Source organism: Rattus norvegicus, chromosome 8 (genome assembly GCF_021556685.1).
Source record: "Rattus norvegicus strain SHRSP/BbbUtx chromosome 8, alternate assembly SHRSP_T2T, whole genome shotgun sequence".
NCBI lineage: Eukaryota > Metazoa > Chordata > Mammalia > Rodentia > Muridae > Rattus > Rattus norvegicus.
Genome location: NC_141541.1, coordinates 40,040,463 through 40,178,458, shown reverse-complemented (window position 1 = coordinate 40,178,458; position 137,996 = coordinate 40,040,463). Strand labels below are relative to the sequence as shown.

General features: G+C 44.7%; 2 protein-coding genes, 2 long non-coding RNA genes and 1 pseudogene across 10 annotated transcripts; 2 read left to right on the top strand and 3 right to left on the bottom strand.

Moving 5' to 3' along the window:
* Window positions 1-6,913: 6,913 nt before the first annotated feature.
* Eno1-ps15 (enolase 1, pseudogene 15) lies at window positions 6,914-7,933 on the bottom strand (annotated as a pseudogene).
* A 10,838-nt stretch (window positions 7,934-18,771) lies between these two features.
* On the top strand, window positions 18,772-27,966 carry Vsig10l2 (V-set and immunoglobulin domain containing 10 like 2). The gene is made up of 12 exons (XM_087564123.1): window positions 18,772-18,850; window positions 19,882-20,232; window positions 20,495-20,770; window positions 22,313-22,588; window positions 23,079-23,327; window positions 23,899-24,159; window positions 25,581-25,871; window positions 26,199-26,495; window positions 27,131-27,253; window positions 27,503-27,527; window positions 27,681-27,733; window positions 27,858-27,966. The coding sequence occupies exons 1-12, from the start codon at window positions 18,772-18,774 to the stop codon at window positions 27,953-27,955; spliced, it is 2,379 nt and encodes a 792-aa protein (XP_087420249.1). The 3' UTR covers window positions 27,956-27,966.
* Window positions 27,967-29,239: 1,273 nt separating this feature from the next.
* Cdon (cell adhesion associated, oncogene regulated) lies at window positions 29,240-115,737 on the bottom strand. 4 transcript variants are annotated; one of them, NM_017358.3, is given in 20 exon segments: window positions 29,240-32,781; window positions 33,409-33,668; window positions 45,868-45,947; window positions 48,655-48,935; window positions 50,838-51,059; window positions 54,205-54,327; window positions 58,888-58,993; window positions 59,450-59,631; window positions 60,349-60,552; window positions 64,437-64,568; window positions 66,622-66,796; window positions 67,628-67,917; window positions 73,548-73,901; window positions 79,179-79,448; window positions 80,007-80,297; window positions 81,297-81,440; window positions 82,264-82,410; window positions 83,841-84,113; window positions 84,560-84,692; window positions 115,462-115,737. In NM_017358.3, coding segments are annotated over 19 exon segments (3,771 nt in total). In that variant the 5' UTR covers window positions 84,633-84,692; window positions 115,462-115,737; the 3' UTR covers window positions 29,240-32,617.
* LOC102548010 (uncharacterized) lies at window positions 35,278-40,021 on the bottom strand. Its single transcript, XR_015627602.1, has 2 exons — window positions 38,493-40,021; window positions 35,278-35,426 (listed from the first exon to the last, which is right to left on the bottom strand). It is a non-coding gene; the product is annotated as an uncharacterized LOC102548010 (long non-coding RNA).
* Window positions 115,738-115,878: 141 nt separating the features above from the next.
* Window positions 115,879-130,286, top strand: LOC148004025 (uncharacterized). 4 transcript variants are annotated; one of them, XR_015627600.1, is made up of 5 exons: window positions 115,879-115,999; window positions 120,515-120,589; window positions 121,584-121,676; window positions 126,397-126,475; window positions 130,072-130,286. It is a non-coding gene; the product is annotated as an uncharacterized LOC148004025 (long non-coding RNA). The 4 variants fall into 4 exon arrangements; XR_015627599.1 differs by having other exon boundaries at window positions 126,397-126,592; XR_015627598.1 differs by having other exon boundaries at window positions 115,879-116,035; window positions 126,397-126,592; window positions 130,072-130,284.
* The last annotated feature ends 7,710 nt before the right edge of the window (window positions 130,287-137,996 follow it).

Genomic DNA, 137,996 nt, shown 5'->3' with positions numbered 1-137,996 from the left:
CTGGGAGAATTATATATCACTCCGTCCCCTCGGCCTATCTGCTGGCTGCTTCCCCCCTCTCCCGCTGCCCCTTGTTTCCTGGGATAATGTTTTTATACAGACTCTTCCTTCCTATTTGCCATGGGTACCTCAGGTCAGTTGAGCCATGCTCTGGCCTGTTCATATAGTGTTGCCTGACCCACTCTCTCTAGACACTGTTCTGACTTCTCCTGTTGCTTTGCAAACTATTGCTTATAGGTGAGAGACTGAAGCATTATTCACAGTTTTAGCACATTTTCTACAATGATGTGGGAGGTACCACGTGCCTGCCACAACGCACATGTGGAGGTCAGAGGACAACTTTCAGAGTTGGTTCTCTCCTATCACCATGTCGTCTCTGACATGGAACTCAGGCTAGCAGGCTTGGGGGCAAGTGCCTTTGCTAGTGAGCCATCTCCCTGGGCCATAACCCCACCCCCTCCATGTTTGCAGGAGTGGTGTTGAGAAGGCTCTCACTGTACAGCCCTAGCTGGTCTGGAACGTGCTATTTAGAGCAGGCTGGCCCCAAACTCACAAACATCCATCCACCTCTGCCTCCTGAGTAAGATTAAGGCATGGGCTCCGTTTTTGATGTACAGTTTCTGCTTCAGACAGAATTTAACACACTTCTGGTAAAATAACAGGAAGTGCATGTGAAATGTCCTAGAACTTAGTGGGAATAACTGTCTAGCTGCCCCACAGAAGGCCCCAGGGCCCAGCTCTACAATGCACAGCCCACATTGACTGGCGTCTCAGCCTTCCTCTTCTGGGAGAGTTGGAAACAAGCAGAAAGCTCTAATCCTATAAGGAAGATGGGCTCCAGCGAGACTCTAAATGGTAACCCAAGGTCTTTACTGTTCTCCCTGATCAGAATAACTGTTTATTTCAGTCTTGAAATGTTTCTTCAAGGAGTAGGGATGCTATCCTCTTTTGAACTTAATCTCCTAAGCTAAAATGAGTAAAGAGCCAATGGTGACTTGTACGGGATTGTAGAATCAGTGCAAATCTGGCGTAAGATGATCTCTGAGGCTCGGCCCACTAAAACACCATGTGTCCACGATGCCACAAAGAAGCAATAGACGTGAAGAATATATATATATATATATATATATATATACATATATATATATATATATAAGCCCTGGAGGCTTTGTATAGACTTGCTCACAAATGGCAGGGGAGGGTGGGGATTAGCTTCTAATCCCACTGTCCTCCCTTCCGGATCCACTGGCTTCTTCCCCGCATGACTGTCTTTACACCTTGCACCATCGGCTTATGCAGAAGACAAATTAGTTTACTATTCCTGTTATAAAAGCAATAAAACAGCAAGTGCTAGTAACAAACACGTCATAGAACACTCTCCTCAGACACAGCACATACTGACTGGATGTACCCTCTTCATCTCCATAGGAACAGAGTCCACCATAGCGCATGTCTGATAACAAAATAACCAAGCGTGTTTGCCCTGCTGTTCCCAGTCGTTGGGCTTATCATTTAATAGTTGGCTAGATTACCCTGTCCAGTAAATATGCACTAAATCTTTGTTGATCATGCGCTATCCAGCTTTCCAACATGATAAGTAATGCTGCACAATATTTCGGATTATTTCTTAGGATTAAAGATGTTGAGTGCCATATCAAAAAGCTATGACTGTCAGTAGACTACTTCCTGAGACCCAAACTACGCCACCAGTCTGGCCTCACTCCCATCGCCGTCAGTCTGTCCTTTCTTTGCCATCAGATGATACTTTCACTTCAGGCTGCATGTTCCCTTGTTTGGATTCACATTTTTTCCCATGCAAACTAGATCAACTCTTTGTATGTGGTTTGTCATTTGAAAAACACCTGTAGTACCATTTGTCTTGTAAGACCATAATGTTATCCTTATCAAGTTGTGTAAAATACATGTGTGGGTTTTTTTTCCAGATACAATAAAGATATTAACCTTTTTATTGAGAATATATTTTTCCATATACCTACCTTTTCAATTTTAGATTATAGACCCACATAAAATTATATTGCCCAGAGGTTAAGAACATAGACTACTCTTGCAAAAGACGTGAGTTTATTCTCAGCGTGTACACTGGGTAGCTCACCTATAATTTAAGTTCCAGAGGTTTTAATGCCTCTGAACTACCTTGGTACTTGAACTCAAGTATACAAGCACTCTCTCTCTCTCTCTCTCTCTCTCTCTCTTAAAAATATTTTTAAATTATTTAATCTTGTAATATGCTCATAATCTTTTGGTTTTTGGGTCTATTCTAAAGTGTTAACAATACTCTAAAACCATTTTAATGTTATGCTAAGTTACTTTGTTATTTTAATATTACATTTATTTACTTAGCGTTTGTGTGTTCTCATGCCCCGGTATGGGTGTGGAGGTCAGAGGATAATCTTCAGAATTCAGTTCTCTCCTTCAACCATTTCAGGTCCAGGCACTGAACTAAGATAACCAGCCTGGCAGCCAGCGCCTTGGCTTTACTTCACTCCATCTGAAACACTGCAGTGTGAGGCATATCAAACTGATTCTACGTTTTCCTCTTAAAATACAGTTAACTATGAGGCTGCAGAGTTAGCTCAGTGGGAGAGATTCAATATCCTGCAACACACTGGGGCAGGGTGGATTGGGGTAGAACTCAGTTCTAATACTTCTAACACCTCCTTTAAGAAATCTGTTTTGCATTTTCTCTGGCTATCTCCTTTTTCGTATTGGTTTCTATTTCCTAAGCTCAAAAGATTCTGGGGATCTATGAATTTGTTTTTTTCTTGTGCCAGTTTTTCGTTTGGTTTTGGTTTTGGTTTTAAGACTGATTTATCATGTATGTAGCATTCTATCTGCATGTACACCTGCAGCCCAGAAGAGGGCACCAGATCTCATTATAGAGGGTTATGCTTGGAAATAGTCCCTAACAGTAAGCTCTTGGCTTGATGAAGGCCCTTTACCTGCTGTGGCCTGTCTTCCAGGTCCTACGCAGCCCTGCAGTCCTTGACATTTGTGATGCCTCTGAGCCAGCAGCTTCAACCTCTGCTTCTTCCTCAGTCTGCAGACAGCAGAGCCTTGTCTACTGGATTTCTTTCTCTTACCAGTGCTGGGCACCTAACGTGTTCTGCAGACATGAGAAGAGAATGGAAAAAGGGAAAGCAGGTAGCCCCTGTGTACAGAAGAGGTTTGTGTGGGCCAGGACATGTTGCAGCACTGACTTTGGTGTGAAAACAGGGATCTCAGGGATCCTGTTAGCTTCTGGACCATACAATTCCAGGTTTACCCAGGTAAGACTGCAAAAGGAAGAAGGGGCTAACAATGCTGGTCACAGTCATACTTAAAGCCTTCACATGTATTTGGGTATAGACATTCTTGGAAACACAAAACCACTTGTTGCACTGTGGGAATTGTGTGGCCGTGGGTGATTTCCTACACGCTCGTTGCTGTCTACTGCAGAGATTAGAAACTTTGAAGGAAACTCTTCCCAAAGAGGAGAAAACGGCAGATCCCATTCGAAGCCTTGAGGTCACAGCACTCAACAGCCTGGCTCTGAGCTACTCTGTGTTCTTCAGGGGGATATTCTATCTAAGAAGAGTTTCTAAGTGTTTGTGAACAGCCTGCTTGACTTTTACTATAGTTTGGAAGCATTAAGACTGTGATCACAGCTGGACATAGTAACATAAACCTTTAATTCCAGCACTCAGGAGGTAGAGGCAGGAGGATAGGGGTTCAAGGTCAAAGTGATCTAACTCAAAATGAGTTTTAGGGGGCTATATAGACCTTCTCTCAAACAATAAAGACTGCAATCAGCCCAGAGGTTTACATGTGACAAACTGTCCTACCAGGACCCAAAAATCCTGAAGACAGAAGAAACAGTTAAATCAACCAGTGATACCTCAACACCTTTCAAGAGCATTATTTTAAAAACCAGAGTGCTGGACCAGTTCATGAAGGGCTATAATCCTAGCTACTCAAGAGCTTGAGGCAGGGGGCACACAAGTTCAATGCCAACCTGGGCAGTTAGACCTTGTCCCAAAGGGAGGGGGGAGGTAAAAAGAAATGAGCTCAGCGGTAGAGCCTACCATGTGTGAGAAGGGCCTAGCTTCAATTTCTAGGAGCGCACACTTGCACACATGTACATGCACTCAAGCAACACATGTGCGCACAGGCAGACACACATGCACGCTTGAATGCACACACACAGCTCAAGTTGAGCATGGTAGCATACACTTTTAATCCTAATACTTGGGATACTAAGACAGGAAGATGATGAGTTTGAAGCCAGTCTAGGCTACATAGGGAGACCTTGATAAAAAGAAAGAAGGGGGACCCTCTGAGGAATGAGTTTCGGTGATTGTGCATTAAATATAAAGACCTGAGTTCGAACCCTAGCACCACAAAAAAAAAAAGCCTTTTTCTTACTGGAAAAATTTCTATGAGACTAAAGTGTTGACAACTTGGTCATTCCCAGAACTTGCAGGCACAAGCCTCCCCCTCTCTCCTCACCCCCCTTGCCTTAGTTCTCTGGTACTTCTTTTTCTCCTCACTTTTACGGGGGAGGGAAAACTCTCTTGAGCAAGCAGAAAATTTTATCCAAGCTGTTTGGCAGGAATCTGGGTTCTAGGAAAGATTTATGTCTTGGTCTTTTGGCACCGCTTCCTGTTAGCTCACTTGAAATAACTGAGTAAATGAGTTCACTTTATCCTCTCGAAGTGGAGCCCAGGGCAGCTTGGTACCCAGCTGGGGTCTGTGGGGACTTGAGGCAATGTTCATGTCTCAGTCACTTACTCTGAGCTCAGCCCATTTTATGTCTATCTGAGATCATTAAATCGAGGTGGGCAGGGGACAGAGTCTAGGAATGAATGGTGTGATGGAAACTCCAGCGGGTGTCAAGGGACACCGCCAAAAGCGTGGATAAGGGGCTCAGAAGGCTGTCTGCTTTACCCTCTCTCTCCCAGTCACCAGTCTTTGAGACAGGAGCAAGGCTGGTTGCTTTGAGTTTTAGCTTCAGGAGAGCTCTTCCAGAAAGTTCTCCCTAGCTGGGCACCGGGCACACATTTACACATGTTAGAACACCTGACATGCAGCTGAGGCAGGGGGCTGCCACAAGTTCCAGGCTAAATCTTGCCTTCTCTCCTGCTGACCTGTCTTAACACTAAACCCCTGAACAAGGTGGGTAGCCCAGAAGAAGGGACATGAATTCTTCCTAGTTGGACTTTTGGGCCAGAGCAAGGCTATCACTCTCATATGGGTAAGCAAGATGGCTTGGAGGGAAAAGGTGCCTGCCACCCATTCTGGTGATCTGAACTCCTGGGAACTGCAAGGTAGGAGAGAAATGGCTCCTGCAAGCTGTCCTCTGACCTTTACTTGCTGGCAGTGGCGCACATGCACACACAGACCCAATAAATAATAAATAAATAAATAGATACATAAATAAATAAAACAGAAAAGGATTTGCCAAGCACCTCTATTGTCATCTGAAGGAAGCAGGACCAGAAAAGCACATAGAAGGTGCCTGGGAAATGAGTCAGCAGGTAAGAGTACTGGCTGCTCTTCCACATGGTGGAAGACCCGGAGTGGGTTCCCATTACCCACGTGGTGGCTCACAACCATCTGTAAGTCTAATTCCTGGGAGGTCCGATACCCTCCTCTGGCCTCTGAGAGCACAGGTGCACACACTGCTCACAGGTATCCACGCAGACAAAACACCCATGCACATTAAAAGAAAAAAGAAGAGCAAGCTACAGCCCAGGTTCTACGCCTGCCCATCCAAGAACACTCCCATAAAACCCTCCAGTCTTCCCCCATGCTGAGCCTAGTTCCCCCTCCCAGGATCCTCTCTGAAGACTGTGGAACTGCAACAGCTGTCTGCACCTGGATATTTAACTGACCTTGTGACATGTCTGTAAGGGAAAGAAGTGCCCCATCTTAGAAGAAAATGAATGAGTTCCTGTGAGTTTACAAAGGCAATTGAGGCAACCAGCGACCTCATGTAGACTGTGGCCTGCTCAGATCTCTCCTGACTCAGCACCACCCAAACCTCAATAGACCCATGTTTCCTAAACTCAGGCGTCCTTTCTAGTAGTAGACTCCATCACATGTCTGGCCAGGGACCGGCTGTTTTCACCTTGCCCAGTGGGATGGAGTTCAGGGAAGTAAGCAAGAAAATGCTGATTTCTAGTTGCTGGTTATCCTGGGAAGTCCTTTCCTTATGGCCCAGGAGTGTCTTCCCCAGCATCCCTGAAACTAGCAGACTAACTTGCTAGTTTGCAATCAGGGTAAAACAAAAGATGCTTCCTATCTCATTTGTTTGTTTTTTTGTTTGTTTGTTTGTTTGGTTGGTTGGTTGGTTGGTTGGTTGGTTGTTGCTTGAGATGAGGTCTCACTTCATAGCTCTGGCTGTCCCAGTACTCACTATGTAGGCAAGGCTGGGCCTTGAACTCACAGAGATCTGCTGACCTCTGCCTCCGGAGTGCTGGGATTACAGGTGTGCACCGCCATGCCTGGCTTCTACTTCTTTACTCGTCATTTACGCTGTAACCGCTGAGCATTAGAAATGAGCTGAGCATGACTACACCATTGGATCTTCTGTTTTCTTTTGGTTGGGGGGGAGGTTGGCTTTTATTTTTGCATGTAAACCGTTGTGGGAGTCTTGACGGTGTGGGCACCCTAGAGATCACACTGGAGTTCTAAGGGCTCCAGACACTAGCTGAAAAGTCAGGTGACAGAAACAATGGTTCAGACCAATCACATGATTACAAAGCTGGGGGCTCCAGCAGGGCTACAGGTGGTCAGGGATGAACGTCTAAGGTAGCAGTGACATGGGAGGGGCAAGCACTGGGTCATCCTTGAGCCACCTGGATGACATCAGGGACAGAGGACCTGGTGGCTCCAGGGATCCCCAGTCTATGCTTTACTTGACCAGGGAGTTCCTAAAGGACCTGCCAGCAAACTTGGCTTTGCTGCCCAGCTCTTCCTCGATTCTAAGGATCTTCTTGTACTTGGGCAGGTGCTCAGATCAGCAAGGGGCACCAGTCTTGATCTGCCCAGTGCAGAGCCCCACCACCAGGTCGGTCATGAAAGTGTCCTCAGTCTCCCCAAATCGATGGGACACCATGACACCCCAGCCTTTGGACTGGGCCAGCTTACACACCTGCAGAGACTCGGTCACAGAGCCTATCTGGTTCACTTTGAGCAGGAGGCAGTTGCAGGACTTTTTGCCTGCAGCCTTGGCGATCCTCTTAGGGTTGGTCACTCTGAGGTCATCCCCTATCATCTGGATGCCTGCACGAGCTGTGAACTTCTGCCAAGCATCCCAGTCATCCTGGTCAAAGGGGTCTTCAATGGACACCACTGTGCAGTCCTGGATGAAGGACTTGTACAGGTCAGCCAGCTGCTTGGGTGTGTTGTACTGGCTGGAGTCATCTGGATATTTGAAGTCCAGGTCATCCTTGCCAGTCCTGTAGAACTCGGAGGCAGCCGACAACAACCTGGTCAGTGTGTCCGGCCTTTGCCATTGCAGTCCTGAGCAGCTCCAGTGCGTCTTTGTTCTCCAGAACGTTAGGTGCAAATCCACCTTCATCACCCACATGGGTGGTGTCTTTCCCATACTTCTCCTTGATGACATTCTTCAGGTTGTGGTAAACCTCTGCTCCAATATCCATGGCTTCCAGGAAACAGGATGTCCCCACAGGCAGGATCATGAACACTTGCATGGCCAGCTTGTTGCCAGCATGCTGTTGATCACATTGAAAGCTGGAACCAGTACGATGACTTCAGGGTTGCGGCCAAGTCAGCAATTGACGGTAAAGGGGTACCCCCTTTTCCAAGGCACCAGCTTTGCAGACAGCCAGGGATGCCCCCAGGATGCATTTGCACCAAATTTAGATTTATTCTCAGTGCCATTCATCTCACTCATCAGCTGGTCAATCTCCTCTTGCTCCACAACACTCATTTCTTGCTAACCAGAGCAGGTGCGATAGTGTTATTGATGTGCTCACCAGCCTTTGAGACATCCTTCCTCATGAAGCAGCTCTTCTCATTGTCTCGGAGTTCTAGGGCCCCACAGACGCCAGTGGACGCACCACTACACCACTGGATCTTCCATTTTCATTTTAAATGGCAGTACCTGGAGAGGGACTACCGCGCAACAACGGCGTGGTATAGAATGTCCTTGAGTAAACTAGGTTACAGCCACTTTGAGAGGCAGATGTCACATAGGACCCGTCTGAAGGAATGTATTGTTAGAATACAGTATCTGCTCCAGGCTCAGGCCACAATACCTCGACAGCAGCCTTTTCCCTTTCACAGATACCAGGATGGACACCCTACCAAAACATCTTTGAATCTCTGGCTAACAGACCTCCGGGCACCAGGGTTTCTCAGCTGGGGAAGTGAGTTTACACCAAAGGTAGGCAGTATTGGTGGTATACCTCCTCCTCATGTTCCCCTGTTCCCACCTTCCCTGCTTCCTGCCTGGGGAATAGAGGGTTTGGCTGCAGCCCTCTAATGTGAAGCGACCCCCATTTAGAGAAAGATATAAGAACACACACACACACACACACACACACACACACACACACACACACACACCTACCACATGGATCCTGATTTTCTCCCTTCTTTCTATTGTCTATCTGTCTCTCTGTGGCATTAATAACTCTTATAATGAACTCTATACTTCCAACAGTATGCCCCAGTGTCCCTGTAAGCCCACATTCAGACCTTTATTGCCTAGGTTATTTTCAGTATTTGAGTGGAGTCATGGAAAGAACAAATAGAGAAACATGTCCTTTCATACACACGCAAAAAGGGGTTCTGGCAGAGCATAAAGCTGAAGTGGTCATGGTTGTGTGGAAATAGAAGATGCTGCTGACATAGGAAATACCTTTTGAAAGAGGTTAGGAGGCCAGTAATGGGAGATACAGCCAGAAAAGAGAAGCCACCAAACAGTGGCCCTTGAATTGCCTGAACCCTACCATGCCTTTCTCTCCTCAGATAGACAATGCCACCCTTCCTGAACTGGTTGCCTGGCACTCCCTTTGGGTTCTCCTCAGCTCCCCAGACTCCTGCCCCTTTCACCTCCTGGCTCAAAACAATCTCCTCTTTGATTGCCAGCTCCACCCACAGCTTGTCCAGGCATCTGGGCCTGAGGGATGATAAACGGGGCTTCTCATTTCAATAAAGTTTGTGTAGAATATTAGAAACAGCTGTGGGCCTCCACTGGCCCTGTAGAACCTGTGGGGGCCAGCGTAGGGGGAGGGGATTGATGTGCCAGACTATCAGGGCAAGGGTCTGTGTGAAAAGGTGCTTAGCCACCAAAGCAGACAGAGTTAGCAAGCTTTCACACCAACACCAGCTTCTGCCTGAAGCCTCAGGCTGGGGCAAAAGCAGAGAGCACTATGCAGTCAGAGGACACCTTCAAGACTGGTGGGTCTCCACTACCAGCCGGCATTGGCTTATCTTTATTGTCAGCTATCTTACAAATACCACATAGCTGGTTTTCTCACTTAACAAAAAAAATCTCTTCAATTTCCATATATATATATATATATACATATATATATGGTCATATGGTAATATAACTCATCTCTAAAATACTTCCCTCTTGCAAAACTGAAATTCTCTCTCAGTTAAACAATTCCCTACTGCCTCTTCTCAAATCCTGGCAAGCACCAGTCTATTTTCCATTTCTGTGATTGTGACTACTCTAGGGACCTCATATCAGTGAAATCATACAGGATTGGCCTTTCTGTGATTTATTGTTTTAATAATTGCATAATAGTATATTATGGGGGAAGATAGCTTAATAAAGTGCTTGCAGCACAAACATGAGAGCCTGAGTTTGATGCCCAGAATCCATGTAAAAAGCTGTCCCTTTAATTTCACCTCTGGGGATGCAGACACAGACACAGATCCTTGGAACTCTGAGGCTGGCCAGTCTAGCCTCCTTAGTGAGCCCCACGCCAGTGGGAAGGTTGCTTCAAAAAGTAAGGTGGATGTCACTTGAGGTACTGGTACACATACCCGCATGCACATACATGTGCCATGTAATCATGCATATGCATACACACAAAATGTTACATTATATGGATATATATATCTGCCATTACTATATGAAATATATATACATGAGTACACTCCACATATAATTTCTTGCTTTTTTTCTCCTTATGGCTTAATTCCCAGACTTTGTTTAAATTGGCTGAAGAAATTCCTATCTTTAGTGTTTATATGCCCTGATGGGCACCTTTCTCAAAAGGCTGAAGCACTGCCCATAACTCCTAAGAGGGTTGTTTCTGTTTCGACTTCCCCAGCATCAGGTGCGATCGTTCTGAAGTTTGAGTCTCCTGGTACATGCAAAGCATTATCACATTTTAAAATATGCATCTCATTGACTATTCATGAAGCACCTTTTCATAAATTCATTGGTCATTCAGTTTTCTTGTCTATAAATCATCTATTCATGTCTCTTGTCCCCTTTCTCCTAGGTTATAGTTCTTTCTTATGGATGGGTGGGGACTGCATTGTGTATTACAGATGTGAACCCTTTATTTGTGATATATATTGAAATATTTTCTCTGCTCTATTTGTATCTGCTATCTTCCTTTTGCTCTGTAGAGCCCAGATTTTCTATTTTGTTAAGAAAAATCTCGGATTTTAGAGTGTATAGTCTCCTAACATTGTTTTCTCATGAAAATGTTTTAAATGTTATGTTTAAATCTTGCATCTCTTTAAAATAAGAGGAAGTAGAAAGCTCAACCACTTTTTAAACTGACATAATTAATATATTACAGTTTTATTATACTTAGTATATTATAGTTTTTTTGTTTTGTTTTTTGTTTTTAAAGACTTATTTATTTATATATAAGTACACTGTAGTTGTCTTCAGACACACCAGAAGAGGGCATCAGATCCCATTACAGATGGTTGTGAATTAGATGTGGTTGCTGGGATTTTAACTCAGGACCTGTGGAAGAGCAGTCAGTGCTCTTAACCACTGAGCCATCTCTCCAGCCCCAGTGTATTATAGTTTAGTCCTCTAATTTTCACATGCCATGGTGCAGGTGTACAACACACACACACACACACACACACACACACACACACTCACAATATATATGGGGTGTGGCCCAACTGTTAAGAGCACTTCTTGCTCTTCCATAGAAGCCAAGTTCAGTTCCTAGCACCTATATCAGACAGTTCACAATTGTCTATATGTCCAGTTCCAGGGGAAGCTGGCACTTCTAACCTTTGAGAGTACCTGCATTCATGTGTGTCACATGTGCATACGTGCCTGCACACATGCGCACATACATATACACAAACGATTTAAAACAAACCCAAAAAAAACCCTTTGAATAAATAAATGTAAAACCAGCTTAAATTCTTTCCAGCTATCAGAGCCTGAGAATGTCAGTAACCCTTCAAAACAAGCTAGATTCAGGCCATAAAGGTGTGACTGGGGAGGGGAGTGGGGGTACTGTCCATACCTACTAATGTGCTTTTTCCAGAATCAACACCTACTACGGAAAGCATTGTTCTTTCTATTAGCAACAAGGCTAGGAGTCCCAACTTTCCCGCCATTGGCAAATAGTTGGCTCTTGTTTCTCAGCCGGGATCATAGTCTCTACATTCAGCTTTGTAACACTTTGTAACTCTGTAACAGGCTTCAGCCCTGTAAACCTATTTCTGCTTTCCCAGCTGCTCCTTTTCCGTCTCAGCCACTAGATGGAGTGTGTATGCTGGAGTGGACAAGCCTAGTACTCCCAGCAAGCAGCACCCAAATGGTGCCTCCTTCCTCCCAGCAGTGGCAGGTCCATCCTGCAAGGTCAGGTGCATCGTTTGCAGCCTTCCGCATTTGTAACATCATCATCTACCCCACTATCCACAGCCATTTCTATACTCCTGCTTAAGAGACTCCAGAGGCCGCTGCGGGTGCTGGCTACGCAAAGGTTTGGGTACACAAGCCCTTCCTTCTCACTCCAGGACCCTGCCACATACTGAGTGGTGTCCCCTCTTCAGAGGTCCCTTTCTTCTCTGCTTTCTCCAGCCCTGAGAGTGGAAGGTGACCTTGCAGGTATAGGCTTCTCTCATTACCCTCTCCTTGCCTAATTAACCTTGGGCTTTGTCGTCAATTCCTTATGTTAAATGTTCTTTTTCAGCTAATGCATGGTTTCTGTCTCCCAACAGGACCCAATTGGCACAAAAAATGAGGGACTGAGGTTTTTCAGGGGCTGGAAGCTGCTTCTCTTGGCTGCCCTGCACACAGCTCTGCTCCCTTCTCCATTCCCAGAATTATTTGGCTGCTAGTTGCCAAGGAGACGGCTGACAATTTCCAGTTGCCAAGCCTCCCCTTGAAGCCTATGGAGACATTCTGGGAACTCCCTACTCCTTCCTGAGCCCTGGCCAGAAAACTTAGAACACCGGGCCAGGTTGGGGTGGAGGGCTTTGAAAGGAGGAGAGGGAAGCCAGCCAGTGCTGAAAGATGGGGAGAGAGAGAGACTGGAGGTTTCTGTGGACTCTGGTTTTCTCCACAGATCCCAGGTGCCTGGCCTGCAGTCAAAGTTTGAGGGCTGCTCTTGATGGATGCCCCCTCTGCTTTGCACACAGAGATACCTGTTGGATTTAGTTCAGGTGTAACCTGCGTCTTCTAAACAGGTCTTTTACCAGAAAATTATGGTCCCCATACTGTAACCTCAAGCCTAAGAGAAGTCCCTGATGGTAGGATTTTCTAGGGAAAATCCAGGGAAGAACTTGGCAACTGAAGGCTGGCGAAGGAAACTTGGACATTTTGTTGGCACTGAGCAGCATTTAACAGCCAGTGAGACCTAATGTCACACAGCCCATGCTCTGTTTGATAGTGACAAGAGCAGTGCCAATCACAACAGCGGTGACTCTTACTCTACAAACTCAAGCGTGCAGAAATACACATATCTTTATTTCATTAGAATCAGAGTTGGTCCCAGGGGCTTCCTCTCCCTTCCAATGTCCACCAGAATCAAGGAGGTTCATTTGTCCAAAAGTTACATGTTGCTGAGGCAACGTTAATTAGGGGATGGATTTTTAAAACGCAGTAAGGACTCCTTCGCTGGGAGGGCAATTGGTGTCCTTGGTGAAGAGAGCTCATTTGTTTTTTGCCTATCTGCCGCATTAGGACATGGTGTTTTCCCCCTCTAGAACAGAAGCATCAAGGAGCACAGTCTTAGAAACAGAGAGCAGTCCTAGCCTGTCAGCCTGGCCTTCCAGCAACTTGATCTTTTGTTTGTTTGGGTTTTGTTTGTTTGTTTCAGTATTTAGTTTTCCAGGACAGGATTTCTCTGTGTGTAGCCCTGGATGTTCTTGGAACTCACTCTATAAACCAGGCTGGCCTCAAACTCAGAGCTCTGCCTGCTCTCCCTCCTAAGGGATTAAAGTGTGAGCCACCACCACCCAGCCAGCACCTTAGTCTAAAACAGCCCAGCCCCAGATTACTGCTTTTAATTGCCATCTCCGTTCTTCCGTGCCAGCACACTAAGAAACTTGGGAGGCACAACAAAAATGGTGTTTGGGGGGTAATCTAACCCCACCCCCACCTGCCCCACCTCCGGACTTACTGACAATTTCCTCCCTGCCTGGGGTGGGACCTGTGCGTTAAGGGTAGCATTCACTTCTCAGTTCCTGGGCCATGCCTGCCCTAGGGTTTCCCTCTGCTGGTGCCTCCTGACCTCTGAGGAAGAAAACGTCTCTGCTGTAACCACCCCCACAGGCCTTGCCCCTTAACTCTCCCCACCCCTACATACACCACACACACCTATTCCATAAATTCAGACTGTTAAATAAAAAAATAGGAAAATGTTAGCCTCTGTTCCTAATCCTTATGGCAATGTCGAACTGGACACATGGCTGAAGCATCGCTGACTTTATCTTTGCATACGATTTTAAGGTTCATAAATTACGTTATTATATTTCATCACTGAGTACTTTAACATTGGTTTTAAAAGAGGAGCACGGTGCATATTCCTGAAAGTATTACATCACATAATCAAAATAGCAATAATTTTCTGATATCATCTAATAAATGACTACACAGGAAAAATGAATAAATGAAGTGTGTGTGTGTGTGTGTGTGTGTGTGTGTGTTTTACTCAGGATAGAACCTAAAACCTTACATAAGCTAAACACACTCTGTACTGCTGAGTCGCCCACCAGCCCTGTAATCACATTTTAACCTTACCTCTTTTTAACTTATGTGTGCAAAAATATACCTTTGTTTATCTTTAATGCAAGTTTTAGAAAAAGAGAGAAAGGGAAGGCTTTCCATAAATTGACCCAGGAAAGGCCTGGTGTGAAGAGGCCCCTGGAACAGCGAAGCGGGTGGAAGGTTATTAATTTCCAGACACTTCTGGCACCACAAACAAGACCTTCTGTCCCACCACCCCAGCAGGTGCACTAGCTCCTGTCACGCCCTCGACAACGCTGTTCTTTCCTTTCTCTTCCCCCCACCCCAGCTAGGGCCTCCTTCATTTCCTCTCTAGTCTCCAAGGGACAGTTTACAAAGTGGTTGATTGGTGACCCCAGCTGGTCCTCTGCCCCTCCTTTCCTTCTCTCCATTTTGAGCATAGCGAGGGCGTGCTGACTGTGCAGCCTCTGACCCTCGTCTTCTCCGGCTCCCCAACTCATCTCCTGCTGGTGTCCCCAAGGGCCCATGTTGGCCTCCAGGAGGTGCACATGGATAAGCTATCAACGTCCAGAAGCATCTGCTTCCTCTACTCCAGCTGTCCCCAGTCTTCCACACTCTGCCTCTAAAGCCCTGATACTGAAGAGTCAAGTTCCAAAATGGCTACAACAGGCCGGAGAGCTGGGTTAAGGCACACAGCACAAAAGGCTGAGTCTGCAGTTGTCTCTAAGAGGCGGGGAGGTGAGGATAAGACAAGAAGCCAAAGGGCGAGAGTTACCTGACCCAGAGTTTAACAAGCAGCCAGTGTAGCTTTTGCCTGTGGCAGCACAGAGGTGGGAATGGGGAGGCAGTAGTAGGAAACCTGGGTGTCTGTGTCATTCACACTGCTACATGGTCAAGAGACACAAGAAAATGCTTGAAGAACCATGTCCTTTCAGATGTAAGAAGGTCTTCCCAGTCCTCCTCATGAGTTGGTTAAGGGCTCAAGATTTAAGAGTGCAATCGTTTCCTAATGGTCAACACACATGACCTAACAGGAACAATTAACACCCTCCCCATGCATATAGCTGAAGGATTTTGAGTATTCCTAACAGAAGAGAATTAACTCAGAAGTCCCGCAGACCCCTGGCTGGGCAGAGTGACCCATGGTGCAAGAGCAGACAGAGACAAACTGGAAAATACCCAGGCCTGGAGAGCTATATGGCACACAGAAAACAAAGGTGGAGAGAATTTGAGCATGTTTAGAAAATGTGCCTGGCAGACTTCCTCACGGAGTTGTTGAGACACCTACCCCATCCATCTCTTCCTACCTTCAGTCTCCCAAGGAAAAACTAGTTCCCTTGGGTACCACAGCTTATCCATGCAAAGAATCACACGAACAGAGTCTTTATAACAAATCTCATCCTGAGGGGCTAGCACGTGCCTCAATGGTGAACACTTGCCTCGTATGTGGAAGGCCCTGTGTCATCCCCAGCACAACAGTTTATATTAAAATAAACACACACATTTTATTGGTCCTATTTCCTTGGAGAAAACTGATGAATATCCCTCTTTTCCCAACTTTATTTCCTAGGGTGTCCCTTATTTTAAAAATAAAGTGTGAACTGAGAAACGCACCTGAATCTTCTGTGATCTTGCTGCCCCTAGATAACAGGGAGAAATTGGGACTAATTTTGCAGGCAGCATAGAGTAACTTCTAGGGCAGGACAAACCCTTCTTACAGGTAGGAGCTTCCTGTAAAAATTTCCTAATTCATACTTTCTCAGTTCTTTTCTTTTTCTTTTTTTTTTTAAATTCGATTTTTTATTTACATTTCAAACGTTATCCCCTTTCCTGGTTTCCCATCCATAAACCCTCATCCTACCCCCCATCTCCCCTCTTCTATGAGGGTGTTCCCTGACCTATCCACCCACTCCTTCCCACCTCCCTGCTCTGACATTCCCCTACACTGGGGGATCCAGCCTTGGCAGGACCAAGGGCTTCTCCTCCCATTGATGCCCAACAAGGCCATCCTCTGCTACATATGCAGCTGGAGCCTTGGATCTGTCCATGTATACTCTTTGGGTAGTGGTTTAGTCCCTGAGAGCTCTGGTTGGTATTATTGTTCTTATGGGGTTGCAAACCCCTTCAGCTCTTTCAATCCTTTCTCTAACTCCTCCCATAGGGACTCCATTCTCAAATGGTTGGCTCCTCTGTATTTGTGATGCTCTGGCAGAGCCTCTCAGGAGACAGCTATATCAGGCTCCTGTTAGCATGCACTTCTTGGCATCAGCAATATTGTCTGGGTTTGGTGTGAGTATGTGGACTGGATCCCCAAATGGGGCAATCTCTGGATGGTCTTTCCTTCAGTCTCTGCTCCAAACTTTGTCTCCATATTTCCTACTATGAATATTTTTGTTCCCCCTTTTAAGAAAGACTGAAGCATGCTCATTTTGGTCATCCTTCTACTTGAGCTTCATGTGGTCTGTGGATTGTATCTTGGGTAATTTGAGTTTTTGGGCTACTATCCACTTATCAGTGAGTGCATACCACGTGTGGTTTTTTTTGTTTGTTTGTTTTTTTGGGGTGTGTGTGTGTGTGTGTGTGTGTGAGAGAGAGAGAGAGAGAGAGAGAGAGAGAGAGAGAGAGAGAGAGAGAGAGAGATTGGGTTACCTCACTCAGGGTGATATTTTCTAGTCCCATCCATTTGCCTATGAATTTCATGTAGTCATTGTTTTTGATAGCTGAGTAGTACTCCATTGTGTAGATGGACCACATTTTCTGTATCCATTCCTCCGTTGAAGGACATCTGGGTTCTTTCCAGCTTCTGGCTATTATAAATAAGGCTGCTATGAACATAGTAAAGCATGTGCCCTTGTTATACATTGGAGACTGGCTCAGTTCCCATGAGACAGGCTACTGAATACCTTGACTGGAAGGCAGTACAAGGTACTCACTACTCATCCACTACTCATCCTCAAAGCTCATCTAATTGTTTTTCTTTATCCATTTTAGTTGCATGTGTGTGCTTATGTTTGCATTTGAGGGAGCACACATACTGGGGACAATGCCTGTGTATATGGAGGCCCGAGCCTCTTGTTAGGAGTAAGCCTCAATCACTCTTCCCACTTATTCAATGAAGAAGAATCCCTGTCAAATTCGGAGCTCATCTCATTAGCCAGCTTGCTCTGGGGATCTCCTGTCTCTGCCTTCTGAGGTTGGAATTATAGGTGGGCCACCCTGCCTATATGACATCTGTGAATCCAAACTCCAGTCCTCAGACTTGCATGGCAAGTGCTTAACCACTAAGCCATCTCTTCAACATCTAAGGAGGTTCTGAAGGTTCCAACTTTGAGAAACATGGAGATCAAAACGAATGATATTTAGGATCCGTCCCCACTACATAGTCAGAATCTGAGTCTTAAGGACCACCTTCTCTTCTGTTTTCCATCTGAGCTGAGGGAATTGGGGGCTCAAGACTCCAAGAGGACATGGGAGACCTTGGCCATGGGTTGGGAAAGAGGGAGATAGAGTCTGTCCTCAGGGCTACTGTCCAAGGGCAAAATGAAAAAAGGTCAAAGAGCGTCTCTGAACCCAAGAAGAACCTGCCTAGGTTCTTTTACCTCGACAGCGATCCTGTCACCAGAACTTGACACCAGACATCAGATCTCCTGTGTCACTGGGGTCCAGGAATCTCACCCTCCCTTCAACCCTGCCAAAGAGGATGGAAAAATCTGACCCCATGTCAGACTGTCACTCAAAGACCATGAAGGCAACAGGACATGATAGCAAATATCCAAGATGAGGTATAAGAGAACTCTGGAGAAAATGCTGTTGTGCTGCAGCTCCAGATGCCACACTTCATCAGTTAAACCCTGTCAGGAGCACAAATGGTGCACCTACTATTTACTAGGCAAGGCTCACCTGTATATGTGTATGTGTTCCCATGTACAGATAGATGAGGGAGTCATATCCAGCATAGAGTACATAACATTTTAAGGCTTTATGAACTACAGCCCTACCCAAATCAAGACATAGGAAATTACCAAAATCCAAATGTTCACAACATACTAATGTAAATTTTCAGCAATGTTCACAATGTATCATAGCTTAGAGTGTAATTCTATCTATGAAGTTACCAAAGTTCCGAGAAGTTAGAAACTTCTTGAAATCCCATACTCCTTCGCCTATGTTTGACTCCTCCTACTAAGCCTCTGCTCACAAAATGGGGGGAGGGGCACAACCTAGAAGGGATGAAGGTCATTCATCAGTGTGTTGAACCTTAGTGCCTTTCCTTGGAACCTAATGTTGGGCAGGTGGCAGATCTTTAGGTTGGAGGCCTTATTCACCACCACATTCTATGGGGGCTCTAATATCATTCAGTTGGGTATACCCGTCCTCTCAGCTAGGCCTGTCCCTCCCTATACCCCCTCCCTAACTCCACCTTATGGATAGAGTGAATTATCAGGTAAATAATTCATGAGCTATCAGGCAGCGAGGGTAATAGGAGAGCAGGGGTATCAGGATGGCTGAGGTTGGCAACCTGAGTGTGATCCCCATCCTCCCAGGATTCCTGTGCCCTGAAGAGAGGGATTCGGGAATTAGGCAGGAGCCTCAGATGCCCTGATGGGGCCATGGTGTGTCTGAGCGCCCATCACAGACCCAGCTGCCGGCTGCTGATACTCTTCTGCCTACTGCATCCAGGGGCCTCAGGTGAGTGACACTCAGACTTTTCTCCATCCCCTCCCCACATCCCATTATTTCTTCCCTTTCTGCATTCACATAGTCATTTAATAGCATGCAGTCACGCCATCTATCTGCCAACATTTACTTAGCCTCACTAGCTCTAATACTTAATGTGCTGCTCTATTGTTAGTTGATAAATCAATGGAGTTGGGTGGACAGGTAAAAACTTCTCTCTTTCCCCTGGGTCACAGTAGGATTTGAGGAAGCTAGAGTCCTAGTCTGGAATCCTTACAGGGAAACCTCCAGACTCTGTGTAGCTCTCTTGTGTCCCCAGGACCGCCATGGTCATCCACCTAATCAGACTCACTGTAGGATGCTTGTTGAAAACAGAGTCTTGGTGATGGAGAGAGGAGTTGATGGTTAAGCAATCATGAGGAGATCACTTTGAATCTCAGAGTCCATGTAACAAACTAGGCATCCCTGCAAGCACCTGTTTCTCCTGGAGGGCTCTGAGGGACCCAATATCCTCTTCTGGTTTCTGCATGTGCATCCGAATACACACAAGTACACATATACTCAAACAGACACATGTGTACAGGTCCATACAAACACATAGATAAATACAATGAATCTTTAAAACAAACAAACAAACAAACAAACAAAAGACAGACTTCTGATCTCTGACCCCTTCTCAAACTTTGGAATTCGAACTCCCTAGTCTGAGGTGGTTTTTGGCAAATGATTGGATGGATGGATGGATGGATGGATGGATGGATGGATGGATGGATGGATGGATGGATGTGGGAGGCAGCAAGCAGGCAAGAGTGGAGAGGGGAGGCTCTGCTCCAGGATGCCCCTCTATGACAATTAAGCTCTCTTCAGTGCATCTAAATAGGGAGCCCCGCAGGCTCCTTCAGGGACTGTCTTTCCCACTGGCCACAGTAGTCCACTAGACTACCTGAGCCTACAGAATGCATAAAAGGCTCCAGGCTATGGGGTGGAATGCACCCTGGAATCTAGAGCAACACAGATATCATGCTTGTCTCTTGTGTTCCCAGACCAACCCTACCCAACCTTGAACACCCCTGGGGAGGAGGCTTCGTCTATCCAAGGAGTGCGGGGCAAATCTGTGGATCTAGAGTGCAGAACTGGGGCTGCCCCGGTGGCAGTCCTCTGGAGCTTCGCTCCACTGGGTTCCCTGGTTCTCCGGCCTGTGGCAGTCACCAATGGAGTCTCTTCGAAGGTGGAGTCCTGGGCATTAGCTCTGGGGGTCGTGAGTCTGAGGAACAGCACCCTGGTGATAGAGGAGCTCCGAGAGAGTGCCTGTGGCCACTTCCTGTGCCAGACCTTGCTCATGTCAGGTGGCCAGGTCCACACCACCTACTCGTACCTCACACTAACCGTGCTGGGTGAGGCACCAAGTCTGGTTGTCACCAGCCTTTGGCTAACCTGCTTCCTGTTTTCTATCTTTTTGCATGCACTTCCCATTCTCATTGCATGTGGTGAGCCCCAGATTTAAAGGGTGACTCCTGGAAGTGAGGAAACATAGGATTTGGAGGAAGGGATGTTCCAGATCAAGTGTCCAGACAATCCCATGGGCATCAGGGCAAGAGTCCCTGAACGCTGATCGGTCTATGTAGCAAACCAAAGGCTTCTCTGTCTTCTCATCAGTGCCTGTGTCTAAGCCTCGAGTGCAACTGAATGACCTGTCTCCAGTGGAAGGCGTCTCCGTGGTGGCCACTTGTGCTGTGAGGGAGGGCACAGAGCCATTGGCCTTCTCCTGGCACCATCATACACCCCAAGGCCCTGGAGAGGTCCTGGTGGGTCTTTCCCAACCAAGGCTCCAGCTAGATCCTGTCAACCGGACCCACCTAGGCTGGTACATGTGCAGTGTGGGCAATGCAGTCAACGAGCTCAAGAGTGATGGAGCCTTCCTAGATGTCGTCTGTGAGTTGGACTTGCCCCCCCCAAGTTTGCCTCTGCTCCCATTCCTGATGTCCCCACATTTTTTCACAAGAGTCCTCCAGTCTTCCAGAGACTCCAAAAGGTGTGTAGTAGAGGATGTTTTCCCCATCGGGACCCAACATGTCTCTCATGTCAAGGTTTTTAACCTTTGAAAGTCATGAATTCCCTTTCCTAGGAAAAGGAGTGTCTACTTGCATTCATGAGCTTACATACCACTTGGGGAGTGGCCTGAAAAGTTGGTCTTTATGTTGAGTATGTAAGGCTCTGACAGAGCAGCAGACCCCTTGGAGGATCAGGAGGAAGGACCATAATGCAGAGAGGACAGCAAGCTGGTCCACAAGACAAGGCTGAGGGCACCAGTTAGAAATCAGAAGGTCAACTCTGGAGGAGGAGAAGGCTGCTCCAGTGTCCAGACTGGTGGCCATATGTGTGTCTTTGGTCACTTGAGAATGTGGCCAATTTGAGCTCTATGAATAAGGGCAAAGTACACCCATGATTTTGAAAACTTTCTTGAAATAAGAAAATGCAAAACATCACAATAACTTTTAAATTCAGTAGCTGTTGAAATATTGTTTGGGATCTATTTGGATAATGTAAATATTGAAGTAAAGACCAGTGTGTGGTTTGATTGAATTTGCTATTTTTACTAAGGTTGACTATAAGCAATTTAAATCCACACAGTGCCCCCCTGCACCTATAGAGCCATGGTGCTCTAGAGAAGTCTGCTTAGTTGCTCTTTTTTTTTTCCCAAACTAGGTTGTCCTCATCGCATTGCCCAGGCTGGTCTTGAGTTCCTGATCCTCCTGCCTCTACCTCTTGATATTCAAGAATATGTTAGCTTGCCCAGTGGCCCCAGGGTTTTAAGGAACAGGAACAGATGGAGCTCCCTTAGTCATAAACTAGGTTCTGTGTGGGGATTATAGACTGAAAACATGGAGCAGTGATGTGAGCAGGAGATCTGGGGAAAGAGGTAGCAGCAGAAAGAAGGCAGGCAGAGACTTCCAAACCCTCTGGGACTTGGAGAGAATGTCAGGAGTGGAGAACCCAATTTTGGAGAACAGGAGAGGACAAGGCAGCTACTCAACGAAGTGAATACTACCACTGGCTGTAGGGTCTATGCTTAGAATGTTGGCCTGCCATTTTTTCTTCCTTTCTGGAATCTGGAGTGGCCAACCATTCCTCAGGCAATCCCTCAGTCCCAGACACCTAGAGTAAGCTCCTCATTCGACCTCTTTCTCCTCTGCCTAGTAGGGCCCCTGCTTCAGCCCAACCCTGCACTCCAAGCTCAGTTCTCACAACATGAGACTCCTGCCTCCAGCAGCCTTGCCCGCTCAATTCTGTACCGTGCCTGAGACCCATCCTTCCCAGTCTCTGAGCAACTGGAGGCTCCAGCACAGACAGGGCTTACAGACAGCCAATGTGCACCATGCGCTCCTGGAATGGCTGAAGAGAACCAGCAACAATAGCATGAGTGGATGAAAGGGCGAGGATGGAGTGATGCGATGAACCTTCCTTGCCCTCCAGATGGTCCAGACAAGCCTGTGATCACTGTGGAACCGCTGGGACTCTCTGAAGATGGGATCTGGGCCAGCGAGAAGGAGGAGGTGACGCTGAGCTGCCTGGCTGCATCCAATCCACCTAGTCACTACGTGTGGTTCCGTGACAACTCTCAGATCCACACCGGGCCCACCTACATCATCGCCAGTGCTAGCCGCACCCACACGGGCCTGTACACCTGCCTGGCACACAACAGACACCTAGATACCCACACCCAGACCACAGTCCAGCTCACCATCTACTGTGAGTGTTGGGTGGGGAGAGCATCCGAATCTGGAGTTTAGTCACACACGAGTCAGGCAGCCTCCAGCCTCCCTTGGGGAACCTAGGGTCAAAGCTGTTGGCTGCGGGGGAGAACTAGGGAAAGGCTAAGGGAGACCATGGGAAGAGGCTAGGGGACGGGAAGATCCTAGTCTTCCCCAGTTCTTCCCAAAGTCATTGTCTCCATGTTCTCAAGACCTGGACTGAGGCACAGAGAGGGGTACTGCAATGCCAGAGAGGCCAGCTGCCCGGGGCAAAGTTGAAAACCAAGAGCCTTTCATGGGGCCCTTGGAATCCTGCAGGAGCTCTGAACTGCCCTTAACCCTTTGTTCCTGGACCCAAAGGCTTAACATTTCTTGACTATTTCCTCCTCCTTTGTCACCCTGTTCTCCACATCCTGACCTGGGTCAGGCCTGCTGGGCACTGGCAAAGAACTCCTCTTCAGCTCCTTCTCACCCACCTCTCTACCCAGATCCCCCTGAAGGGCAGCCCTCCTGCGCTGTGCTCCCCACCCTCGAGGGTGTGACCCTGCTGTGTGCCTGGCCTGGGGGTTTTCCAAATGCTCAACTTCACTGGGAAGGGCCCCAGGGGATTGGCCCAAGTGCCTCCAGCAACGTCACCTGGAGTTATACAGTCACCGGACTTCCAAATGGTAGCGTCTTCACCTGTATGGGACAGCACCCAACCTTGGCTATACCCATCTTCTGCAGGGTCACTCTCTGTAAGTAGACACAGGTACCACCCAGAATGCTGGTATTCTAGGCAGTGTGGGTACAAATCAGGGGACATCTAGAAGGTCCTGGGGTCTGAAATTAAGCTCTGACTCACAGACATTTCAGGGAACAAGGAGATGGTGACATTTAGTTCTCAGCTTCCTGCCCATCATGGATTCAGCTCTTTTCAGTTTCTGCCCTGAGCCCTGACCTGTGACATCCTCACACTCACATTCTGCTTCTGCCTATTATATGTTGATCTGGAATAGACCTTCAGAGCTCTCTCTGCCAATGTCTCTTCCAATGTATCTTCTTCTGTATACCCATGCCAAAGACAGAGTTCCAATGTGGTTCTGTCTTCAAAGGGCCCAGACTGTCTGTTTGTCTACCTATAAGCTAATACTTGCCAACTTATAGAGAAGCTGCTTAGTGTCTGTCCCCCACCTTTGTGCTGCCCCATGGTCAGCCCTGGATAAGGGATGCAGACTGAGAGTGAGTGGAGAAGTAACTTAGGGGAGAGGTGGGCTTGCCAAGCCCTTCCCCTTCCCACGAAGCCACATTGATCTTATTTCTTTCCAGGGGAACCTTCTGGGAGCCCTACTTGTTGGACCACAGCCACAGTAGGTGACCAGTTTATCATGCTGAGCTGTGAGTGGCCTGGAGGTGAACCTCCCGCAATGCTGAGCTGGCTGGACAGACAGCAGCAGTCACTGGGTGACCTGAGCCCTTCCCAGGCTGTCTACCTCCTGCAGGCTCAGAGCGAACTGGCAGGCAGAGAGTTCACCTGCCAGGGTTCTCACCCACTCAAGGCGCCTGGCTCCCACTGCCAGCTAAGGCTGGGTGAGCAGGACACTAGTCATGGTTCTGGGGTTTGGACAGGGGGAGTTCTTCAGAACTAGGGTTAGGGGCTCTGGTGGGCAGTGCTAGGCTGCAGAAGTGAGTCAAGAGAGAGACGTATTCACTTTCCAGGAGCTCAAACTATTTACTTGGGGTGCGTGTGTGTGTGTGTGTGTGTGTGTGTGTGTGTGTGTGTGTGTGTGTGTACGTGCACACGTGCTCATGCATGCACGCATGAATCCTTACCACTCTGTTTGTAGAAGTCTGAAATCTAGTAGGTGATTTTCCCCTTCCATGTGCATTCTGAGGACTCCATGTGAACCCAGGTTGTCAGGCTTAGTGGCAAGCTCCTCTACACAGAGACATCTTACCAGCACTCCCCCACACCCCCATTTAATCCATAAAATGAGAGAGGTTGGTTGAGGTCAGTATGTCCAATAAAAATATAATATGAGCTAGATGTAATTTATTTAATTTAATATAGTTAAAATTCTTTCCCATGTAACAATGTTATTTATGAGTTATTTAACATTCTTTTCACCATCTTGAAAATGCAGCCTCTTTATAAGATTGCCATGCATCTCAATGTGTCCTGGCTTTACTTCAAGTGCTCAGTGGTCATATGTGGCTGGTGGCTATGGTCTGTATTGGACACCACTGGGCAGTACTGAATGGTGTGGGGACACTGGCTGCAAGTCTCATTTCCTCGTTTGCAGAAGAGAGGTGCCTGACCATACTCTTGGCTTTCGATGTTTCAAGTAGCAAAGCTCTCTCTACCTGTGTCCCTTGCTTTATCTACAGTTTGGTTCCTCCTTCTGTCTTCACCCACCCCCTTTCCAATCTATGAGCAACTGAAAAGAAAAGAGTCCAAGGTTTAAGATTTTGGGAGAGCAAACAGGAGTTATCACACGCAACAGATCTCACAAAAGGATTTCCCACTTACTTTCCAAAGTCTTTGAGGCTAGCATACTTTGGGGGCTTTAAGGAGACCCTCAGCCCAAAATAATTCCTTTCTGATTAATTGGTTTCAGAAATTCCATTGTAAAAAATTCAATGGCACCTGACAGTCTGGGGACTGTAGAGGCTGAGTGCCTTCTACGTCCTGCATTGTACCAGCAAGGAGATGGCAGGCCAGTACAGGAAGGAGGCCCCTGCTAGGTGCTGGTAGGGAAGTGAGTAAACACAACCCCTGCCTGAAGTAGGAGAGGCTGGGATGGGAAGGTGGGAGAACATTCGGGAACACTGCAATGACCAGCAGATCCTAGAGAAGACCACATCAGGAGTCTGAACAGGAGGGCTGAGTAGCCTAAGAAGAGCTGCCTTCTCTACTCACTCCAGCCACCACTTTCCCAACAATGGGGGCCACCACCTTCTCAACAGCTGGGGCAGCTGTTTACTCAGCCTTACCTTCTCTGTCCTTGCAGAAGTCCCACAGCTGACAGTGACTGAACCCCGAGTGTCAGTGCTGGAGGGAGAAGAGGCCTGGCTGGGCTGTGCTCTCCAGCGGGGCACACCACCTGCTCAGCTCCTCTGGCTGGGACCCCAGCAACAGCAGCTGGAAGGAAGTACTTTTGGATTCACGCTACACCCTGAGGGTACCCACCTGCGCCTTCAAGTCCGAGATGCTGACCCAGCACACCACAGGGGCACTTACCAGTGTGTGGCCCGCAATGCCTTGGGCAACAGTAGCCAGAGTGTGCTGCTGGAGATCCTGAGTAAGTGTAAAGGATGTGTGTGCTCCCGTGGCAAGAGATGTAGGTGCTCAATGGCTGCAGAGAGCTTCGCAGAAAGCTCTGAAAATTACCCTCTCCAAAATTTGGGCCCCTTCTAGAGCATGACCCAGGTGAGTATGAATCTGTTGGAATCCAGGCACACAGAAGTCCTCATTCCCTCATTTTATCAATGAGAAAGTGTGGTTTAAAGATGCTCGGGGATACACACACCATCCCGTCTATCTTTCCTCTCTGCAAACTCTCTATCCACAGGGGAACGCCATGTAACTGTTGCTAGGCAGACTGTCTGTGTCTCCATCTTCCCTCCAGGGTATCCAGCTCCTCCCAACGTCACCATCAGCCGACTGACCTACAGGCGACAGCGGAGAGAGGTGCAGCTGCAGTGGGCCATCTACGGCCCTGGCAACCTCACAGGCTTTCTGGTGCAGCAGAGGGCCAGTGTCCCCAGCTCAGAAGATGGTGCTTGGGAGGTAGCAGCTAGTGACATTGAGCCGGAGAGCAGGGACCGGCATCTGGGAGGGTTGGACCCAGCGGTCCTTTATGCCTTCCGTATCTTGGCTATGAATCACCACACGGCAGGACATCCTTCAGAGGTGAAGACACCAGGTGCTGGGCTAGCTGCAGGGAAGAACTCACCTCCTCCCACCCCACCCCCCAGAAAACTGAAACATGCCCCATGCTCCCCTCCACAGGGTACCATGCTCCAGCCCTTTGCCTCGTCCTTTAGCCTATCGTGCACGAGTCCTATCTGTTCTTTCCTACTGCTCTTTCCTGACTCTCCTAGGGCAGCTCAGGAGGCCCCAGGCACAGGAGCAGACCCCTAATTCAGTTTCAATCAGAAGGCACCGGAGAAGGAACGGATGCTAAGGGTTTATGAGGAACCCATTCTGTGCCTCAGTCCTCCATCTTGAAATAGGAGGGCTCAGTGTCCTGTTGCTCCTTCTATTCCTTATTTTATGGTCTGGTTCCTTCAGCCCCAAGATTGCCAAAATAAGTAGTTTCCTTATGTATCTTCTGCCAGAAGTGGGGATTTGGCTGGGGGTGCAAACCGTCAGCACCAGGCAGCCAGAACACCTCTTACGATGGGAAAGAACTGAACTCCACATTCCCAGGGTCCCCCACCCACAGCAGGCAGCAGAGCCTTTGGGAGGCACAGGGCACCGTCTCTGCCCCCTGTGAGTCACTGTTGCCTACGTTCATTGATGGGGGTAGTTAATACCATCCATGCTCTCACCTCCTAGTGGACCCTGCCTTCAGTGCCTACCCAGCTGTACTGGGTGCTGCAGGCACAGGAGCGGTGGTGGCATTGGCGACCTCTTTGTTGGTGTTCCAGTATGCTGCCCGGCACCCACACACTTTCCCCTGTGAGTGGGAATCTGAAAGGATGGGCTGTTCGACCCCATAGGGTGGCCAAGTGTAGACCTACCTACAGGAGAAGCTAGACTCTTTCCTTTGCTGTGATGTCATCCTTTGAGGGTCAAGACCCCAGGCAGCTTCAGGCATTGGGGCCATTCCCCTTAGACTCTGTATGGAGCCCACTAGGAAGGGGAGGGCCATTTTCCTGGGGTCCACACTGCACTGGTCAAGTAATGCCCTTTCATTTCTTCTCACAGGCCTGAGGCGACTGCTTATTCCTATGTGAGTGTACAACTTTATCTTTATGGGGTTCAGACTTTTCTTAATTGGGAAGGAAGGCTAGGAAGGTGCAGATGTCTAAAACATCCCTATCCCTCCTCTCTCTCCTTCCTCCCTCCCTCCCTCCCCCCACCTCTCCCACCTCTCCCACCCCAGGGAACACGAGCTGCAACAGAGGGCCTCCAGGGAAAGCACTGAGGCCCCAGCAGGTAGGCACCATCAGTGCCGATGACTACGCAAGAGTCCACTGCTGGTTTCCATGCATGTCAAGTGGTCTGAGAGCAGGCCCCACATCCCCACTTGCTCTTCTCTGTCCACTTATGTCCTTTCTAGGCACGGAAACAGCATCTATCACCTCAAGTCCAGACCCTATACAAGAATCCATCGATGCTCCAGTAAACGTCACCATCACAGTGACTGCAACACCGTAAGATCAGTAAAGGTGCAATGGGCTGAGGGAAGGCAGGCAGGCAGGGTGGAACGACCCCGTCACACTTTGGTCTTAAAACTTAAGGAGGCAATTGTTCCTTCCCCATCCAACACCCAGGAATCAACTACTTCCAATCCGACATCCAGACTCAAGAAGTGGTCCATGGCCCAGTTACAGTGCTCCACACGACACAAGAAGCACTGGTCCGGCTTGTGGCAGATAGAAGAAAAACCCACAACTGGAGACAACTGGGAAGCCATCTGCGAGCAATTGAAAACAGCACAGGGAATGCTCTCGGATACCAGGGAATTGAGAGCTGAGTTCTTTTCAGAAAGGGGGGGGGGAGGACACACTGGGTTGAGTAACCCCTAACTCAATTACAGCTGATGTCTAGCAGAGCTATTTCAATTACAACTCCCGAGCTGGTTGCTTATTGGCGAGAAGAATCAGGTGCCTAGTGCAGCTTAGGAACATCGCTGACCGTGCAGCGGTCAGACTCCCGGAATCTGTGCCAGCAGAGGTATTCAGCAACACTCCAGTCACCAGGCCTGGGGGAGTTGGCTGACAGAGAGCAGAGGCTGTTCCAAAATCACACTCTGACAGCTGCCAGTGCAAGTCTGAGATCTGGGCGAGGCACAAGTGAGCGCTTGTTTGGCTGACAGAGGGGGGAGAGTCAGAACTCAGAGCTGCTCTGCAGAGGACTCAGAGGCAAGGGGCTGATCTGCCAGCAGTGCAGAAAGTGGCGCCTGACGGGAGACAGAAAACTGGGAGAAACCTAAGACGCTTCTTTGGTTTCAGCTTTCTTCGCAGCCCTCAGGGTGGGGCCTAAGGGTTAAAAGTGGCTTATTTAAGTATGGGAAATGAAATACAAAATGTCTACACCTTATAGAAAGGATTTTGCTGGTTTTCTTGTCAGGGAAGGTAATTGACTTCTACTATTCAGGGGAGTAAAGCGAGTTTCCTTGGGGGTGCTATTACAGACACTATGGGGAGAAGAACCTCCTCTCTCCTTACTTCTTTCCCATCCTTCTATCTCATGCTAAGCTCCTGTTGGGGTCCCTCAGACCCTCGTAGACAGCTGCTGTGGTCCTGCTCCCTCCTAATACTGGCAGCCACAACAAGGGAGAGGTGGCTGGGTCCTTGGGTGCTCTAAGGGACTTTGCAGAGCAAGGCAGAGAAATGGGACAACTATACACTCTTACTCACATGCCACTCTGTGCCCACAAGTGTGTGTGTGTGTGTGTGTGTGTGTGTGTGTGTGTGTGTATCCCTCTTCACAGGCGACTGCGTGTGAAAGCAGCATTCTCTTTTAATATAAAATCATGTCAACCAAATAAAACCGGTCAAAACTACATCACTTAGAGTATGTACAATTTCACACATAATAGCACAACTTTAAGGAAAATAAACATTTTTTTTCAATATAGTACAAAACATGCATCTCAGGGTCAACACGGTCAGAGCGAGCAATACAGGTAAAGGACAGTTCCACACAGTTTCCTGGTAGTGCTGGGGCTGACACAGAGAAGTGACGTCATCCGCCTGGAATAACAACTGTACAAAGAGAACCCAGTAAAAACCGTTCAACAGTGAGATCACCTCAACGGTTTAGAGTGACGCAATTAACCTATACCCTGTATAGCACCTGTCACCAGAGTCGGCTACGTAATTGGTGAACACAACCAGGGAAAGGTGACACAATTTACTAGGCCTAGGGAAGTTTAACGCTAAAGGAAGACTCACCCAATACATGAAGAGGCCCCTACCAGGTTCATGGCCAGTGAGCCAGTTGAAGGTTAAATGTTCACAGGGTTAGGAGAGGGTAGGAGTTGGGTGAGGGTAAGGGGAGGGTATCAAAGAGAGATTCCTGAAGATGATGTACTTGGTAAGAGCCCTGTCAGTTTGGGATGAGGGTGGACAGAGGGAAGCCCCACCAGCTGCAGTTGGAGCCTCACAGAGAAAGTTCGCAGCAGGGGTGGACAATGCACACGTTCTGGACTGGTTCCATGGAGGGTGAACCATAACACTTCCAGAAAGCAGGTAAATGGGGCATGGGTGACGGGACAGGTGAACTGGGCTCCAGTGCGGGCTCTAGCTCACTCATGGGCTGAGAACTTCATGCCTACTCTGTTTATTTGCTGTGGGGGTCAGATGAGATAACAGTAATAAACAGGGAACTCAATAAACAATTGTCCCTCCACAAGTGCATGCCATTCCACGTAGGAATGACTGGTGACCCCCCCACACCCACCCACACACATTTTTCCTATGTCCTCTTGATTCCCGGGGAAGTGACACTTGCTACAACCATTTCTGGTGACTGTGCAGAACATGAAAGTTCACAGAAACTCACACTAAGGAGAACTCAAACTCCTAAATATAAAGGCAATTATATAGATTTATATTTATATTTTATATATCTCAATATATAAAGCCATTTTTTATAAATAAAATACAATAAAAGGGTTAACACTTAAAACAGCGTTACTAATCATAAATAAAGCAGTCCACAATGAGATTGCCCTAAAGGTAAGGGAATTTTATCATCCTCATGGGCAAGCCCCACGTCAAACTCAATCTTTAAAAGCAGTTCTGACCCAAGGCTCGTGCCGACCTACCTGTTTCATGAGTCTCAGTGAACAACTGATTGCCCACGGACATTTGCTTCCTGCTTTCCTAAACGCCCTGCTCCGAGACGGCTTAGTTCCGACTCAACTGGCAAAGCGCACAGTAGGTCTCTACGCCATCCTTGGCAAGTCAAGATGTAAGGCTACAGCTAAGCACCTCCAAAACTAATTGCGGATGTTTTACACTATGGCCATGAACCCCAGGATCATAGAACTTGCTTCTATAGCACCCCGCTACCCATCTATGGAATTCTATTTACTGCAATTTTACAGAAGGAACTCTAGCGCAGTGGCTCTGCTGAAACAGCTCACACTCCCACTAGCAGTTCTATTTATAAAAGACACAGGCATATGTAAGGGAATACTGACGCATGTATATAGAGTTGATCAGTACAGTACCGTATTCTCTTTCGCTTTGCGGGAAACGAAAACAAAACGTATCCTGGAATTGTTTGATTCCGCATAAAGAGAAATAATGTTGGTTCCCTTCCCCCTGCCCCACTAAGGGATACACCATTCAAAAGCAGATCTGTGATCCACTAGGGCTTGGTTCAAGCTGTTGAAATGCATGTAAGCCTTCCAAAGACAGCTGCAATGTTCTTGTTGCTCAGAGAACAGTAACTGACTGCGTGAACCCCGCTGACTGAAGCCAGGGTTACTGCTCATAGTGATGGCGGCCAGAAAGACTGTCAGAAAAATGCCCTTAAACCCTCTCTCACAGCTAAGCCTTCCCTGACATTCTGCTGCAGTTTGGATACTATCTTCCAAAGCCTATCTGTGTGTCCGAAGTCTGATTCCCACGGCAGCATGTTTCGGAGGTGGCAGATTCTTGAAGAGGGAGGAGTGTGAGGTTGTCAGACCATTGAGGCGTGCTCTCAGTGGAGCCTTGAACACTCCGCTCCCCCCCCCCCCGATTTACGGTTTAAGCTATTTCGCTTTGCTATGCATGCCCACCATGATATGCTTCCTCAACACAGGTCCAAAGCTACAGGTCTATTCAGCCACAAACTAGAACTTCTAAAACTGGGAGTCAAGATAACCCTGTGTTATAAGACAATCACCTCAGGAATTCTGCTCTAGTGGCAGAAGGCTGAGTCACACATGCTCACTCAGATCCCCCAGGATACTGTCAACACTGGAAGTGACAAAAATGTCAGCCTTCAGGTAGTGTAAACACCACAAGCAGTATGGGACAGAGGGAAGAGCTTCACTTAGAGGTCCCTTCAGCCCTCCTCTTTCTTGAGGCATGTAATATCCTTCTCTTCAAACTATCAGTTTAAAGGCCTTACTTTTGTATTTATTATATACCTCTGCAAGTAGTGCAAAGAACTCGTGGTGGCCATTTTGTAAATTAAGATAATAGGAGCAGTGGACCATGAAGGCATTACTTTTCCTTCTGAATCTGGTTCCCTTTCTATATAATACAATAATCCAAACAGACTTTACATGTTTCTGTGTTCATAACAACACTGGCTAATTTGATACCTAGAAGATTGATCGCTACTTGTACCCAGGCACAGAGAGAAAATAAGTCAGTATTAGTATTTTTCTGGAAGGTACTCAAAAGTGTGTCAGCTGGGTTGGCTATTATAAACATATGATCACAACTATGGTTGATTTTTAAATGTTCCCAAAAGTCTGACGACATGGGAGAGGTAACAGTTTTTCCATCTAGGAACGACTGGTGACAAATGTGAAATGGCGTGGGCAATCCTCTCCCCACAACTGAACAGGCCAGAAGATGGAAGCCTGCCAACTGAAGGCCCCAGAAGACACAGAATGATCCCCTGCTCTCCAGACGATTAAAAAAACTCTGCATTAAAAAAAAATAGGGGGAGGAAGAAATGGGGAAGGGAAAACATAAGGCATAAATAATATAAAAGGGCGCACATTTTAAGATACATTCATGACATTACTACTACCAAAAAATAAATAATGGTTTTCTCTGATTTGAATTAATGTCCTTCACACAGTTTGTCCCCAGGCCTGTGTGGTGCAGTTACTGGCTTGCAGTGGGAGGCCTGCTCACATTCCTCTCAGGTCTCTTGGGCTTGCTGAAGGACCACTGACAGCCCGTCTAGAGGGGGGCCAGGAGGAGACCACGCTGTCTTCTCACTGCAGTCCTCCAAGACAGGTGATAAAATAAGAGGACTCCAACTGAAAACTTTGTCCTCTGCTTCTGAATGACCGCTGCTGTCTCCTGAAAAACAGGGAGATTTGGGTACATTGCGGATTAATAAACGGGCTTCATACAGCTGCTTCTGAAAACAGTATGTTGAATAATAGAGAAACATACAAAAGGGAGTCCTGCTTACGTGTGGTTTGGATCCGAGGAAGAAAGAACACTTTAAAAACCTATGTAAGTCATTTGAAAGTATAATGATTCCCCTACGAGCCCCTAAGAAAGTTTATATTCCTATAGACAATGCAAAGAGACGCAGGGCCCATGCTCACAAAACGCATCATCCCAGCAGGTCCTCTGTTCTGGTACTAATAAGTCCACACCTGTTTGGATAACGTCCCATGATGCAATGGGATTAGCAACCTGAGCCATCTGCTGCTACTGCAGTCTGAGTGTGTTGGACCTCATGGGATCTGAGAAGCTAAGCAGGGTCAGCTCTGATTAGTATTTAGATGCTGTGCTGATGGGTATAATGACAGAGAAGTTCCAAGAATCTCTTATCCACCTTTATCTTTTTGTCCAGTGCCCAAAGTTCCCACCCAGTCTTCTAAGTGTTCTGGGAGCCGAGCACAGGTGTGGCTTTCCTGACACAGCTTTTAGCCCACCGGGGACCAGGAACGGAAGGAGGAAAATGGCTCCCTGTACCTCTGTTGAACTCTGCTGTGTCTTCTGTGGAATCAGAATTGATGTCGCTTGTGTTGTCCTGGCGGCATGTACGCTGGGTAGGTGCTGGTGCCACGCTGTCCTTGAGGCACTCCTCAGGTATCTGGCCACCATCAGGAACTGTGGAAACTGGACACACTGGGAACTTCATGACACCGAGGGGCTTCATTTCCAGTCCATCCTGAGGATAAGAGGCTACCACTGGGACCACAGGAAGGGGACTGTTGGTTTTGGTGAAACACCTGCAGATTTAAGCCGAGAAACAGAACTGAGTGTTTAGGGGCATCAATAATTAAAATAGGCTTAAGTTAAACATATTGAATGCTTTGTACTCACTAACTCTTAAGAATTATGCTTGAAAAATAACTAATTGACTCATTAGGATTGAGAAATACCGAGACCCTGAAAACTGCGGTTGTAGTGGACGATGATAGGAAAATGTTCCGAAGGAAAACCACCCAAGGACAGAACCTTCCACGATAACCCAACTCATGTACTTCCTGTACGCCCCTGTCAGGAAACAACTCCCATGTCATTAACTAGTCCCTAAACACAGCAGGCAGAAGTGAAACACCAGCGAGGACTGAGGGAGAAACGAAGGAAAGAAAGCTTGGGCACACGGCGGCCACACGGGAGAATGGGCCTTACAACAGTCAGTATGGGGGGGGGGGAACCCGTGAGGTCAGGTGGCGCACTGGTTTCCTTTCTCAGTGCTACGACAGAATCCCAACAACAGCCACATAACGAAAGAGGGGTCCACTCTAGGTCCAAGTTCACGGGTGTGATGCACCACCGTGTGGATGGTTTGGTGACAGGACTGGAGGTAGCTGGTGACACTGCATCTGCAGTCAAGAAGCTGGTGCTCCATTTCTCCTTTCTATTCAGTCTGGGACTCGGGTCCACACTCACTGCGGGTCTTTCCACTTTCCAGTTAACCTGGTCCAAGAACTCCTTCACAGCCACATTTACAGCTTTGTCTCCTAGGTGATTCTAGGCCCTGCTACCTGACAGTCAGTATTAACCCCTCACAGTTGCTTTCCCCAACTCAGACTAGACATTTGGAAGCAAGCAGTTTTAAGATTTTTTTTCCCCATTGTCAAATTAGTTCCCTGGAATTTATCAGTACTACTTCATTTCAAACCCATTCTACTTTTATTTCCTGCCTCCAGTTTCATCCTGGGTAATTTCTGTGACCCCGCCTCCTAGGTCTTTGGTTCTTCTGTTGCCTCTTCCAATGGCTGTCGAGCTCACTCTGCACACTTCCCATTCACGTACCACGCCTTCTCAGACCTGAAGTTTCTATTTGGATTTTCCTCGGCTGAAATGCCCACATGTTCATTTCCCGATTGTTTATTTTCCTGTAAGTCCCAAACATATTTATAATATCTATTTAATGCCACTGCGTGCTAACGGTGAGGCTTGGGCCATGTCAGGATCTGCTTTTCCTGCCCTGCTGTGCACCCCAGGAAGCACCATACTCTGTTTCCTTAGGTGTACAGTAATTCTTTTTCAAACTCGACTTCTCTTTGAACTTTGTTTGTTTTACTGTCGGTGAACTCAGTCTTCTGACACGTTCCTTCTCGAGCCCCTACCCCGAGACTCAGGCGAAACCCAGAGTGCCTCTGAAGGAGTGGGTTCTAGTTTAGTTTCTGCCTGAAACATGGTTCAACTGTCTACATTTCATCACTGCCATCTGTTGAAGATCAAGCCGTTCCTATGTTACTGTCACTTTTTCTTTTTAATTTCTAAAATCGGGACTAAGAAAAGTTTACAGCTGAGGCTCTGCTAGGCTTTAATGTAAGGTGGGCGGGGAGGGACAGAGGCGAGCAGCTGCGTGGCTGAGATAGGCCGTTAGGGAGAACAGAGACCGGAATTCTTTATTTCCATCTTTAACACATGGGAGGGCAGGTTTCTGGGACAAACAAATTAGGAAAGGAGTTCGGTTCTGGTGGCTCAAGTCATCGGAAAGACCAGCTCTGAGCAAGAAGATAGATGTGAGTCTGAAAGAAAACCAGACACCTGTTAGTAAATCGAGTCATTAACTTAAATAAATCCAACTTTTATGTCAAGTAAGAAAGCACACTAACTATACAGTTAATGGAATTCAGGTATCAGGGATCTAATTTTAACTTTAGATGGTACGACAAAAATATGAACATGGCCCATGTTTTCTCCATGCAGGTCCAGCTGAAGGAACAGCAGGTACAGACGTGAATACGCTGGAGTTAGAACCGGAGCCCTGGCTTGGGCGCGTCACGCCTCAACAGAGTAGGGCGTTACTTCTGGTTTTCTCCCGTGGCTGTTTTATTCAGCTCAGAACTCTTAACAGTGTTCACACAATCAGTGTCTCCTGCCACTTTGCATTTTGCTGTTAGCATCTCCCACTCTCGTACTCAGTGGACCCCAAAGTTCCCCTGTGGACTCAGTACATGCTACCCGCAGGCTCTGAATATGTTAAAATACGGGGTAATGTAAAGGTGGAAGCCATTCTAGTTTCAAACTACTATCAGACAGAACTCAACAAGTGTATGGGTCTTCATAAATACGCTCCTATGGAAGACTGCTCCAACTGGCAAGGGCTGTGGTAGGCACTGTGCATAACAAGGTAAAGACAGCAGAGGGCCTGTTCCCAGACTAGCAGAGATAAACAGATGCGACCACATGTCGGGATATGGAAGGAAGTAGAGGAAACCTGGGGCTTGGCAAAGGACTAAGGGTAGGAGGCGCTGGGACTTCATAGCTGAGGACCTGGCATTAGTATTAATTATGAAATTGGGGAATTTAAAAAGCTCAGAAATATCACTGGTCAGGGAAATTAGAATGCTATTGTGACTTATTGAAAGCATTTCTTAAAATTTATATTCCAGGCTCCTGGTTGTTTAGTTTATAATGTAATATCTGTCCTGCTAATAACTGATAAAAGGTTAGAAAATTTTTACTTTTAATCTATTCAGGGCATTGAGAGTTACTAAAGTACTTATGTGGCTAAGGGTGTAGAGACGGTGAATGTGACTGTCAGCCAGAAGGTCAGATGCTCCTGAGGCATCTGCTCAGCTCAGTGCTGACGAAACTCTGTGAGCTCAAGAACTGAGAAGCTAAGAACCTGAGCGGAACTTCTGGAAGCATCAGGGCTCGGAGGGTAACACTGGAGTTCAGGGCCTGTGAAGAGGAAAAGGCCGAGGAAACACCCACAGGCTTTTCACTGGGGCCCTCAAAGGGCTACATCCTAAAGGGAAGACTGAAACAGGAATAGGCTGGGCCTTAAAAAAAGACATGCACGTGTGGGAGCGTGTGGTGTGTGCTCAGCTGTCTGTGCAGGTGCACATGGCCTTTTGTGCATGTCAAGGCCAGAAGACAACATCTGGTGCCTGCTCTATCACTCTCCACCTTTTCTTTGGAGAGAAGGTTCCTCATTGAATTTGGAGCTGGGCTGGCAGCCTGCAAACCACAGCAGTTCTCTTGTCTCTACCTTGCATAGCACTGGGGTCATAGGTACACTTGCAGCTGTGTCCAGCCTTTTACACGAGTGCTAGGGATTTGAACTTGGTCCTCATGCCTGTATAGAGAACACTGATACTTGTTGATCCATCCCCCAGCCCTTGGACGAGGTTTTTACAAAGCCTAAATTAACCTCCGCATTACATCAGTTCGACTCCAGTTAGGCTTCGAGTGATCTGGCCCTCGCCCAGCTGTGTGGCTAAACATACAAGTAAACCCTTTCTGGAAGAAAACATCTTCTAGAGCTTATACTAGTTTACACAAGTTACGCAGAAAACAATTCCTAAAAACAGAAAACAAGTATTAAAACAAGAACGAGAGAAAGCAAGTTGAGGGTAGAGAGATGGCTCAGCAGTTAAGAGCACTTGTTGCTCTTGCAGGGGTCAGTTCCCAGCATCCACCTGGTGGCTCACAACCACCCAGAACATCAGTCCAAGGGACTCCTCTTCTGACTTCTGGTAGACAGTGACAATAGTGTGTTGGTAAAGGTCTCCAGGTTGAAAAGCAACAAATGAGTAGCATCAGACAGAAGAAAGAAAATACAGACATGAACAAGTAGCAACAGAGGCTGGCCTAGAAACTTAGAGTTGGTACTGCCTGCTAATAAGCATCAATTATAAAGCCTTAGAGGGTTTTAACCATTTTAGAACAAAAACATATTTACAGAGATCATAAAGGATTCATTTCAGGAAGAAATGGACTTAAACTATTCTACAGCATTTATACTATATGGGAAGTAGGTTGAATTCTTATTTGTTTGTTTGCTTAGTGTTTGTGTGTGTGTGTGTGTGTGTGTGTGTGTGTGTGCGCGCGCACACGTGTATATCAGATACACGCGCACGCACGTGTATATCAGAAGACAGCTTGCTAGAGTTGTTTCCCTCCTTCTACCATGTGGATTCTGGGAACTAATTTGGTTGCCAGGCAGATATCTTTGTCCCCTGAGCCTATCTTGCCAGCCTCTTGTATGAGTTCTAATGTGTTATCAGACTCTGGCTAAAGTCATAATGCCCAGTGCCAAACCCTTAAGTGATGTTCAGTAGGACTTTAAAAATGTAAAATAAATAAAAAATTATTAGCATTAAAAAGCAAGTACGTTATTAAGGAACAATAGTACAAGACTATTCTCACAGCCCATACCTAACATGAGATAAGACAGGGATATTAAAGCTGGAGGGCCTGCCACACTTTCCTTTTGCTGTTTGCGTCACAATACTAGTTATCCATCCTTGCTCAGTATTGATTTGTGGCTAGATCCTTTTTCTAATATCTGTTGCCTTTAGTGTTAGCTGGCTTAAACGTCGGTCTCTTAGAGGTCAGCAATGACTGGGAATCTGAAGGTAATGTAAGGTGCTAGGAGCCTGAGCTTAGAGGAGAAAGAAAAGTTCATGTAAAAGAATCAAAGTTAAGCTGAGGGGATGATAAAAAGTATACTTGCCAGAATCTGAAAAAAAAATAAATAAAAGCAAGGCAGGGCTCTCTAAACAGAAACACTACAAATAAAATGAATTCATACAGCAACTGAATGAATTTCATCACGCTGAAATAACAAAGTGCCGGGAACTCACCAGACAGCGAGAGGCCTCTTTTTTCCTCTTGGTTTCTCTTGTCCTGTGCTCTTCTTTAATTTAAAGCAAGTTGTAGATGGGATTTCTGAGTGAAGTCTGAGGGCTTTTCAACATCACGATTTCTAAAGGACATTGGTCAGCGTGGCCTGAAGTTACATTCATGGGGTAGGACTGGGGACCGGTGAGACAGAAGAGCAAGGGCCAGCTTCTACAGGGATGGCCGCTGATGTAGGCTAATGTGCCAGGAACACATATTAAAGACATTCGGAAGTGACAGCTCTGGGCAGGAGGACGTGCAACTTCCTGTAAGAGTTCTTTAGTATCTGCTTCTCAGGTAAGTAGACACTCCTTCGAACTGTTCCTCTCCCGCAGCAGGGATCAGAGAAGGGAGGGTGGTAATATCATTTACATTTGTAAAGTAGCTATGACCCAGACTTCACCATGATAAGCCATAATGATTTAAAAATTTCTAGTACACTGAATCTTAACTGAGGATCTGCAATTAGCCACTTAGCTAACCAAATGTAAGTGATTGCACCGCCTCCCTGCTTGTATACTTCCAGATGTCGGCACCAGCGGAAAACCAGCTTGGACTCGGGCTGGGCGTGTGGAGATGAAAGCACATGGTCCACAGAGGGCTATGACCTCTCTTCTGCATGCGCTCAGGAGGAGCACAAGGGAGCGAGTCTGCCGCTGATAATGCACTCGGGCATTTTCTAAGGCAATAAAGAGACTGTGACTATGTAAATTAAGACACCAAATGTTCACGGAGTGAGGAAGAACAGAACATTCCGTAAGACACTCAGAATGGCCTTTACAGTTCACACCGACTCAGTAACTTTCACAATCTGGGGCTTCACAACCTTCGAACGCAGTGCCTGCGGGCAGACTGTGCAGTCAATGTTTCTGCAGGGCTGTCACCAGCCCAAGGGAAACTCCTCTTCTTCATTCTATAGACACCCAAGTAAACGGAACTCTGAGCGTCCCATCAGATACAAAGTGGGTGATTCTGTAAGAGCTCGGAGGTCTAGGACTTGTCAGTTTACAAGACCTTTTACCTGTCAGCTTATGAGACGGAAGAATGACTGGTGTAGGAATCACAAAAATAACGAAATATTCTGTAACCAGCAATCTGAACAGCAAGAATGGAATGAAAAAGAGAACTGAACAGAAGTTTAATTTTGCATTTGGGAGACCATGGGATATTGGTAGTCGATTAAACATAATTTGGGTGTTTCTGTAAATTATGCAGACAAATGTTTCCTGAATGAGTCTTTCCCTTCTGATTACATGCTTGGATACACTTAAGCAGAATTATAATGGCTATTCTGATCAGATGCGGGGACAAGTTTTACATAAAGCCCCTTCCCCAACTTTTTTGAAGTACTGGGGATTGAACCTGAGACCTCATGGATGCCAGGTAAATAAATAATCTAAGCCAGCCAGGCCCTCTCTCTTTCTTCATTATCCTTGAAGGCAAGGAGTAAGGATCCATGAGCCACCCGAACATTCAACATTTATTTTCGCGCACATGCCCTGAAGACATACCATGCAATAATACCTTGGTGATGTTTGTTTTATATTTAGTTAATCTTTGCTGTTTCTTCTGATCACAGCTAGCTCTCTTATTGGCTGCTCTATTTCTTGCTTGTGGGAACAGATAAGTTGCTGTACAACAGAACCCTCATGACCTTCCTCCATGACCATGACCACTCTCACTGTCTACAGGGTTAGGTTCTGTGATGAGCCCATCATCACGATGGGACTTTCCTTTAGAAGTTAGTTTATCAGTTATGTTCACACACAGGGCAGGGTGGCAGTGAGTGCTGGGAGACAAAAACAAAAACAAAAACAAAAACAACAAAAACAACCAACCAAACAAAAAACAAAACAAAAACAAACAAAACAAAAAACAACCAAACAAAAAAACAAACAAAACAAAAAACAAACAAACAAAAAAAAACCAAACCAAAACAAGACAAAAAAAAACCTCAAACCCCCAAAAACCCAAAAACTAACCAGCAAACACACACACACACACACACACACACACACACACACACACACACACACACACCAAACAAACACTGCTGCTATTGAGTTCCCAGCATCAAACCAGATGGCTCACAATTGCCTATAACTCCATCTCCTCAAAGTAGACAGATCATCGTAGGTGAGAGAAAAGCTGAACCCTGGACTCTGTGCTTTCTTCTGTTGGCATTATGGATAGTTCTGAAGTTGCTAAGTGGTCAGGAAGAAGAGAAGGACTGGGTTATGAAAAAGCGGCCTGCGCAGAGGACATGTTTAAGTGTGCTAGACAATTAACAGCCACCTGGGTCCATCAAGCCCTCTCCGGAGACTCCTATTATAACTTAATATCCTCGCTTCATTTTCATCCGAGCACATCTGACATGAGCCGCGGAAGGACACTCCCAGACAGAGAACATAGGGACATTCAGGATTATCACTCCACACAGACTTGGCAGCCATCTGTGATATCTGATTTCCTAGGCACTATCCCCAGTGGCTTTCTTTCTCTTGATTATCAGCCATTCTGCCCGGACTTCTTTTTCTTTCCCCAGATGAACTACAGACATTTTTCCACGCTGATTTTTACTTCCTGCCCATTTCCAGTCTCCCTAGGACCCTTAAAGTTAATCTCTCATTCTTTCCTGATGGGACCTCCATTCACTCGTCTGTGAATTTCATCAGTGTCTTCTCTACTCTCTCTTACAAATTATCAAGACTGATGGCAAATAGACCCAATTTAATTCCTTCCCATTAAACTAGCCGAGCAGCTAACAAACCACATCTGATTGCATATCCAGAACTGTACTGTTTTGTCTGAATTGAGGAGAAGAGAAAGGCAGAAAGAATTTGATTTATTTGATTACAAGCTGTTTAACTCTTGAAATGTTGAACAGCACAACGTTTTCTCAATTATGTCTTTAGTGGAAGGGATGCTGACCAGCATAGTGGTTTCTCAATTACATTTTCAGTGGAGGGGACTGGCTCCCTACAGGGCTGCATTCAACAGGCCTCTTTCTACAGGCTGCTAAAATCCTGAGGTTTTATTTTTCAGTTAAGAGAACAGAGGACCTGGTTGGGGATTTAGCTCAGTGGTAGAGCGCTTGCCTAGTAAGTGCAAGGCCCTGGGTTCGGTCCTCAGCTCAGGAAAAAAAAAGAAAGAAAAAAAAAGAGAGAGAGAGAACAGAGGACCTGGGTTCAGTCCTCAGCTTCAAGGAGGGGGACAGGCGGGGGGGGGGGGGGGGGAGGGACAGGGGAGGCCTGGCAGTCATTTACACTCCCCGAGATGTAACAATTCTTCCTAGACTGCCCCTAGACTGCTCTGGTTGTAACAATTCCCCCTAGACTGCCCTAGGGTGTGACAATTCCTCCTAGACTGTCCTGAGATGTAACAATTCCCCCTAGACTGCTAGAGGTGTCTTTCATCTTGCTTGTTCACATTTTTGTTTTGTTTTGTTTTGTTTTGTTGTTGTAGTTGTTGTTGTTGTTGTTGTTGTTGTTGTTGTTATAGCTGTTTGTCTGGGTCTGGCTGTCTCAATGTAGCCCTGGCTGTCCTCGAACTCACTATGCAGACCAGACTGGCTTCAAATTCAGAGATCCTCCTGCCTCTGTGTCCTGAGTACTGGAATTAGAGGTGTGTGTCACCACATCCTGTCTGTCCCCAATCTTTTCATATCAGTACTCCACTTATGCCAATAGAGTTGATCTCAGTCTTGCCAATTACTGCTAAAATGGAGGGTGAACGACAATTTGATTCCTAACTCTAAGAAACGCATTTGGGTGTTAAATCTGAGAAGGCAGAGAAAAAGGAGGAGCAAGTTACAGGGCGGGTGAGGTGATACATAGACTCTAAGGAAGCCCTGCCCAGTTCTTGGGTACCTGTGGAATAAAAAAGAAAATTCCAGGGCTAACCTCTGCTCTCAAACAGCACACTGCTGGGCAAGGAGCTTGTTCAACCCTAGTTTTCTGTTTCCTAGTGAGATGGTTGCGCCCGGTGATAGAGACGTACCCTTTCCCCAGCCTCTTCAACAGTATCTTTCTTAGTTATAAGATCTCACACCCACAATGCCTCTCACTTCCCTTCTAAACTCTGCCTACAGTGTTCTTGAAGGCATCATTCTAGCTGTCAAAGAGCTGCTTAAAGTCGTCTTTCGCTAGCCTGCTGTGGCTCTGGAGGACATGGTTCATTACCGAATGACCTACTTAGCTCCACCACATCCTTCTCTCATGAAGGACGTCAGCCGTCAGCACCCAGGAGCAACGGTGTCAAGTGGCAGTGAAGACTCTCCTAAGACTGTGAGCTGAGACATACATTTCCTCACTTTAAAGGGGGAAGAGAGTGTTATTGATTTAATTCAGGGCTTTGCCCACACCAGGCAAGTAACCCATCACTGAGTTCTGTCCCCAGACTTTGGGGTTTTAAATTTTTATTTCTAAGATGAAATATCATGACATTGTCCAACCCGGCCTTGAACTCACTCCGTAGTTCAAGCAGGCTTAAACTTACAATCCTCCTGCCGCAGCTTTTTGAGTAGTTGGTATTACAGGTCTGCAAGGCCTGTCTCCTTTCTTCCTTTAAAAACTGTTCCCCTTAGGTGTTTGTCATACAAGTGTTAGGCTGACAGACCAGATACCTAGTCTCAATCACAACATCCATAGCATTAGAAATGGGAAGTTAATGATTCTATTTTCTGAAAGACGAAGGTAGCTATTCATGAATACAACTGTGTATCTGTGTGTGTGTGTGTGTGTGTGTATCTGTTTGTCTCTGTGTATATCTGTATGTGTGTGTATGTATGTACGTGTGTATGTATGTATGTATGTCTCTCTGTGTGTCTGTGTGTGTTCCTTCATACAGGAAGAACATTTAAGCCAGGGAAAAACACAGCTGAAGAGAATTCACCTGTTTCCAGATAGCAGTGAAACAAACTTGAAATGCAGGAAGTTATTAACCTCAAAACCAAAGAAATACAATTACAATTTATAATAAAAACCACAAGATTCTGCATAGAAATGGTCAAACTCAAGTTGCCAGAGGCCATTTAAGTTCTCTTAAAGAAACAGGATCTATTTTGGACCCTGCAATGGAATCTCATCATAAAGACACTTCATGAACCTTGATATTGTTCTGTGATCGGTCTTCCAATACGCAGAGCACAGCTTCACTGCTCGGATGAGGGCGCTGACTGTGAGGTCCTGAGTAAATTTCCCAAGGTTACAGGTATGAGCAGTGACAAAGCACAGGATTCCTTATTCTTAGACCAAATTACAAGACTCTAATTTGTAAGGAGAGCTGAGTTCTGTGATGACCCCGAGAACCACAAAGGACAACTCAAGACACAAAACCTCTGCCTGCCACTGTTACATTAACCCACCTGATTACTGCCAAGTATGTGGGACAGCTTCACGAACTTCCTCCATGTGCTTTTTGGAAAAAAGATCTTTGCCCTGTAACTCAAGTTGACCTTAGACCCATGGCAATCTGACCATCTCAGCTTCTCGCATACCTGTTTACTGGCAAGAGCCACCCCATCCAGGTTTACCAATTATTTCACATGTTTCTTAACAAACTGTGACAGTTTGTGACAGCTCTGAACAAAGCTACAGCTTTGATAGATGAACATTTTCATAATGAGTGTCTTAGAGCTGAAATACTCTTAGTACACAAAATAGCCAGACAGCTCTGGATAATATATAAGCCTTTAGTGGTAAGTAAATAACAAAATGTAGCAATGATTCATTGCTCTGTTCTGAGAATTTCTAACACAGTGTGCTTTTTGTTTTCTGAGACAGGTCTCACTGCATAGCCCAGGCCTCTCTCATCCCAGCACGCTCAGCTTGCCTTTAGACTGCATGATTGGCTAGATCTTTCTGACGTCACTAACTCCCAGGACAACACTTAAAATTAAACTTCATTTAAAAGCTACAGAATGAACCCTTTTGGACAATGCATGATTCAAATGTCAAGCTACTTTCAGCTATTTTATGGGCTAGGTTTTCTAGTTAGAGGATTTCAGCAGTGGGATGGTTTTTTTCCCATCATTATGGAAAAGAACTAAGTTTTTTTCACGCAACTTCAATAATCCTTTGGAACTGATATAGACAGAAGTATATGAAAGAGCTTAGAGCCCTCACCTCCATATCATGCTGGTCTTGAACCTAGAATTCTCCTGCCTCAGACTCACAAATAGCTGGTATTAAAGACTTACACTACCAGGTACAACTTAAAAAAAGAAAAAAAGAAAAAGAAGAAGAAGAAAAAAACCCCAAGATTCTTAACCAAATGTCTGCTATAGGAAACAGTATTAAATCTTTCTGCTATTCAGTGTATCAAAGTTGGTGAATTTTCATTTGTTTGTATTTGAGACAAGGTCTTACTATGTAGCCCAGGCTGGTCTTGAATTTGTAATTCTCCTGATCACAGCTCTCAAAGTTTGAAACTACAGGTTGCTGAGATTATAGACATGTGCCACCTTACGTACTTTCTATGTTATTTTTTAAGTTCCATATGCTCATACATGAATCCATGCCCATGTGTATACACACACACAGCCCCCCCCCACATACACACAAAATTTTGTTGAAGTTTTTGTTTTGTTTTGTGACAGGGTCTCTCTATGTAGCCTGACTGTCTTGGAATTCGCTGGGTAGACCAGGCTAGCCTTAACCTCACAGAGATCACCTGCCTATGTCTAAGTACTGGGACTAAAAGCACACACCACCATGGTCCAAGTAAAAATTCTTAAGTATTTTAAGATTTTAAGAATTAAAGAAAAAGAAAGGAAGAAAGGAAGGGAGGGAGGGAGGGAGGAAGGAAGGAAGGAAGCAAGGAAGCAAGGAAGAAAGAAAGAAAGAAAGAAAGAAAGAGAGAGAGAGAGAGAGAGAAAGAAAGAAAGAAAGAAAGAAAGAAAGAAAGGAAGAAAGAGAAAGAAAGAAAGACTGCATAATCTAGTAGGAAAATTTCAGCACTATTATGGAAACCTTCCATAGAGGTAAGAAATGGTTATGTTGTTTTGTTTTGCATACTATTTAAACATGATCAACTGCATTTATCCTCATCCCAACACACGCATGAAAATAAGAAATGTGAAAAGACAAAAACTATATACAGAAGAACCCTGCCCTTCAACAATGCTGTTAAGAAACAAAGCCTCTAGTATGGTCACTACATGTCTGAAGAAACCGAGACACAGAAAGATGACAATTACAGAACAGGAAAAAACAATATTAACAATCTTACACTGCGGGTGGTCAAGCTTTGTGTCAGAGGTAAAGTTTAGGAAACCACTGAGGCAGCAGTGCAGAATGCGCCGGTCACAGCACCGTGGCTGGGCTCGTGCCAACATACCTATTGTTGTTCCGGCAATTCCGACAATTAATGCATTCCAGTGGGTCCATCTGAGGGACAGCCGTGTACACTGCTCCACCCTGGTCAGGACAACATTCAAGAAGAAAGAAGGAAAGAAGTTGAAGGAAGCAGAGAGCATTTACCAAATAATCTCAAATACATGCCGATAACAAGTGGGTGTAGGGTGTGTTTCCACACACAGCCTGAGCCATATAACATATACTACTTCTTCACAAGTGAACCCACCCACACAATGTTACACTATTTCCCTTAAGCTGAACCTCTGGACTGGAAAAAGGCAACTAAATGGAGGGAGGTTAGTCACTTCCTTTTAGTATTTCAAATTTATGCCTTGAAACATATTATACCTCATAAGCACCCACGTATGTTTTCTTTTCTAGCAGTCATGGAAAAAGCTTATGTGATGCCCGTTAGGGAGATGGGGTGTAAAGTTTGTTTGAGTGATGTCACAAGACGAACCCATCTTCGCTTTCCTGTAATTATTCGATTGGGTCTATTCACTTGACTGCACTGTTCTACGACGTCATGTCTTTCCAGATGGAGCAGAGTCTCTGCCAGCCATGACTTGGAGGGAATATTAATATTCTGATGTTGCTTTTGGCAGAAAACGGTCAGCAATTAAGGAAAATGCCCAGATTAACACATACCTCATTGTAAAATGTTCACTTGACATACAGAATGGCAAACAGGAAGCTAAAGACTGACTGGCCTTAGATTTAGGGTTCTGCTTTCTGAAGCAGAGCTGAGTTTGAGGGGTAGGTGGTATTATCACACTGTACTCCAAACCTCGAGCAGGCCTTCAAGGTTAGAAAAGGTTCGGGCAATTCCTTTTGCTAGAACACTTTCCATTTCGTTAATCTTATAACAACAGCCAGAACCTAAGCAAGGCAAGACCAGAAACTTCATTCAGTAACCCTGGTCCGCCTAACAACGGGAATGATTAGGAAAACAGAGAAAGACCATCCCTAGACTACATTCAGTACATGTGGGCCAACTCCGGAAGTTCAGAGAAATGATGTCATTTATGAGAATTGCTGAATTTGTTAAAGTCAAATCAGTGATTTTCATGACGACTGGTAAGACTTTTAGCTTCTCTATCTTTTTCCCTTTGAGAAAAGCAAGAAAGGAACATTTTGAACCAAAGTTGACAACTTCTAAACCTGTCACCTAATGGGGCGGCCATCATCTAAGTGGCAAGTCAGTCCCGTGGGTAGCATTGCCTTAGGGTCCCTCCTGTTAGAAACAGCACACGCTGTTCCAAGTCGAACGCCATGTGCGTCAGCGTCCTTGACTGAGCTGGCTGTGGACTAGGAACAGGAACATAACTGTTTAAGAAGCCTGAAGGTAAGCCAGGAGCTGCTCCCCAAAATAATGAAATTATTATCTCTTGGCAATGACACACTTTGTAGAATGTACAAAAATCCAGTTACACAAAGCCATAGGTTTGTTTTTCTTTTTTTAGTTTTATGATACAAATTCACCTTAAAAAGTTTTGTTTTGTAAATCTAGTATTTCAATATCTTCACTAAATTAATTAAAGATGGAAAAAAAAGAAAAAAAAAACCTTAACTTTTCCAGACTGTGGCAAATGGCTTTGCAATCAGAATAACAGTAAAAACTAAAACAAAGATTAACTTGATCGACTGAACAAATTATTTGATTAAAAGGTAAAATGGATGCCCAGCCAGAGAATATAATAAATCAATCTTCCTTGGGTAGTATATTTAAATTATAATATTAGCAGTATTATTTAAATTATGCCAGTCATTCTAGCCCCATCACAAACAAACAAAACCGTGATATTTGTCTCATAAAGAAGTTTCAAGGGCTTGTAGCAGAGCTCCTGTGGCTATTAGCATTAGAATGCTAATATTCTGAAATATGAAAAGCTTCTGAGTTACAGGGTTTAAAAACAATAGTGGAGGATGGGGATTTAGCTCAGTGGTAGAGCGTTTGCCTAGCAAGCGCAAGGCCCTGGGTTCAGTGCTCAGCTCCGAAAAAAAAACAAAAACAAAAACAAAAACAATAGTGGATAAAACAAACAGACTCATGATGGACCGTCGGGAGTCATAAGCTGGCAGCCTGTGGAGAACTTTTGCACGGTCTTCATAATCTGGGGTTTGACTCAGTGGTTGAACACTCCCCTACTATGGAAAAAGCCCCAGGTCCCATCTCCAGCACAGAAGAAAAGAGAATCAGTACTGTCCTGGCATCTGGTGATTTCCCCCTGTATTTACAAGGGTTTTTGAAAGATCAAGCAGCTTAGCAGCACCAGGGCCTGTACTGTGCACAACAGCAGGTGCCAAACTAGAACAGCCTCTTCAGTGGGGGGCAGCAGCTACCACCTCCTTCCCCAGGGACACCCTGACGTGCTGCAGTCCATCCCTCCATTTACCAGACGGAACGAGAGCACTGAGTTCTCAGACTCTGCTCCAGGTAAATCAAATGTGAACGAACCATCTGGGCTGGTCTCTGCTCAGCCAGATTTCCGTTTTGTCTCAAGAATAACTCTCAGTGAGTCCTGACCCTCATTCCACTTTGTGCTATATAATTTAAAGCTAGAAAAAGCTGACAAACACAGCTATTACTGATGACAGAAAAACCAATGAGAGTTACTCTGGATCTGGAGCTGCTAGAGACACACAGTGTGCCCACATGCAGGACGTAGGGGTGTCTGTGGTAAAGGAAGTCAGGCATGCTCACTAGTCCTTGTACCCTCCCACACTGGGACCCAGACAAGCAAACATTTATAAGGAGATCTCTTACGTTCACTAGATGGTGAGGATGTTCGAACTCCACACACGTCCTGGTTAGGGAGCTGGTGTGTGCAGAATAAAGCCCCCCATTTATGGTTCCATTCAGGATCCCATTGACTCCGTTGGGGCCTTTGTGGTGGAGGTGAGAGCAGCCATTGCTGAGACTGCCTTTGCTGAGGAAGCCTCCGTGAACACTCCCATTGATCCGGGCTGTTCCTGAGAGAGTGGTATACTCTACCATCTGCCCATTAATCTCTGACCCCTGGTAGAGATATCCTGGAGGATCATATTCTGTTAAAAAGAACAAACAAATCGAGAAGGGAAAGCAAAGTCAGATACTGAAGGAAAAATCTTTCTGCTGAAAATGTTTATCAGTGAAATCACTAAGAAACTACCAGCAAGACTAAAAACATGGCAAACTGTTCTCGCAGAGCTTTTGGTAACACTGCTGCTGCTTTTTCTTTACAATGAGGAGTAGCTTGGGATGCTGAGTTAACTCAGACTCTGCTAACAGAAGGAAGTTTACCAGGGAGAAATCACTCCCAAGGGACTAGACCGTGCAGGAGCAAATCCCCCAAACAATGCCACAGTTAAGTAAGAGTGCCTAAGACTCCTACATACTTCAAGAGCTCAAAACAACTGTCAGAATACCAACATTTGGGCTGGAGAGATGGCTCAGTGGTTAGGAGCACTGGCTGCTCTTCCTGAGGTCCTGAGTTCAATTCCCAGCTACCCCATAGGGGCTCACAGCCATCTGTAATGGGATCTGATGTCCTCTTCTGTCATGTAGGCATACATGCAAAACAGAACACTCGTATACATAAATAAATCTTAGGAAAACGTTTCTAATGAAACCAGCGTGATGCCTGTCCATTTGCTCCCTCCTCAGAGGGAGCCTCCTCATCTTGCATGCCTAGGGTGTGAGGTACCAAAGGCAGAAAAGGCAGTTCTTAAATTCTGATTTCCAGAGGCACATTTGCCAGATATGATAACCCTAAGAATCCTAGCCTCAAAACTATACCAATCTGCTTCCTGGTTCTTGTTAAGTCCTCTCCAACTTCCTCCTTGTCCTGCTCTCTCCTCCTGTGCTAGCTCATCTGTGCTCCTTCAGAGAAGGCCCTCGCCCATTGACTGGCATTGTTTAGCAATGTCTGACAAGCAGGAGACAACGGGTTTCTTCTGGCGGCATAAATGGCTGAATAAGCGCTCTCATGAGGACTTTTTATTTCGTAAAAATATTATCATCACTGAGGAAAATTACTTCTCATCAGATCAGTCTTGCTCAGATAACTAGAACAAATGCTCTACTATTCAACACACATACAATTTAAAGTAACACAACAGAACCATTTAGAACATGGCCCAAACTTTGCAGCCTGACATCTCCATTCCGGTCACACCACTTTTGGAAGGTGTTGCCTGATCAAAAGGGATGGTTTCATTTTTTATGAGCTTCTAAACTTAAAAGGGGGGGAGGTGCTGGACAGTGTCCCTAGAAATACTTGTCACTATTTGTTTCCCTTTGCTTTTCTTTTATTTCCTTATTCTTGGGCCAAACAGGAGAATCTTTTCCTCACCAAAGTCTGATATCCCTGCTTGATTTGGTCACAGTGTTTCAGATAGCTAAGGACAGGAAAGGAAGGCTGTTGGTACTGAAACAGTAACATCGTCACCCTCACAATCACACCTCTTACTTGATGTATTTGGGAGACAGTATGAAACTTCAGAGTTGTTTGGGTATAACAGTTACAGGGGCAGCTCGTGACACAAGATGACGGTAACTTAGAAAAGTCTTTGCTACTTTCCTTCCCATCAAGTCACTTCTCTTTCCTGTTGACTAGACTGTCAGCAGCCTGAAGACATTCCTACAGTGGATTCCAGAGCTGATGCTCAAGCACTCATCCTCTTTGGTGGTCCGACAAAGCCAGCACCAACACAGCTATTTACTTGGAGACCTGCTTAGCTTTGGCCTCGGTGTTTATTTCTATTGGGCAATTTAATTTGAGGCTCCACATGCTTTGGCTGGCAGCATGAATGGTTCTAAAGTCACCTCCCCTGAGTGGAGAGAGTATCTAACAGCTTTCCATTCCATGGCACAAATATGTGAGAGTGTTAGGAACCAATATTTATTCTGACAATATTTTTTCTACCCATCTTTAGAAAAATACAAGGAAATACTTGTAAATGACTCACTCTGTATGGCACTCTGTTGGCGACTCTTCCACAGACACAGTGCAATGAAGACCAGAAGAATGAGGACCATAACCCCAAGCACACAGCCGACGATGAGGTACAGCATGTCGCTGCTCCTGGCAGGGCTGGTTGCAGGCCCCACGTTCCCTCCGTTCCCTGAAGAACTGGGAGGAGTGCTCAACTCTTTCATGGGATACTCCGATGCTCCGGGAACTCGTTTCACTGCATGGAATATTTTTTTTTGAAAAAAAAATATGTTAGCGTGAATACAGAGCTTACGAAATCGACTCTCTGAAGGAGGTCTGGCTAGGAATGCAAGCCAGTCTGTTTAGGCTCTTTACAGAGACGCTCTGACCACCAGTGAGTCAGAGAGAAGGATCCAAATGGGAAATTCGGATCTGCCAGAGTTTTGGTCCACACATTTTTGAGAAATTCTAGGAGCCAAGAAACATACAAATTGGTTTGACCTAAACAGCTGTATGATGACCTGCTGAACTGTACCCGCGGAAACTTCCAGGGTTGAAATAAAATACCTTAACTTATGGATGGAAACCCCCAAAACAACCAAAAACCAAAAACTCTTATTCTACATGATATATTTTTCTCTCAATAAGACTGGGAATTAGTGTCTTATTTCCACCATGTAAAGAAGTTGTAAAACACATATTAAACAATTAGCTCTGAACTACTATGGCATCTAAATATATTCCAAAACACCTGCATGCGTCCTGTAAGCATCTCCAATGAAACGTACTAGAGTCCACGGTCTTCTTAGCTACTTCCTGGGTATTCTGGGAAACTGTGATCCCAAATGCTATTTCACAAGTGTGATACACATCCCATTCTCCTGTCTGCAAGTCATACATGTTCTTACTGCTCTAAATGTCAGAGTAAAGTCCCATTCTGTCACGAGCAGACTATAGTGGCTGACAGCCCATTCTCGGGAGGCAGGATCCCTGGATATAAAATGAGCTCTACTACTCCGTCACTTTCACCCCCATGAACCACACAGCAGGGATCCAGCTTAAGGCTGTAACAGAGTCCTATGCTTGTTTGGCTGTGTCCAAACCCAGGTAGGAGCGTAACCATCATGGTAACGGCATTGGGAAGTGGAGCTGGAGATTAGGTCAGAAGGTCTTTATCCCCACTGACAGGGCAACGTCATTACTGTCAGGGTGGGCTGCTCATATGGAAACAGGTTTGAGTTTGGAGCCTTTTGGTTTGGTCTCATTCCTCTGCTCTTCCACCATCCAGCACTTGGAGGCCCTTGCCAGACTGTCAGCACTGTGCTTCCCAGCCCCCAGTCAATACATCTCTCCTGGCTGTAAACTGCGGCTGATAATGAGGCACGCTGTTCTGAACGTGGCTGTAAGACTAGGAAACACATTACAACACTGTTTTAGTCCCTTCCTCTGTGTAGTGCTGGCGATGGCATGCACCATTTTCTACATGCTAAGCAGGTGCCTTCTCTCAGAGCCGCAACCCTATACCAGAATTGTTTCCTATTGTGCCTGGCAAGAATTACATATATAATTTTGTGTGTGTATCTATGCACATGTGTGCTCAGATGCCCTTAAAAGCCAGGAGACAGTGTTGGATCCTCTGGAGCTGGAGTTACAGCACCCGTGAGTCACCCTACATAGGTGCTGGGAGCCAATTGCTGTGCTCTGCAAGAACAGCCAGCTCTCCGGCCCTGACAGGCTAACCGCATGAAATCTAAGACCAGGACCAGGTGAACAGATGTTTAATGTGGATTTAATGGACACTTTTTTTCAGCAGAAAGACTCATGGTTGAAACTTTATGAGAGTGAAGTAAGCCTGGCTTCGCAACTCGGTCTCCAGTATTCCTTTCCTTACTTTCAAATAAAAACAATTGTAGCTGACACTGATGGCTACCCTGAATACTCAACAACTTCCTTCTTCCATGTTACCTCAGTCTTCTTTAAAAGATCCCCCTTAAGGATTGGAGATAGAGTATATCGCAAAGCCCTGGGTTTGAGCGCCAGCACCATAAACTGAGTATGATGTTACATGCCTATAATCTCAGCATTTAGGTAAGAGGATCAGAAGTTCAAGGCTTGGTATAAAATGATGAGGAGGACGATATGATGGAGGAGGAGGAAGGAAGGAAGAAGAGGAGGAGAAGGAGAAAAGAAGAAGAACAACAACAACAACTTAGAAACAGGCATTGCCAGATCTCAGCCTGACTCCAAGACTGCATGTAAAACCAGATCTGCTCACTGTAAACAGTGTTGTACCCAGGACCTCGCTGACACCCAGGAGAAGGCAAAGAGGACAGAGAAGACAGAGAGCGTCCTACATGACCCCAGAACTGGCTTCCTACTTCTCACTAAGCATCAGGACAACAGATATCCGCAGCAGGGACTTCAGGGTTACCGACAGTTGAGAGAAGCCTCAAGGTGACATACAGACTTTCAGTTCTGCTTGATAAACATGCAGATTATCTGTTTCTCCTATTCTCATGTGTGTCTTCTCCTTCTAAAGATCCTTGTACAGTCATGCTGTGTGTGCAGGTAGAGGTTAGGGTGACAATTTAGAATCTGTGACTGCTACCTTAAACATAACACAGCACATACTTAAATATGTGGCTAGTACAGCTATCTGCCATTCAAGAAACTGCTTTAAGCAGATTGCTGTGTTGGTAGCTTGGTCCCCAGAGTGGCCATGGTAAGAGGTGGTGAGACTTTAAGAAGGTAGAGAGCCTAGAGGAGAACTGCTAAGGTTTCAGTTGATTCTCATGAGGGAGCTGTTATAAAAAGGACAGGTCTGGCCCCTGACTGGCCTTTTTGCCTTTGATGGGCTTGCCAGCTCATCAGTCCCTCTTTCCTGCACTCCTATGGTGGTGAAGCCACCTGTCACAGGTCTTCACAGAGCTGAACTGACACTAGTTAGCATCACGCCCTTGACGTGGAGAGCTGAGAGCCAGCAGATCCCCCTTGCCTTACAAAGTTCCCAGCCTCGGACTTGAATCATCAGAACTGTAACGCAGGTGTGGTACTTTCCGTTAACCGTCAATAGTTTTATTGATATTTCAATTTTCATAGAAAGCAGTTAGCAAAAAATCTCTACTCTCTTCTTGGAGAATAAGAAAAAAGAAGTGACTTGCATATAGTCACATGGAAAGTAACGGGCTTTTCCCACTAACGTTCACGAAGACATTTTTTAGATAAATGCCCTAGCCAACACCACGGACTTCTATAGGGACAATCTAAATTCATACACCTAAGAACTCATCCAAAGCAGAAATCCCCACAGAGAAGTAAATCAGCAATCCTAAGACGTGATCTAGAGTTTGGAAATCTAGCAACTGGCCAGGGGGGGACACAAGGGCCCAGGCTTCGCCTACCTTTAGTCTCGCAGATCATCACGTTGCTGAACTCGCTCTCTCCTCCTTCATTAAAGCACTGCATCTTAATGTCATAGGAGGTCTCTGGCTGCAGGTGACCAATGGTGTGCCACTGCTTTGAACCTAGAGAGGAGACGAGGGACTGGCTGTAGTCACAGAGCCTGGATGACACCGACGTGCTTATTTGGTATTTTCAGAATGAGATTTGCAGAATCCCTTGCCATTTCATACAGCTTATGAGATTAAAAACATGTATATACACACACTCCACGTAGGCATTTCTCACTGCATCATGATGAGTAACATTTCTACTAAGTAGCATTTAAAGGAGGTGAGGAGATAAACTCAGTTAAAGGGTATCTGTGTGTTGGTAGCAATACTTGTTTTATTCAAAATTAGTGGCATAGAGGATAAACATCTCAATCCTCATTTCAGTCCAGCAAGTCCAGTCACTATGCCGGTCCACTAAAAAACCACGGTACAAATGACAGCAAGCAGTACCCAGCCCTCAGAAGGTGGCCAGCTGCAGAAAAGGCTTTCACAGACCTCCCTTCCATTACCGCTGACACATCACAGGCTGACAGTCAAACACCTCAATAAAGAGCTGAGCATCCACAGAAGGCAAGCTCGGCAGTGGGAACCACCCCTCAGCCTCCGCTCCTGAGGCCACGTTTCTTCCGAGTCAGGGTCTTAGACCCATACGAGTGTCTCCACTGTTAGGATTCTGTTATCTGTGGCACACAGCCAAAGTTTCATTTAGAAACACTCCCAAACCGAGCACTCGAGTGTAAATCACCCTCCGTTTTCACTTTCATGGATCTGTGACAAAGTTTCATAAACAGGGACACTTTCGCCAGATTTAATTAACTCTTCAAGTACTCTTAATCCCTTTTAGAAAATGACTCTTCAGACTGTCTCCAATGTTTCCTAGAAATCCAAGCATACCACCAACCGGTTTAAGAATTAATTAAAGGGAAAGAAAAAACAAAAAACCACACCACATGCATAACTCAAATCTGCCTGGCTGACAGGACCAGAATCACAGGCTCCTTTCTAATTCAACGCAGACAAAAACATTTCAGCCCCTTTCCAAGTCACTAGCACAAAAACCCCTCGTTCACACAGAGTTGCATCTCACAGGGGAGAAAATCAGATTGTCTAAGATCGAGTGTCTCAGATCGAGTGTCTTTGAGGGGCTATAGGAGTGGGTTCTAGACTCTGTATATATTCTTATACATACATATTTGTATGTGTATATTATATACATATAATATATATTATATAACACACACACACACACACACACACACACACACACACACACATATGCTTGTAAAGAGACTTCCTCTGGCCCAATGTCCCAACTTGCTTTTGATTTTGTTTTGGTCAGCTGCTTGATTTTTCTTTCATTTAAGAACTGGTTGAAGCTAGAATGAGCCTATTTCTAAAATACTAAAACATCCCATAAGACTACTTCTTACTCTACCTTGTGGGCTTTCCTGCTTCTACACCCCACCTACAAACATCTCCATTAGACCCAAAGGACTAGTTAAGACTTCAGAGAACCAGTAACAGTGGAGGTTAAGCTTCTGAATGGTTTTTAGGAGAAATGGTTACAATATACACCTTCTTAGATTTATATTTCCTTGCTCTGTCCAATGTTTCCAACAGCAAAAACTATAGGTTGGCAAAGAGGAGGAATTTTTATATTTAATACGTAAGGCAGCTATGTTGGGTCTACAGCCAGTCAGTGGGGTACACCCTCTGCTAGGCTTCACAATTAGAACCCCAGAGCTTTAGACACCGATTTATCTGGAACTCCATTTAACAAGATAAAAATACTCCACAGAAAAACACTGTCAGGCTGAGAACATTTGTAGTTATCTAAGTGTGGCAAAGAAGATGAGAGAGTGTAAGAAACCTAAGTGTTCTTATTGTAGTCTTTATAACTGACTCATTAGAGGGAGGGGGGACCTAAATTTTGGATCAATCCACACATAAGTATCCAAACCTTTTAAGAGCGTTTTAGGTACATACGTTAAAGAAGTATTTTGTTCCTGGTTTTGGAAGAATAAACCCATAGCCTTCAACTGCCACAGAAAGAATTTCAAAATGAAAATAAGCAATAAGCAAATTACACAGCACAGCGGCTCCCACTTAAACATCTAACTGCTCAGTGTGCTACATTTATAAACAAGCCTGCTGAGAGCCAAGAGAGCCGCCCATCCCTGAGCACGCTATCCATGACGTGCTGTTAAATGCTCTTCTAGTCCCAGGCTCTCACTCCCATCACAGAGGTTTATAAAAAGTCCAGATTCCTCTCAAGAGCAGAGTTTAAAAACTGTTAACGCACAGGGATTACTAGAAAGTACAGAAGGAAGGCAAGGACGAGGGAGAGACACAGAGCTGCTCATGTCACCTAACATCTGCTTTGTTTAGAACGATCTTATACTGAATGTTTAACCTATGTCGAAAGTTTCAAAAATAAAAATCTGATACCCCCATTCTTCTAAATCATCTAAACTAAAACAAAGTCTTGGGCAGAACAAAATGCAGAGGTCATAATTATCTTTCTGTTTTTTCTAACAGCCTTTTGATTGACAGAAAGTATGCAAACTGCAGAGCCACATACTCTAAGGACACTGCACTGAATGGTCACAAAGCAGACACCCAAGGCACGGATGTCTACACAACCAAGTCAACACCGCTGCATCCTGCTGTCTCCTGCTGCTCCTTGTGTCTCCTTCTCTCCCCTAAAATGGCTGCCACCTTGACTGCTGAGAGCACAGAAGAAGCTTGCCACTGACAGTTACAGAAAAGGAGAAAGAACCATCCTTTCATTCAAAAAAGACATGTGCAGCCACCCTACTCAGACTGTAAGGTTTTTATTATGTTACAAAAGTAACTCCACTGAATATGTCCTAAAAGAAATCCTACGTCGGCTGGGAAGATCACTCAACAGTGAGGAGAACTAGATCGTGTTTTAGAGGACCTGGTTTGGCTCCATCACACGGTAAGTTTCCATCACGTGGCAGCTTGCAACTAACGATCCACAACTTCAATGCCAGGGGATCTGACGCCCTCTTCTGACTTTGTAGGCACCAGGCATACATGTGATACACATGTGGTTAAAGTACTCATAAATACAAAATAAGATCCCCCCCTAACGCTGTAATATTTGATATGAGACAGCATACTTAAAATTGATTTTTTTAAACAACTACGCATTTAGTGGCAGGAAGTCATATGGCAAATCCTAGGCTGATAAGATTTGCTATACCATGTATTTATGTATGCAGGGATACACACACACACACACACACACACACACACACACACACACACACAGAGAGACACGTATGAGATAGAACTCTGGGCCTGGCACATACCACGCACATGTTCTACCACTGAATGATAAACCCAACCAAGACATTCACTATTTCAAAGGATCAGACCACCTCTGGACTAACAACAGAGCTGGGAAGAAGTTTTCCTCTCGCACCAAGAATCCCATCTAAAATAGTACCAAGAACGGAGCATCAGGTTTATGCTTGCTGGAACCTATTACCCTGTGAGGGAACCTAGAATTTTCTGCAAGAAAATTCTCCTCTATATCATGTCCTTATAACCATCTGTCTCGATTGAAGCAGCTCCCCTCCCACACAGAAGTTTGAACACAGTCTCCTGTTGCTTCTGCCTATTTCTACCCCACCCACAGACACTCCAGTGCACTTTTGCTGGGCTCCATTCACATGTCCATTGACTCATCCAATACCGAATGCCTCACCATTGAAGGGCTGGGAATTCAGCTGAGGGAACAAGGATCCCACGTCTAAAGTAAGTTAATATTTAGTAAGAGAAATATATAATTTCAGATACTCGTAGTCATATATCTAGACTTAGATTAAACGCTATGAAAGAAGCACAGAGGGTTTAATTTGGGCTAGAACTTTGAGGAAGATCTGGTCTGAGCAACAGGCACACAAAGTCCCAAGAGAGAAGCATGAGAAACCCATGGGAGGCATTAGGAAAGGGGAATGGTGGGCACCAAGAACTATCCTGCATCGAGGACTTAAGGCTGGTGTCAACATTGGCACTGCAGAAAGATACAAAAGGCATGGCTGTGGGTAGAGATGTGGGTCAGCAGGTCACAGCAGTTACCAGGCCACAGGCAACATCCGAGATTGTACTGGAAATGCAGTCAAGGAACAGAGTTGACACCCTTCACATCTGGGCTGTTTCTTGTTTCCTTTACACAACGCTCCAACTCCTCGATATCTCTAAAGGTGGATAGTGTGCTTACTATGTGATTGTCCTAGCACAGAGGTCTACAGACTGTTTGAGCAAGACTTTTTTTTTTTAATACAGTAAGAAGTTGCAACTGATGTATACATTCAGGTCACTGGTCATTAAAAAAAACAAATAAAACAAGGTCAAAATCCTTTTCAGAGAACTACTGACAAAGTCTCTTGTCCCATACTTTTATAACTGTCTCTGCAACGAGGTCAGGGCACTGTTGCAGGGGAGGAGAGACTGGGAAATTTGGGTTACATGAGTACAAACTTAGTAGCCCATACCAGCTCCTTTCCAACTCGGTCTCAGCCTAGGAAGATGGGTTCCTGATGTTTAGCCCCTCCCCGTAAAAGCATCCGGACGAGGGTCCCAGCTTACCCAGAGACTCACCTTCCACAACATCCCTCTTGTAATCACTGTCATTGTCACTGTCTGTTGGCCGGTAATAGATATAGAATCCTTGAATGGGAGTGTTATTGTTACTTGATGGAATATACTAGAAAACAGAAGCAAAGGCTCGTCAGAGGCAAAAATAAAAGCAACATCCTGATTTCCTTATCTATAGGGCAATGTTTCTCTATCTTGGTTTGGCAATATATGTACTGGCCATTTTTGAACCCGATTCAGAGATAGTCAAAGGTACATGAGCAATTAGCTTACTACGGAACTAAATATAAATAAAACAGTATGTACTTCATTAGCTTAAAAAAAATAGATGTATACTGGTTCCAAAAGAATAAAGCATAAAGTGTTAATTAAGTTAACATTTGGACGAGAGCAGAACAAACAATGATGCCATTTTTACCCTATGTCTGAGCATAACATGCTGCAGACAAACCTCAGTGCCCTCCCACTTCTCTGCAACTGAACGTTCAACAGCTCCGAGCATCACACTGCAAGAACACTGCACTGCTGACGTGAAATCTCACTAATAAGGTGTTCACTCACGTACCGTCCATTTTAGCATGATCTGAGTATCGCTGACAGCCTCTGTGTATGCGATGTGAGGTCCAGTTATGGGGCGATTGGAAAAGCGATTTGGGAAGCCAGCCACCTGGTAGGGACGGGACGCCGAGCTCCGAAAACTCTCACCGTAATGGTTGATAGCAATGACCCTAAATTTGTATATCGAACCTTGGGGGATGGGGCAAAACCAAAACACACGTAACTTTTAAAAAGAATTGTAACAAGGCTATGATGCATCTAAAGAACAAATTAAAGTCCTAAACCAAGTTTCCATATCACTCAAATGCAACCGATGGGAAGTTTTCAGTTCAGAAAATGTTACTTAGTTCCACCCATATCTAAAACTGCTGCCTTGTCCCAACTAAGTTAGACACAGACATCTACAAAACTTTCGTATATTCAAGATTCCAAAAGCAAAAGTGGCCATGAGCCCAAACAAAAGTTAAGCTTATTTATTTATACTTTTTTTGCTCTCTTACAGATAATATTTTTAATAGACTCAAGAATTGGGATTGGAGAAGCAGTTTAAAATCTAGAAATGGAGAATGGTTAAGGGGTGGGAATGTGGCTCGGCGGTAGAGCCCTTGCTTAGCGTGGACAAGGCCTTGGCTTCAGTTTCCACCACTGAAGTAACGCCAACAAAAATAGTTAAGCAGAATCTGACACCCACAAAGTTAGACACAATGAGGGGTGTAAAACTGTATTTGTGATCAGATTCCAGAGCATATTGAAGGCACAGAGGGAAAAAGGCCAGGAAGAAATATAACAAAATATAAACAGAATGTATGGATGGGTATAGTTGGCCTAACTGACTCTCTTCTTTGTATTTTATTTTCAAAATGTGAAACTGTTATTGTATCAATAACAACAACAAAGTATTATTACCTGGCTCTAAACTCCGGACTTCCACAGAGAGTTTGGAAGGAGGGATGTCTTCAGCAGCCACCAGCCAGTCACTACTTTTCATCCGCTTATATTCCACCTTGAAGGCAGTGATGGGAGAGCCGCCATTTGCACGGGGAATCCAGGTGACATAGACTGAGGTCTCCGATGCCATCGAGATAGTAGGTCGATCTGGTGCCTCTGGGACTGAAAATTGGGACACTCATTTTTCCAGCACCATGATGTCAGAGACAGGAATAACCTAAAAACACTCTGAGGGGTAAACCCCAAATGCGGTGTTAAAGGTCCCTCATCAATGTTTTTTGTCATTGCTATTAATATTACAGCCTGTCTCCCTGTCCTGTCTAAAAGCTAGTGGGAAATAAAATGTACAAGAAAGGAAACACAGGAAACTGGAAGGAAGAAAGGAAAATGATTACATATATAATTAACTTACGAAGAAGGAAAGTTAATGAATGTGATGGTTTCTGCTTTACTATTTTAGATTTATGGCTAAAGCAGTCTACACGTAATTATTTGATTTTGGCTATGACTTATAAACAATGCTAACAAATGTTTTCTCATTTGAAACCTTTTCCAAATTAGAGCCAACAGCCTACTGATTATTACACTGTTACCATTATTATGTCCCTTTAACAGGTGCCTCAAGGTCTCAGGAATTGCTGGTCTGAAACCAAGTCTGTCAGCCCATGCATGGATATAGTGTGTTGAAATCAATACTAACAAGGTAACAAGGGAAGAAGACAGGAACAGTGCCACAGAGAGACCGTGGCACAAACACAGAACATTAATTCAGAGGGCCACGGCTAACAGCTTGCAGGGACAGCTTGCACAATGCTGTCCTACGTGACAGGTTAGAAGGACTAGACCCTGTGACATTGGGAGTAAGGTCACCTGCATTTAAATCAGGGGCCTAACTTCCCTTGCTGAACCAGCAGTCTAGTGGTTGTTACTGACTTCCTTCCTGAATCCTACAAGGATGGCCCACAAAATAGTTGCACACACTCCAGTAAACTGCCATTCTGCCTCCCCATCAGCTTCCTGTGAACCCTGTGGAATCCAGTTCTCAGAAGGCCAGTAGGTTTTTAAATGGACACAGAAGGGCAACCTGGGCCACAATGCCACAGTATTGGTGAAGACACTAAGGAAAGAAGCCTATCTTTATTCTGAGTCCATGTTTCCCAAGCATGGACTTGTTTTATTTCAACATCTCTTTAACCCTCCCTTCTAAGAAAGTTGTAAGAAGGACATCACATTGAACATGGTTCTTGTATGCAGAAAACCAGGGCGTTTTACAAGACAAATGGCTTAAGGGATAAACAGAAGAAGGCATTAGCAGGCAACTGTGGGTGATACTTACTATATTCCTTTCCACTAGAAAGCAATGGAAACAGAATGGGCAGAAAGGTTAATGCAGGTCTTTACAGAAAAATCAAACGACTGTCTCAGGGTGACTGTGCAAGATGCGACCTCACCGAATGCCACAGGTCAGAGAGGAAAAGGTCGCTGAGAAGATGTCTACAGAGGAGAAGACAGACAGTCTCTGCAACAACAGTAGCTACATTTGAAACACTGCGGACTCCGACAGCAGCTCCACCACTGTCACGCTGAAACCTCGGAGCCCGTTTTCTTATCTGGAGGGCAGACATGGTCTCCTCCTCAAGAAGGTGTTATAACCAGAAAGCAAGTAATTTCATACGCATATTTCAGCTTGGAGAACTCCAGACTCATAATATTCACCTACATCCATAATCTTCACTTACAAGCTTTTATCATCCATGCCTCTTGTAAATGCTTCCTTACTGCCTGCACCCAAGCTTCCTCCTCATTCATGCAGATTCTGTTACTCTAACCTCAGCTGTAACCCTCCCCCTTTACTCTGACCTCAGCTGTAACCCCCCTTAACTGACCTCAGCTGTAACCCTCCCCCTTTCTCTAACCTCAGCTGTAACCCTTCCCCCTTAACTCTGACCTCAGTTGTAACCCTCCCCCTTAACTCTGACCTCAGCTGTAACCCTCCCCCTTTCTCTAACCTCAGCTGTAACCCTCCCCCTTTACTCTGATCTCAGCTGTAACCCTCCCCCTTTCTCTAACCTCAGCTGTAACCCTCCCCTTTTACTCTGACCTCAGCTGTAACCCTCCCCCTTTACTCTGACCTCAGCTGTAACCCTTCCCCTTTACTCTAACCTCAGCTGTAACCCTTCCCCCTTAACTCTGACCTCAGCTGTAACCCTTCCCCCTTAACTCTGACCTCAGTTGTAACCCTCCCCCTTTCTCTAACCTCAGCTGTACTTCAACTTCCTTATTCTAACCTTAGCTATACCCACTTCCTTTACTCTAACCTCAGCTGTCCCTTCCCTCTTGTACTCTAACCTCAGCTGTCCTCTCCCTCCTGTAGTCTAACCTCAGCTGTCTTCTCACCTCCTCTTTCGTTCGCTGATGTCATCTTCATGTTTTCTAGATACATCTTTTGTATTTCTTCCTCTTTAAGTCCCTGTATTTCTTCCTCTTTAAGTCCCTTTAGGATCTCGGTTTTTTCTTTTGTTTTGTATTGTATTGTTTTGTTTGTTTTTTGAGGAGGTAACATGAATGCAGTCCCCCACTACCACAAGACTATACAGTCAAGTTTCCAACATTTGGAGAAATCATAGGGGTCAACCCATCCCCAGTGTAATAAAGGAACCTTGCCCTGGGGAAAACCACCTTCATGCTCCTGGGGTATCTCCCTTGCTAGGGCTCTTCATAGCTCTCAGGAAAAGATTACATTTTTTTAAAGTCTTATTTTATGTATTTGTCTGTTTATTTGTTGTGGGTGAGACATATGACACAGCACACATGTGGAGGTGCACTCGCATGAAGGTCAGAGGACAGTGTGTTCTTACAAACTGTCTTTTCTCTTCGTTCACCATGTGGGTCCTTGGGCTATCAGGCAATGAGTGTCCTTACTTGCTGCCTGAGGTTATTCTTTTAAAGAGTTCATAGAAGACATGGGCATCTGCCTGTACCTTATACTATCATCATTGCCACCTGTAATAATTCACAGCAAACAAGATCTAATCTCTACACTGAGTGCACGGCATCATCTGTCCGTCTGCTGTTTGAGGTATCTTCTTCATCTGGAGGCAGTGTTCTCTTCTGAGGCTTAACTCAAGCTGCCAAGCAGCTGTGTGAACCATTACATGCCCTCCTTTGCATCAAGTGGGTGAGTTGGGTATCTCTCCATTGCTTCTGGAATCCCAGGAGTATAAGCAAAGGCAGAATGGACAAGCTGGCTGTCCCAGGTGTGCCTGCATATATTACACACTCTGCTCTATGGGCTTAGTGGGTTCTTCTTTTTAGGAGTCAACTCCCTGGTGTGTGTTTAGATGTCTGGATCACTCACTATACTTCAAATCTTTGAGATCATGGATTATTTCATCCCCGCTGTGCTGGCAGCTAGTGACTTCTACATGTTGGGTTAGGTAAATAGTAAAGCATTCGCCTTTGAGCTGTCGACTTTACTCTCAAAGCGCTGGCATTCACTTAGTATTGTGTTTAAGTAACTGACAAGCAGATCTGAAGAGAGGATCCTCAGGTAAGGAAAGTTCATGGCACTGAAGAGGGCAGCTCATTGTACTAGACTGTTTTGTTTGATATCAATTCATGGTAAACTATAAAAACCTAAGGGGGAAGCATGGAAACTTGTAGATCATAGAAGCAAATGTTTAATGTTCTGTACGTGTCCTGAGTTAGCATAATTACAAAAAGTGATTTGAAGGCAGGGTATGTAGCTTTGTGGTACAGTGCCAGCCTAGCATACACATGGCCCTGGGTTTAATTCCCAACATTACACACACACACACACACACACACACACACACACACACACACACAAACACACACACACACACACACACACACACACACGTGCCTGAACACAATCAACACACATACACCACATATACATAACACATATAAAAAATAGATAGGCAGCATAGAACACAACCTTAATAACAAATGTCCCTATCCTACCTCCCCAAAGTGAAAAAGAACAGTGGCATTTATAAACAAACAAGATGAAGATTCTTTACCTCCACTATGCCTAGAGGAATCCGTAAGCACAACTCCAAAATTGCTGTTGGAAGCCTCCGAAGTTACAGGCCGCTTAGGGATGCCCACAGGTGGAAAGGACGCCTGGGTGTTTTTTGATGATGCCATCTTTTCTGTAAAGTATTTTTTTAAAAGGCAATAAGCTTATATATGCAAAATAAAAACCAAAATGACTGTGAAACATAGCTAGCTATGAAGATACATGTGTCTGTGTCTAAACACAGTACCTCCCTTATACTTAGCTGGTGTCAGGAACTAGGACAAACGCTGTCTTTCTCTGGTACTGTTAAGAGAGCTCTAGCTGTGTCTTCGTGGTACTACTTTAATTGACACATGTGATGGTTGGATTTGATGTAAGCTTGCCACAAGTTAGAATCACCTGAGAATGGCGCACTGTGTGAGAAGCTGAGGACCCACCCTGAGGCCTGGTAGCAGCCCAGATTTACTTAATCAGCTGCCCTGTCTGTGTCTGTCTGTCTATGTCCTTGCCTATAACTGTCTGTGTCTGTCTATTTGTCTATGTCCTTGCCTATATCTGTCTATGTCTATGTCTGTGTCTGTGTCTGTCTATGTCCTTGCCTATATCTGTCTGTGTCTGTGTCTGTCTGTCTATATCCTTGCCTATATCTGTCTGTGTCTGTGTCTGTGTCTGTCTGTCTATATCCTTGCCTATATCTGTCTGTGTCTGTGTCTGTGTCTGTGTCTGTGTCTATGTCTGTCTACGTCCTTATCTTATACCTGTACTGGTTCTCTTCTTCTAGAGAACCCTGACTACTAAAACAACCAGAGCAGGAACCCTGAATGAGGACCTGAGCAGAGGCTCTGGTTAGCCCATTTACTTTTTGTTGCACATATTCATTCCAAAATAATAATCACAATTAAGGAGTTTCTGTTAAAGCTGTTCTGCAGAAAAATAATACACTAATTTTAATGTTTTAACAAGCAAAAATGAAGTTTGTTCCTTGTTGTTTTCTAGTTTTTAAACTGAAACAGCTCTTCAATGGTTCTAGGTCACACTATGAACAACTAGGAACTAGTAGTGAAAACTTGACTGAGGACTCATTTCAAATGGGAAGTACTCATTTCTGCTGAATAGTGCGTAGATGAACGTCATTTCCCAAAGTCACCGAATGCACCCATGTCAGTCTTCAGAGGCCATTTCTTTTCCAGCACTGGCTTCTTCAGGGTTCCCCTCTTCACCCCTGAAGTATTTTCCCTTATCTGGGCCACTCTGACATAGCCTCTTCTACATGGACTCCCTTCCCCAGATGCTCATCAGGAACGCATCTGTCATGGTACTGCTCACATTGTTCTGTTTCTCCTTATCCTACCCTGTTCCATTACCCCTGACTCCATTACCCCTGACTCCAAATGTTCCATCTCCTCTTAGCTCATAAGGCGTCACCAGAAAAGACTTAGCAAGTTCCACAGAGTATTGAGCCACCGAGGTCCCGAGCCCCACCCCCCACACACAGACGTCTTCCCACTTTGCTCCATCACACATCACAGCAGCCCCTTTGGTGTTCCTGGTGTGCACACTTGACTTAGCACATCATTCTTTGTGCCTTTGTGTGCCCTAGTCTGTCTGCCAAGAACGAACCCTCCCTGATGTACAGAGACCTTCCACGTCCCCTTCTTTAAACATCTTGCTGCTGACTGATACCGAACACCTCCCTGGACACCTACTTACAGTAACTCCAACCCAGACACTTCCTAAGTCCACCCCGTAGCGTCTGAGAACTTAAGCGTGTGCTCCTCCCATCTGGACTATGAGCTCCGTGAGGACCCGGCTTCACTGACATTCTACACTGCCTAGTGCATGGCAGGGTTTGATAAAACCCAGAACCAAACTGAATTTTGTCTAGAGTTGTTACTTGAGTGTGCCTTTTACCTTCTCATCAGAGTGTATGCTCCACTGCTGGACCTCAACCTGTCTGATTCCCCTGCCTCAGCCATCTGAATGCTGCTCATTGTGAAGTTGCAAAAATATGTATGGGATATTACACTGGTATCAATAATGCAACACCTAAACGCAGCCCCCCGGAAAAGTACTACAGTGTGCATAGATAACAGACTTATGTCTTAGGATGTCTACTATCCAACAGGATTCTCGCTAATACATTGGCATTAAGAAGCCGGTTCACTCTGACGGAAGAAGGCACTCACCTTTGCTGGTCCGGAAGGTAAGCATGGCAGGCTGTCCTTCGCCGACTGCACTTCTGGCCACCATCAAAACTTCATAAAGGCTTGAAGGCTCCAGTTCGGTTAGATGCAGCTCGCTCTCACTCCCTGGGACGCGAACCGTGTGCCAGCTGCCTACCGCACCACTGCCGTCGTCCAGCTGCTCGAGGGAAACCAGAATGACGGGAGATGGGTGACAGAAAACATTCCTTTCCAACAGCACACAAAGTAGCACTTATCTAACTCCGGAGGAGTCTGCAGATGTGATCTGGTCACTGTGAGTGAGAGATGCAATGCCCTTCATCTTGTGAAATGCATTGATCTCATTAGGGTTATAAGAGGAGCTTTTAAATTTTGCTTTAGTGTAAACCCGCAGAAGAAATCATAGCACCCAAAGAATCGACACATAGAGGCCCAAGCATGACCAAATAAATAGCCAAGCCATTTCAGATTCTAGTACTAGTAAGAGGCCAGCCCACAATGCAACGGTCCCAGATGATGCCAGAGGACCTTGCCCCAACAGGCACTCTTTATTTGATGAGTATTCTACAACCTTAGCAAACAACAGAATTACGGCTTTCAAAGGAGCTTACAGTGTCTGAGGCCCAGTGTGTAAAAACAGGAGGTTTGATAGAAAATGTTAAGTGACGGAGGCCAGAGACAGAGTTCAGCGACAATCGCTAGCCTAGCTTGAAACCTTCCATCCCCAGCCCAGGGTGGGAAGTAGGAAAGAAGGGAGAGAGAGATGGAGGGAGGGAGGGAAGAAAAAATGTTATGGTTACTCTGGATTAGACTTCAACTTGGGAAAAAATTATTTATACTCCATCCTTAATGGTTTCCTAAGATCTGTCAATCCAGAATGACTAGTGAGGTTACCTCTGACAAACATATTCCGGAACACTCTCACTTTCTACCATAAACGTACAACAGAATAAGTAAATGTCCCACATCATACTCAGGGTTAAAAAATGAGAACAGAAGAATGAATTACCTTTCGGTACTTCACGAAATAGGCGTTGATGGGCATTCCGCCATCCCTCCCCGCCCTCCACACCAGGGTGTATGTGTCTGGCATGTGGGTCTGTGGGGGGCTCAGTATGTTAGGAGCATCGGGGACAGAGGCATTTTTCTCTGCTGGCAATTCCACTCCACCGGAATGCACCTTCACTGGAAACAAGTTCAGCAAGCCGGACTCTGAACCGTCTCGTGGGTCTCGTTCATCGTTCTGAGAAGCTTCGGAGGGTGTGACTGGCTCTGCCTTTGTGTTTGTTTCAAAAGGAACTGCATAGAGGGAGAGAGGGATAAGGGGACACTGCTTAAAGAAGTTTACTTTCCCAGCATCTTCTACCCAGTGCTGACATTAGGAGCAAACGTGAATCTGAGAACTTAAAACTAGTAACGTTTCACCGTTTCGTACAGAGTGACATCCGATGTCTATTGTCAACCTGTCAGCTCACTGGAAAGTAAAGGCTGTCTGGGAAACTAGCAGCATGATGCTGGTGAACAGACTTATTTTCACTTAGCTCTGCGTTGATATTGAGTTTTTACAGTAACAATTTGCCAACCCCATTTAAAAGGACTTGGCGAGTTTAACACAATGGACAGTGCATGGAACAGAGCGTCACTGAACAAAGAGACTGAAGAAGAACATGGGAGATGGTGTGAGGGCTCAGTGGACAAAGGCACCTGCTGCCACACAGGACAAGCTGCTTTCCATCTCTAGAACCCACGGAGTAGACTGGAACCAGCTCCTTTGAGTTGCCCTCTGACCTCCTCATGTACGTCCCTCCCCATGTACCATAAATAAATGTGGTGGGTTTTTGCTTTTGGCTTGGTTTGGTTTAGTTTGTTTTCTAATGGTCAGCATTGCTCTCTTGCGCTCCAGGAAGTTACTTTCCAAAGTTCCTTCCCAGAATTCCCACTTACACAGTGCCCTCCGGCCCTGCGTGTCAGCCTAAGCCTCAGGAAGTCCTGGTTCTTCCACTTCACACTGCCTCAGGCTTTGGCCACCACACAGGCATGTGCCAGCTGGTCTTGTGTAGAGATTTCCCAAACAGGGATGGAGATGAGGTGCCACTTCTACACACGTCCACAGGAGAGCGAGGCTACTTTGGCTGCATCCCTTGGGATAGCCAAGTTACCAATTGCTAACCCCGTGCAAGCGAGGCAAAAGAAAGAACGGCCCAGCTGCATGTAGCTAACAGAACAGAACAGAACGGGACGAAACAGCAAAGGGGCCGTGTCACTAATCTTTTGGGCAGTCAGTACTCATCAATGTGTATCCAATTTATGAGGGGGAATCTTGGCAGGATTAATAATCTCCACGGAAGCATGCCTCTGGGCACGTTCACGAAGCCCTTTCTAGACTGGATTAACTGAGGTGGGGACCTCACACTAATCTATGGGCTGGATCCTGGGCTGAAAGAAAAGGAGAAAGCCAGCTGTGTACCACATTCCGCCTCTCTGCTTTTTGGCTATAGAAGTGATGTGACCAGATAGAATCCCAGCCCGGAGGAAGTAAAACGGGCACAAAATCCCCCTGCTAGCCAAGGAGCTACTCTGCCACGGCAGTTGCTGGGAGAGGAAGACTTGGTTTTAATGATGTGGCCTCTGGTAGGTAAACCACAAACCAGAGCAGACCCCACTCCCGAAACTAGCTGGGTAATGCAAACTGGACTTCATGGGGAAAAAAAAAATCTCCAGGATGATGGGAAGCGATGGTAAGGAAGAGAGGGTCATTATGGGTACAGTTGGAGAAGGGAGAGTAAATATGTTCAAAATAAATGGTGTGGTGTTCTCAAGGAATTAAAATATCATTTAAAAAATTGCCAGTCTAAAGATCGCTAGCTAAGTCTCAACACTGACTTGCAACATCATTTAGAAGGTAAGAATAATGTATTTTCACTTTAAAAAAAAAGGGGGGGGGATTCAAATACCCGAAACTACTGAGTACAGAAATTTCTGTACCAAGAACTGTGTAAGATGTTTAATAATCTCATTTAGTTCTCGGGTGGAGCGGAGGACTTCCTCCTGCTTTACAGATGAGGAGACGGGGTTCCAAACCAAGACGAGAGCTGGAGAAGAATGTTAGTGGGCAGCTGTGAGAAGGGCGGGGAAGGTGCGAGAGATCTCTGTGCAGACAGACAGAATGCCATTGTAATAAAACCTAAGGATTGACAGCTCGCTTTCTCTCCAGTGCTATTAATACTGGCAACAAAAGGTCCCTGTTATCCACTCCTTCGAGAAGGAAGGGGAAGGCGTGACACGGAGACACCGCAGAGACTACGACACACAGCAGTTACCTCTACGATGAGGTCAGAATCCTGCTTTAAAAAAAAAAATAGTGGGTGTGATTTTAGAACCACGACACATTAACAAGAAATCCCACAAGACCCAGACTAACAGTGTAAGGTCAGGTCCCTGTTAGTGTATGAAAGAATGTCCTAGAATCATCCTCCACCAAAGAAAATAAGAAGCCAGTGTGAAACAGTGCAGAAGAAAACTAATTAAGTTCACTGAGACAACTTGAAAATATTGCTCCTGGACGGGGCGTGTTTACCTAGTGAGTCAGCGAGGAGGAGACACTCGGGTGGATGTTGTGCCTGCTGGTGATGAAAAATGAGCTCTAACCAGAGGGGATTAGCTGTGGCCTGGGTGGTGGGGAAGGGCTCTTGTTTCATTGGTAGTTTCCTGGATCCTCCCAGCAGCTGACCACTGGGAAGTGGTGTCTGGCCACAAAGGAGTGTCCATACCGCATGCCTCAGTTTATAAAGAAGTGTTAGGAAGGACGCTAGTCTACAGCCTGCCTCCCTGAAAGAGCATCACAGCTCCGTTTCTGTTACTCCAGGTGCACTGCGGCCCGCCACAACTCTCAAAATGGGGGAAACTGAGTAATCTCTACTGGTGCGAATCAAAAAATTGTATTAGATACTGGTTGAAGATCTTGGCTCTTCATTTTATCACGATAAACTCATTATCAATTAAAAATATTAAGCTGAGAGAGTACGTTTAATATTCCCATGGGCGCCATCGTTTGGCATCAGCATACTACAGCAGCTATGTCTCCCTCGCCTGGAATGGTTGACTGGGAGGAACAGCTCTCTGCTACTGCCCAGCGTCTCTAGAGTACGTCAAAGGTCTTCTCGCCAGTCCAGGAAAAGGCCAAAATTCAAAGGGCTGTTTCCACTGAATGTGTATCACTTTCCTACCTCTGTTTTAAATCGAAAAATTTCAAGAGGAATCATCTTAGATTGGGGACTGTCTTGATTTTCAAAAGTGCTCACGGACAGCATGTCTATCTCAGTTTGCCTTCGAAAGGATTCTGTAACAGGCAGAAGTCTAGGTCTGTATCTTGAAAGCCGTGTTTATTCTTTGTAAGATTCATGCATTTATACATTGTGTTCTGATCACACTGGCCCATCATTACCTCCCTCCCATTCTCAGTGTCCCCTCCCCAGTCTCTCTCCCAACTTCACGTTCTACTTTTTTTTTATTTTAAGGAAAGATTTACTTTGGTTTGGTTCTTCGAGACAGGTTCTTACTCAACTCACAGTCTGGGCTAGCCTTGACCTTGCAGCAATATTCCTCCTGCCTCAGTTCCCCAACTGCTGATTGGGGAAGCTTAAAGGTAGACTGCTTTTGAATTAGGAAAAAATACAGCAATGTTACTAAATTTAGTAAGTCTGAGTACAAACTAATATAATGTGAGATACAACTATACCTGACCAACATATCACCATGTGACTGTTCACAGCCACACCGCACTGCAGGGGACCTAGGCCAGCCCCCATTAGAGTTTGAGCAGATACAACTCACTCTATAATGCTATACATCCAGGAGCTCAGAAGCTCAAGGTCTCTGGAAAGAAGGGAGAGGGAGTTGTCACCCACTTTCAGATCTGGCTTACCCTCCCCATAATAAAAAAAGGAACTGACAGTTACTGCTAGAGTTTAATGAGAGTCAGGTTTCTCTGCAAAGAAGCGCACTACTATGTACAATCAGAGCTTTAATAAACTCAACCAGGCCTTAATAATTCTTCTAGAACACAGAAAAAAGACCATGTGGGTAGGTTGTGGCTTGCAGGGTTTATTGCTCATTAAAATGGCATTTACCCGGACAGGATTCTGGAACAGAGGAGAATGTTAAAGATCTCATCGAAGCAAGTCAGATAATGGAATTTAAGGGTTTTCAATTTCTCATACTTGAAATGAGAACGAAAAAATAGCTAGTTCTGTCAGTTATAACCATAACATCTACATCTTTTTGTCCTGCTGTATATTTGCATACAATAATCAGGCCTGCCAAGTTCTACCCAGGCATCTCCTATAGACCTGCTAGCAGCTATAATACTAAACTGTGCCATTCTTATTTTGCCCAGTAGAATACATACATACATACATACATACATACATACATACATATACACACATACATACATATATAGTGTCATATGTTCATATATTTAAATTTAATAATACTCAACCATCTCTCTTTGAAACTCCTAAAGTTACTAAAGCCAATTAACTACCTCTTCCTGCCACAATGAATAACCACATTGCCAAAATGAATAATGGTAATTTGTCAGTAATTAGACAGCAATCATCATAACCTAATATGCTAAATTTACAAAATATTTTCTATTACCAGGCACCATTGTCATAGCCTTCCTGTCCTGGCCTCTTGGACTTGCTATAAATCCTATGAACAGCACTCTAGTGACGTCAGGAGGAAGCAGAGTTCAGCAATTGGCCTCTGGTTGGCACACCAGGCATCACTTCAGCACAGCCTTCAGGCTACACGTCCACACAGTGTGCCCCACTAACATCCTTCAGTCAGCACAGCACATGCGAGAACACAGGTTCCCTAGATTTTGCACACATCGCCTCTGGCCTCTAGCTTTACCCAGAGCTAGAGACGCCTTATTTACCAGAGTAAACAAACGGCGATGTTAACAGCCAACTCTAGCACCAGTGCTTTCCTGCCAAGACCACCCAAGGCTCCTCCTCTGCTTTAAGGACATCTGTGGAGGACAGGACAGGCGAGAACACCCATGAAAGCCTGGACTCTGAGCTAACTAAAGCAGGGCACTCCGGAGCCCCAGAGCCACTATACAGAGAGAAGAATGTCAACTTTGGGATACACACTGGCCTGGATCCCACAGGCTCTATGACCAGGGGAGACGTCGGAGGACCCGGGAAGAAAAAGTTCACATACAGCCCTGCTAGGAGTATCTAAGGCAGGAACCTCAGTGTCCCCATACTGAAACAGTACTGGATACCCCACACCTCAGCAGGCAAACACAGCAACAATCTACTCAGCTGACTGACAACCAACTGATAACCAGCTTAACAAACCACTCCACCATCCACTGCCCTAACCTTGGGAGCGCTGCTCCACATGCCACTGACGTGAGGTCAGAACCGGAATACTTCAAACATCGTATGTACCTGTTGTCATCATCGTGTCAAATCACTGGGATATAAAAGCCATTCCATATCCCGTCAGATAACTGAGATAGCCACATATAGGCATTTGATAGGACCCTCAGTCTACCTTCTCCCTACGCGCTAACCCTTCAGACTTTGAATCCTGCGCCTCATGTTCTCCTCTGAAGACTATGTGAAAAAACCCCTTCAGTACCCTCAAAACTCAAAGCCATTAATAACAAAGACGGACTGTATTTTGAGCTCATTCCTAAGAATTAAATGAGAAATGGAGACCAAGGCCCACCTGGTTCCCATACAGCAAAACAACCCTAAACACAGTCCTATGTTTCATTGCCACAGGGAAAACATACACGCATTAAAATAACCTTTCAAATCATCTTTTTCCCCTGCTACAAAAGGGCTCTGTTCTACTGAGGGAAAAAAAAAACAAAAAAAACCAAAAAAAAAACGCTAAACACGACTCACCGACTGTGAGGAACGCTTCTGACTGTGTGCTGCCATGTTTGTTCACAGCTTCGCAAGTGTATTTCCCAGCATGCTCCCGAGTCACTGCCTGGATGGACAGAGAGCTCGAGCCCGCTTGGGACATGATGAGGTAGACAGGCTCCGGGTCCAGGTCCCCAGGTCGGAAGAGGTGGGACTTTCGAGATTTGGACCTAAGGACCTGAGATGGATGGCTGGTTATCAATCCATGGCGGCCGTACCAATGAATGACCGGGACAGGCTCTCCTGTGGCATTGCAAGACAAAGTCACGAAGTCTCCGTCCGTCACCTCTACGTTTGCTGGGGCGGTGACTATGACAGGCCTCTGTCCACTGTCTATTAGAAACACAATTCACATCGTCAAAGCTGGTTACACGACAGCATCTGCCCTGCAGAGTGACTCCACCGCACGGCAAAGACATCCCCTTTCCGATTAGCTATCTCGGCTCTCACCCTGTAAAACTGACAACTAGAAGCAGAATGTTCCAGAGCCAACAGAAGCTCTTGCCTCCAAGACTAATGACATGGGTTCGATCCTGGAAACCCACATGGTTGCAAGGAAACTAACTTCTCAAGTTGTCCTCTGACCTCCACACATGTGTACACACACACACACACACACACACACACACACACACACACACACACAACTACATGATTCTGAGAAGCAGAAAAAGCCGCAAGTAAATGTGTAAGGGGAGGATGAAGTTCTGAGGGAATGTTTAGGAATTTGCAAAGCCTTCCCAGGTGAGTTAGGCCCAGGGAACTGGCAAAGCCTTGCTCTGCTACCTGTGTGAATGTTGACAATGGATGCAAAAAAAAAAAAAAAAAAAAAAGAAAAGAAAAGAAAAAAAAAAAACCAACAACAACAAAACCAACACAAAACAATAGTGGCTTTGACCTCCAGGATGACTACAGCCTGAGTCTGCTCGTGGAAATCCTCCTGAGACCAGCCAGGTTATTGCATTTTTAGGTGCCCTCCAGTAGAGTGGGCACAGCCCAGCCAATGAGAGCTTTTCCGGTGTTTGCGTGTGTGCCTGCCCTTTCTTCATTTGCTCCAGTACCAAGCCATGCAGGATATTCTGTGCAATTGATTTGTGTGAGGGAAGCAGTTTTGGAATGGGGTTTTTCTGTGTAGCCTGGTTGTTGTGGAACTTGCTTTGTGGACCAGGGTACCCTTGAACTCAGGGATCAAAGGGGTGCACCATCACACTCAGCTTAGAGAGTGTAATTTTTAAAAAGTAGGATTTTTCATCTTGTCCTTCTGAAAGGAGTGTATATAAACAAGCTTACTGAGACTCCAATAGGTATACCATGCCCACTACACTGCTGTAAATACATTAGGGTGAACGCAAAGGGTAAAGAAACATAAAAGTAGATAATAGTCCTTCAAGAAAACAATCAGTTCTGGGGAAATCTCATTAGAGAAAGCAAGAGCGTAGGAAAGAGAGGGGGGAGGGGAGAGAGAATGAATATGAATCTGTTTTAAATTCAATTTGACATAGTATTTTTTACGATGGACATGAACACCATTTTGTTTCTAAATCAAAATGGTACCAAATCTTTCCTCCTGGTTATTTTCTGGAGGGATTTTTAAGTAAGGCCACAGGGGGGGAAAAATTGGTCAACACAGAAGACATTTTTTCCAGAACGTTTCTTTTTCTCTAGACCTATTTATCACCTCTTATAAAGCCAAGGACACTGGATCTTCAACAATGTCCAAAGTTTTCCCGGTGAATGGGCATAACGGCTCTCCCTAGCTATACTATGTACATCCCCAAGGACTGAAGAAGCGGAATGGCGCTTGGCAGACTTAGGTGCCACTCGTAAATGACTCAGAGATCACACAGGAACCCTGTGGATTTATCTTTATGTACCATGTTGAGGTCGAGATTCAATTTTACTTTCTATTTCACTTTGATGATAATTTCATGTCAAAACTTGAAACAGGTATCCTCCTCCACGGAGTGCACAATGCCAGTTCATTCAGGTCTTTCTGTGTGAAGAGATTGTTGTCACAGTCTGTGGTGTCCAAGAGTCTATTTGTTCCTGCAGCGATATCATGCTTTTGAAATTACTACTGGCTTTTTATGCTTACATCAAGTTCCCCATGCTCTTCAAATACTCCAGTTATTCTGGGGCCTCTGCCTATCTTTATAAACTTTATAATCATTTTTCTCAAGGGTACACACACACACACACACACACACACACACACACACACACACACACAGAGCATATAATCCAGGCTGGATTATACGGTGTAATAATTACCAAAGCAAAGGCTGGCCCTGAATTCCTGATCTCCCTGCCTCTACCTTCCAAGTACTGGTGTGTTATTGACAGGTGCCATTAGAGCCCAGCTAAGGTCTTCAAAATATTCTGGTAAGATTCCACCTGGAGCAGCATAGATCTACAGAAAAGGTTTGAAAAGACCAGATTACCATGTAATTCCAAATGTTGCTAACCATAACCTAGAATGTATCTTTATATGTAACTTTGTTACCAATATAAAAAGTGATTTTTAAATAGTATTTCCTGTTTGTTGCTGGTATACAGAAAGGCCAATTATTTGTGCTCATTTAGGTCTTCACCTAGCTTCTTGCTAAATATTAGTATTTTAATAATAAAATATATGATAAGGAAAAGCTAGCAAGCACTTTGGATATTGTATAATAGCAATATTGGCTATAAATTAATAACTATTTAGATTACTTTCCTCTAATTTCTTTGTGTCTTTCTGTACTGGCTGGGTTCTCTCACACATAGATACTTGGAGTGAATTTTAAAGAGAATACCTTTTACTTTTTCATGGTCTTGACTAGATACCCTTTATCAAGTTCTATTTCATTTTTCTGACTGTCTAGCATAGATTTGTCTCATTTTTCCTACTTCTAATGAGATAATCATGGTTTTTCTCTGTCATACAGTAAATAGGGTAACCATCCATTTTATGGCAGACTTCTGAAATATCTGCTTCAGCAAGATAGGTATTTTTTTATACATTCCTGGCTTGATGGCATGTTATTTATGATTCTTATATCTATCTTCACAAAAATAAGACCTGCCTTTAGCTCACTTTTTGATCCCAACCTTCTGTAATTTTGGACTTGAGATTATACTGAGTAGAGACTTTCCATTTCCCCTTCTCTCTGGGAGAATTGTGTACTATCTGGAAAAGTCTGTTACTCCACAAAACCATCTGGCCTGATGTTTTCTTTGTGGGAAAAACTTAACTCCTAATTCAATTTCTGCCATAGCTGTACTCAGGTTTTTTATTTACTTTAAGTTAGCTTTTCTACGTTCTATTTTCCCTTAGAATTTACCCATGTTATAGTTTGAATCTGGTGTTCCCTACCAAAGCCAAGTTGAAAGCTTGGTCAACGGCTGCCATGCTGCTTGATTGATAATGACATTTTTAACAAGATGGGACCTAACTGAAAAAGAAGTTAGATCTCCGGGGGTGTTGAGCTGAGGGGAGACTGGGAACTTGTCCCCTTTCTGTCTCTCTGCTTCCAAGCCATGACCTAAGTCGGTTTCCTCTAGACTTATTCTAGCCATGATGCTCTCACTATGGTGCCTGCCATAGGCCCAAAGCAACAGGCCCAAGTAACTGTGTCTGATGCTATGAGCTAGAATAAAGCTTTCTTCATTTTCAGTTGATCATCACAAGTATTCAGTGGCAGGAGCTAATCCCACAGCTCTGTTTATGTTTGTACTGTACTGTCCTATTTGTTACTTTAATACTTTTAATCTTTCCATTGAGACTTACGATTTCCTTCCCCCTTAATACTGTCCCTTTGTACCTACCTTTTTCACTTGATTTTGCCCAAGGTTGGTGCACTTTATTAGACTTTCCCAAGAACCAATTTCTATGCTTTTCATCTCGTGTTTGCCTTCCTTTTCTTAGATGTTTTCTGCTCTTGGCTTTTCTTCCCTTGCCTCCTGATTTCTTCCAATCTACTCTAATGTTCATTTACTCAAAAATTTTCAACCTTACTTGTTTCTTTGGTAAGCACATAAGGCTATAAAAGTCCTAAATTCCATGTTGGCCACCTTCCCACCGGACATGATTGATTGTTTTGGTGAGTCTTATGTCAACTGGACACAAGCTAGAGTCATCTGAAAAGGGGGAACTTCAGTTGAGAAAAATGCCTCCATGAGATCCAGCTGTAAGGTATTTTCTCTATTAGTGATTGATGGGACAGGTCCAGCCCATTCTGAGTGGTGCCACCCAGATTGTTGGTCCTCAGCTCTATAAGAGGATCGGCTGAGCAAGCCATGTGGAGCAAGCCAGTAAGCAGCACCCTCTATGGCCTCTGCATCTGTCCTGCCTCCAGACTCCTGCCCTTGAGTTCCTGCCCTCACTGCTTTAACTGTTAATATGGAACTGTGATCAAAATTAATCCTTTCCTCCCCAACTTGATTTTGCTCATGGTGTTTCACTGCAGCAATAGTAACAGTAACTAAGACTTTGGCTAGTGCGCACGCGCGCGCGCACACACATACACACACGCACACACACACACACACACTGATCCTACTATGTTTTGGTGAGAGTGTGAGGAAACACGATATACAAAATGCTCATGAAAGTATGAACTCATGGTAACTGTAAAGAGAAAGTCAACAGTATCTATTAAAATTCCTAATGTATACATAGGCTTATACTACAAGGTCACTTCTAGGAATTTCTTTTAGAGACACTCACATATGAGAAAAATCAAAATGTTCATCATATCTCAAACAGCTGTCAACAACACGCTAGTCAAATTACTGCAGAATAAAATGAGATGGTAAGCAGTCATTTTTCTTAAAGAATAAAAATGTGGTTTGATGTACCATATGAGAAGAAATTCAAATTATAGGTTAATCAAAAATTATAAAGTAAACACTTCTAGCTCAATTTAATCTTTTAAAGGATAATAAAATACAAAAACACACACACACACACACACACACACACACACACACAAAGAGTATATAATTCTTTTAAGAATAGAAGTCTATTCAAGAAACTGATAAAACCAGTTAGTTCTAAAGAAAAATAGTGGATTTTGGATGGTGGTGGAGAGGGGAGAGGGCAAGAGACTGTAGACTTTAATGTACACCTTTAGAAACTATGTAGAAAGTGTTTAAAAGAGGAACCCAGTCAGTTGCACATGCTATTCCATTGGAGCCTAGACACAGGTTTTTAATTAAAATTTTGTTATGTTTGTGAGTGTTTTCTCTGCATGTCTGTCTATGTACTACTTGTACACCTGGTGCCCATGTAGCACAAAGAAGGCATTGGATCCATGGAGGGTGGAGTTACAGAGGGTTGTGAACTGTCATACGGGTGTCACTGAGCCTTGGTGCTCTCAGCCAATGAATGCTGTTAACCATTAAGCCATCTGTCTATCCCCAAACAATTTTTTTCTATGCGCTAGATGAAGTAAGGAAGCTGCATCATGGAAATCCCAGTCTGTCACTATAAAGGACCATGGAAAACAAGCCCAGCTCTTGTACAATCATAGGGTTATTTTCTTCCAAAAACATGGCTTCATTTCTAATTATTGAAAAGGCCTACCCATGAAGTAAAATTTCTTGCGATTACGTGACCTCAAAGCACACCTTGTTCAATTTGAAGTCTTCCAGTAGATTGCATAAATCCAATCCCATTGTCTGCCATGCACTGATACAACCCAGAATCCTCCATGATGACCCCGGTGATCTTCAGAACACTTCCTTCCGTCAGATGCCGTGAGGAGGGGCGGATGGGCTGTGCGTTATGAAACCAGGTGCGGTTGGGGGCTGGGTTCCCGTGAACTTCGCAGGTAAAACGTACGGTGGCCCCCAGGGACACCTTCTGATCGTGCAGCCCTTTAGAAATTGAAGCGTGCTCTGAAAATAAAGCAGGCACGTGTAACTATCGCAGAAGGCACAGAGAAGCATGCCCTGAAAATAATGTGGGCGCATGTAACACGCGTAAGGAGCACGGAGTAGTAAAATCTCTGTGTTCCTTACTTACATCCTTCCATCTGCAGGACTCGAGAAACACTGAGAGATCTGCCTTTAACTTTCACCAGCAGGATAAATACGTGGCTAGTAGCTTAGAGCCTGCTTTTTCACGTGGGTCAACCCATTATATACTCCAAACCTATGAATACGCACGCATAACGCACGCACGCACGCACGCATTTCGCCCCGAGCTCTCCCGGCTTTGCGTGTATTGAGGATGAGGCCCCCAAGAACACGTTATGTCAAATGTTCTAAGCCACCCAGAGATACAGTCTATCCAACATCCCTTTGCAGAAAGGAGCCCAGTTCTGGCTACTGATGTGGATATTTCTTGATATCTGTGTCTCATTTTTAGCTCACAAATATCCCCCAAACATCGGTTAGACTAGGCAAATGACCCGATTTCGGATGAGACTCCATTTTGAGCAGGTAAGACCTTACCCAGTACGTTGACTGTGTAAGTGACGTGTTTAACATCTCCGGACCTGTTGTTGCCCACCACACAGGAATAGTTCCCGGAATCCGCTGGGTCGATGCTAGCTGTGGCCAGGTGAGAGTACAGCCTTCTCCAGTTGCTTCCTGACAGAGCATCCTGCCCGTCCTTCAGCCAATACACTTGTGAGGCGGGGACCCCACTCACTACACACTCCAAGGTAACAGGGCTGTGCGGAAGGACAGCTAATGCCTGAGAAAGAGCAGGGTGAAGAATGTGAAAACCATCCGAGGAAGGACCTGGGAAAGGAAGGGAACACAAAATGACGTTAGAAATGACTCATGTCCACCCTCTCCCTTGGCTGAGTCGTGAATGCCCCTGGGAACTGCTTCCATTTCTCCCTCATGTGACAAGGCCCTATGCATAGCAAAACCATTTTTCTGTGAGAGCCAAAGTAAAACTATTTTGTAATTTGTTTTGAAAATTTTTCTGAACTGGCATTTTGGAAATGTGGGGGTTGCAAGTCTAAAGCCACCCATTACTACGCTCTTCCTCAGCTCAACAGTGACAATCCCCAGTCAGCCATGGCTTTTGTCACACCGGATAGAAAGCACATTATCTCTCAGTTTCCTACTCCACAGTTAATTAACCACCAATTTGCATATCACTGCTGTGAGATTGTTATATTTTTTAAAATGTTAAAACATGGGGGCTGGGGAGATGGCTCGACAGTTAAGAGCACTTGCTGCTTTTGCAGAGGACCGGGGTTCAGTTCCCAGCACCCATGTCCTGGCTCACAACAACACATAAATCGAGTGCCGGTGGATCTGATGCACTCCTTGGGCACCAGATACACACACACAGCGCATATACATATATACAAGCAAAACTCTCACACATAAATAAATAAACCTTTAAAAACTATGATAGGACCACTCTATAATGCACTGATGGGCAGAGATAGGACTCAGTGGTTAAGGCCGCTGGCTGCTTTTCCAGGACTCGGATTCTATTCCTAGCATTCACATGAAAGCTTACAACCATCTGACTCTCTACTTCCAGGGTATAGGATTGCCTCTTCTGGCCGTTATGGGCACTAGGTGTGCACCCTGTGTATAGACATACATGCGGGCAAATACCCGTGCATAAAAAAATAATAATAAATTTACCATTAAAAGTAAATAAATAAACAAAACCAGGATTGAAAACCATACTGAGCTTTCCTTTGCCAGTGCTTCGTGAGCCAGCCTTGTGAGGACTCTTCCTTCCCTAGCCGCCAGCGTCCTGCCAATACTTACGACTCACAAGGAGCTTCCGGCCAGCGGGTTCAACTTTCAGTTCACTGGTGACAGGATTATAGGCAGCACACTTGTACGATCCCTTATCCTTCGAGGATACATTCAAAATCTGAAGATTTCCTGAGGGAAGGATTATGTAGTTCCCTGGGAAAGGTAGAGGGATGTAGTGAGGGCCTGGGGATGCAGCTCAGTTGGTAGAATCTTGTCTGGCACAAAGCCCTGGATTCAGCGCCAGCATCCACCACATATCAGACACGGATAGCACATGCCTATGATCCCAGCATTGGGAGGCAGAGAGAGGCGTGTCAGAAGGTCAAAGTTATCCTCGCCTACAGAGCTCCAGGCTCTCCCTTCCTATAGACCCCCACAACTCAACTGGAACCAACAGACGCGGTTGACATTTACACAGAAGACCAGCAGTAAATTCACAGCCAAGGAAACTTTGTTACAAGCGAGAAAGAAGGCCAAGCCCAACAATCCTCATGTAGCAAAACCCCAATTAGAAAACCTGTAGCAGACGGTCAGAGTCAGAAAGCCCAAGAACCTTATTGGGACCAAGACACAATGAGCATAGATCCATCTGGGCAACCTACATTCGCAAGCTACAGCCACAGTGGTGTCCCGTCACTGCCAGTGGTGGCCTGGGCACACGTGGCATGGCCATGCAGAGAGCAGACCGTGCAGTAATACATGTAACGTTCCAGGTATGGAGTGTGAGGTGGCAGATAAAGGGGTGCCCAACAAACAAAAGTATATACGGCCCACACAGGTGGGGTACGCTCTACCAAATAAAGGGGACAGAAAGTGACAGGTCACCCTATTTATGCACACCCCTGTGGGCCATCTTCTCAGAAAAGTGGTGTTTAAATATGGCATTGGGAGGTTAAGGAGCGAGTCCGTGGAGTAACTTGTCGAAGGTAACCCCCTGTCTCAGCTCCCTCCTCAGCATACCCCAAACAGGACTCACCTGTGGAATACATCAGCCACTTTCCCCGGATCTTGTAGCGCACCTCAGCTTTGGGGTTACTCTCAGGTACCCTGCAGCCAATGAAACCCGTGTTTTTCTCTTCTGCAGTAATAACATGCATTGTTGATGAATCGAAATCAGCCAGGGCTGAAATAAACAGGCAAACGAATGAATGCAAGACAATTCAAAGGAAATGGGAAGCTTGCAGACATGTAAAATGTAAAATGTAAAATGGCCTTTTGTGCCAGCTGGTCCCAGCAGTCCTGAGCATGGCAGGATCTTTGTTTCCAGCTTTTTGGGTTTGTTTGTTTGTTTGTTTGTTTGTTTGTTTGTTTTGGACAGGTTTCATTATACAACATCATGTAGCTGACACTAGCTTTGAACTTGTGATCCTCCTACCTCAGCCTCCCATTGCTAGGATTACAGGTGCATGCCCCCACTGCCAGCAATAATACTGTTTTCATGAGAAAGCCTCTGAGGCAGAGGGGGGTGTTGAGGACTGACAGCTATGTCAGGGCACACAGGTTTTCAAAATCACTGCCTTCAGGGAGCCGTAAGGAAAACAAACTGCTCCGAACACCAAAGAGAACTGGGAAGCATACTGACGGACTCCTGTTCTGTCAGGATAAACCCTTTCCCATCAGAGGGATGTTCATCAAAATTCGCTTTCCCTTCCATGAAACGGCTTGGGGGAATGAACCCAGGATGATGTAAGGCACAGCAGTCCACGGCGCCCGGATTCACCAGCTTGCCGCTGCTCCCTTCCGTTTACACAGCGCACTGTGGACTGAGCAGGCTCTCCATTATCCCCACCGCCCAAGGAAGCCAGCTGCCTGCCTCCAGGAAATCAACCCTCCACTGTGTGTCTTGGAGCTGTGCATGGGTCACAGCTCTACAAAAACATTTACTCTTCTCAGTTATGACAAACTCACTACTCCGGGGGAATCCAGATTTGTTCTGTAAATAGGGGTGCCCTCACAAAGCCGTTTTCCATTACTGGAAGCCATCGCCGTTTTGAGAGGCAGATGGCTCAAACTTCCTAAGAAAAACCACGCATTCCAGATTTTCCATAAGTTCAATGCTTCGCATTCCTTTCTTTACAGTCGGTTATCCTCCCCCTCCCCCGGCTTCCTTAGCCTGGTTTAAATTATATAAATTACAATCCCCTGGTAATCGAGGGAAATAAAACAATTAGATGTAAAAGAAAGATGGAGGATTGTGTGAGATATACGAGTGTCAAAGCCAACTGATTTGTCTGTATTGATATTAAGGGCTTTAAAGGATACACAAAGAGACTGCCTGGAATTCACACTAGAAAACTGTCCTATGCTAACTTTAAAAAAAAAAATGTCCACACTATGACTTGAGATTAAGCCACTAGGCTGGGCTACAGAGGTTCCGGGATCTTCTCCCAGCTATCCGAAATCAAAGCAAGCTTAAGATAAGAACTCCTCAGATGCACACATGTCTCGTGTCACTGCCCAAGTCTTTCCCGCTATCAAAAAAATGCAGCATGGAATAGAAAGCCCATAGATTTCGAGAAAAACGACAGATAACAAGATTCAGACTACACTCACCTGCAGCGGACACTGTGGCAGGGCCACTGACAACAGCCCCAACACTGTTGTTGGCCACACACTGGTAGCAACCAGAAAGGGAAGGGTTGAGAGACAGAATGGTCAAAGTCCCCCGGTGGATCTTTATCTGTTCTGTGTTTCTGTCCAATCGTTTTCCATTATGCAACCATGAGATTCGGGCAGTAACAGGTTTAGCAGAACAATGTAGGACCACGGGTCTGCCAAGCTTCTGGACAGCAGAGAGTGGCTCAGAAATAAAATAAGGTGCCAAGTCTACAGTGGAACATTCCAGGGTGTAAAAAAGAGAGAGAAGGAGGAGGGGTGAGAAAGCAGAGAAAAAAAAATGCATTAAATAGATTTCATCTGCATCTATAACCAAGAAAGTCTCTCATTTCTATATGTGGTAGTTCTTAATGCTCTTAAAAAAATCATAGGTCCATCTTTCTCCCCCCCATTTTTTGAGGCAGGGTTTCTCTGTGTAAGAGCCCTGACTGTCCTGGTCTTGATTGGTGGACCAGGCTGGTCTTGAACTCACAGAGATCCACCTATCTCTGTCTTCCTGAGTGCTGGAATTAAAGGTGTGCCACTATGCCAGGCCCCTATAGTTCTTTGTAAACAAGTAATAAATGCCACACAATGAATTATCTTGACATAAGTATAAGGCAAAAAGATTAAGAAGAGGAAAGGCTTCAGCCCCAACCCCATCATTCCACTCTTACCTGAGCTCACAGAAGAACACAGAATCACAAGAACATACAGCAGTTTCCATAAGGGTCCGAGGTCTGGATGCATATCGCCCAATTACAGAAGTAGGCTGGGAAGACTTTCTGAGAAAGCTCAGGCCTCAGCTTACTGGAAAACATTCAAAAAGAAAGAAAGAAAACTTAGACCCTAAGAACCTCTGGCATCTTTAAACTGATCACCTTATCTTAGGTTCCTTATGATCCCTATCTTCTCAACCCACATATAGACTAGACACTAAACTAGGCTTAGAAGCTTTATTCCTTGTGGGAACTAGGATACACCATTACTGCAGAACTACTAAGAGCTGATGGAGACCACACTGAAATGGTCAAGAATGGAAAAGGGAAAACCATCAAGAGACACTGAGTCCTGGAAAAACGGATAGGGCACAGTGGGTGACAATGAAATTTGATTTTATTCAGGTCACAATCTAAAAGCAGAACCAAAGGAAATGCAGAAGCCAGGAGATAAAGTGTGAGGTGCAGAGCCATGCCAAGGGTAACTCTCGGGTTTTGGTGTAAAAGAGTAAAGAATGCCTGTTTACTAAAGCAGAAATACCTAGAGAGCACGACACGAAGTGGAGAAGGGGGAGTAAGAGGTTCTGTGTGCCTGAGAAACATTTCAGATTATCAACTAGGACATCCTGCTGCTACCATCAGGTCCAAAGTTGCTGAAATGAATCACAGGGAGAAGTCAGAGCTGGAAATGTAGATTTCAGATGTAAGAAAATAGGACACCATCTCAGCCTTTTCTATGGCGAATATGCTTGGAGAACAAGAACCCTGAGAGACTGAACAGAGAAGAAGCAATGGGGATGCAAAGAAAGAAGCAACAAATGGGACAAACCCAGGGTAAAGTTCTATTGGTCAGCAGAGTAAGCTTAGCTGCTATCCAAAGGGCGCGATGCAGAAAGTCAACAATGTTGACAAGAGTGGTTCAGCAGAGAGAGGCTAACTTAGTGGGAATAGAGGTTATGTAGAGAGCAGGAGACAAAAGAAGGACAGGCACTTCCCCAATTCTGACATGCAGCAGTAAAACTGGGAAACTGGCTGCAGACAGATGAATGGCTGTGACAGATGTCACCCGAGGGAAAGGCGCTTTCTTTGATCTGATTTTTAATTGTTGTTTTCAAGCTAGAGACAGTAGAGTACATTTAGAAAACTTTTAAGAAGTCCATAAATCCCAGGACTGGCAAGGACATGGAGACAAACCACCACATATATGATAGCTGAGATAGGACCAGACAGGAAGTTCTTTTGGAAGACAATTTAAAAATTACATATCAAAGTTGTTCATTCATGAAGCAAATGTTTTTTCTTTTCCGATATTCATTATATAGTAGACATCATCCTAAGGGCTAGACATGGGGCAACTTTTATTGCAAACATAGAAATAAAATAACACAGATGTAAGTTTAAACCTTACCTTCTAGTGGGAGAGAAGACAATGAGGAGATACTGATAAAACCAGTCAGTTTAACAACATCCTCTAGGGATGGGGAACTCCCTCTAAACCCTGGACACCCTTCTGCTTTGCTTCTAATTAACATATCTGGTGATGTGCTGTATCCTCCCTAAAACTAAGCATATTCAATGTTGTAAAATTCTATTTTCCAGAAGAAAGCATTCTATCATGTCCCTTAAAGCGAAAGGACCACTTCAATATGATGAAATCCCAGGTGTGCAATCATATTTAATAAAAACTGATACTGCATTAAGTATGTTCACCTCAGCAGTGAGAAGTTTATGGGCGCAGCCGTCTACACAAAGAGGGGTCTTATTTACTACGAACAAAACTGGGCAGAGGAAGAGAGCAAAGCAGTGAGTGTGCGAGTCAGTGGCTCAGGATCTGCTCATCTGAGCCTCAGGCTTGAAAGCTCTCAAGCGCAAGCTGACCCATCTCTGACATCCTTTCCACGTCTTTTCTTGGTGACCCCTTTAAGAAGTGGGAGCAGACGTACTGGCAGAAGGGGTCAGTTGTGTGAAGACTCTTTTGGTTTATTTGAACCATCCTAGTTAAGGCTACAGACAGACATGGCGTGGTAGAGGCTAACTAAACACTCACTGACTTGTTAACAGGAGACTCCGAGAAAATGTGGACGTGGAGGATTGTTTCTTCCTCTTGCCAAATCTTTCTTCAACTATTTATTTATTAAAAGGCAGTGACACGGACTTTACAGTGAACTTTAACCCTGGCACATGGCCTAATTTATAGCAGCTCTTAAAAGTTTCACAGCTCATTATTTCTACCTAAATATGATCACATGGAGGCTTCCTTGATGAAGCCCACTGCGCTGCTCTTTTTACACTTTTAGACAAGGTTTCACTGTGTAGTGATGGGTAGCCTCTAACTATGTAACCCAGGCTAGCCTCTAACTTGCAATGATCCTCCTACCTCTACTTCCTTGATGCTCAAACTACAGGCTTGATCCATCATGCCTGGCTATGACGTTACTTTTAACGTGATCTTAGGTGATTTTGGAAGTTAGAGAGAACCTAGGTCCACAAGAGGCACTTACTAAACATCTGTGGACTTGACTTCTGTGTGTGCACAGCTCAGGATAGAGGACCGTAAGGATAATGTAATCTATGGGACAGGTGACTTGAAGAGAGAAGACACAGAATCTCACTTCAGCCCCACCACTAGACCTTACTCACGACACAGGTGAGACCAGTACAAACCAGACACCCATGAGCAGCACAGAAAAAAAAAAAATCACCCAATGCCTTGTCACTTTCAAAAGTATCACCTTTGTCAAAAATATAATACCCTTAATATTAGCATTACTACTGTTGTTACTGTCTCTGCACACACACACACACACGCACACGCGCACACACACACACACACACACACACACACGCACGCACGCACGCACGCACGCACGCTCGTGAGCACAAAGTTTCCCCTGCATTCCTCCTGCCATGCTGCACACAAGTGGCCTTACCATGATGTCATCTCTCTCACCGACAGAGACTTACATTTGCCTTGGCTAGAAAGCTTCCCTCATTCTCTCAACAACACAATCTGTTGTCCCAGCTTCCTCTCACCCTCTCTGCTAACACGAAAACAGTGACCAACAGGATGGAAGTCCAGAGACACAGCACTCCTTCCTCCACCACACAGCTCTTGAACATGGCTTGCCTAAGCTTCTTTGACCTCTACTGTAACATACACAACATCCAAGGGTTTTCCTGTAAAAATTAAAACCAGAATTCAGACTTAAGTCATATCATATGGAACAGAATTCTGATTAAAATCAAACTATTGTTTAACTTCAGCATTTATCGCATGTAACACTGTTCAAAAACACCCAGTATTAACATAAATGCTGTGTTAGACAAAATGTGTCCATGTCTTTTCTTCACATAATTGGCAATGAGTATGTTAGTTCTATAAAAAGAAAATTGTTAAGAGAAAGCTTCTATAAACACTGATTTAAAGCACCCACACACAACCATTCAGTATAGAATATTTTGGGATATACAAAAAACATACAAGGAAAACAAAAATGAACATCCCAGCAGGCGGTGATAACAGAGCACGTTCTGATACTCACCCTCCCAGTCCTCCTCATACGCGTGCAAACATAACTGAGATCAGAATGCATAATGGCTTTAAATTCCTTTAATAAGTTCTTATCTAGTGATCTTCCTTCTTACTAAAAACCGTCCGTGAGCATCCCCTGTAACACCTGCAGACACTCTCTGGCTTGGTTAGAGTTTCTACTTCTGTCAGGAGACACGTGACCACCGCAACTCTTATTTCAAAACAAGACAAAACAGAAACCATGTAATTGGTGCTGGCTTACAGTTCAGAGATGTAGTCCCTTATCATTATGTGGGGGAGTACGGTACTGTAGGCAGACAGACATGGTGTTAGAGAGGGAGCCAAGAGTGCTACATCTGGATCGGCAGGCAGCAGCAGGAGAGATCAGAGAGATGGAGACAGTGGGACTGGCTTGGGCTTCTGAGACCTCAAGCCCGCCTCCAGTGAAGCACTTCCTCCAACAAGGCTACACCTACTTCAAGACCCAGAGGGTTTCCTAATCCTTCAAATAATGCCACTGCCTATAAGTCAATGGGGGGCTTTTCATTCAAACCACCACATAGTGTGCTGAGTGGATATATTTAATCTAGTTAAATTATCCTTTTGAATACTTTAATATCCAAATAAAGTTACTTTAATAAAAACTAACTTTAAGTTACACATAAAGTTACTTAAGTCATATTATGCACATACATCTCATGCATAGGAGTGAATATTGTTCATAAATCTTTAGATACTCTTTTAATTATGTGTCCTGAGGTTATATTCTTGGAAGTAGAATTCCCACATCATGGATATGGACATTTTAGTTTTGGGGGTTTTGTTTTGTTTTGTTTTGTTTTGAAGATCTACTTATTTACTATGTATACTGCATTTTGCCTGCATGGATGTCTGCAGGCCAAAAGAGGGTTCCAGATCTCAATACAGATGGTTGTGAGCCACCATGTGGTTGCTCGGATTTGAACTCAGGACCTCTGGAAGAACAGTCACTGCTCTTAACCACTGAGCCATCTCTCCAGCCCCAAGATTTTTTTTTTTTCCGGAGCTGGGGACCAAACTCAGGGCCTTGCGGTTGCTAGGCAAGCACTCTACCACTGAGCTAAATCCCCAACCCCCTCTTTTTTTAAATACATATCATCGAGGTGTTTTCCTCAAAAGAAGCCAGTGCCCAGCACCATTCCTAACAACTACCATCTGCACAGTAAGGTAACTGTCTCCTCAGTTTAAGATGCAGATCCATGTACTTTATAAGCCAAATGTGGATATAAACTATAACAGATCAACTCACTGAAGTATACAAGAACATCATCACGTTGTTGATCTTTGGCCTTACATGACAAAAAGATCATGGGTATAAAAATCTGCTTTTACCCTAAACCCATGAAAAGAGAGGGCAAGGAATCACTGTAGTTACTCTGTAGTTTTAATTTACGACATGTATTTCTCTAAAAATAAAATTATATTCAAAGTCTGCTGGCACTCAAAACTTCAAACTACTATTCAAGAATATAATCTCCCTCCCATGCTGCTTTTATTTTTGTCTATCCAGCATATATATATAAAATAGAAGTACATGCAACTATTTTCCTAAAGAGGTAGTAAAATAATCTAGGCCCATGCAAATACACACACACACACACACACACACACACACACACACACGTGTGCCTGGTCTCAGGAACTGAGGGACCATGAGAACATCTTTCCATCACTTCCGTGTGTCCAGAAGTAATCACATCCTTCCACTGCAGTCTGAAGAGATGTTCTGCAGTCTCTGTGCTCCCAGGAAAGGCTCTGGTAGTAAGGGTGCTCCCACAGACTTCAGACTACCCAAAGGAAGGGAGGGCAGCTACAAGAAGCGGAACCATCTCTCTACCTCTCTCTCTTTCCTCCACACTGCAGACAGGCTTGACATCATCGAGCACAGTTCTGCTCCTGGGAGATTTAAGTCTCTCTCCCCTCCACATAGGTGACTGTGTGTGTAACAGCCATGGTTTCTGTGCCCTGCTGGGTTCAGCTGGGTTCTTCTGGCAGCAGGGGGCTAAAGGTATGCCTCATCTCAGCTCAGAAAGGAAATACTTCCCTAAAGTTTGTTTAACTCATTGTTCAGGTTCTGAACTTACTGCTTTTATAACCCCTCTTCAACATGCTGCCAGAATAGTCCTTTGGGGAAAGCCCTTCCTGAGTTTTAGATTTGATTACTTTGTTTTTTAAGCATCATTTCTGCTTTCCTAAGGCTGATTGGCTCTTTCTGAATTACCCTACTCCCTAGCACACCCCAAGTCCCCCAACGCTGATCAAGGCTCTTTCTGAATGACCCCCTCCTCCCCTTCTCTTGCCCTAATTATGAACAAAAACTTTAGGATCAGTATGGTTTTTCACAATAGGAAATTCTTTAGGTTGGTTTACATTTTAAAGGAATCTTATTCTTCGTGAAATGTGATCTTAAAGGGAAAACTGATTCCTATTTTCAATCAATTTCAAAATGTAACGTTTAGCAACTGTTGAGACAAAAGAAAAACATTTTTCTGCACGAACTAAAATCTAGAATATGCTGAGGGGGAAACCTTGGATACATGCTGGAAGATTAATCCAGTACAGTTACATTGAATTCAAACACAAGACATTTAAAAAACAAACACGAGGCCACATTTAACTACCTGCATATTCAGCATATACAACTCTGAGTCTCCTGTCAAATTTTCTTCATTCAAAATATTTAAATAATTCAGTGAAGATACTAACATCGCTTCCTATACAAAGTTTTCACAGACTCCTTCTCTTGTAGCAAAGTTCCTGCAATTGACAAGTCAACACATAGGACATCTCTGGGTAGCCTTTGCTATCCTGAAACGTGCTCTTGTAGACCAGGCTGGCTTCCAACGCAGAGATCCGCCTGCCTCTGCCTCCCGAGGACAGGGATTAAAAGCTTGTGCCACAACAACTGGTTCAGGCAGCAATTTTTTTGTCACAGTAGCTGCTGAACAGCTTTCCCACTTTGTGGATGGTTTCATTCTATGCGGTGTGTCTTTTTTTTTTTTTTTTTTTTTTTTGGTTCTTTTTTTTCCGGAGCTGGGGACCGAACCCAGGACCTTGCGCTTCCTAGGCAAGCACTCTACCACTGAGCTAAATCCCCAACCCCGCGGTGTGTCTTTTAAGAGGCTAAAGCAAAACCCTTCAAAAAGTCATGTCTTGGCATTACACCTTTAAAGAAACAACAACCAGTTTATGATTAATCTAGTCATAAGCACCATACTAAAGACCGGAATCGCATGCTGACTAGATGGTCCTCTGTAACAGGGGCTTTGTGGATGGTGCCAAGTAGGAAGGTAGTTGAGAGTGTTCTGATCTGTCTAGAGCTGTGGCCCCACTACTAAGTGTCATGAAACATATTTCATCTGCTGTCTTTTCTCTCTGCTGGGACTCTACGTGAACTAGGAACACAAGAAGGCTAAAACCATTACAAACAAACAAACAAAAACCCTTCAAACAACTTCTTCATCGTCCTTACTGTCTATCACTCCTACAAAGTGATTTCCAGTGCCTAGTAGATGCATTTCGGCTTTTTTGTTTTATTTTTGCTTTTTTGTTATCTGTGAAAGCTGGATTTTATTGAGATGGAGCCTAATACAGTGTTTCCACTACAGTCAGTGAAGACCACTTTCAATAAGTGACTGAGTCTGTAAGAAATAAAAAGTTTTCAGGGTGTAAAGCAGTAAGTGTGAAGAGAGATGAGCAATGGAATCAACACATAAAGACACTAAAGGAAGAGATAGATGAGTGACAGACTCGCCTGTACAGGTGACACAGGAAGGACAGAAGGCTCATTTCACCTAGACCTGGGGTTAGCACTTCTCGGAGGGAGCAGGAGAGATGCTGCAGGTTCAAGGTCAGCCTAGGCTACTTAAATAAGGGGACTGGGTCTCTTTGCAGAAAGATGAAATATGTTAGATGAAATCAAAGTAATAAATTAAGGGATGCAGTCAGGAGAACAGTGAACAGGGCATTCTAAGCAGAAAGGATGGACAGCGTATGCACAGAATCGACATATGCAGAGTAAGAAAGTATAGGGGCTGGAGCATGGGGTACTGTATTCAGAGAGGGAGAGGTACACAGGTACACAGAAACTAGAGCATAGTACACACACACACACACACACACACACATACACACACATATACCCACACACACATACACACCACACACATACACACACATATACCCACATACACACACATACACACACACACCACACACACATATACCCACACATATACACACACACAAACACATACATACACATATATACACACATATACACACACATATACACACACATATACCCACACACATACACACACACAAACACATACATACACATATATACACACATACACACATGCGCACACATACACATACACACAGCACATACACCACATACACATATACACACACATACACACACATATACACACATACACACACATATACACACATACACATACACACACATACACACACGCACTCTCACACTCACACACACACATGCACACTCTCATCATATCACATCACATCACATCACATCTCATCACATCAGGTATTTCATCCTGACAGGACTCTTTTCTACAGGAGAAAGCATGCTCAGACCTGCACCTGTGAAATGCCATCCACACTGCAATGTGGAGAACAGCTGAAGACAAGTTAGGAGGCAGGTATGAAAGAGAAAGGAACTCGCACGAGAGAAGTTGCCCGTAACATCTGGACATATTCAAATGATCTGAGCGGTAAAATTGACAGAACGAAGGTCACAAGCGATCCGGTCTGGAAGAGAATGCACAGCTCAGCCATCACCGGAATCCATTTGTCTATCCACTTCCTGTTTCCTGGCTGCTTTGACAAGAAAGAAGGCACCAAAGTGGCAGTCTACACCTCTGATTACGAAGTGGCTGTGTAAATGGTCTACATTTTCTCATACAGGAAACCCATGAGAAACAGCAGGGCCTTTGTGCTGACTGTCCGGAAGGAGCTGCAGGGAATGGGGTGCATGACAGAGATGGAGGGCAGGACATAAGTGGGGATCTTAGACATCTGATTATACCTGTGGAGCAAGGCAGAAATGTGGGGGTCAGCAGCAAACAGAGCTGCTGGCCTGAATAGAGGGTGTTCAGCAGGCTGAGTCCTGAAAAGGCTCCCCGTCTGAAGAAGCAGCAACTCCTCATTCAAGACTAAGGATCCCGGGGTTGGGGATTTAGCTCAGTGGTAGAGCGCTTGCCTAGGAAGCGCAAGGCCCTGGGTTCGGTCCCCAGCTCCGAAAAAAATGAACCAAAAAAAAAAAAAAAAAAAAAGACTAAGGATCCCGACATAGCTGCTGCTGGAGGAACTTAAAGGGGGAGGCAGAAGCGATTATCCAGGGATGAGACTGAAGAGGCTTGATGGAAAGTCGGTCCTGAACTGTCACTAAATCAGCCTCAACCCTCAACACACCTCTCACCTACCTCTGAAAGGTGCTGTGAGTGAGGTAACCAGACCGTCACGCCTTCATAACTACTGAAGGCTTTGCTGGATCAGTGTCCTCACTGTGTACATGAGGGCCCCCAAAATGGGACATCAACTAGCATTCATCTTTCAGTGATCTTACACCAGGGATTGGAGGATGGGCGAGGCAAGGAGAAGCAAAGAAAGTGCCATTGATTTGGTCACAACAAAGACATTAATAGTCCGCCATCCTGGTTGGCGTGGGGCTGAGAGAGGAAATAAACTTACAGACTAAAGCATCCCTTAAAGCAGTTGTGTGCAACAGATAATGATGTACTTATTCTGTGACCTGCTGCACAGCCTGGAGATGGGAGAAGGAACTGCCAATCCCACAGGAAGGTTCCCAGCCACCAACTCTGGAGTTCTGCTCTCTCGGGGAGCGAAGCGCTCTGTGGAATGCTGACAGTGGCATTTGTGCGCACTGATTCATGACCTCGACATCATTCAGACCAACCTTCTACTTAAAGGCTGGCACCCGCAGATACTGCAGCTTTCCCCCCAACCTCCGCTGTGTCTCGATGGAGCCAGCCAAACATCTGAACAACCCTGCTGCCTGCAGAAGTGTCTCCTTCCACTGATGACCAGCAAGAGTAGAGGGAAAAAAATGGAAGTTACGCAGGAGCCGTGGCACCAAAAAGGCCAAGTGAGCAAAGAAATAATCAACTCCACATGAGCCACTCCAGCACCGACACAATAGAGAGGGCCTAGGCCTAACCCCAGGAAAGGTCACAAGGATCAAGGGTCACAGTGGAAGAAAAAAAAAAGGCAACAGCTAGGAGCAGCCAGCTGCAACAGGCGTCAATGTGGTCCTAATTAGACACCAAAAGAAGCTCAGAGCACAGGCTTCGGCTCTATTCACAATATCTGTGTGTTTTTTAAAAAGTCCCTTTCCCTCATTCTAACAGATGACTCCTTACTGCTTTTTAGCACAGGAAACCGAGAGCTGTGGAGCCCAGGTAATTCTGGCATCCATCATGAATTGTACAGGAGAGTTACGAATACTTAACCAGCATAGCTGCCTACAGATGCTGAGATGGTAAAAAGCAACTCGGGAAGGATCAATGGAAAGACGAGATACAGCAAATTTCAAGGAATTACTGTGCTCAACTGCAGAGTCGAACCCTGCCATAAATGCGCCGCTCAGTGGATTTTCAAGTTTATTGTTGGCACTGGCTTCGTGGGAAAAAGTAACAGAATTACGGTAACCGCAAAATAAATGCTCAAAGGCAAGGTTTTTTAAGTTTGGTAAAAAACTAGAACAGGCTCGGGTGGTGTTGTAATGTTACCATCAGACACTTGGCCAGCCTCATTTGATGGGGGACGAGAAGGAAGAACATGGAAAGAGATGATAATGAATGCTTAGGTAATCTTATTAATACTGTTGTTTAAATGCCCAGAGCTTTACTTAGACCAAATGACACACTGAGCCGAGAATTGCCCTTGCAGTTATAAGACACAACCCTTACTGAGTTGGATTTAGATTGTATTTTGATAATGTGGGGAGGGGGGCTTAAGGAGAAACTGATGTCCATAAAGTGTATACTAACGTAGACACACAAAGCTCTGCTGAAACAGCAAACAAGGGGGAAAGCCAGAATTCTTAGAAAACTTGGGTCAGTGCCCGTGAAGGACAGATCTGTCACGGTAACTTTTCCACCTCTCTACCTGTTGAGTTACATGTTTTCTAGAATCTAATCATACTGATCTCAGTTTCAGGGTTTCTCTTTCCTCTTTAAACTCGGCTATACGAAAGACCTCAAGACCCCTCGATTTCTTTGCTCTGTTTAGTGACGAGAATTAGGTCAGACACAGCTTCATCAAACCTGCCATTCTACCATGGATGAGCAGCTGTGCACTGATAATGGGGCTCTCCAGGCCCATTCAAAAGTTGACACACAAGTCAATCACAGATTACCACCTAGTCAGTACATAAGGGGGCCAATGTGACGGATAAGCCAAAACATACGGAAAAGCACAATGGTCCACACCAAGAAAATCTGCACTTTAGAAAACCTTATACCATCACAGGCAGTTAACAACAAAACAATGATGAATCTACAATGCCCTGATGAACAAGAGAATAGGAAATCAGGTCAATTAAGTTTACAGTATCTTTGTAAATATACCACTTTACACAGAGCATGAAGTCTTTATCCAACCAGAAAAGCCTGAAAGTTCATCAATGACACAGGACCAGCCAGTCTACAAGAAATGAAGCGTGATTTGCTGGAACAACTCTGTTAGACTCAACCTAAACCAACCAGATGGTACTGCATCCTAATATTACATCGGGCTCCAATAAACAAGGTAGCCAAAAGAAACACACCTGGATACAGAGACAAGTGTGTGTACACACAGACACAGACACATGAGCCAGCATGGAAGGCAAACATTCCGAGGATGCTACAGGGTGCAAGACACTTCTTAAAATTCTCTATTAATTGTCAGCATCGATGTATAAATGAGGTACAAAAACCGTCTTCGTTATTATACCTCTGTTTAATGCCATAAGGCCTCAACTTCAATATCGTGACCCAGTATTTTCACTAGTGGATAGTTCAAAATCAGCCAAGAATATAAAGATTTGAACATAGCATGATAAGCTCCAAGTTCCTTGGAGCAGAAACGACAATATGAGAGTAAATGAAATGTTAGAATTAGCATCCACTACTGATATCTCACAGCAGTGCTGAGTCAGGCTGCCTTACTCTGTAGAACATTCCTTTACATGTCACTATACACGGAAAGTCCTGTGGGTTCTGACACTTCTTGCCATGGTTGACTTTCAAGTACAACACGAAGGGGTTTGGTTTTTTGTTTGTTTGTTTGTTTGTTTTTGGGGTTTTTGGAGTGAATTTTTTAGCTTACAAAGTTTTTTCTTTTCCTTTTCTTTGGGGGTGGGGATAGCAAGAAAGCTGTACATTGGATTGATAATTTAACTCTTCCAATATCTCTTGATGTAAAGCATTACTTTAAAGACAAGTTTGAGTGGGGTTGTAATTTGTAGACTAAAAACCACAACCACAAAGAGGGTCAGAGTGAGAGAGATGGTTCCGTCCATAAAGGCAAGCACAAACATGACAACTTAAGTTTGATCAATCCCTGGAACACAAATAAAGGTCCAAAGAGAGAACAGACTCCATAGAGTTGTTCTCTGACCTCCACTTGCAGATTGTGACATGTGTGGCCCAGTGTGAATATATCATGTACACACACACACACACACACACACACACAAACACACACACACACACACACACAATCCATTTAAATGTTTTAAATTCTCTTTCAATAATTTTTACAACAAGAGGTTGTTTCTGTTGTTATAACAAAATAATTGGGTTCTCACAGAGATGAAGGCTAGAAAAGACAAGAGATCGGTGTGGTATCTGGTGGGCTCTTTGTGATGTAGCCTTGCATGACAAAAGGCAAGAAAAACAAGGGAGCAACAGAAGCAAGGATAACTCAGACCTTGGGTGGCAATAGTGCACTCATGGGGGCAGAGCTTTCACACCATCTAACCACCCATTAGAGAGCCCGCTGTTCTGTGCTACTCTGGGCACATATTTAAACCACATCAAGTGTCTATAGTCGAAGAACTTCAGAAGTAAAGGATGGCTAAAGAATGGGGCAACATACTGATATAGGTAATAAGGACCCCATTTCCTAAAATGCTACACATCTCACATTAACACTTTTATGTAATCAGGGGAATTTCAAAGGCTTTTATTATTAAAACAAAATCAAAGGGACAATTTCATTCGTAAATATTTTAAAACAAAATTATTGGTTGATAGACTAAGCTAGTAGTGTGCTAATTATGTGCACACAGGGACTGGGCAAGATGGTTCAGAGGGGAAAGGGTACGTACCTGCCGCCAAGCCAGACAACCTGAATTTGATCCTAGGTCCCACATTCTACATAATGAAAGGAGAGAACAGACCTGAAAGGTCTGTGTCTCTGTGTGCATGTCTCTGTCTGTCTCTCTGTGTCTCTCTCTGTGTCTCTCTCTGTGTCTCTCTCTGTGTCTCTCTCTCTGTCTCTCTCTCTCTCTCTCTCTCTCTCTCTCTGTCTCTCTCTCTGTCTCTCTCTCTCTCTGTGTAATTAAATAAATGTAGTAAAACATTTTTAAATAAAAGAACAAAGCATGTCCAGGCAGGGAACAGTACCATGGCTTAGTGAATGAAGGCAGTTGCTACACAGCCAGTCAGGCCACTGAGTTCAAGTCCTGGAACCTGGTAAAGGTGGAAGAAGGTAGCCATCCACGCAGTTGTCCTCAGACCTCCACAGCCACACCACAGCACGCACACCCATATACACACATCACTACCTAAATTTATTTAGTCATTCCCTAACTTAATAGGACAGGAGTTCTCTCTGCAAGGAAAAATAAAAAAAAAAACCTCCATAATTTCTCCAGCCTCAGACTTCTATAGCAAACATCTTGTAACTTCTCTACCTACAGGAAAGAGAACAGGGAAGTCTGAAGTGCAGCTCTCACCTGTCACAATGTATCTTGCCTCACCCTTTGCAAACTTCAAATCTGTGCTGAATAGGAGAAAGGGGAGAGCAAGCCAGAGACAGGAAAACCTTAGCCCTAAACTCAAATGCAGCACTTCCATGAACAAGACAGAGAGTTTGTATGTACTCATGAAACAAATAATAACTATTTTTAAGGCCTGAGACATGAAGTTCATAGTTTCATTGTTAGAGTTTAAATGAAGGGAAGCCCTTTACTTTATACTCAAAAACAAAAACCTTGTAGACGTTTGCTTGCCAAACCCCTGTTCTTGTAAGTGGAACCCACCACTTCGAAGTTAAACCATCAGTGAGGCATCCATGGAATTCTGCAAGCCCTGTCAGAAATGTGTGTGTAGTGAGAACAAAGTTCTTCTCGTGACTTAGGAGTCACTTTTAAAAAGAAAATCACTGAGTAAAAGAATAGTACCCATTTGAAAACTACTCAGGTGGGAGAAAGCAGGCTGGGCTTAATTCATGCATGCCACATGCCTGCAGAGAAATACCATCCAGCACCACATTAATATATGCAGCCAATACAACCAATACATGATCATAAAAGAAAGAAAAACAAATGATAGTAGTTTTCAAAAGGTGGCAGAAGGTAGCCTTAAGGGTGGGGGAGAAAGGTACTTAGGTATCAGGCACTGCAGGAACCAACATCTGAGGCATCGCATCACCCCACATAACTGCCTCCTCTCTCTGTGCTGGCTCCCCTGCCAACACAAGCAGCTCAGGGGCAAAGCCCAGGTGGCAGGTGTGGGTGTTCCAGAACATCAGATATTGTTTTGTTTATCTGAATTACAATCTTGGCTCAAATGACCTAGGGGTGCAAATAAAACATACTGCTAATTAAAATAACCAGCAGCAGTACTAATAAAACATCTGAAAAGCAACTATTTTACAGAGAGAAGCTTTTTAGGGGCTCGCCTCTTAACCTCAGGATACTGAACAACCAGCATGTTGTTAGAACTAGTGGAGGGATCCCAGTTTCTGCTGGAGGAGAGTAAAGGAGCAACTTAAATCTGGTTCTGGAGCAGAACCAAAGGTGACACAAAGGCATAGCACTGACTTGACAGGCATCTGCAGACAAACACATAGCCTGCAGAACAGCAAAGAAGCCACATGCAAGCACCAGCAAATGTGCTGATGACTTGCTGAATTTACACTACAGCCGACGCCTGCCACGCGAAAAAGGAGATGCCCAGATGCTGAGATAGTGGCTCAGTCAGTCTCGGGACAGCTGCCTAAAGTAAACGTGGCCATGGGTTCAATCCACAACCCTGGAGAGGATGCTGAGGGGAGAGGGGAAGGGGAGAGACATTTAAACCTCCTGTGTATGAATGACAAAATCTGCCAAGCAAGAATATTAATTTTCTTAACTAAGAACCGTTTTTTGTTATGATTGTATCATTCAAACAAGACCAAATAAAAAACGAACAGGAAGTGAATGCACAATGAATGTAGCTTCAGAAGCAATCACTTTATGTCTTGGCTATTCGTTTTGTTTCTCATTTTTATTCCAGGTCGGTATAAAATTATTGCTAAAAACCAAGCTGGCTTCAAGATCAATGCTAAGAACCAGCTAAAGACTTACGTTTTCCATGCCTTAAATCACTATAAATTTAACAGCTCAATGCCACTCTTTATGAAACAGGATGCCCGATTTCCCCTACACACACAGGCCTTCACCCTCGTGTTGGCACCAACCGCTTTCCTCAGAAGAACAGTCTCTACCACTCATAAAGAACCGGCCATATCACCTTCATGCTTATCTTTCCCAGCATCTTCCAGGGAAGGTTCAAAGGCAGGACATCTACCACACCCAACCCTACATTCAACTTAAATAAGCCCCCACTACCCACTCAATCTCCCTACACACTGATCTGAGATTTCCAGTTTCTCAACTTTCCTTTCTCAACAATGTCCTTGACATTTATTTTCACCTGACTTCCCACGTATAAAAATTGTAGCTGAACTGAAGTCTGGAAGGGGACATATGGCCCTCACTTTACTTGACCCACCACACTGCAAGAGGAAGGAAGGACCTAGGCTAGATTATTTGGGGATGAGAGTATGTCAAAAATCCTTATCCCTTCCACTCACCTGTGCATGAAGCGGCTCTAAAAATAAAGAGCTTTTAAAAACCATTTTCTAGTGGGTCCATTTAACCCCTCTGTCGGCTCAATGCTAGAGGAATTTATCTGTTTTTCTCACTACTGTAAAGTCCAACTCAGGGAAGAAACTGTCACAAAGTAAGTCTTCAAACACTTGATAAATGAATAAGCATCCAGTATGGGACATAATGACTTGACAAACTACCAATTTCCCGTCCCTTAAAAACACTTCTGCTAAGCCAACAAGAAGGTAAAAATGGCCGCATGTTGTCAGAGAGCTAGCTGCTTAGAGAATCTGGACCTCGCCACTGATTTGTGTCTTCTAATAAGGATCTATATTTTCTTCATTGCTTATTTTTATACCAGTGTTCACCATCTATTTTATATCAATCTCTAAATACCCACAGCCAACATTCTCATTACATATAATTTAAGACAGGTGCCAAGAGGATTGATTAGCAAAGCACATAATAAGGCACTGAAGAAAACCCAGAGGCCAGAGACTCAACAATGGAGCACCTCAATCACTAAGTCTACAGAACAGGGCCAGGAGGCTCAGAAACAGCCATGGATACACGGAAACCTCAACATTAGGATCGCTCGTAAGGCCTTGTAGTTAAAGACACTTGGTGCACATATGATTATCTTTCTGTAGATGTTTATGACAGGGATCATCAGTACAGGGTGAAAAGCAGGGTTGTAGCACACGCCAACGGCCAGGCTTCCAAGATGAACTAAGCCACAGTCAGGAAGCAGCAAGAGCTCCGTGGTGGCACTAGTACCCAAGGGAACAGGAACTCACATAAAATTCCAAAAACAGTAAATGTCTCACTCCTACCGACACGGCGTGACTAGAATATGTGACTGGGTCGATTTATTTACCAACATCTGCTGTTCAGTCTCTAATGGGGCAAATATCTAAGAAAAACCAAGCACGTTTCTGAAACGGTCTTCTACAACCCCAACTTGACTTGAAAGTGAGGACTTGGTTGTTTTTCTGCCGATGGAGGCAGCACCACTTTGTTGATTTATTTACATAAATAAACTTCATCTTCATGAGTGGGCATGAAATTAGGGTTTAAAATACTTAGATCAGAGCTAAAAGAGAAAAGATGCAACTGTTTCGGTCAGTAGCTCTCGGTGGGTTTTTATGGCGCCTTCCCAGAGGTAACTGTGGGTTACGGATGGAGGGGGTGGAGCTACCACACACAACTTCACAACTTCAGGTTGAGAACGATATTAGGAGATGAAGCGAGAATTTTATTTTTAAAAAAACAAGATGTACATTCCCAAGACTATAAAAGCTAAAATAATCTTGTAAATGCTACCCAACTCCAAAGCCACAAGACGACATCCCTACACGAACTCTGTAAATGCAATAGAGGCAAGCTTTATCCTCTCTTTTATAGGCCCCAAACAGGTATCTTAAAACCTGTGCATTGGTAGAATGGTGGTACAATGTTTTCTCCAGAGTCCAAACTTAATACCACTGCAAAAATTACAATGTTGCCCTGCAAGTGTGCACGCCTGAATTTCTGTGTGTTGTGGGGGTTGGGGAATGGGAGTGTACCCAGACCCAACGCTCTGCACAGAAAAAATGCAGGTAGAACTTCTGGCATATTCTAGTCACACCATGTCAATAGGGATGAGACACAGAACCTGTACACCAGTGCAGAGGCCAGTAGCTACACTCCATGGCCCAGATGTGCTATTACAAAGGTCAAACCGGTTTCTTATAATCAGAAAACAAGGAGTTGAAAATGCCTTAAAGACAAACATTTCCAAATGGATTTATTAGGGTTTTTTTTCTTTTCTAAGTTAATCCCATTATGCTAAGGAATATATAATATCAAAGCAAGCCATGTTAAAGATGCCATGCTAGGAAGCAGGACCTCAGGTAAAGAAAGGGCTGGGGATACACAAAGAGCAACACACAAGGCTCCAGGCCAATCTCCAGCCCCAGAAACAGTACACAGCCAAGTTACCTGCAGACTGAAAACTAAGACACTCTTAAAACCACTTAACTGTCACCTAACATATGTCATACTTAGGCATGTTAGTATAGATAAAATTATATCAGGCAGTCTATACTTGCCAAATATGAATCAGAATTAGTATTCATCCTTGTTCAGTTTTTTTCCTTTTTAAATTAAAAAAAAAAAAACAACAACAACAAAAAAAAAAAAAAAAAAAAAAAACCTTACAGAGCAGCATCATCAATCACCGGGAGGGTCTGGTTCTGATATTATATGAGCTCTGTCAGCCTTAATCAAATTGCCTGCCAGATCGTAGATAAGTAATGACTTGCTTAGGTTAAGCCAGGCCAGAGTTTTCCTTCTGCAGTATATACATCTCTGGAGTGAAAATAAACAGCCTCACACCTCGCTCTGGGAGCTGCACTGGGCAGTGATTACAACTCAGGCTTCTCTGCCGAGGAGGAGGAGCAATGCTGAGCCCTAAGGGTCTCTACTTGTCCCTTTCCTCTCAATCATTTTAAACCACGTCACTAAGCAGCTAATGAGTATTTTGAGGATCTACACCAAAATAACACAAATTAGACACGGCGAAATGCTTCGACGCTGACTTCTGTCTTAGCCAGCATTATGAAACAGAAATTGTTAACAACTGTCCAAGGCGACACTAAAACACTCAGAGCACACCAGGCTTGAAACCCCAACCTCGAATAACCAAGAGATGAAAAGCAATATCCCCAGCCCCAATATCACCAGTCACATTTTAGATATAAAGAATACCAGAGGATGATCGGTAAGATCAAAGGCAGAACATAGCTCTCTAGAGACTGTGTTTGTGCCACAACCAAATAATAAAGGGGGAAAAAAAGGAATTTCTAAAATGTCCCCTTTTCTTTTGCTTTTACTACAACTGGGAAAGCCTTTCGAGTTTCACATTCAGTCAAAATGATATTGTGAAAGAATGTCTGAGCATCCAAGTATTTTCCCTGCTCCAAAGAAAAAGGTTCGAAAGCCAGGATCCGGGCAGGAACATAAAATACAAGAAGCAAAACTCACTTCAGTGACTCTAGAATGTAGAAATTGAGGTTTAGAATTATCAAAGGTACAAGGAAAACTTAGAATTTAAAATTTTTCATCTACTGAGGTCATACAAACTGACCTAAAAATAAATCTTTAAAAGAAAGGTAGAAATTTCAAATAACACTTTTCCAGCGCGCAACAGGGAGGGCTTAAAAGGCTACCTGACTTCGAGCTGGATCGCAATTCTTGTACCTGACACCAGTGCTCGTGGATGGCCTTCATGATTTCCTTGCTCACAAAAAAGGTATTATCTCATGTTTCTGATAAGCAGAGAGGCAGAAAAGACAGCTGTGAAATGCTGTGTAAAGCAGGGCTCTGTTGAGGTTATTTAAGAAGTGATATCAGCATCAGAAACATGGGGAAGGAGAAATGTATGCTATGTAAGAAATAAAAAGGACCACAATACAACAGTTTGGAATTGCTCAAGGGGAGGTTAAGGACAGGGTGTCTGTGACTCCTCCTGGGCCTGTCTGCGCATGCAATGACCAGACTAGGTCAGTACCTCTCCTTCCCAATCTCCTAGAGGCACCATTCTTGGAAGTCTGCAGGGTACCCCAACAGACAAGAGCCGTGCTCTGTGAGAGCAACACTTCACTCCTTTCTCTCCCTATTATTTATTGTCAGATTCCTCAAGTGCACAGGCAGCATTCACTCTAGGGCAATTAAGACACAAAGGACACTAGTAGTTCTCAGTGAATTAGAAAGAACTTTTCTAAGCAAATGGGGAGACCTTGCTTGCCTACTAAATGTCAAAGCACCCCCCACGCCCGCACTGAAACCCTCACATTTCAACATGAAGAGAAAAAAAGGAACCGTATTTGTTACGAGAACTGCTCAGAATAGTTCCTCACTCTGGGTTCCAGAAGAACTATAGAATTTAGCATGTGGGACCTTCCTGTTTTGGGCCCATGCCTCCTGCTAACCTCTAGGCTTCCAACTGATGAAGCATGCTCTCCTAACTCTGCGTGTGTTCGTGAGCACGCATGCGCGCAGCTAGCTAAGAAATCAAGAATTTAACTAAATGCCATAGTTTCTGCCTGTGGGGTTAGCCACTTCTTTATCTTTCCCCTAGTAATCTACTATACTGAGAAGAGAAATCTCAAACTGAGTAAAGCACTCAGAGGCTCCTTTAAATAATTTTTATGATCATTTCCAAGGGTGGGGAAAGAAAGTTCACATTTAGGAAGCCGACTTTGGGAGTTAACTAAAATATTCCTATTAACATTAGTAATATGCGCACGGTCAAATCCCTGAGCTAAAATTTATGTGATGCCACAAAAGCCTGATAGCAAACCTCTGCAAGCTGCATTGTATAATTTAAAACCCCACTGTGGCCGTTGTCATAGCAACAAATGTAAAATTATTCTAAGACCTAACCACTATGACAATGGTTCTTTTTAAAATACATCCTCAAACACAAAAGAAATAACAAATCATGACAACTGTGTTTGCTAGCTTTAATAGGAGAGCATGGCTGACAACCAGGGTTACAATGACTCAAAATTAACTTCAGCTAGCCAGGAAATTCAGAAAAAAAAAAAAAAGAATTTAACTCAAATATATGATGAAATTTATATGAAAGACCTATAGATAATGACAGTCAGAGTAAGATTAATAAAACTTATTTTCAGGGAAAAATCCAACTAAAATACGAAATAATTTAAAATATGGTAACTAGAGCTTAGAATCGGGACTGGGGAGAAAAATGGATGTTGTGTTTCTGTTATAGAATCAAAAGGGGCTTGTGTTGTCCTTTAAATTGTGCTATTTTTCAATAACTGTAAGCCAATTTAGAAATCAGAGCAAATCCCATCAGAATACAGCTTGAAAGTATGTTCTGGAGATGCACATATGTAGAACCAAGTTAGGAAGACTACCTGCGCCATCTCAGCAAAAATGTGTGCTTCTCAGTACAAAACAGTGTGCATCTCCTTCTTCATGGGCATCTGAGGCTTTAGAAGAGGCTAGAACGTTTCTTTTAAAATGGAATCTTAGAGCTCCTAGGAACCCCACCACTCAGGAGAAGGTGGGGGGACTGCCACAAGTCAAAGGCCAGCCTGGTTACAACAGAATCCTGTCCCGAAAATAACTGACCAATGGTTCGGCCGGTAGAGGCGTTTGTATACAGGCACGAAGACCTGAGTTCAGTCCTACATCCCACAAGGTAGAAAGAGATGCCATCTGTCCTCTGCCTTAATGCATGCCTGACGCAGCTCCTGCAGACCTGCATGCACGCACATGCGCACACGCACACACACTCATGCCAAATACTGTAGTAATAGCAAAATGGCAATTGCACAGAATCATATAACTATGAAGGAAGTCATGGCCCCAGCACAGTAGTGGGTCTTCGGTGGGATACCACTCCAGTTTTTAAATGTATTAAGAACCTAAACATTTCTTCTTGGGGTTTTCTGGCCCCGAGGTCAACTGGAGTTAATGTTCAGATGGTAGGACACCAACAACTGGAAATCGTCTCCATCCCTGTGCCCAGACTTCCCTTCCCCACGCCCTGCCCCATGCGCCGAGTGCTGTCAAGTTGCCAGCTACATGTCGAGCCATGAGTCTTCCGGAACCCCTTTTATGAGTGTGGGTTCCTGGGGCTCCTCTCCCACCCTCCATGTCTCCATCATGACAGGAACATGGGTACTGACTGATAAGTCCTTCTGTTCCAGCTAAAACAGTCTTCCTTCACTCCCTAGTCCTTCCGCCTGTGACTCACCGTGTTGTTATTTTGTTATACACACTCCCTGAGGCCAAAATCAGGAAGAGAAAGCCAAAAGAAATGGGCAGGGGGAAATGTCTTTCCCTTATCGTGGTGCCTTTTCTCTTTATTGGACTGAAAAGGGGCTGCCAAGTTCTGATGTCACTAGAGTAACCTCATGGCCTGATAAAAGTAGTATTTTACCCATTAAACACCCGTTTCCCTTGCCAATTTTACCTCCAGTCAGGCGATGTGTACAATTACTCACTGAACAGATACCAAGTTATTATGAAGCAGAGAACACTAATTACTGCTGCTCTGACACCACAAAAGCCTAGTAAGTGTCAGAAATTGCCCTGGCAAATAGACAGAAGCTGGGATGTCGGTTTTGCTATTTACATACTGAAGGGAACCCCTGGAATAATAACCAGTTAACACACAAGCAAGCAAAACATGACCTCAGCTCCCAGGCACTGATGTTACACAGAACGAAGCATGTTTTTAAATACACAAAATTGTTAAACTGTTCAAAATAACTGACCTAAATGGGAGTCCCAGCAGTTGTTCCTGACACTCACCTATATTTTGTTATTTTCCGAAACTCTCTTCGATCTTCGTGAATGGGAGCTATGTGATCTTCCCATGATTTCACTTGGTTTTTATAAGAACTCTGTGTGGAGATTACTCAAGGATCTAGAGGAAAGAGCCTAGTACCCCTAACTCCTCAACACGGTGCTCCCCATCGCTGAAACAAAACGCCTCAGAACACAAGTGAGACTCACTTCTGGTGCATGGTTCAGAGGTTTTGGTCCATGGTGACCAGCTTCACTTCCACAGGCCTGATGTGAAGCAGAACTCAGCAGTCGATGCCTATGGCACAGGAGTCTGTGATCTCAAAGCAGCTAGGAAGCAGAGGAGAGGTAAAAGTAGAGCCCAAGAACTACATTCTTCAAGGGCATGTCCCAGTGACCTACTTTCCTCCAGCAAGGCCCTGCCTCCTCCTAGCCCTCTCTGTAAGAACCCATTCTATTAATGAATTAACCCACAGATAAGGTTAGCTTCCTCAGGGTCCAAGCAAACCTTCGAACTAGAATTTGCCCAAGAATTCAAATGTGCATCGGGGTTTTCAGGGCACAGTCAGTAGGGTGAGAACAGGTAATGGTGGGGGAAAACTCTATTGTCCTTACAGGGCAAGTTTGACAGCACTGTACACAATTACAGGGTGTTAAGATAGTCGCCAAGCTAAGGAAGTTAGCTCAGCTGGCAGGGTGCTTGCCTAGTAGTCATACAAACCCCATAAGCCCAGCATAATAGCACATACCTGCAATTCTATCACTTGGGAGGTGGAGGTAGGGAAATCAGAAGTCTGTGAGTTTGAAGCCAGCCTAGGACATGAGAGACCCTGGCTCAGAAAAGGGAGGGGAAAGAGATCCTGAAGCCTGGCATAGTCACAGACACAAAACTGGGAGCTGGAACGTGGTCAAACGTAGGGTTGAGGAACATCATAAGCAAACGATAGACTGTTTGAAGACAGGAACATGGTGATAGGCTAGTAACTGTTTAGGAAAGGGTCGTGAAGTTTATTTCTTTGGGGGTTTTATTGGGGGGGTCCCCTTATATTTTTATTCCCCCTCCTGATTTTGGGAATGGAGCTGGAGAGATAAGGCATACCCACAGAGAAAAGAGCATGAGTGGAGAGGAGGGAGGGAGGGTAGCTATGTGCACACAATAAATATAGAACTGTCTTTGGGCTGGAGTTGGCTTAGCAGATCAAAATGATGGCAGAGCAAACCTGGAGACTAAGGTTCCATCCCAGAATTCACAGATACTCACATGCAATCACCATTTTCTTCATCATCATCACCACCACCACCACCACCACCATCATCATCAATTAAATTTAAGAGTAAAAACTGAATACACTTTCCTGTTTTATAAAAGAAAAAATATTACTTCGATGATTCAAGATCACACAGAACTGCCAACTCTTCTAAAGACCAATTAATAACATAAAATGCCATTTTGTAGAAGGAGTTACACCCAGTGAAGAGTAACTGTGTGTGACCCCAGCCAAGCCCACATAGTTTTGTTGCTGTTACATCACTGGGCCTGACCTCTGGCCTCTTCCCCTTTCTTTCCCTTGAAATTAAAGTTTAGAGAACTTTGGATGCTAGAAAAACAAGAGGAGTATTTGATACTCTTTACGTCTAATTTGTAGGAGCAAATACGTAACAAGTAGACTGACCGAAATACAGATATTCTGTATCTGCCAAGTACCATCAGTTTTGATACTGATAACTCCAAGCATTAGAAAACCCCATTTTATCTCCATTTTTGTTCATTTGTTTATTTTTTTTTAAGATTTATTTATTTTATGTGTATGTATACACCATTGCTGTCTTCAGACACACCAGAAGAGGGCATCAGATCCCATTACAGATAGTTGTGAGCCACCATGTGGTTGCTGGGATTTGAACTCAGGACCTCTGGAAGAGCAGTCAGTGCTCTTAACCACTGAGCCATCCCTCCAGCTCCTTCATTTTGTTTTTAAAGACTGTATTTCAGTACACTGCTGAGGCTGACTTACAGGTGTACCAGAGACCCCTGTGGTTCCCTATGTTCCCTTACAATATTTCTTTTAGATTACTGTAAATTAAATCATTGCGATATTATTTTAAAGCCAGGAAGAATAACTGACATACTAGTTACTAATACTTTAAGAATCTCACTTGAAATGCAAAAAGCAGGCCAAGTAGAAGCAGTCTCAATTTTATGCCAGGGTTAGTTTGGGGAAATGTATTGATTTGGGAACAGGATACATTTCCCCCTTTGCAATCATAGTATGACAAGTATCTGGCCCAGCTATACCATGAAAACCTATTTCATGGAACCTTGGCACAAAGGCTCTAAGAGGTCACTGATCCAGTCTCTCACTCACAAAAAAAGACGTTTTATACAATTAGAACAGTCCAGAAGGACCCACAGCCTTTCAAACAGCATGCTGCACATGGATCTACACCTATAATTGCCCCTACAAGAAAAGATGTAGGCTGGAGAGACAGCTCAGACAGCTATAGCTGGAGAGACGGCACTTGTAGCTTCTGTAGAGGACCTGCGTGTGTTCCCAGCACTCACATGGTAGTTCACAGGCACCATTGATAACTATAGTTCAGTAGATCTACGACCTCCTCCAAGGGCACATACATACATACATCCAAGCAAAACATTTATATTCCAAAAACATAAAATGACTCTAAAACATAATTTTAAATAAATGAGTCACACATGGCCACTACAGCTGTCCCCAGATCTAATGACACCCTGGCCATAATGGGCTCCTTGGGAGTCAGGGGGATCCTTTTCTACCCATGACTGTCCGTGAAAAATGACCTGTGTCAAGGAGCTATGAATAGAAAGATTTAATAAACTTACTAATGCTGAAAAATACAATGTCTCCTGAGGGGGAAAGGTTGGCAAATGTCCAAGCAAACCATCCAGAAAACCCTCGATCAACATTTCTAATAACATAGTACAAACTATTCATATCAACTACAGTCCCCAACAAATTTTGGAAAACAAAACAAAACAAAAACAAAACAAACAAACAAAAAAAAACCCAGAAGGACAAAACAGAAAAACTTTATACCCATCACTATCACTCTACTTTTTGTTTTACTCCTTGTGAGATAAATTTCACTCCCCATATTAAGGAATTTCAACGCACATAAACAGAGAGTCTCGATGTACAGTGATTGTTCAGACTGGGTAAAACTGTTCTCCACAACAGAACTGTGTGGCCTTGTTCTTCAATGTCTCCCTGGACCAGAGCTTCTTTGCTCTACTCCCCTCAATTTCTGATAGACTTTCTCTTAAATCAAAGAGCAGTATCTGCACACAAAGCCGTGTATATGTGTGTATAAACAGTCTGCAGTTACGTTTCCAACTCAACGAGAGGACACTATAGTTGAGCTGGTCGTTATTCCTACCAAATTCTAAGTATTGATCAGTAAACTTCATTCCAAACATGAAAATCATAAGCTATCTCATACACTCCCTTCTCTCTATCTTGAAGCCCTTCCTTTACCTCCAAAAGAGAGAGAGACAGAGACAGAAAATGTATTATGAAAGGACTTGGTATATGGAACTGGAAACAAACATAACTGAGTTACTTCCAACTCAGTTTTACATCTAAAAAAAAAAAAAAAAAAAGGATGCCATGGTTATTTTTTCTAAAATAGCCACTGGGTTCTAATAATATGTGAAGAAATGTTATTCTTTTTTTTTTTTTTTTTTTGTCCTGCCAATGACCATATACCCCAAGTGCCAATAAAAGAAATTTCAAAACACACAAAGACCGTAACAACTTGAAACACAGGAATAAGAATTGCACACAACAGCATGGGTAAATCGCACAGGCAGAAGGACTCGTTCAGGAATGCCACCACTTTAAGACTCTACTCCACCAAGTTCAAGAACAGGCAAAATGATCCTATGGCAAGACTGATCTGCATAGCTGGAGCCTGCAGCGGGAGAGGAAGGCTGAGGGAGAGCCTTCCTAGGCAAAGTGAATGCAACTGGATCGCTAGTGATGGAACAGGTGAGTGCTCAAGTTCATTTGGCTACCTGCTGCATTCAGGGGTGTACCCTAGTGTGGACGTTAGCCTAGATTGGAAAAAGCTCCACTCATTGTTTCCAACTGCTTTCTAAGTTTCAAATGGAGATTGAAGAAATATCAACAGATGAAGTTGTAGCGATTACACGGGACACATTGTTACAAACTTACAAGACTTCCTCTTTATTTAGAACTTGAAAGCATTCACTTTTAGACCAAAGAAGCACACAAACAGGCCCAGGAGGAATCAATAAAAATGACAGCAGCTAACATTTATACAAGTTTTACTATCTGCCAAATGTTTTACTCATTTCACTTACTCATTTAATCCCACGGAGGGAAGATATCCTATCCATTTAATCCCCATTTTACAGATAAAGGATCCAAGGCTAGGTCAAGCCCATGGCCTAAGCTCAAATAAACAATAAGAGGAGTAGACTGAAGCAAGTTCCATGTCAACCCCTTAATTCAATTTCTATTACAGTGCCATAAAAATAAAAATCAACTACACAGCTTCGTCAAGGAAAGGAGTAGAATGTGTAACCTAGGTTCAATAATGTAACCAGCTTACACATTCTTTTTCTCTATTAAAAAGCACATCCTTGGCATTCAAGAATTGAAAGCGCCTACTCAGATTCCACCTCACATACAGCAGAACAAAATGTTCTATGAGGGTGTTTTGTTTGTCTGTTTTTTAATTATCTCTGGCCATCAAAATATATTATACAGCAACTAAACCGTGAAGGCAAACAGTAACTGACTTCAGGGTTAAATCTACTTCTTAAAAGGCGTGTCCGGGGTGTCAGAGGAAAAGGAGTAACATGTTGTATTGTGAGAACCTGCGACAGGAATACATGGGAGTGGGAAGAAAAGAACGGCACTGTCTACATGATTTTAGTTAGCAATAAAATATATCGCGGCAGCCATCAAACATGCCACTGCATTCTAAATGAGCTGAAAACTGTTCACATTGTGATTCACATTCCCAGAAGATGAGAATCAATTAACGATACCACCCACAAACTACAACCAGTCCTCTGTGGAAAGGGCACACAATAAGTGAACTGGGATAGGACTCAGCAAAAAAAGTTGTTTCCAAAGTACACCCAGGGCAGGCAGAAGGAGATACACCAAAGCTTCTCCACAAATCTGTTCCAGAATGGTTTTGGAAATTATATTTTCATTTACTTGGAGCTGCTAGAGAGTCGGAAGAGCGATGGCTCAAAATACTAAGACGCCAACAGAATCGTTTTAAATGCCAACAGAAATGAGAGAGAAAATGAATTTAAACTCTATAATAAAAAGACACAGAACAAGAACATATGGAAACAAAGCTATAAACTAAAATATGCCTATTCAAACAAGCACTTCATTTCTGCACAGGCAAATGACTTGTCATAAAAAGCCTGACTTTGCTCTCAAATTTTAAGTTATTACACAATACACACCGGCCCTTCCAGGCAAGAGCACACTGTAATACACGTTCACATATTTATCCAAAGAGCATTCAAAAACACTTACCAAGGCTGCAAATAGGCATACGCCTGTACTTAGAAGGAGAGCAGAAAGCAGCACCTCTCTGTACTTACACTAGGGTTCGCTTCAGTGCTAATGCACCACAGCCCTGCCTGTAATAAAGTCCCCAGTGCCGGCTGCCTTTGGGTTGGGCTTTTCTCTTACAAGATAAGCTGTTAAGTCATGCCTTGATTTTAGATCTGCTAACATATGGAGCCGTCTAATGCAGCCTGCTCTCCGCCCCCTCAACTCCCCCTCCCATTCACGACTCAGATCTGCTCCCTCTCCACACATACACATACACACATACAAAAAAGGCACTGCAGGGCAGAAATTCCTCAGGTGCTCGCTAATGGAATTCCCAGGGTCTAGGAGCCGCTTCGGGGATCAAGAGATCTCACAGCCCCTGCTGGGGTAAGGAGCAGCGAGTCTGTTCCATTTAATCAAATACAGCATGAATTTTCAGCTCTATTCACTAGCTTGTCTCCAGGGCTCTCAAAAGGCACCAGGCAGCTAGAATCACACACATGTGGCTCTTTTAGGCCAGTATAATTAGTTTGATTTTAAAAAGCCACATTAATAATATCACCTCAGGACCATTATTCAAGGGACAGATGACAAAGATACTGTATGTTTTAAGCCTGACAATGGAGGGAGAGTGCCCAAACAATGAGAGAAAACTTGAAGGATTTAAAAACAACAACAATAAAAAAAAAAAAACCCACAGCTTTTCATTTCAATGTAACCCAGTATTTGAAAGTGACATTAAGTATATTCTTGTGCCCCATCCCTTAATTTTAACAGTAAACAAATACAGCCCTCCTCTCCTGTGCACAGGGGAAGCAGGCCACCTACACAACAAAAGTTTATCAAGTGGAATGTTTGGATACAATATGAAAGTGTCAATAAAAACAGTGTAACGTTTTCTAATTCAATCTAGGTGAATAAAAAAAAAACCTCTTGAAAAAGGCACCAGTCATAAACAAACAAATAAAATAGCCAGATATTAAAAGCAACTCTATCAAAGAAGTACAGTTAGAGTTCAAATTCCTATTTTAATTAGTTTCTAATAAGTATTAATGTCATTGAGCTAAAGAATGACAATCTGGTAGATAATTGTACTGACCTAGCTATAATTCTACATAGTGGAGATGCTGATCACATGCTGTTAACTATTAACGCACATTGAAACAACAAATTTTCTAACCCATTATTGTCTATATTTTTGATTTCGCAAAGATATTGTTTAAGTCCTGAAATCACTTCCCTAGCATTTTACTTAAGAACAGTCATCAAATTTTATCTACATGTTTACCAAAGAAACAATCCCAAGAGAACAAAAATCCTACTGCCATTGAAAAGAAAGAGAGAGAGAGAGAGAGAGAGAGAGAGAGAGAGAGAGAGACTGTCTAGAGAACCACGAGAGTACACACACAAAGTGGGAAAACCAGAGGAAAGCAAAAGAACCAAGTATTAAATTTTACCTGACCCTGGTGGAGCACCGCCCTATGACACAGGTTTCTATCCCTGGGCACTGCTCTATATATGCCCTGAGGATAGGGGAGGGTCCTATCTCCAAGGGAAGTTAAAGCCTTCCACAAAAAGTCAAGCCACCTGCAAAGTCCGCCAGAAGTAAGGGAAATGCAGGAAGCAACCTACACAAGTTAAGATTAGTGTATGTCAGGTCCTCTGGTTCTTTGTGCTTCCTGCTTAAAAGTCTGTGCTGTTTAAGTACTTTGCACAGTAGAGGCTGATGGGAACCTCAGCAGTCAATCAAAGCATCCCTAGTGGGTTACTACACAAACAATAGCACAGCACCTCTAGCAACTGATTTTGCTAGGTGATTAAACCATTCAAAGAAAGACTTCCCAAACACTATATCCGAGTCTTTGCAAGAAACTTAAACAATGTACATTTGTGCGTTTTATAGAAATATAAATGTTTCTCCTTTACACACCGCCAAACGCACACCCGAGGCATATCTTTCTGAAATGAAACAGGTTTTCTCCATCCTTCTCATATAACTAAAAGTATGTGGCAGTTTACTTCAACATGTGCATAACAGAGACTGCAGTATTCAGTGCCTGAGTTGCTAAGAATTCTTTCGAGTTTAACACTAAGTTGAAATTTTCTGAAGGTTTTCTTTCATCGTATCCTAAGTTCAACTATCTGTAGCCCACATTTTTCATCTAAAAATAGACTGGAAAGCTAAGAGTTATTTAAAGGTAACAGAATGTCTAGAATTATATTAAAATTAAGGCACCTCTTCTCCGGCCCCCACCCACCTTCTTGACTTATGCTAAATGTCCATTGGGAATCCAAGGGGTATAGTATCAGTGAGGAATGGACTCTGAATTAACTCAGCCTCTTTCAGCATTCCTGGTTTTGGCCTTAGACAAAAATCTCACGTTACCTTTTAGTCCAACCTTCTGTTTCAAAGGTGTCTGATTTAGGACACAAAGGCTGTCTTTCTGTTAATGAGGTCCCCTAAATTCAACAGCCCAACTGGAGAACAGCCTGCCCTTAAAACACCTGCCACTTTCTGTGGTCCCCTTGAGAAAAGGCAGGCATTCTGCAGAGTTCCTTTCTCCCAGAGCCTTCCACCTGATTTGGTGGCGTTAGGGGAGAACAATAAAGTGAAGGGCAAGGGAGCCTATCTATCCCCCTCGGTGATTTATTACTGAAATTCCTAAAAGTGGAGAGAAAGCAACAAAGGTCCGAAGCTGCAGGCGGAAATAAATAGCGATGTATTTAAAGTATTTAGTAAATGATAATGCGAGCCACAGAAAGCTTTACAGAAGAGAAGGAAAAATACACTCCCTGGGGCTGGGAAGTCACTGAGTCTGTGAAGGCAGAGAAAGATACATTGTGCAGGAAATTTCTCTTGCTTCTCCCTACACATAAATCACTGTCTCTCTCCAGCACTCTGCGGGGATTGAGAGGGACGACAGAGTAAGCTCCCTTGGGAAAAGCTCCGGCGGCCCCTGCTCCCCGCTACGCTGCATCCCACCTGCCCTGGTAGATCTCCGAAGAAGACCTCAGCGTGTCACTGACACCTCACCCCGCCTCCTCCTGCGAGGTGGCTCTGCGCGCCCAAGGAAGCGGCGGTGAGCCGACTGCAGGGCATCCCTCAACTGCCTTTCCACCCCAGACCCCAGCGCTCTACGGGCAAGCTGGCCTCCGCATCCCCAGGACCTCCCGCTCCCGAGCCGCTCGACCCCCGAGCTCTCGATCCCGGGCCACCCTGGGGGACCCTGCCGAGGGACCCCCGCACCTCTCCGCAGGGCTGGCTAAGCCCCGAGACCTCCTGCACAGCAGCCGGCTCCGAGAGCCACCCCCAGGTCATCCCCCCGCTCTCTGGCGACGGCGGCGGCGGCGACGGCGGCGGCTGCGATCCGAACGGGCCCCTCCATGCACCGGGCAGGGCGGCCGGAGGGCGCGGCGCCTCTCACGCGGGGCGGGGGCGCTGGGGCGGCGCGAGGTCCCCGTCTCGTACCGAGCCGCGCGAGCCGGGCACCCGGGCTCCGGGAGGGGAGCTGGGGGGCGGAGTCCCGGGGCGCGCCCCCGCGGCCGCGCTCCTCCCCGCGGAGCGCGCGGACGCCCGGCACCAGAGCCGAGGGAGGAGGGCACCGGCGGAGACGGAGGCGGGCCGCAGAGGCCGGGGCTCCCCGCCCGCGCCCCGCCGCGGGGTGCGCGCGCAGCCTGCCAGATCAGCGGCGGGCAGGGCTGTACCACTGCACCGAGGGGGGACTCTCGGAGCGCTGGCGCCTACGCGCCACCTGTCTGCCCGCTCCACACGGACACCCCTGCAGGCAAGTGCGGCCGAAGCCTCCAGTTCTGCCGACCCGGTGAGGGCGAGTTGCCTGAGCCAGACACCGAGGCTCCAGTCAGATCTGCACTCACTCTCCCCTCACCTTCGCTCGCCCCGGAGAGGCGGCATTCCTGGCCGGTGCACCCTCTGCACGTTCCCGGGTTCCCGCCTATGCCCCGCCCCGGCCGCCTACCTTTTGAGAAACCACCTTGTGTTGTTGCTCTGGTGTTGACCTAGCGGTTGCGAGTTCCTTTGCCTTTTTACAAATACCTAGCTTTAGTTTCTTAGGGAGCTTCCTTGGATTCCCCAGCTCACCCACTTTGCCTTCACTGGGACAGGTGACAACATTCTAAGATCGGGAAAGGCTATGTTGCCTGGTGCAAGCATCTTGCCTTTTGGCCCCGGAAGTCTTCCCAACTCATCTGCTGGGCATTTCCCCAAGCTATGAGTTCAGTGGACATTAGTTGTTCAAATAGAAAGGGGGGGGGAGACAATTATGAAAAAGCGTGATTATGATAGTCTGTGAGAATTACCTACCACCCTCTGGGCATCTTGGGATTGTAACCTTTAACAATAATTGTTAATAGTAGTAGTTTTTAACCCCACAGCCAATTTAACTTCAAAAGGTTTTAATAATAACGATATTTGGTACTGAGTTTCAAAAGAATGAACTTTTCTGGCTTTGATTGGGGTGCAGGGTCTTTCTGAATACCTTGGAAAGAAAATCGGTATAAGAAAGAAAACCAAAAGCAAAAAAGCTTTAAATTTGGCTTACCCTTCTTTTTTTTTTTTTCCATAGTTTTAAGTTATTTGGGTAAGGTATAGAATAAAATATTTTTATTCAGCAAAAACACCTTCCTATAGAAAAGAGAAAATTTAACTAAAGTTTACACACAAAGTAGTGTGTTCTAAAAAATTCTCTTCACGTAGACACTAGCTCCACTACAAACGCCCCCAGCTTCTTTGGGGTTCAACTGACTTTGGCCATCTCCCACCCCAAATCCAACCATTCTGTTCCAATATCACTATACCCATTGTTACTCAGAATCAAACCTAAGAGGCAGCCACAAGCTTGTAGATCCAATTCCTCTGCCTGCACATAAATTGAACAAGTCATCTCAGACACAGAATAGTTTTTCATTAATGAACCACTTGCTCATTTGTACATGTCAGCTAACTATTATTAACTATTAACTCCATGCCACCAATAGACACAAGAAGAGTACGTGGAAAAATATTACATATCTCAAGTTTCAGAGAACTTACAATCTTATAAACAAAGAAGTACATGTCTTTCACACAATGAACTGTGGCATTTAAGGGCAGTGTAGCCAACTCTGTCTAGAGTTTGGGAGTGTGGCTCTTTCCAGAAAAAAAAAAAGGATTCCCAGCCAGAAGAAGTGAATCTTGGACTAGCCTTAAAAGAGAGAAGGAACTATCCAGTTAAAACTGATAAAGAAAACAAAGATGCGGCAGGGAGCACAGTGTTAAAGGAGTAAACAAATAATAATAATAATAATAATAATAATAACAATAAATGTACTAATAATACATTTCAGGAAATTCAAGCTCTCTTGTGGCTTAAACTTAAGAAACCAAGCAGGAAACGGTGAAGGCAGTGCAGAAAAAAGCACAAGATAGGTCACAAACCATAGGGACTATACCAAGGACACAAGACTTATTTCCAGGCATTAGGGAATCAATGCAGGGTTTAGAGTGAGGGAGAGATATAATCATGTTGTATTTAGAGCAATCATCTAACACTGATACAGGAACAGGTTTGAGGGACTTTGGAAGCTTCCTGCTATGGTATGAGTGTACCCCAAGGCTTCGTGTGTTGTGCTTTAATACCTTTTGTGAGGTATTAGGGTGAATGTGTATTATAGCTGGTATTTATAGGTGGGGGCTTTGGGGAGTGGTTAGGATTGGATACTAACCTGGTGTCTATGAAAGCCGGGAGAGAGATCAGAGAGAAAGGTATAACATACATTTCTGTCCCTGTGCCCCCTGGGGACCCTACCTGATGAAGCCCTTAGAGGTCACACTCCAGAACCATGAGCCAAAAGACCCAGTCTGAGGTTCTTTATTAGTAGTGATAAAAACAAATATGGACTGTTCTGATAGGCAGCCTGATCACAGAAGGCTGAGCCAGGACTAAAATAATTGAAAAAAAAAAATAGAGATTCCAAAAACACGGTAAAAATTTGATGTAACTTGGACCATCTTGGAGAACTGAAAAACCGAAGGATGACAACGGTCTGCTAGCTTTGGTGGATCATGGCCATACTCTCTAACCCAGTGCTAACTGGGAAGAGAGAAAGAGCTGCAAAAATTTATGTCTCAACGAGGGACTGTACTTACCTAGCACGCACATGTCCCTGGGTTCAATCCCAAACGCCAGAGACATGCACACAGAAGAACACATGTGTTATGAAAACAATAACAGGCTCAGTTTTTAACCTTTTGCATTTGGGGTAACCTATATGTGTAAGTTACTAGCCTTGCTGTTGTGATAAAAATCCTTAACAAAATACTTAAGAAAAAAAGAACTTATTTTGGCTCAAGATACAGAGTGATTTTAGTTTGTTATTGCAGAAAAGGCATGGCAGAGTGGCCCTGTTAGCAAATTTGAAATAGCAGGCTTGGGTCAGAACCAGAGGTAGACATAATTTCATCCACCTCTGCCAGCTAGGCCAGTGTCCCAACAGATTCCCCCAACCTCTGCAAAACAGTGCTACCAGCCAGGGAATCGGATGTTCAAACACAAGACTCTGTGGAACACATTTAACATTCAAATCATAGTACTGTGGAGCCCCCACACACAAGCTTCTACGGCATGGCTAAATCCAAACTGGAGAAAATTTGAAAGTGATGAGTAGGCATGAGGCAGTTTTCCATTATTATAACCAATGCCTTAAATAATGAACTCTAAAAGGGCGGAGGAGTCTATTTGGTTCACAGCATGGTTGCAATGAGAAGGGCCCCATATGTCTGAATACCTGGTTCTCAATTGGTGGAACTATTCAGGAAAGATTATGACTTATCGGAAGAGGTGTGTCAACTGGGCTTTGAGATTACAGAAAGTATGTTTCCCTCTGCCCACTGTTTGTGGATCAAGTTGGGAGCTCTCAACTATTCCTGCTGCCTTTGGTCCACCATCATGGTCTCTAAACTTCTGAAACTAAAAATTCTCTTTCTTTAAGTTGCCTCTGCCATGGTGTTTTTGTTGCAATAGAAAAGTAACAATGACAGTTTACGACCAATGATTGACTGGTCATCATTGCTATTGACTGTGCCAAGACAGCAACACTTGATGGGCCAAGAAGCAAAACTGGGAAGGGAAGACACTGGGGTTCCAGAATTCTCTTTTCAGTTTGCTCCAGTTACCAAAAACTTGTCACTGGGTCCTATCTCTTCTTACAGGTGGTACTACCATTCTTTGAGGGGCATTCTATGTCCAGTCGACAGCAAGTATAGAATGGTATAAATTACAAATGGTATAAATAGTGTTTATATCACAAAAGTTTAAGAGACCACTCAGGAGTAACATGGAGTTCTAGAAAGTTCTGGCCAGTGTTAGGTCTTAAACCTCCACTAACTAAAGCCCACTAATGAATTTAAAGTAAAGGTTGTTTAATGAACTCAAGCTGTGGGAATAATGTTTGAGGAAGGTGTCAAAGAACAATCATTAGGATAAATAAGAGTTGAAACATGAAATCTGAAAATCCCATGAAATCCAAAAATAGGTCACAAGATGGCTACCGATACTGGAGCTGTGGTTGCCAGTGAGGATTATGAATTCAGAGTGATAATCTACATGTGTGTGTGGATTTTCTCCATCAAAGTTTAACTACTCAGGCAGAGAAAACAGAGCAGTCCAAATTTAAAGTTGTCCTGAGGGGTGTGTAGGAAGAGAACTCGGCAGAGGAAGGGCAAGAAAATAATTAGATCATCAATCATAGAATCCAGACTGTGAGCTGGAAAAGGTTAAGGAAGAATGTAAGACAGGAAGAAAATGGCAGATTAAAGACATGGATGTTTCTTTCAGGTTAAAAAAAAAAAAAGCAGTTATTACAGGACTGTCGGGGGACTGGGACAAAAGGTCTTTGTTATGATCAGAGTTTACATTTCAGAAGCAGAGGCTTGCCAAGTAGTAGGGTACATCAATGGTACTGTCGAACTATGTCTTAGTGTTAAGGTTGTCCAAATGGTACAGTCAGGGGCCACTGGGATCAAGCAGTGGGAGAATACTAAGAAGACCAAGAAGAATGTAAGAGACTTTGAGCCAAGTACGGTGGTGCTGAGGAATTAGGTGGGAAGATATTCAGATGCTAAGATTGTGCATCCAGGAAATTCTAGGCAGACCTGTGTGCTTTGATGAGACCAGTTAAACCCAGTTCCCCAAAGATGACATCAGAGACCGACTACAATCAGATTTTAATTCTACCTCATTTGTTTGTTTTCTGGGGCTTTGGGGTTTTGTGTGCTCATTTGTGTCTGTTTTCTTTTGAGACAGGATCTTACTCTGTACCCAAGGTGGACTTGAACTTGTGACCCTCCTGTGTCAGCCTCTCAAGTGCTGAGATTAAAGGTATGCAATTCCAACCTCTATCTACTCTACCTCACTGGACTTTGGTAAAACCTTTGCTAAAGAGTCTTGAATCCTAAGAGTATGATTTCATTGCTTGCCAAGTAGGAATAACAATGATACCAAGAGTTAATGGGAAATTGAAATGACGCACAAAAAAAGCATTTAATAGGACACTTGGCTGATAAAGGCTAGACATACTAGTGACTGTAGGGGGTGGTTCTGATGCTTTGATTGGAATCTGTGTGTGAATTCTGAAGGTCCTGATTCCCAACTAGTTCTTGATCTATCAATTAAGATGCCAGCAGCCAATGACTGAAGAGGTGAGACTCCCAGGTTTCCACAGGCAGGCTAGGAGATGCAGGAGGAGGAAAAAGAATTGGTCGTTCTTAAGAGGGAGATAGAGCCGCCAGCCATATGAGATCTCAGGTGGAGTGGCCATTGGCTGCTTCCCAGATTGGGCCTGAGATAGCAGCTCAGAGCTTAGAGGCGTAACTAAGCTAGGGCAGATTTAGTAGTGTTGAGCAAGGAGTAAAGAGAAGGGCACGTTAGCCGAGGGAGGCTTAGAAGAGCCCAGCTGCTGAGCCATAGATTGGTCAAAAATGAGCTAATGTGTGTGTCCGTCTTTATCCTCAGATCCAAGGTAGCTCGATCTGCCTGGAGCTTAAAGTGGGGTAGTAGAAACTACTCACTACAGTGATGACTTCAAACGCTAGATATAATTGCTATGGTGCTTAGATACATCGGTAGGTGGCAAGTATTAGCTTAAATATTAGCTCCATATAAGATTGGAAGAACAAGCATGGAAATGTGAGATCCCTTAACTAGGTCACAGAGCTAGTCAGTGTCAGAGCTGGTATGCAGACCTAGGACATCAGGGTCAAGAGGCTGGTCTCCTACCATGGAGTAATGGCTCGCCACAGTAAGAATGCCTTTTCTATCAGCTCAGATAAATTGTTTTATTAAACATTTTATTGACTATGAAAAATGTCCTTAGCCCTTAGGGATGTGCAAATCCAACTGCACTGAAATTCCATCTCATCCCAGTAAGAATGGTGATCATCAAGAAAACAAATGAACACAAATGCCGGTAAGAAGGTGGGGAATGGGAAGGGTGGAGGGAAGGACCCTTACACATGCTGGTATCCATTCAACTGATAGGGAAGTATTGGTTAGGGATTGGTTCTAATGTGTTGTCTTAATTCGTGGCTGCGCTTCCAGACGCTGAGGGTCCCTGCCCCCAGCTGGCTTTGACTGCTGATAAAGAATGGTCATACAGCCAATGGCTGGGCAGGGAGATGGAGGCAGGACTTTTAGGTTGTGAGGGCAAGGAACAAAGCGGCAAGAAGAACAGACAGAATTGCCATGATGGAGGACCAGAGAGATCAGACTTAAGGTCCTACTGATATCTAAGAATCAGGGTAAGTGGCCACAAGGGCCACTCCCCTCACTGGGTCTGGGACAGCAAAGATAACACATAGATTTAGAAAATGTTAACTAAGGATTACTAGAGGGGAGTGTGTGCAAGCCACAGGCAGGTTCAGAAAGTACCCAACCATTGAGCTAGTAAGGCATATTAAAAATCTCTCTCTCTCTCTCTCTCTCTCTCTCTCTCTCTCTCTCTCTCTCTCTCTCTCTCTCTCTCCCCTCTCTGTTTACCATTACAAGTATGTGTGAAGGTTCCTCAAAAAAGTACAAGCAGAACTACCACACGGTCCAGCTATACCAACCACTATTGGCTATATCACCAATCTAACCGCACAGCAGAGAAAACAGCACACCAATGAATGCAGCTCCATTCACAATAGCTATATACCAAGCGTATGAATAAACAGTACCCCCCTTTTACACACACACACACACACACACACACACACACACACACACGGGTAGACTTTATTCAGCCATAAAAAGAAACGACACTATCTCCCTTCCTCCAGGCATGGGTTTCAGGGAAATGAATTGAAATGGAGGTGATTGTATTAAGCAAAACATACAAAACTCAGAAACACAAATATTACAGATTATCATCTCTCTTTTTTCTTTTGTTTTGGCTTCTAGTGGGGAAGAGATGGCATGAAAGTAGAAGAGATTACTAGAGAAGGGACCAGAAAGAGAGGTAATAGGGGTGTTTATATATATATAATAGGCATGTAAAACATGTCAGATGAAAGCCATCATTCTCTACAGTTAATTTACACAGATGCAATTTTATTTCAGAGATCTACACACATGAGCACATGCACGCAGGCATGCATCCAACAGGGTTAATAGTTAAGATGTGGAAGTAACAATGTCCATCAATTGAAAGATGGGCGAATGTGCACAACAGAGTACAACACAGTACTTTACATTACTTTTTAAATTTGTAGACCTTTGGTGTTGTCTTAGTTTTGAGAGAGGATCTCACTGTGCATCACTGGCTGGATCACTAAGCAGATCAGGCTGAGCTGGAGTGCACAGAAATTCACCTATCTCTTCCTCCTGAGGGCTGATCTTAAAGGTATACAACACCACTCTGGCATAATAGACTTTCGGAAAGAAAGGACTATTCCTGTCATTCACACAGATATGGGCAGAACTAACTGGAAGAAACCAGGTACAGACAAACAGATAAGTGAAATCTAAATAAAAGATAGTCCTAGAGAACCAGGCAAAAGAAATGCCTGATGATCATCTTAATGAAAGAAAGAGGTGGTTTTGCCTCACAGTCTTGGGGGTTTCAGTGAAGCATGACACTTGGCCCTGTTGTTTGGGGCCAGTGGTGACACGGTTGCATCATGGTATGGAATAGTTTTCCTTGTGGTGGCTGGAAGGCAAAGAGAAAGACAGGAAGAAAAGAGCAGGAGTTCTAATGCCACTTTTAAGGGCACTCCCCAGTGACCTGACTCCTTTCCACTAGGCCCACCTCCTAAGGCTCCAACACCTCTCAGTAGTGCCATCTAACTGGTGATCAAGCTCCAATATGTGAATGAGCCTTTGGGCATCCAAGATCCAAACTAAGGTAGCCTGTCTTTCAAGATTGAAATGAAGTAAACATACCCGGTTCCTAGCACAGCCAGGTCTCAAGCAAATGACTTCAGTGGAGGAGGAATGCCTCCAAGAAGGAAAGAGAACTTAATTAACTTTAACCAAGGAGGGAGGGAAGTGGGGAACTTTTCAAAGAGGGAGGACTGGTGGTAACAATAGGAGCCAAGGAGTACAGGTGGATGGAGGTGAAGGTTCAGGACCCTGAGTGGCCCTGTGGTTGGAGCAAAAGGTCACAGAGAAGAGGTTATAAAACAAGTTAGCAAGACAGAGTGGAGTTTTGAGTTGTGGGTAAGAGCTCAGGAGTATTCTTGGAGTCCTAATCATTACTAACCTTTACATTTGTACTGCATCTTATAGCTTGTGAAACCTTGGCTATGTGTTCCCCCTTATCTAGTAGGAATACAAATTTTACTCTCTGAAATTTGATACCAATTCAGATTAATGTCATGAGCCTTTGGAATATTCTTGAGCTATAAATGATGGATGTGTGTGTGTGTGTGTGTGTGTGTGTGTGTGTGTGTGTGTGTGTGTGTGTGGCAGCTCTCAGAAGGTGCCCCATTTAGTGACAGCAAGTGTGGTCAGAGGTGATCATTACCAAATTGATCCAGTCTGCTAACGGTATCCTATCTAAACCGCAGTTCCTCGTGTTTGGCTCTTGGCCGTGACTTTGGATTTTACTTGATCTTATTTATATAAAGGGGGGAAAAAGCATTAATCAATTTAAAGCTGAAAAGGGGGAAGGGAAAATAACCATAAGCCAATTGGTTTATGGCCTTTCTTTTTCACTCTTTGCTCAAAGTACCAGAGTTCAGAACAACAGCAAAACCCCACAGCAAGTTGGACCCAGAGGGCTAAACAATAACAGAAGTCACTTGTCTCCAATTTGGACAGTTTCCAAAATTTATTCAACAAAGTGTCTACTAAATATGCAGGAAGTTCTGATTATTTATGATGTAACTTAATATTGACATGTTATTAAATGACCTGACCCCTCCCACCCCCAGCCATTGGAATTCCGTGACTAATGACTGCAGAATCTTAACTGCAGGATAACCCTCCTAAGAAGGCCAGAGCAGCAATCAACTTCTTCTGCAATCATCATCTTCTTCCTCCTCCTATTCCTCCTTCTTCTTTTCAAAAGAATTTCCAATAGGTTGGCTTGTATACTTGCTGTCCTGTATATTTCCTGAACTTCAGCAGGATTTCACGGAGAGCGGGATTTCTATGCCCTTTTTTTATGCTGAACAGGCTAAGCTCCAGAGACTCACTGCCTAAACTGATTACACACAGCTCACCTAACGCTGTTATGGGTTTGTAATGCTAGATTAATTTACCCATACGCCAGGTTGGAGAAAATGACTTTCACATCTCCTTTGCACCAGCAAAGAATGTGCTAATCGTTTTACAGGAAGGAGAAAGACAGGTCCCTAACCAAGCCCAGGGCTGAACAGACACGGATGCCACCTTCCATGTCACTCAGAGTGTTCAGCAAAGGTGCCCCTGTCTGAAATATGAAAGAAAGCAAAGGGCCTGAAAGAGAACGGCAAGGAATTGGGCATATTTGTAAAGGATAGGCAGCTAACGAATGAGTTACTTGAGGCTGGATGTTCTCATAGAAAAAGCATCGAGCTGAGAATCGGGAAACCTGTCTGGTATAATTTATTCCCAACCCCCTCATTATCCTCCTGTCTGCTGTGTGGACTTGGGCCAAACCCTTAGTCTCCGTGGTAGAATTTCCCCTTCTTCCCTCCCAAAAGGAAAATGAGCTACAGTATATCAACGTCTCTAAGGGTCTGGCATTGTCAGAGAAAATTCCAACAGCCACAATGGCCCCAGTGTAGACCGAACCAACAGGATTTTGCTTTTCGACATGATGTCTTAGCTGTGCTTAGAGAATTTGATTGTAAGGCACTCGGGATATCCACCACCTAAGGAAGTTCTGACCATACTAGCCCTGGGAGGAGCAGAGATCATCTGATGGGCCCACCGTTTACTGCATTGCACAAGCAAGTTACTCCTCATTAAATACAGTAGGCCGCCAGTGTGTTTTGAGGGCTAGAGGTATACAAGGATGTAACAGACAGTGTAAACAATTACTCTGACTGGTAACTACTTGGTCTGCAGAACCACAGTTTCTTAGTCGGTATGAATATTAGTTCAGAAGCAAAGGATGCCATTAAAACTAAGTTGCATCCCGGACACATATCCCTTTACCTGCTTTGTGTGCTCCTCTGTGGAGCAGCACTGGGCATCTATAACTGTCCTGAGAACTGAATGCAATGACACTTCTGAAGCATGTTGCCCAGATGCAATCAGTAATAAAGCAATCCATTTAAAAGTACTTAATCAATAATTAAAACCGCCCTGGTTTTACCATTACCACCATCCTCACTTGTGGTTTAAAAAATCATTGTCTCTATTAATAATGTGGATGTTTGCTCTATTTGGCAATATCAATCCAAGGAGGACATAGCTTAGCAGCTACGGAGGCTGGATAAGCATGACGCGTGGCAAGCGCTATTTAGGTGCTTAAAAACAAAAGGAACGTACACGTACATACAAAGAGTCGTCTCAAGGATTTCCACCACTCGTTTTGTTTTTACCTTACTTAACCAAGTATTTCTTCTGGGGAGAATAATGTCAGTACAAATAATACCAGTACCAAGAACACGCAAAAGAAAATAGATCTCCCAAGCCAGGGGCTTTGTCCTGCCACTGCACCATTCCCTCCAGCTAGCCCATCGCTTACCAGTGGTTTTTGTTTCCTCCTCTCTGACCAGGTCCCTGAGAAGCTTGCTTGCTCGCTACCTACTTCCCAGGGACTATCAACCCAGTCATGGAGTTTCTTCCTGGAGAAATGCAAGTGTTGCATCATTGCTAACTTCACACTTCCTCTGAACAACACAGCTTTCCTGGAGGCTGAGGGGTAGTGAGGGAATGCTTCAGGATCATGAGGCTCTCTCATCAGGGGCAAAGGTGGGGCAGACCCAAGAAGCTAGTGAAGCTCCAGACTCAGTGTCTTCTTCTGTGTGGTCTGAATGCTAGTGTCCCCCAAAATTCACATTGGTACCTAATACCAATGTTGTAGAACTGAGTTGGAGCCTTGAAGAAGTTGTGAGTTGAGAAGTTGTACTGTCTCGTGAATGAATGAATGAATGAATGAATGAATGAATGGGATTAGTACTCTTACTTAAAAACAAACAAAAACAAAAGAAGTTCAAGTGAACTCTCTTTTTCCTAACAAAAAAGTTCAGGAGAATTCTCTTTCTCCTACAACCATGTGAGGAAGAAGGAAACGTGTCGTCTTTTACTGTTCATGTGTGTTGAGAGGTGATCTTACTCTACGTACTCCAAACTAGCCTCAGACTCCTGGTCCTCCTCTCTCAACCTCGTGAGTACTATGATCACGGGTGTGCACCAGCACAGCACACACGTCCCATGTATTTTGCTACAGAAACCCAAATGAATTAACATTTTACGTTTGGGATACGTCCTTTCTGTTCACATTCATGCGAGAGCAAGGGAAGTAAGACTATATGAGCATACACACATAAGTACATTACAATACATATATGTGCACACGTGAACCCTAATGAGGGACGTTAACAAGAGGTGGCAGAGATTAAGAATAGCCTTCTATTGTCTCTTCCTTCCAGTCCACTCCTTGTGATGGGTGTCATTCCTTGTCCCCTTGCATCAGTCAGGATCCGCTTTCTTTAAGGGGGAGTGTCACAGAGCCAGATTTCTCAATATTTCTCCAGGAGAGTCCTGGGAATTGTCTATAGGATATTCAACCTGTTTTCTGACTGAAAAGTCTTACATAAAAGAACTGAAGTTAACAAAACTGCTAATGGCTTTGCAACTTGAACTCCTAGCGTCTGAGGAGATAGATGTTCGCTTTAGGGGTAAATTCTATACATTGTAGATCCTTGGATGGGCAGTTTCTGAGCACCTTGCGGAACATAGAACCTCTTTTCTGTGCTGCCTACATTTAAAAGGCACGATACTTCCACAGCTTGCCCTAAAGCCTGCCTAAGGACCAGTAGTGCTTTGAGGACAGAAGTGAGCAACCCTGCCTGTATGAAAGGCCCCAGGGTGGGGGTGGGAGGTGTGGGAGAAGACCCAGAGAAGGGCCTGTCAATGCCCTCCTCATTCCTTTTCAGACTCCCACCTGGCTCCCGCTCGTCTGTCCCACTCCTCTATGGTATTCATTTCATGGATTTGTCAGGAGCTAAATACATTCCAATTCATTCCTCCTGCAGCCAAGCTTCTCTTGGCCCCTCACAAAGGACTTCCACCTTGATTAAAGGGCTGTGCCTGAGGAGAATGTGCTTAACATTCTTCCCAGAAGGCAATGGGGCCCTAACTTCAGAAGGAAGGAATGGAGGTGATGGAGTAATGAGCTAAGCCCCAAAGAAGCTAAACTCACACAAAAGGTTGGGACATGGGACTTTGTTCCAGAGTGAGATTATTTTAATTGTTTACCCACCATCAGGAGCTGGGATTTAGAGGACGGCCTCTTGCCTCTGTGAGTGAGGAGAGCTCAGGGAAGACTGGCTGCACTCCGGAAGGCCTTTTCTCTTCTCCCTCATATGCTAGTGTCCGCCTCTCCAGACATTCTACCTGGATAGTCCTTTTGAGACACAGAAGTCTGGCTTCATCATCTTTTAACACAGGTGTTTCAGAGCCTCTTACATATGTCCACCTCATCTGAATTCCTGTCTGTGGACAGATGTTGCCAGAAGGGTACCTATTCCTGGCTTTTCTGGCAACATTAACAGCCACTGTCTGAGATTTGGCTCATGTTTTCCTCCAGTGTCTGGACAGGTACAGGCTTCTACTCTAAGGCTTTCTGCAAAATGGCTTAGACAGTTGTCAACAAGCTGAGTCCTTACCCCAAAGAAGGCAACATTCCAACCTATTTTTCGGTTCTCTTCTTCTTCCTTTAAAGCCCAGAAATCACCATAGTTCTTAATTCTGGTCAAATTGCTACAATCTAAAGTAGAAAAAATGATACATGGAGCTGGAGAGGTGGTCCAATCGTGAAGAGCAGTTGCTCCCCCAGAAGACCTGTGTTCTTTTCCTGACACACACATGACAGCCCACAAGCACCTGTAACTCCAGTCTCAGGAGAGCTGATGCTCTCTTCTGTTCTCCACAGGCACTGGGCACACATGTGGTATACCAACAACATACATGTAGGCAAAACAGCCACACAAATTTAAAAATCACTCATGAAGAGAAAAATTGTTACTATCTTTTATTAAATACCTATTGTGTTCCAGATAATTGTGAGGTAAAATGTAGTTTTTTCTAGAGCCCCTTTGTTCACCTCGTATTTTCCTATTGTTCCAAGAAGATTCAGCATATATTGCCCCACCCCCACCCCACTTCTTTCAGCAGCCAAATACTCAGACAAGTGTTTATCAAATTTCTCTTTGTTCATCACTAGCTCGACACTACAAGCTACAAGACCATCTCTTGTGACACACCTACTCTCTTGGGTGAGATAAATGCATACCTAGCTAGATGTGCTGGCTTACTCTTGTAATCCCAGAACTCAGGATGTGAAGGAAGAAAAATTGCTGGTTCAAGGCCAGTCTGGGCTCTATAATGAGTTCCAAGCCTGCGGCGACCACATACCAAAACCTTGTCTCAAACAAACAAACGGGAGAACTTTCAGAGTCTCTACTAAGTATCAGGCATGGAGACATTTTTCATAAACATTTATTTTGTACTTTTGAGAAATCTGAGAATTAGGCATCTTGTCATTCTTACTTTTGAAGTGAAAAGGGCCATGTTCAGAGAGGTTGACTGAATTGTCTAAAGTGACATAGCTATGGTGGGGAGCTCGGCTCAAACCCAAACAGTTAAGTTCAAACATCCACATACGTGGAGCCACCATGCTGTTCAGGAATTGTGTTGTAAAACAACGAAGAGCCTATGCATTGCCCAGCATAGATAAACCTTATCAGAGTCACACTGAAATGAATGTCATGGAAAGATTCTCTAATGAAATCATTATGGAGTGACAGAGGGGTGGTAATGCATGATTGACAGACTGTGGTAAGAAGGGAAGGGATAAGCAGCATAGGAAAACTCAAGGGCAAAAGGAGACAGTGGTTTTAAAGGCAATGCAGGGGCTGTCACCTAAATACTCTTGAAACAGCCTTGCCACAGTAATTGATAGGATGAATGACCGCGGCTGATGGATGTCTTTGCAGAGTGTGTTTTATTGTTGTTGTGGTGGTGGTGGTGGTGGTGGTGGTGGTGGTGGTGGTGGTGGTGGTGGTGGTAGTGGTGGTGGAAGGCTTCAGCTGCCTTTGTACAAGATTATAGTTTAGGAAGAATCTTTGTTGTTATTATTAATTATTAATGGCAGGACACAGCTACAAAGTGCCTGAAGAAGTCTGAGAACAACTTGAAAAAGTCACTTCTTTCTCTCTACCGTATAGGTCTGGGGATTGAACCCAGAAGGTCAAACTTTGCAACAAGAGCCTTTACCCACTGAGCCATTTCTCTGCCTGCCCCTGGATGTTTTTGATAGCTCTTATTATCAACATGAAGAGCCCCCTCTACACCCCTTCACGATTTCCTGGCTTTGTTTTGGCTAGGGTTTGGTATAAGTGACTCCATTTTGAGCATAATAAATTTCATAACACTCACTGTCTACGGCGTAGACTGAGGTTTTTATGGGTTTAACGAGCGAGACCTCATTCTTGGAGAAAGAAGTACAGAAAGGGCAGGCTTGGACTGTGGAAAAGCGACTTGAAGACATCGTTTGCAGGTAGGATGGGATGGAAAACCTGCAAAGGGAGCTGAGAAGCAGAGTGGACATCTTGCCTATGGTGAGAAAAGCGAAACCAGGTTAAATTTGCCCTCTGCGAAATGTCAATGACAATTGTTAATTGTCTCCAATCTGAAAGTCTCAAACGATCCAAAATCCTGAACATTTTGATCATCGTTGTGAGGCTATGAGTGTGTAATTTCACCTTAAGCTCCAATGATGGGCCACAACCATAGCACAGGCACACTGAATATTCCCTTCAAGCTGTATGCAAAACCTACCAACTTCATATTTAGACTTGGGTCCCATCGACAAGCTACCTCATGATGTATATGCAAATGCCCAAATCCAAAACATGTCAGGTAAGGGATTCTCACTCCGTACATGCCCCACAGTTGTCGTGAGTCGTAGACCGTTACCACGCACCTAGCGATTTCAAGTCGTTTCTAGGCTGGTGTTGGCTGCTGTCTTACTATTATTGTTCTTGGATGACTTGCTTCGTTTCAGGACCCATTACAGTTGGGGAGAAAGGAGCCTGGCTTATATTATAGTGTCTTAGGTTAGTGACTGAAACACACTGAAAATCTTTGTTCCTGCCAAAGCACCTCCATGCTCTCATTTCAACCCCACTTATAAATTCTGCAATGGAAAAAACGGAGCTAGCCCTTAGGGAACTCACTCAAGGGCCTGAGACTTGAGCCACTCTCTCTAAACCCTCTGGCGGAAGGCCTTTGGGCCACTCAGCCCCACCTGGAGGTGGAAGGCAATTAAATGGATGATCTCACCGAGTCCCTTTTGACCGAGGCAGAGGGCTGTCTGTGGTCCTGTAAACAGACTCCTATGCGTTACAAACCATGGGCGTTTTTTGTGGATTGTTCTTTGTTCAGAAGAAACCAGAACAGTTTTGAGAAAGTCTGCAGAATGTTAGAGCTGTCACTTGTAAAGTAACGTAACTCCCGTTGCCCCACCGATCAGCAAAGCAAGTAAGGTATATGTCTCCATGAGTCAGGGTTTATTTAATATTCACGAGCCTGGCAGATTTTTGACTGATGAAAATGCTCTGCAAACAGGGCCAGGTCCTGTTTTTTTTCTCCCATGTTCCTTCCCCCTTGCCAAATGCAGAGTGAGAGGTCCACAAAGGCGGCGCTAAGCCTGACAGTGCTAAGTTGACAGGATGCTATCTCCTTCTCCATGTAATGCAAAACATTTATTTTGCAGCGACCAACCCCCAATGAACACAAAACTGAAAGCCGCCAAGAATTCTGGGAGCAGGAGGCTTGGCTTCGCCCTAGGTTTGTTGACTTTGCATTTGCCACCTCTCCATCTGAGCTGGAGTTCTTCCTTGAGGTACACACAGTGTGGTGCCGCTGAGAAGGAAGACCTAGGAAACTACAGAGGCAGTGAGGAAGCCCAGCCGACAGGAAGCAAAGGAGATCAGACTTGGTGGTGGCTTCCTTCCCTGCCTTTGTCCTCTAGTGGTCTGTAGAGAGACCTAAGGGCCCAGGGATGAATGTCCTCCAAAACAGACCCAACACAGGGACTCGATGACCAGGAAAAAGATTCAGGGAGCACTGTAGCTGAGAACCCAGGTCTGATATTGCACAACAACAACACATCAAATCTATGGACCCTGGCAAAGTCCCTGTTTTCTAGCTCTACTAATTTTAGAAAACAATTTTCATTGTGCCTCAATCTTATTTTTTCATTCATTCGTTTGTCTGTTTAAGCAAGTTTGCTCTATGTAGCTAGCCCTGGCTGTCCTTGAACTCACTCTGTAGACCAGGCTGGCCTTGAACTCAGAGGTCTGTCTACCTCTGGCTCAGAGTGCTGGGGTCAATTCTTTAATTTCAAAATGGGACTAATGACAGTACCCACCTTTTGGGCTATTATGAGGGTGAGAATCCAAGCTCAATGTAAGTGTTAGCTACTTGGCCACTTCTGGGTTTTGTTTGTTTGGTTAGTTAGTTTGTTTGTTTGTTTGTTTGTTTGTTTGTTTGTTTTTCCTGTCTGTGCACAGGTATTGCTTCGGATTGTTCTTTGCTCAGAAAAGGCCAGAACAGTTTTAAGAAAGTCTGCAGAATGTTAAAAGGCCACAGGCCAAGAGACATGCACACCACGACTGGGCATTCCCACTAAGTGTGTTTATGTGTTGTCTGCGTGTGGGTACGTAAATGTGAGTCCAGACTCCTGCATTGGCCAGAGGCATTGGATCCCCGCCAACCAGAGTTACAGGTGGGTGTCTGTTACCTGACACTGGTGCCGAGAATTGAACTCGGGTCCTCTGCAAGAAGAGTGTGTACACTTAACTGCTGGGCCATCTCTCCAGCCTTCTAGCTTGTCTCTGTTCTGCTTCTGGTGTGGGCTCCCAGCACCTCCTGTGGCCCTGTCTATTCAGCCATTGCAATCTAAACGTTCTTTTTTGAGCAAAGACAATTAGAACCCCACTGTAATAAGCCTGCTAGAAAAGGTGCCGTCTCTCTATGTGTCAAGTATTTATCGATCGCTTGTGTATGCAGTGGGAGTGCATGTGCTCTGGTTTATGTGTGGAGGGCAGAGAGGCAAAGACAACTTTGTGGTCGTCCAGTCTCCTTTTCTCCTGTGTTCCAATGGTCAAACTCAGGCCACCAGTCTTGGTTACAAGTGACTCTATCCACATTACCCGCATCTTGATGGCCCTTTTAAGTCCAACTCAGATTTAGTCAGCAGTATTTAGGTAGAAGAATCAGGCAGCTCAGCGCTACTGTTACTCTCCAACAGAGTATTTGTTGTGGAGATGGCCTCCACTCGCCAGGTATGAGCAGGACCCGGTCCTCCGGTTGTGACAAACGTCCTCTAAACACTACTCTTGGAATAGGTTGTCAACCTCAGCAAATGATCTGCCTGCCCCCCTCTTAGGTAAAAATGTCATCCCGGGTTCAAAGCCCTCTTTTAAATGCCTACTGTGTTGGTGCCCACTCACCCACACCATAGCAGTGTGGAGCAGTTATGAGCAGCCTGTTCTAAAGATGAGGAGACTGAGTCGTGGAGAGGGGCAACAGCTTGCAATCCCTCAGGTGGATGACTGATTTCAGTGCCTTCTTCAGGACCTGTTATGCCAGGGTCTCATCTTCTTACAGTATGGTGTATGTCTATGCACCTCTAAGCTACCTTTCCCATCTCATTTTGATCCTCCCATTCTGACCGCTGGTGATCAGGGCGTTGGTTATATGAAGGACTGAGTTCAACATGTTCCTCCAAATCCACCTCACACAGCTTTGGGAGCTGTCTCTTGAGTGGAAGGCAGAGTGGAGAGAAGGGAGAAGGCAAGGGATGTGGGGATCCCTGCCTCCCCGATCTCCACAGCCAAACCTGGAGAGACAAAAGGCAGCATGGTGCAGGGACATTATTTCCCCTGCTCTATCACCCAGCTCAATGGGGCATTCTGGATCCCTGCCTTCCAAAGCTCAGCGGCCTTATTAACAGACCTCAGCTGTGGCCCAAAGCCCTTACCTCACCCGTGAGGGCTCTATTTGCATGATAATGCCCTCTTTGGGGGAATTATTGCTTAATTAAAGAACAGCAATCACTTTAATTAGCATGTCTCCTTGCTCCCTGGTACTTTGCATGGATTCAAATGAGCTCCTCATTAGCCATTGGCACTTGTACAAATCTGGGGCCTCTGGCTGGGAAGGGAGGCTCCCAGGGTAGAGGCCTCAGCCAGGACCTCAGTAGTGGGGAGGCACAGCATGGCCAAGAACACAACCCAGGCTTTGTGAGGAGAGCGGCAGACAGGGCCCCAGCCAGTGCCCTTCGGGGCCCAGGAACCCTACATGCTGGGAAGGCCAGGCCCTGGAGGGTGGCATTGGCTGAAATTAGACGAGGGCTTCTCGTGCCTCTGCCTGCACATGTGTGCTGAATCTGTTTCAATCTCATCTCAGACTCTTTGAATTCGGGGAGTTTTTCTGTTCCACCCAGTAGTGTAGGAACAGTGTACACACACACACACACACACACACACACACACACACACATACACACACACACCAACTTCCTGATCTACAAAGGTATAGAAGAATGACTGTGCACAGGCCTGGGTGGATGGGCTGAACTGCGGAGCCACTCACCCAGCTGTTGTTAAGAAAATATAGGTTGTTGTGGAAGCCACTGGACAGCGCTGTCCACTCACTGCACCAGCCCCCTCCTCCAAGAAGAATCTTGTCTCTTCCATCCACCTGGATGCTACTGTACTTAACCCTTGATGTTCAGTCTCCTTCCTGTATTAAAATAGGCGCATGTGCACGCATGCCCGCGCGCGCGCGCGCGCGCACACACACACACACACACACACACACACACACACAGAGCTCTATCTGTGATCCTTCTATCACTTAAGATAAAAGCACACATTTAAAGCAGTAAGTTAAGATGGACCTGAGACTGACATTCAGGTCTGCCTTATAACGTCCCTTTTTCATTTTCAAGAATTGCTTCATGGCTCTCTGGCCCCTGAGAGAGAAAAACACAGCCTCCCACTTATGTCAGTATCTTTTTCTACCGCGGCCTATATCTTTTTCTACTGCAGTCCTAGCAATCACCAGGCTATCTTCCTTGTCTCCTTGCTCCCAGACCGCAGGGGGCTGAGACGCTCCTATGTATAAAGTCCTCCCTTTGGTCTGAATAAGGAACAGAAGGTAGCTGGGAACTTGAGAAAGAGGGATGGAGAGAAAGAAGGGAGTAATTGAGATTGGGGAGAATGGGACTCTCATCATCCTGCAGAGAGAGTAACAACAAATCAGGTAAATCCACTTCCTGGCAGGAAGCTGAGCCTGAAACCAGATGAAGCCCCAGCAGTTCAAAGGCAGAGTGACACCCAAACAAGAGAGCAGCTCTTAATCCCCCACGGAAAGATGAGAGCAGCGCTCTCAGCTCCTGAGCGAGACCACTGGGCTTTGTTTAACCAGGATTGAAAACACAGCCCTATTGAGAGCTGGGACTTTGAGGCACGGACCCTGAGGGGCAGTTGCCAAGCTGAAGGCTGCGAAAGCTGCCAGCGTTCACCTCTTTAGTGCTAGGCTTGGCGGTAATGAGGCAAAGGGCTGGGACTTTTAACTGACTAGGTCAAAAAGGTTTCCTTATTAGACGCACCGTGCAGGGTTGGAATTTGGGACCTGGAAGGTTAGAACAGGCACTTCCAGAAAAGATGTACCGTCTGAGGCCTGTTTAGCCACCATCACCGAGGTCCTGGCTTGCCATCTCTGTCCCAAACCTCCTCTGGCCCATCCTCCCCAGTTTAAAGGGGAATGAGAGCGGGAGAATGTGTCCACTCTGCCAGAGAGGATCTGGACAGATACGAACGGCAAGCAGCTGCCCTAGGCTGCTTCTTGACCTGTAGGTTAGTGCCTGGGATACGCAAACAGAAGGGCAGCCCCCAGCCTGTGGGCAGACAGCCTGCAAGTGAACGGTCCCTCTTTAGAACGGCCCAGTGCAGGATGTAGCTCCCATGCTGCCATGCGCTGAAGGCTCAGGCCCTGAAGGTGTTTTTAGAGTAAGTAGCGCTTCTCCCGTGTCCTTTACAGACATCAATCAGACTTAGGAGCTAGGATCAAGCTGGGTAAGAGAGTCCCCTGTGTTCTTACTCGCACATCTCAGCTGCTGCAGCATTTTTTTATTACTGTATCTTCCTTATAAGACTTCATTTGAAGAAGCAGTTAAATAACCCAGGAAGTCCAAAGGACACTACCCAGTGAATGGAAAGATGCTCGCGAGGGAAGGTTCCTGGATCTCCATTTCCATCCCTGTATCACTCAGACTTGGCATCTAGTCTAATTCACTCAGAGTGCCTATTGAACGCCTCATTTGTATGCCTACTCGTTCCACTGAGGCTTTGAAGCAGCTCGTGAAGAGTTGTGTACAGTAAAACAGGGGCCGTAGAAATAGAGACAAGTAACCAAACCAAAATAAACAGACATGAAGAGAAGTTGAGGTCAGGGAAGAGAAGCGCACACCGGCAAGGGAGAAATCCACTTATTCTCTGTTTATAGACTCCAAATGGGCTTCTGGGCTTTTCAGAAGACAGATCTCTGGGGAGATGGGGAGAGAGGGAAAGTAGGAGGTGTAAGGCAAAGAGAGGTGAGGAGAGAGCAATACAGGGGGTTGGGAAAGGAGAAAGCATGCCCATATCTAATTCTTACCTGGATACAGAAAAACAAAATATGCCAACTTTGGGAGCTAAGCACTTTTTTCATCAGTAAATTTTAGGAGAAACCTTTCTCAATGAACTGAGAAACAGAATTGACTATGTCTTTAGAGGACCACTTACAACAGTAAGACTCTCGTGGCTTACTGTGCGGCTAGGTTGAAAAATTGAAGACATTGTGTGAAAAAGGAACTCAATAACAGGGTATTTTATGAGGGTACAAAGTAATGAGACTCAAAAGGGTGGCCTTGCGTTGCTTGGGTTCAGTCGAGAACACCCGTCTGTCTTAGTTTGGGTTACTTCCTAAGCAAGCCTTGAGAAAAGGATTGTAATGTAAGTTGTCTGGGATTCGATTCCAGCAAATGTGTAGAAGAGTAGACAATCAAGGCAGGAGAAGGAAACAAGCCTCCCACAGGCTAAGGGTCAACTCAGGAAAACAAGCTGGGGGCATCTCCATGCACTTTCTGTCAGTCTTGGGTGAGGGCTCACCAGTTACCATCCAGTTTTGATGGAGGTCCACTTGGGGAAGCATTCATCTCCTGATATCTCCAGTTTACTATGTATGTAGGCAGCGCAGGCTCCCGCAGGTAAAACAGACGAAGGTACAGTTGTCAAATTGTCAATTAGCATCCTATGAAGCAGTGCAAGTCACCAAGAGGTGGTGAGACTGACAGTATCAACTGAGAGATCCCATTCTGCTCACATCTGACACCGTTCCACACATTCCTCGCTCTTGTCCAAAATTGCTGAGGTAGGACTGTTGCTTCTCTGTGGAGTTCATCCATAATCACACCCGAGAGAACCCAGGGAGTGCTTCCCATTTGTTCACAGAGTAGCCGAGCCATCTACCTTGTCACATCCACTGGGCCCCGACACCTGCTTTAAACAGCTTGTCCTAACTCCTAGGTCAACTGCCTCCTCTTCCAGGCAGTGGCGCCCTTACAGGGTAAGAGCAAGATAGATCAGCATCACGACCCATGCTCTACACGGTCCCCCTCACAGTTCAAAGGGACATGGAATTCTCAGAATTCTTCAGAACATCCCACTGTGTTCCCAGTTAAGATGGAGAACATGTTTCTCTCCCCGTATCTCTACAGTGATGCTGGGTTTTTTTGGGTTTTTTTTTTTTTGTTGTTGTTGTTGTTGTTGTTGTTTTCGGTCTGTCTGTTTTGCGGTGGGGTGGCCCAGTACATAGCCCAATCTTGCCTCAAATTTCTGAGCTCCAACAAATCCTCGGTCTCAGCCTGAGTAGCTGGTGTATGGTTCCATACCACGTGACCAATTGGTCAGTATTTTACTCTTTAAATAATATATTTTTATTTATTCTTTGATAATTTAGTTGATCATGATTTCAATGATGAACCTTTGATTTATTTTATTTTATTTTAATTTTATTTTTTTCCTTTTTTTTTTTTTCT

Excerpts from the sequence above, each read along its gene's own strand:
- Vsig10l2 (XM_087564123.1), top strand. The coding sequence starts at position 18,772 with ATGGTGTGTCTGAGCGCCCATCACAGACCCAGCTGCCGGCTGCTGATA. Across the intron at positions 22,589-23,078 it reads AGTCCAGCTCACCATCTACT|ATCCCCCTGAAGGGCAGCCC; the intron begins GTGAGTGTTGGG and ends CTCTCTACCCAG. Across the intron at positions 27,528-27,680 it reads AGGCGACTGCTTATTCCTAT|GGAACACGAGCTGCAACAGA; the intron begins GTGAGTGTACAA and ends CTCCCACCCCAG.
- Cdon (XM_087563479.1), bottom strand. The coding sequence starts at position 84,632 with ATGCATCCAGACCTCGGACCCTTATGGAAACTGCTGTATGTTCTTGTG. Across the intron at positions 64,569-66,621 it reads TACCTTCCGGACCAGCAAAG|AAAAGATGGCATCATCAAAA; the intron begins GTGAGTGCCTTC and ends AATACTTTACAG. Across the intron at positions 58,994-59,449 it reads AGATCATGCTAAAATGGACG|TATATTCCATCAAGTAACAA; the intron begins GTACGTGAGTGA and ends TCTGTTTTCTAG.